Source organism: Daucus carota, chromosome 7, assembly GCF_001625215.2.
Source record: "Daucus carota subsp. sativus chromosome 7, DH1 v3.0, whole genome shotgun sequence".
In the NCBI taxonomy this organism is placed as follows: Eukaryota; Viridiplantae; Streptophyta; class Magnoliopsida; order Apiales; family Apiaceae; genus Daucus; species Daucus carota.
The window spans coordinates 1,876,510-2,017,218 of NC_030387.2; the positions used below are offsets into that span (position 1 = coordinate 1,876,510).

Genomic DNA, 140,709 nt, shown 5'->3' on the forward strand with positions numbered 1-140,709 from the left:
GCACTGGGTCTTGCTCTCTGTAGGTGCATATTTTTGTATAAAACTCATACTCTCATGAATAATACTTTGGTTCAACTAACGTCAGAGTTCAAAAATAAAATTAAAATATTGTTTTTGAAATAGACTAAACCATTACTCAATAATAAAACATGTCACAGAGCTAAAGTAAAACACGTCACTCCTATAAATGAATTGCTTAATTTCCTATAATGTAAAATGTTGATTTTCTGTTTCATTTGAAATAAACTCTACTCATAAGTTATCACCAACATGAATTCTTCAATATTTGGTTTCCTTTGCCAAAGCCTGAATCCTAACGTTTATTCATAGGTTGAAATGCTTATAATACCATAATATTCACAGGCTTTTGATCCAGTATCTCGATACTCGATCAAAACAAAATTGTGCTATTAGTTGGCCTCAAAACATTGGAAATAACCTATATGATCATGCCACAGTCGAGCAATCACAGTAATGCCAAAATGATGAATTGCAGGCATACTTCCTATACAAGTACCTGCTAAGAACTTTCTTTTGACTATTTTCTTTGCTAATGAAGAATGCACTAATTTCACTTTCTGATCTGATGTACTCGATTACTGTTTTCCCATGAATAAAAATCTAAGATCTTCTACAGTCAATCGATTTCCTGATCCACCACTTTGATCTTCACCAAAAGCGGATGCAACCATTTTCCTCTTATCATCCTGCAAAAGCACAATCAAAATAATGCAGAACTTGGCCTCAATAAATGCACTATATACAAGAAAGACCCAGTAGCACAAATAAAGACCCACTATATCATTTTTTAATGCAAAGTAGATATTATCACTTTGAAACTGCATAAGATATAGTAGATACACAAAATTAAAACTGTGGTACATACCTGAAGAGCTAGAATTCGTTCTTCTATTGTGTTTTTAATGGTGAGTCGTGAAACAGTAACAGGTCGAGTTTGTCCAATCCTATGGGCTCGATCAATAGCCTGGTCTTCAGTAGTTGGATTCCACCAAAGATCTAGAAGGACTACATGAGTAGCAGCAACCATGTTGAGACCAAGGTTGCCAGCTTTCAGTGACATCAGCATCACCGTCACCTGAAACTTACATATACTGACATAAGTGAAAGTAATTCCTCAATTTATCATGTTATGCACCAAACCCGAGTTATCTGAGATACCAACTTGAGTTTAATTTTAAATCATTTGGAAGATAAATAAAATAGAGATCCATCAGATTGATAATGCTCTGTCAAAATCATAAAAACTTGTCACTTCTGAAAATATAAATTTTGTATTTTTTTCTTACAAGTCAACAGCAAGTAGTTCAAAAAAAAACTGAATCTCATTTACCACTAATTGCACGATTTCACTTTATTCTTGATTATCAGTCTCCTAATACTTTTGCTAAATAAGTAGGATATTTTAATATACTTTCCAGGTATTAGTCGCTTCACAAAAATGACTTGTAAATCTAGTCATGAAAACCAATATTTTATGCAGGAAATGACAAGTATTGCCACAAAATCAAAAAAATGCATGAGCCCAACCACCAAGTATCTTGCAAACACATCTATATGATATAGCAATACAAGATCTGCACCTACAAGGGGTAAGAGTCCAACCTCAGGATCATTGTTAAATTCTTTGACAGCCTTGTCTCTTGCAGATAGTGTCATTGTACCGTCAAGTCTCCTATATCTTAGATCAGAGTGGTTCAGTGAAATTTCTACCAAGTCCAACATGCCTGTCCACTGAGAGAAAACAATAGCCTTTTTTGGTGCTTCAGTATGTGCATCTGAACATGCTTTTGTGTTTGTAAATTCTACAATAGAACCAACTGATTCAGCTGTTTCCTTGCCTCGAGATGATGAAATGTCACTGTGTCCAACTATATTATGTAGTTGTGAACATGCATTATTCGATTTACAGTGTGATTGAAGAATCTCCATGGCAGCTTTAACTTTTGAAGATCTATATCCCTTCTGCAAAACTAAAGGTTTTTCGGACGAGGGACCAAAATCATGATGGTCATTTCCATGTAAACAACTCCTTAAGGTGTCTTTAGAAAATACGACATCGTGACCAAGTAGTTCCTTGCACTCATATGAAGGACATGTATTCTCATCTCCCCTCAAATATTCTGATACACACTGATAGCAGAAAACATGTCCGCACATAGTAACAACTGCATCCTCAGGTGGATCCTGTAGATTTACAAAGATCATTAACAGTAAGACCATGTTTCAAAGGTACCAGGAGAAACTCGTTTGAAATATTGAATTTGAAGCTCACAACAAAACCTTAGTAACAAAATTAGGTCATGTATCAGTAGAATCACCTCGCCAATTATGGTGGAGTGCAGATTAGATTATGGTGAAAATGCAGATATACAGAAACTAGTATATCCTGTTTGTTGACCAGTTTTACATGATTATATCTTTGATGAGGTCTATGGTTTGCACAAACAACTTAATCATTGTTTTATTTACTTACAGCTTACAATGTAGGAACTTCTGGGCTTTAATAACTACAATTTGTGCGAGATTGATATCTGCATTTGTAGGATTAGAGGAGAGGCTAATCAGTTAGAATTTTGGGCTACATAATAGATGAGAGAGTAAGTGAAAGCTTTGTCCGTATATTGCATGGTTAAGGTGATGTGTTTTGCTGCTCTCTTAGTACTCTTATCATATTCAGACTGAAGAGTAAGAAACAACGCTGCTGCTAACATTCTCAATACTAGGGTGGGATGAGATAAACTTATCTACTAATTTGGTCTTGAAGTAATATTTTCCTCATAGGCCATATAGCTACCAAATATACAGATAAAGCAGGGATAAATTGAATCAATGAATCCCTGTCTCACAGCTTATCATTTCTTAGTTCACCTGGACAATGAAGAGTCTATCCTAAATTTATTTTGATTTTGAAGGTCATGTACCCACCTCCTTTCCTTTTAAAACCAACAAGGTGGCCTAATATATCCTTCCATGAATTGGTCCATCACATAGCACTTCTTGCCTTGTCTTATAAACAAATATTTAAAACGCCAAACACTGATATGTTAGACTAAGTAAAGAGTCAGCTTTTAATTTATTAGTTCAGAAAAGAAAATAATTATATTAGTTCAGAAACAAAAATGCTAGGTTGTCTACTTTAACACCAGAAAAGCTTCTTCACATTTGTCTAAGAAAAAATGCATAATTAAACACCACAAGAGTGGGTATGAATAACGTGTTTGAGGCAGGCACATAGGAAAGAGGTAAAACACAGAAGAACTCACATTGCACACACAGCAGATGGCGGAGAAGGGATCTAAGTGCTTCATTAAATTAATTAGCATATCCCTGGGGAGATTTTTCACCATCTGCACTGAATCTCTTCCAATGGAGTCAGATTTGACACCCATACCCAGCAGTGGGTGATCACAAGCCTGACGAAGGCGCAGAAGCATCAATAGAATATTTGCGTAATTTTGATTCAGAGTTCCAGCAGCAGCATAAGCCTGCAGAATAAACATATTAGACCAGGATACGTGTTCATATAGGATTAAGGAGTCCCGAAAGGTATCCAAAAACCATCGATGGGAGAAAATATTTATAAGTGCACGCAAAATTATTGCTCATTCAAGAGCTGGAATAAACAAACAAATAAACTATTGAAAGGATAGCTATAAGGACATGACAAAGATGTAATTGTGATATTATTTAAGAAAATAATAATTACTTATTTTTCATCTTTTGACTCATAGTCCACTTTCTGCATTTAACCAGTAAAAGACTTTGCCAAATAATTACACAAGACCAAATTAGACAGAACAGAAGTATAAATGTTCGGTTTAATTACCCTTTATCAAGAAAAAGAGATCTCCTGTGGATAGAAAAATCCCGGCAAGGACCGGCAAACATGGTACAGAACATATCTATACTATCTATTATAATAAGCTAACATGGGTATAATTTATAGTACAAAGTTTTGGTATGTTTTTTAGTCATCCCTAAACTACCCTTACTTAAAAAAGAAAAAAAAATCAACATTTAAATACTCTACTTCTGTAACTACAAGTCTACAAAACGTGGAGGTAACTTACATCATTAAACAGTTTCAAAGACTAGAAATATTGGTGATGGATTACAAAACAAAATCTTCATCATTATTCTTTTAAGTAATCATGAATTTTATGTAACTGATACAAAACAATTAATGTTTTTTTATAAATAGACTTATAAATAAATGTATTCTACTTCACGACAAACTGGAAATAAAATAAATAATTTTATATATCCGCTCCAAGATAAATATGAAGTTATCAAGATAAACAATTCTTTTTCTTATAACCAAAGAAATAAAAAAAAATATGACATATATAATTTATACTCCCTTTGTCCCTTTGATTTCTTTACAGTTTTTTTACACTGCTCGAAACGCATTTTAAGGCACATATAAAACATAGTTGTATAACTTGTTTTTAAAAAATTTCTTTTTTGTATAAAAATATAAACATCAAACTTTTATTCAAAAGAAAAAAAAGTTCAAAATAGTTTATCAAACTACGTTTTATGAGAGCATTAGAATGCGTGCCGAGCCCCCGTCCTCCAATGTAAACAAATGAGGGGGACGGGGGGAGTAATTACTTAAAAAAAAAAGGTAAAACTACTATCAGTAGCATATATTAATATTAGAAAATACTTATAAATAGCTAATAAAAATACAAATTATTTCTACTACCCATTTACAATATATAAATAAATTATTGTAAGAGCTAAATCTATAACTGAAAACATAATCAATTTCTCAACAATATTTAAATCAAATTCCAATACATTTTAATTTTCAAATAAAAATATATAATGACGATAAAAATTAAATTATAAATATAAAATTTTGAATTATATACTCGCTTGTGCTTCGCACAGATTATCTTTTAAAAAAAACAAAAATAAACAATTATACAAATGATAAGAGACACACCAACATGTCTTTACTTAATTATAACATGTTCAACTCGAAAACAAACACGAACCATCATTCAATTCTTCTCTTAACTCTAACGAGTTCTACTTCAAGACAAACATGAACCATCATGTAACCCTTTTTAATTCTAACGTTGTATACTCCAAAACAGAAAGGAAAATAAATAGTATCCTTTTCCTTACAAAATGAAAAATATGACTAAAATTAATTGAAAAACACATTATCACATATTAATATTAGAAAAACATTTCTAAAAAATAATAAAAGTGTTTATTGTTTATACTACCAATCTAAAATATGAAAAAAAAATTATTGCAAAAGCTAAATTTTCAATAAAAAATATAATCAGTTAGTTCATATATTATAAAAGTTCAACCATTATACTAAAACACTAACAATATGATGTTAAAAGTTAAATTACAAATAATAAAATTTGACCTATATACTCACATGTGCTTCACACGGGTTTAAGACTAGTAATTACTAAAGGCAGCAATATATGCCAGTGACGCCAATTTCCCCAATTTTACCATGCCTCTGGTTAGTGTTAATTATTTGACTATAAAGAGGATGCATTACTTGCAAAGGTATAATACCTTGAATTGTGAGAGTGAATTAGCTTCAAGTTCCTTATAGAAATCTCTCTCCTCCTCAGAAAACTCCGCCTGAATTAAGTTGATTGTTTTTCGTGGTAATCTTATTATCGGTTCTCCATCAATAAATGTACCTATGCATGGAAAAGGCACCAATTAGCATCAGGCTACAAAATTAACTCAATATAAAGATCAAAACAAATTTCGTTATCAGATAAAGATTAAAGTAGAATAATTTTTCATATGTGCAGCATAAAGAAAATGCCTAGGATAGATTTGGGCTATTATTCATCGAACATAAAAATATTCATCAAAATGAGGAAAATTTTCAATAAATAGAATGACTCAAAAACATATTCACCTTTTGTTCGACGAAGCATTACAGCACTCAATACAGCATAGAGCTTCTTGTAACCCTGAACTGAATCTCTTGATATAGGATTCTTCAATTTACTACAAAATGATTTGTAGGTTGTATACGGATCATATTTTAGAAATCTGAAATAACTAAACAAGTCATCAATAGAATTCTGTATAGGAGTTCCTGATAAGCACCATCTAGATTTTGCTTTAAACCCAGCACAAGCTCTAGCTACTTGGGTTCTATGGTTTTTAATTGTTTGAGCTTCATCTAATATCACTCTAAGCCAACGTACTTTTGCAAGAGTACCACAATCACTATCAATACAAGAGATCTCAATTCCTTTCTTGGCCTTTTTGCTTTTCTTACCAGCATGAGTTTTCCGCTTACGTTTGTTATTACAGGAGAAGTCAGAAATCAGACCAGAGTTCTCCATGTTTTTCTTATTCTGATCCTCATCATCGCCAGAAGTTTGTGGAACCTCATTAGCAACAATAGCATATGTCGTAAGAACCACATCGTATTTTGCTAGTTCAACAGGATCCTTTGTCCTGTTACTTCCATGATAAATTAAAACACGAAGTTTAGCTTTATCATCAACTTTTTCTTTCAGCTCCCTGTCCCACTGTCGAAGCACACTAGCTGGACACACAACCAATGTGCCTGCTTGGGGCCTCTTTGGTTGGATATTACGACTAGAAGTACTGGCTTCTGGAATCAGTATAAGGTCATGAGAGTCTTCATCTTGCTTACATTTCTCAAAAGCATTGGCATCATTCTCCTCATCATCATCCAAATTCAACGCTTCAGCTCTCTTATCGCTTACATCTTCTGACTTTGATTTTGACTGCAGCAATTTCTGAATTTGTATAAGAGCGATCATTGAAATGGTCTTACCAAGGCCCTGCCAGGTAAAAATATCTTAATCTAGGTTAAACTCGAGAAATAAATTCCATTTAGGATCATGCAAGTTCCTAAAGGATTAACTAATATAGAACACCTGGTCGTCAGCAAGAAATCCACCCGAACAACAGACGCTTTTTTCCTTCTGAAGCATCCATGACAATGCAATTCTCTGTAATATATAATATTTATGCTCAGGAGTATGGGTCTATAGAATATGAATTGGAAAAGTAAATTATATAAGTAGGAAGAGTAACCTGGTGTTTAAGAAGGGAAACTGATAACAGGCCATCAGGATAAGTAGCTTCAGCTTTAGGCTGGTTAAGATCCTAGACGTAAATCAAACATGACTATATCATTAGCATTTTCGTTGCAGAAGGCCATAAAAATTAAGATATGTTGTGCTCTAAGATATTTTCTGATTCACTGTAATCGTAATAGGGATTATCTGTATTTATAAAGCAAATAAAATGTTTCATAAACTTCATAATCGAGAAGATGAATGGAAATACGAGTTGGGAGTACAAAAGTGGGGGTATTATACATATGGCAAGGTAACACCATATGACTTCCACAGAACATGTTGGTTAAACAGAACAATGTACAAGAAAATCCAAATATATAAGTCAAGATCATGGGTGTCTGTTGACGGTAGGCAGGGATGACAAAGCAGCATCATGCTTTAGAGGAATCATTCAGATAATAAAAGCTAAAATTTTACAAGTTCTCTTTCTGTAAGAGAAAAGTCATGACCCAATAATAAGTTCTTAATGACCAAGTTAAGTTACTTGACTACCTGCAATGCTGCCTGATAGATTAATCTCTCGTCGTACTCGCCATATTGTTCTTTTCCAGCCCCAGAATGCAAACCAGGACCAGCAGAGGAGGAATGTTGAGCAGTCGAAGGATATGTCCTTGGCATAAAAGGCTTGGGCATTGGCAGACTTCCATTTTTATCATACATAACCAAGTCATCATCACAATCCTTTTCTAATTGGTTTTCCAATTGGTTTGGCACACCCTGTGCAGGATAACTTCTGGCATAACTTTCACGAATCTGGCTGCTGCCTAAATTTCCTATTGAGTAGGTTGATCCATGGACATGTGGCTTCAAGGAAGGGGCAAGGCTTCTCTTAAGGACCTGCCCATATAAGTGTTGTCCAAAGCCTGTATCAGATAGAAAAAATTCAGCATGGTCATTGTGAGATTAAGAAACTAGACTCCAAAATCATGCCATTTTCCAGGGTGACTACCATGTGATGAGCTTCCATTGGGAATAGTTGTTCGAGAATGAGCTTTTGAAGACAGCCTGCCATGATCTGTGGAGCTTACAAAGGGTCAGATAATTTGTAAATCAATGCATAATGCTTTCGTGATATATAAATAGGCTTGCCAGTTAAACCTGTTCCAACGTGATTTTGGTGACCAGGATTCCATACATTTCCATTAGAAGTAGACACGCGAGAATTACTCTTGTAAGATGTACCCCCATTAACTGATACATAAAAAACAGAATGCATCATTAGAAGGCACAATGAGCCAATTATTTTATTTTCTTTTTTATAAAATAGTAATTAATTTCAACCTGCGGAGCTTGTGCCAGCAAAATCAGCCCACGAAGGTAGCCGCCTAAGACCAGCAGAAGTAACAGAATCATCAACGATCGATTCATCCGCTTCCAAATCCCAACTCTCTGACGATGAACTAATATCTATAGGTTCATTCGCCATACCAAACTCTTCCTCTTCCTTCTCAGCACTCGAATTACAACCTCCCTACAAACCAAATTTCCACAATCATAAACCCCTAATCACTCACACACACATCACAACCAAACCAACCATCACATAACACACACTACTAACCTCTACTTTATTACTCGACGAAACGACACTCGAAAACAATCCAGTCAACAAAGACAAACACCTCCGAGTACAATTGACAAAATTGCGAATAGGATTGTCATGATCAGGCATCTAAACAAACAGCATAGCCTCTTCCCTCACACAAATCAAACATCAACACACTACACAACTAAACAGTAATTCACATGGGAAATTAACTAATAACGCATAATCTACATAATTGAAACATCATAAAAAGCATAATTGAACTGTAATTGATAAAAAGATTAAGAAGATTGATGAGAAACCTGGAATAATTAAAATCGCAGAGAGAATTGGGCGCAATTTAAAAGTGTTTGATTTGAAAGTAATAAAAAAAACCCTAATTATTGTAATTATGAGTATGTTATTATGTGTTTTATATAAACCCCGAGAAGGATTGGAGGTAGCGTGCAGCTTCGGCGAGGCCTCCTATGTGTACCCAACAAGTTTAATTTTTTTTAATTATTTTATAATAAAGGTATAAAAAACCCATAAATAATAAACATGTGTTTGGCTTGATATATAAATATTTTCAGATTAATATATTTTTATATAATATGTATATTTTTGTTGGATTTGTTAAATAATAATAATTATTGAATATGTTAAATAGATATTTTATAGTTAAATTCTTTGAAAAGTTTATAAATAGTTAGGTTCTAAAATTTTTAAGGAAGTTGCAAAAATTTTCAGAAATATAGTTAATACCGGTTGATGTTGATTTTTAAGTTGTTTACAATTGAGGTTGTGTAAATGTTTGTACCATATTTTTGAATTTTTCTCTTTACAATTTGGATAATTTTGAGACAAATTAAAGAAATTTTCAATAAACCTATTTAATGTGTATGTAATTATAAGCGAAAATAGACTTTTTTTTTATACACTCAACTTATTATGTTTTTAGAAACTTATCACCCAACTAATCTTTTTATCCTTTTGCTCACTAATGTTAGGTTTGGTTTTATTTTTAGCCACCAACTTAGGTTCGAATTTATTTTTTTGTCAGGGTCTACATACACGTAGATAAATTGTATCAAATACAATAGCTGCCACACGGGAATTCTTTCAAGAAAGTTTATTTTCTAATTGAAGATCATGCAAGATGGCCCCAAAACCTTAGAAAATAAGACCTTAATGACTGAAAAGATAAAACCCGTCTTCTATTCTTCCAAAGAATCTTGAAAAACGAAATAAAACAAAACATAAATCAATACAAGAAAATCATATATTATATATATATACATAAACTTAATTAAGGTAAAAAAATATAATAAATCTAATAAAAACAAAAATGAAAAGAATGAATATAATTAAATAGAGGATGTAAAATAATAAAGAAATGATAATTAATAAAAAAAGAAATCTAACCAAAGGGGATTGCTTTGGTTAGATACATAAAGTTAATTATTAATCGAGGAATAAAATAATAGACATTAAGACATAATCAAATAGAGAGGAAAACTTAATTTTCGATGATTGTCCTCTATAATGCATCGTTTTATGTTATTATTACACCCTCAGTCCCTCCATTAGTCTATAGTTTTTTCTGTTGCTTAGCACGTATTTAAGACTCTTATAAAACATAATTTCATAACTTATTTTTGTGATTTTTTTTGTGTGTAAAAATTTAAACGCTGAATTTTCATTCGGAAGAAAAAAAATTATTTATGAAACTACATCTTTTTTTTTGTAAGGTATGAAACTACATCTTTTAAAAGTTATAAAATGCGATAAAATTCTTATCACCCAATGACATTGGAGACATAAAAAGTATTATATATATATATATATATATATGTCTTCAAGTTTGGGTTTGTAATATTCGTATTAGTAGCCATTGTAGCAAATCTTAAGGTTTGAATCATACCACCCTCCGAGGTTTTATCAATAAATGATATATCTTGAAAATATTATATGTTGGTTTAAATATTGCAATGTCCTCAAAACCGACTCGATAAATATCCAGAACATGAAACCAATTACTGAACAATAATCTATATATCTATAAAAGATTCGAAAGAATTTTATATTGTAGTGAGAATCGTATTCAATCCTTGTCTTTTACGATACTATGAATCCTAACAGTTGGACTCCAAGAATAATGTATTAGGCTAGCTAGAATTGATAATATCACTTAGTTTCCTGACATGTAAATATTTTTAGCTAGGTTAGTCATGATTAATTAGCTTTAAAATATGCCATGAAATCTTGGTGGTCAAGATATTGAGCAAGATTATTGTGGTTTGTATTTTTTTTTTTGCTTGTTGGAAGATCCGCTTGCGTTGTTGATTGTTAGTATTTTCAGAAAAAGCCCAAACTACAAGTTGTAATATAAATCAAGAAAAGAAAGTTATGTTGGCATTAGTCAATATGATCAATTGAAATGTTGAACATAACTAGTTGGTTATAATATCAATTCTCAGCCTTCTGCGAAGTAGAAATCTTTTTAATGAAATTCGAGGTTCAAGTAATGAAGTGGCTACTTCCGATGTTAAGGAGGTCGAGAATTTCGGTTATGTGAAGCTTTTCAGGTTTCAAAAGGATTGAACCTTGCTACGTAGACGTCTGAAAGTTTTCAGCTTGACAGCATGTTATCTATCCCAAAAGTTTTCTAGCTATGAAGTAAACACTGGATGATATTCAGAACCAAAGTGGGTTATTAGATATATACAAGACTCCTGCATGCTCGATGATTCCCAAAACAACCTAGTCTACACCAACATTAAAAACAAACTAAGTCAGGGTTTACTCCCTTTGTCTCAATTTAACTTTGGACCTTTTTTACACGTATTCTTCCAGATTTAAAAAGACCACATCTATACATAATATTGTTTATAAACTTTATATAAAATAAAAGTGTAGAATCTAAATTTTAATTTTATATAAGAATTAATAGTTTTTTGAGTGTAGTTTTTATTTTTGTGCTCTTTAATATCGTCCCAAAAAGCCAGACATCACTTAAAATGGGACAAAGATAGTATTAACATTGCAATTACAATTATTTCCCTATAAAAAGTAAGAGTAAAGTTTTTTTTGTTGATAAAAGTAATAATAAAGTTAGGTAATCTCAAACTATAGTGTAATGTATAATAGGATGCACACTCATAATTTTAAAAGGGATAAATATCAAAATATTTGTTAGTTTGGTTCAAATATATTAAACCAGTCACTCAATTCAGAACTGACTTAATTTGGTTGTCAATTTAAAATTTTGTAACAACTTAGTAAAAAGTTAAAATTTGCATCAATTTAGTCACTAGTAGATGGTTTACCTAATAATTTTTTTAAGTTACTAACTAAATTGAGTCAATTTTAAAATGAATGATTAATTTGATAAATTTGAACCAGACGAGTGATACTTTGATATTTATCCCATTTTAGAAATGTTTTCTTATTGAAAAATTAAGTATTTTCAATTTTAATATAAGATAAACAATAAAATAAAATTTTATTTACATAAAACAAAAAATATAAAAAAAATTATTCAACTTTAAAAATTACTTAATTTTAATATATAATACGATAATAATAATATCCTATTTAATTTGACGATAAAACCCAAACATATCCTACTTGTACTTTTTATATCGAAATGTACAAAAGATATAATATATTCGGATCCACTTGTTACATCTATCAACTGGGCCTTGATCTTTTCTTGCACGGGCTCGAGTCAAATGAAAGATATTTGACCTAAAGGCAAACCCTAGCTCAAGGTTCTTGCCGCCCCTTCGGATAAATACAAACACACTATACGAGTTTAGAGTGAAGCAAATAAGACAGAATGGAGGAGAGTATTGGAAGCAATTGCGTTGGCTTTGAAGAAGATGATGGAAAAATAACACTGACAGTGATGGCGCTGAGAGGAAATCCCTTCAGCTTCACCATGAAGCGTGACGAAACATTTCTAGATCTCAAGATTGCGTACTGTGAGAGTCGAGGACTAGGCCATCATAAAAATGTATGGTTCATTTGTAACGGTAAGATCCTTTGCTGCCGCAATACTCCCAACGACTTCGGAATCGAAAATGGCGATGTTATTCATGTTCAGCTGAATTTGGCTGTTAATATTTTCATATTCTTATTTACAACAATTTTCAATCTCATATATTATGCAGCCTGAAAACTTTTATGTATTCGCTCCAAGTAATCGAGACTCGAGTTAGTTTATCATGCCTATTATGCACTTTTGATTTTGCACTTATGAATATTGTTATTATTTTTGGATGTTATTGAATGCGAAATTTTGGAAATTATATATTGTTACCATAAGCATAATCTGTTGATCATGAAGTTATATTGAATGTTTGCCTTGTAAATTCAATAAACGTAATCCGTTGATCCTAATATTATATGCGATGTCATTTATATTTTGAATCTGTTTATCGATAAGTGTTGACATAACTTCAACAATGATATTAGGCTACTTGGAATTGGTCATGTCACTTGATTCTTGAAATGCCCAAGATTTTTCATTGGGTCGAGATTAATTAGGTTTGTAATATGCCATGTATTAATCTTGTTTTTCGCAAAGCTGAGCGAGATTTAGTATGATCCCTTATGAATATCTACTTGTGTTGTCGCCTGTTAATTAGTATTTTTACAAGAGCCCGAATTACAAGTTACAAGTGGAAACTTGTAAAGAAGATAAAGGAAAGAAGATTATGTTGGCAATATGAACTCGACATATATTACTATGATTTGGACTTTGGAATATAATATGTGTTTTGCTATGTTTTTTATTTGTTTCCACTTGATTATTTTTCTTTTTGGTAAATGTAGATTGTGCGAATAAGCACACCAGTTACTGAAATTCCACTTGGTCCTCGTTGCTCACATAATTCTTTTACTCTGTTTATCAAGTATTATAGTTATAATTTTGAACTTGTTCAAAGTATTCCATTTCCATTTCCATTATAGTACTACAAGGTTGTGATGATTTAGAGGATGTGAAAAATTAGTACTGCAATGTGCTCCTATTAACTTTTTAAAAATTTAAGAACCTCATCTCCCTACTCTTTTATAAAGTGTATCTACGTGCTCCCAACTTATTATTATTGAATATACGGTTTTTTTATGGTGTGTAAATGGGCACATACTAAGGACTAGATTCTATACATATAGCTCATTTTGATTGGCTACTACTTTTTAATAATGATATACCCCCCTCATATACAACAACCACACCAGTCAAAATGAGTTAAATGCATAGAATTTAGCTCTTAGCATGTGCTCATGGGCACACAATCGACAAACCATTGAATATAATATTCACTTCCCTCCAGTTTTAATCACATCTCTTTTTGACCTTTCTTTAAACAATAATAAAATATGAATAGAGTGCAAGTATAAAGCGTAGGGTCGAAGTTGTCACGATATTCAATGTATTAACTTGTTACGAGCCATATATTATATTATTTTTTAGAGAATGATTTAGGCGCTCCATTAGAGTTGTCCTAATACTGTTGAATACAGATGTAGATGTTCAGTTGGTGACGATATAAAGTCTAACCTTTGAATTGGAACTAATCAGTGTTGTGCCCTCTTTTGACTAGTGTGTGTGGGAGGAGGGGGGGGGGGGGGGTTGATGGGCTCATTTGGGACCAACACACTATAGAGACATTGGAGACTTAATTCTTCACCCTTAGATTACACTCTAATCTAGTGGAAATAATTAAACATTAATTTGTTTTTATTTCTTTTGAAATAAAGAGGAAGACACGCCTATCTATCTTGTACGAGAATCACACTTGGTTATGTGATAGTTATAATTTTGAATTTAACTCATCTTGGAAGAGTGCCCCCTTTCTATTGGATTTTGAATGATTGTGGGCAAATATTACTGCAGGATAAGCGCGCTCTATCAATCTTCTAGGTTTCTTCCATCTCATAATTCGGCATTTTTACAAAATAAAGGAAAGTCTAAAATCATAAGTGAAGGTATAACGTCTTTCTTGTTCTTCATGTAACTGGGTTCAACTATGTTGTCCACTCCTTATAAAGTTGGTTAATAATAGCCCGATCAATTTTGTAGCATACGACTTGTTGCATGTAAGAGTAACATCATAATTTGAGTTCTTCTCACTTTTCAAAATTAATTTTGTAGACTCGCATCATAATATAAGTAAATGGCATTCATGAGTGACTAATTGGAAGATATGTGTAGCGGATGATTCAACAAATGTTTTATGTGATTGTTTTTTTTTTTAATTTTACTTGTTACATGCTATTATTGTCTGGATTAATATTTAGGTTAATATTTGTTGGATGAGCTGTAATGAGCAAGTTATTTCTGATTTGGTGCAAGACAATGTTTCCATAAGGTAGTTTGATTGGAGGACAATTTGTTCCAGTAATATAACATATAAATACAATTTGAATGCTCATATAAGTTACTTAACTATATCTAGATGTGATCGAGTAAAGAAACAACAAAGAAATCTTGGTTTGAGACAATTTGTTATTTTACTATATTTTAGACCATTATTGCCTAATTTACTACTCTCAAGTACAAAAGTTTTAAACTCTCTGTTTTGGAACAACTTTTAATCCTTGTATATACTCTTTAACTACATCTAGAAGTGATCAAGTCAAGAAATACTAGACGAATTCTCAATTTTAGTGTTCTTTTTGATCATTTTTGTCTAGTTTAGCAACTTAAAAGTACCAATCTTAAAACCCTCCGTTCTTCCTCCAATTTGATTTCTATTACATGTTCCTTATCTATATATAGATGTGATCATGTCGATAAACCAAAAAAAAAAAATCATAGTTCTAGTCGATTTGTGTTTTTCTAGTATGTTTTTTTAGCTTTAACGCCTCAAATTGTCACTTACAAGTACAAATTTTTAAAACTTCTGCTTTTAAACTAATCAAAATGCATGTACGGGTTCCTTATATCACTATAAAGTATATACAATATACTATAAAATGTAATTTTTAGTTTTTTAAAATAATAAAGAATTTGTTTTTTATGCTTGGTCAAAACTTGGTCAATTTGACTGTTGAAAGTCAAAACAGGACACTTAAAATGGGATGGAGGGAGTACATTTTAACATAATCTGGAGGATATATATTCCAAACGGCACTTTTAGATAATATGTAAATGGCATATATATTCTAAATGTAATTAATCATTCCTAAACTAGCTAAAAATGTTGACATCTCAGGAAATCAAGTGACATTACTGAATCCATTCTCGGAGTCGTGCCGATCCTCGTCGATAAACATATTCAACAAATTATGCAATCTGTTTTAATTTTGTTGCAAACCAGAAGTAAGAGAGCATATTCACACTTAAGTTTTAATCTAATTTTGTTTCAGATTATTTAATTATGGGAAAGAGTAGCACACAAGTCATTCTACACCTATAAATACCCCTATAGGTTATAGGGTTTTGGATCATTCTCAATACCACAACCAATTGCCTCTCTCTGGTGATAGTTCTCTTGCTCCATTTTTAACTCGGTGGTGCCGTTCTTGTGTAACAATAAGTGAAGGCTGTTTATACAGTATTAAAAAAAAAAGTTGTTACAAGCAAATGTAGTTATAGACCGCTACGTGGGAGTCGACAAATCCAAACACGGGATAAAAATGTAGTCTTGACATGATATTGATAGATGATATCACTAAATTAACTATTAGTCATGTATGCTTGCTGGTTATTCTTTTATAATATTTATTTTGTTCATCGGACATATTTGTTGTTGTTAATTTTTATATGATTACTTTGTATACAGGAAAAAATTATTCATGAATTATCTGTTTGCTCCGTTCAAGCAGTTTTTAAGTGAGGATTGTTTACACAGTATTATAAAATAAAGGTTATTACAAGTAAGGGTAGTTATAGACCGCTATATCACGTATTTAAGTTAGATGTTTTTGTGCACAATCAATCCAAAAAAATTGGAGGAAAAAAACATAAATAAAATTAAGATTCGTCGTGTTTTAAAATGTTAATTATGTGTAGAAATTTATTTTCATTTTTCACCATGAATTATAGTACAATTTTGCAATTTTATATATTAGTATTGGTTTTACATCAAGATTTTTACAATATAAAATTTATTTTATCCTACAAATATTAATCATTAATATACTTTTTATAGACAGCCACAAAATTATTGCATTCTACAAATATTAATATTGAATCATTTTTTTCAAAAAAAAATTAAATCATTAATATAATTTTTATAGGCCGCCGCAATGCGCGGCTTCTCAACTAGTAATTTTATAATTGAAAGTCGATAAAAGTAATATTCTGGTTTTATTATATATTTCTGTGATAATTTTATAATATTGTGTCCCATTTTTATCAACCCAATATTTTATAATTTGATTAGATTTCAGAAAATTTTGATCAAATTAAAACAAGACCGAGGATATAAACCCTCGCCCTTGTTTCGGCTCTAATGAAAACCCTAGCATTGTATTAGCACCTCTTTAATTACGACTTAACAAACACGCATGGATAGTCTTCTTCCCAAAGATATTTTTCTTGAAATTCTTTTCCTACTACCCGTCAAATCTCTCCTCCGTTGCAAATTTGTATGCAAATCATGGAGATCTCGCATCTCAGACCCTGATTTCGTAAAGCAGCACATCGCGAGAACAACAAACAACCCTAATAATGACTTATTCATCGCTTACGATGAATTTAATCTCTTTCTTTCTGTCATCGACGTAACCATCGACCGGTCTACAAGATTGAACCGCCGTATCGACAATTTCAGTCATATTGTTGGATCATGTAACGGCTTGCTTTGCCTTGCTGACAAAGCCAAGGAACTATATCTTTGGAACCCCGTTACGAGACAAGTGAAAAACATGCACGGATACAAGTACATCGTTGGAGAGAACTCTGCTGATTATGGCGTGGCTTTCGGGTTTGGTTTTGATCATGCGAGCAGTGACTACAAGGCGGTGAGGATTGTACAGAAAATCAATGTGATCAACGTCATCAATCGAGTTGAGCTGTATTCACTCAAGGAGAATTGTTGGAAGGAAATCAATGCGAAGTTAGATTTCGGACTTATTGATAAGTCCCGTGGTAAAGTAACTAGTGTGAATGGATCGATTTATTGGTTAGCACGAAAGAGAATGGATGACTCTGGGCTTGTGGTGCTTTCCTTTGATGTGCAAAGCCTGAAATTCGGCACGATTCAGTTTCCTGATGATCTTTCCGTGTTGCCTTTCTATTGGCGGAGAAATTACGATGAGTTTAGCGTTTTGCAGTTTAAGGAATATGTTGCCCTTTGTTATAGTTTGGATCTAGGAGGATGCGTGGTGATTTATACGCTGCTTGATGGCAATTGTTGGTGTAAGAATATGACTGTTAGACGTTTAGATTATTTAGTAGGATGTTTGAAGACGGGTGAACTCATTGGATTGAAATATCGTTATGATGGTCGGAGAAACGGGTATCACGAGGATGTAGTCTTATATGACTCGGTGAATGATGTGGCGAAATCCATTCAACCAATACCGAGTGGAAGGAGAACACTGTACCATTATACCGAGAGTCTGTTAGATCTGAATTAACCCACGACTACACATGATTTTATATTATTCAACATTCCATTATTTACAGAGAGTTGTTAGATGTGAATTAACCCGTGACTACACGATCTTATATTATTCAACATTCCTTCATAATCGTACGACCGAACAAACAGACAGTAATTTACAAACACTTCTGCTCTTCTCTCGAGCAAAAGCTCCTGTTATTGCTTTCTGTACGGAACATAAATTGGTAGTACTGCATGTCTGTTATGTATTTCTTGTCTCTTTGAATGGTGTACTATCGTCGCGTTTTGAATAGGATATGAATTAGTATGAACAACTTAACCAAATTCAACCAAATTTTACTTTAATCCTACATTGTTGTAAGGAACTGATATTAGCAACTTGAAAATAATCTAACTGCGTTTTGGCAGCACTCTGTACCTTTGATCTATGAACACCAAGGCTGCGATGAACACCAGAGCATTATGCACATCAATATACCAAGATTTAAAGACTCCCAATCAGGTTCAAGAGCACCACATTCTGCACATATGTCATTACCTGGAATTTCTCTAAGGAAGCCAGACACATTATCTGCTCGATTAATATTCTGAAAAGTGCTGTTATACCTCTATAGAATAATTAGCTCATAACCAAGCGTCCAAGCCTGCCATGGAAGAATATATTACCAATAATGAATAAAATATATATTAGGATACTTAATAACAAATCATCCGATACACGAGGTGCATTTCCATTATACACACACACAAAAAAAAAATTTAATCCTCTACTACTTAGTACAGATACTTCTTTCATTTATGGTTACCTTAAACCAAGATATTGAAACTATTAAAAATTGAAAAGCCTGAATCTGAACAGCTTAGCATGACTGAGACTCTAAAAGCACAAGTCGAAAGGTGTGATACATCTTGTTCTATATCTATATTATAGAACAAAAACGAAAAATCACTACTCCAATCAGGGGCGGATCTAGGAAGAGGCACGGGGGGACACGTGTCCTCCCTAAAATTTTTTTTTTACATTTTTTCACCATTCTAAATTTTGCAAAATTATAGAAGTGCCCCGCAAAATTGAAAATTATATAGGTGTTTTCCGAAAATTTACTTGGTGCCCCCTTATAGTTCGAATCCTAGATCCGCCCCTGACTCCAATGATGTTCGATATCTTTTGCTAAAATAAAACAATGCTATAATTTGTTCTGAATATAGAACAAAAGATAGATGGAGCTATAATTGACACCAAACCAAAAGGTGAAAATAGTGGCGCTAGATGGCAATGTAGGGCCCAACTCGACGAGTTTCTGGTAAGAATAAAACCGACCACAGTTGTGGTTGGTTTTAAGGCTTAAACACGACCAAATTGTCTAAACCGACCACCATATATGGTCGGTTTTAGGCCTTAAACCGACCGCCCTCTGGCTTAACCGACCGTTTTCGGCGGTCGGTTTTGCCCTTTTTTTTTAGTGCGGGAGCACTTGGAGAATAAGTTAAATTTGGAACAAGATATAGCTCCAACCAATGGAGACCTAGTGTTAGTTTAGCGTCGAAATTACTTTTTGATGCTAAATTATAACAATAGCTCCATTTATTTTAGCACAATTATTGGACTTGCTTTAAGAGAGCAAGACACATTGTCCTGAGATCACAATTCGATAATCAATTCACTTAATCGTCTTCCCAATCTGAAGATATAAGGAATGTGATTGTAATATGATTACAATCTTCTACAATGACAAAATCGTATGCCAGGCTAAGTCATCCATTTTGCACATAAGATGCTCCCTTCAATGAACTTACCAGTAGCGTGTAAGTTTTCGAGGGGAAAATGATTCTAAAACATAGTCGTAAATCAGTATCATCAGCATCAAGCTTTATAGTTAAAGTACGAAGATCAACAGTCCGTAATCCCAAACTTTCTTTACCAATGGACGATGACCTCTGGTGTCTTGCTCGAAACCTACCAAACACACGACCATGGCGTTCCGTCGAAGTTATAGGACTAATCAAAAAGACTATCATATAGTATGTATCTTAGGATGTAAAAATGCTTGCAGACAAGGAACATGGATAAAGTAAGAACGATAAAAATTAAAAGTCTTCACGATATATCTTGTGCTGTTGAGTAGTCCGTCAAAATGCATTACCCATCTGAACGGGGGACATATATATAACTTAGGCAATTCAAGGTTGTATTGCTAAGGACTTTCTGTAAGATGAATATTGTCTACAAGTTAATACTTAGTTCATCTACGAGTGCTTAGTCTGTTCAGCTAGGTGCTTCTCCTTCACAGCGGCATAGTCCTTCTCTCAGACTTCATTCACACCGTATAATGTCTGCTACCAATCCACAGATTTATGTTTGTTTGTAGTATCTTTCATTATATATGAAATAATGAAAGTTGTATCTTAAGGGAATTCAGAAGCCAAACAAAATTTATTTTAAACAACTTGAATGCAAGATATTGATGAACTTTTCAACTTTTCTCTAGGAACAAGTTCATTTTTCATTTAGAGACTCCCCACAGCCCTCGATCATTCAACAACTGTACAACCATCTTTATCAAAATTTCAAAATATGAGTCTTTTACGTTTTCTAAGGAAGGCATAACCTTAACCTAGTTATCGAAAGGCGTCGGCTGAGAAACCTTGAAGTCTTTTACGTTTTTTAATTGGCATATGCTACTCCACAATAAGCTTTCATGTTTTAGATACCTTCAAAGTCTCAAGTGAAGTGCTTAAGGACATTAATGCTAATTTAAGAGCAGCAACTTACGAGTTCCTTCAATGCAAACATGTCACTCAGAAATCCTTTTCTATGGCATTTTGACATTCAGAACAAATAATATTTGGAAATCATTCACGATTTACAAATGCTCAGAAGTGCTGGAAAAAATAAATAAATTTGGCACTCCTCAAACAAAGGCTTATCAACTTTTAGATACTATAAACTTCGAACGTAGAAATAAGATCTCCAAAATTACAGCGTTCAAGATACATCAAGACAAACAAACCATACGAAGCTAAACACAAACAATTCCATACCAAAACACATATGTAGGCTGTAGCAGACCATTTTATCCATACAATAAAAACTTAACTAAATAACCTGATTTAATGCATACAAATTATGACCAGGAGAAGCCAGCGCCACCCATTTGTTCAATCCAAGCATCAATAACATCGTCATTTTCCAGTTCAAGCTCGTTGGGAGTTTGGTGGCCACGAATCCTGTCACCGTTCAGATGGTACCTGAGAGACCTGTAATCACCTAGCTTCCGACGCTCACAAAACGCGATCATAAGCTTTCTTAACGGTTCATCACGGTTCATAGTGAAGTAGAAATCAGCCATTCCTTCTTTTTGCACCTTGATTGTTACCTTCTCATCGTCTTCTGTCTTGATAACACGACCTCCACCTAGATCATCACCACCATTACTTGCATCATTGGCTCTTTCCATTACTTCTTCACTCTTCTTCTACAGCTCTTCTGTCACTTTATGTAATATATAATAACAGAGATCTGCTAGTTTCCACAAGACTCTGTTTTGACAAAGCTATGAATTCCAGTAGATAAATACTATCTTTTTTATACTATGTACAAGGTCAGAAATGTAACTGGCATACTCCATGAACAAAGTAAAAAGATAATGGTACTGTTGATGACAAGAATCCAGACAAATGTATCAGAAAATCAGAATCTCTCTGCTTTTTGGGATAAAGTTCAGTTTATCTCTTCCTACAGTTGTGATATTCATTTTTGTTTTAATACTCTCTTTACATTTTAACTTCAAATTTGAAGATAACTTCTGGGACGGATAACAGGCTCAGAATCTTTACAAACTCTGAAGCCACAAGCAACACACAAGTGTTAAAGGTATTTGACAATCATGTCATTTCTCACTTATGCAAAGCGCGACTATAGTAGCAGAAACCTAATTAATCTCGGCCAAACTAACACAAGCAGATATGGTATTGATTCTAGAACACCGGAGAACTCGTGGTTGAATCATTAGCTACTGAATCCTAAATAATACCAAAACAACACAAGCAAATATATATAAGGGATCACACCCAATCTTGCTGAACATTGCAACAAGATTAATACATAGCATATTACAAACCTAATTTATCTCGACCAAACTAGAAATACTGAAAATGTCAAGAAATCAAACCTAACACGAGCTTGTTTGCGAACAAATACGAGTCGAGCCAGGAAAAAAAATAAGGTCAAACAACTAGTTGACTCTTAAAATAACTAATCAAATAATTTAATTTTCTTTCTGAAACTTTGGTTATTTCACTAAAATGTATATATCTTAACACACATACGGTTGGATCGGTAAAAAATATTTTTATAAATATCAAAACAATAAATTAGGATTAAACACTAGTTACCCGTACTCGTCAAACTTCTACTTGACTGTGAAAATAGCAAATCAAATAAAATTATTATTTTTCCGAAATTTTGGTTACATACTTGCATCACTAAAATCTATAGATATTTATATGTTGAATTCTGAGTTCAATAACATATATATTATAAAAATATCCTGAAAATATTACATTTTTTTCGAGTTTTAACGAGCCGAACTCGGACCGAGCTCGAGCCGTACACACTAAAGTTCGGCTCGAGCTCGTTTTCTTAATGAACACATTCATGTGTTCGAGCTCGAGCTCGAGCTCGAGCTCGAGCTCGAGAGCTCGAGTTTGTTCGCGAACAACTTGGTTCGTTAAGAGCCCCAATCAGATACATATTATCATACTTTGTACAAGGTCCAAACTGTGACTACCATGCTTGATGAAAAAATCAACGGAATAATGTGACTGGACGACAAGTGTCCATTATATCTCCTCCTATATATAGTTCACAGTTGTGACCTTCACATATGCTCATTTCTGTACTTTCTGCAAAGAAGTAGAAATGGCCACTTCATTTAGCTACGCCCAATAATTCTAAGAGTAGAACCTCCTTAGCTTCTCAGAGCCGAAGTAGTCATTACTAGCATCTTACAATTCTTAACAAGATGTTTAGTATTCAAAAGGCCAAAATTTTGACTGAAAAAACAAGTTCAGGCCTCTTTCAAATATGCTGACAGCACAAGCAGCTATGTACCATCTATTGATTCGTCCGACAACCGAATTCAAGGCAAATCGTTCAAATTCCCCAAGAGATAATCTTGCTCAACATTGCGAATATATATATGGCATTTCAAGATATCCAGGTACTACTTATGGCCACATTAATCTACAAGTACCAAAATGAAAAAGAAGCAAGTGAAAGTAGATAAAAAACACAGCTAAACACATAACTATATACCAAAGTCCAAACCACAATAACTTTCTTTCCTTGATCTTTATTGCAACTTGCAATTCGGGCTTCTTTCAAAAATACTAACAAGCAAAACAAGCAGAGATCTTACAACCAGCAAAGAACAAAAACAACACAAGCAGATATTCAAAGGGAACAAGATTAATACATTGCATATTACAAACCTAAGCAAACTAGAAATGTTGAACAGATCAAGAAATCATCAAGTGACATGACCACTATATTATTTTAGAGGGATGCTCATATTTATAAACATATAATTTTAATTTTACCAGTACATTTTTGCTTTTTTCGGGCCCAGGTGCTCAAGCCCCCGACATATAACTTCATGATCAACATATCAAACTATCCGATATAGTTTCAGGATCGACTAATTTTGCCCATGATAACGCATTCATTAACATCCAAAGATCATAAATATATTCACAAGTGCAAAATAGTCATAACAAACTAACTCCAGCAAATACATAATACTCTCCGTCTCGTTCATTTCTTTACACAAGAGACGGAAGACTCGACACGCATTTTAATTAACATCCTCTTTGGTGAAGCACAGCGTCAATAACATCGCCATTCTGGAGCTCAAAGTCGTTGGGAGTATTGGTGCAGCAGAGCCTCGTGCCCTTACAAATGAAAGCCGTTCCCTTGTGATCACCGAGTTTTCGGATCTCGCAGTAGGCAGTCTTGAGCTTTAGAAATGTTTGGTCACGCTTCATAGAGAAGCACAGAGATTTTCCATCCATCCCCATCACCGTCAGAGTTATCTTGTCATCAGGTTTTTCAAAGCCGATTGAATTGCTTCCGCTACTCTCTTCCATGGCTTCTTCTCTCTGATTCGCTTCGGTCTAGAGGTGTTGTCGATTGTGTGTTATTTATGCAACGAGGCGGAAAGAATCTCGGGTTAGGGTTGACTCAAGCCCAATTAATACATGTATCAAGTTGGGCTCAATATTATGATGGGTAGTGGGGACACGTTTAAATAACATATTTTTTGGATCATTTGATGAATATCAAATGGCATAGGATTATAATTTTTTTTTTAATTATCGGATAGGTATGTGTTTAATGCATTTTAACTGCTAGACGTCATTTTATCCGATGTTATTGTTCAGTTATGATGAAACCAAAGCAACCCGAGTAGGGGAGCATAAGAATAATTTTGATGTACTTTCACATTTTCTCTCAAATAACAATAAAATCTAAATAAAATACAAGTATAAAAAATATGGTTAGAGTTGTCATGATATTCAATACAATGATATTCAATACACTGTTATCAAGTTAGCTGAGAATGTTTCATTATGAATTAATGAGAAATTAACTCTAATCATCTTTCTTGTTTTGGATGTTCATCTAGTTTAATTGCAACGTGCCATCCCATCAGAGTGAACTTATTCAGGATTGTCACTCCCCTGTGATTCCAAATTGTCATCACATTTCATCAAAGACTTCAAATGTTTTAAAAGTACCATGTAAAAGCACTGGGTCTTGCTCTCTGTAGGTGCATATTTTTGTATAAAACTCATACTCTCATGAATAATACTTTGGTTCAACTAACGTCAGAGTTCAAAAATAAAATTAAAATATTGTTTTTGAAATAGACTAAACCATTACTCAATAATAAAACATGTCACAGAGCTAAAGTAAAACACGTCACTCCTATAAATGAATTGCTTAATTTCCTATAATGTAAAATGTTGATTTTCTGTTTCATTTGAAATAAACTCTACTCATAAGTTATCACCAACATGAATTCTTCAATATTTGGTTTCCTTTGCCAAAGCCTGAATCCTAACGTTTATTCATAGGTTGAAATGCTTATAATACCATAATATTCACAGGCTTTTGATCCAGTATCTCGATACTCGATCAAAACAAAATTGTGCTATTAGTTGGCCTCAAAACATTGGAAATAACCTATATGATCATGCCACAGTCGAGCAATCACAGTAATGCCAAAATGATGAATTGCAGGCATACTTCCTATACAAGTACCTGCTAAGAACTTTCTTTTGACTATTTTCTTTGCTAATGAAGAATGCACTAATTTCACTTTCTGATCTGATGTACTCGATTACTGTTTTCCCATGAATAAAAATCTAAGATCTTCTACAGTCAATCGATTTCCTGATCCACCACTTTGATCTTCACCAAAAGCGGATGCAACCATTTTCCTCTTATCATCCTGCAAAAGCACAATCAAAATAATGCAGAACTTGGCCTCAATAAATGCACTATATACAAGAAAGACCCAGTAGCACAAATAAAGACCCACTATATCATTTTTTAATGCAAAGTAGATATTATCACTTTGAAACTGCATAAGATATAGTAGATACACAAAATTAAAACTGTGGTACATACCTGAAGAGCTAGAATTCGTTCTTCTATTGTGTTTTTAATGGTGAGTCGTGAAACAGTAACAGGTCGAGTTTGTCCAATCCTATGGGCTCGATCAATAGCCTGGTCTTCAGTAGTTGGATTCCACCAAAGATCTAGAAGGACTACATGAGTAGCAGCAACCATGTTGAGACCAAGGTTGCCAGCTTTCAGTGACATCAGCATCACCGTCACCTGAAACTTACATATACTGACATAAGTGAAAGTAATTCCTCAATTTATCATGTTATGCACCAAACCCGAGTTATCTGAGATACCAACTTGAGTTTAATTTTAAATCATTTGGAAGATAAATAAAATAGAGATCCATCAGATTGATAATGCTCTGTCAAAATCATAAAAACTTGTCACTTCTGAAAATATAAATTTTGTATTTTTTTCTTACAAGTCAACAGCAAGTAGTTCAAAAAAAAACTGAATCTCATTTACCACTAATTGCACGATTTCACTTTATTCTTGATTATCAGTCTCCTAATACTTTTGCTAAATAAGTAGGATATTTTAATATACTTTCCAGGTATTAGTCGCTTCACAAAAATGACTTGTAAATCTAGTCATGAAAACCAATATTTTATGCAGGAAATGACAAGTATTGCCACAAAATCAAAAAAATGCATGAGCCCAACCACCAAGTATCTTGCAAACACATCTATATGATATAGCAATACAAGATCTGCACCTACAAGGGGTAAGAGTCCAACCTCAGGATCATTGTTAAATTCTTTGACAGCCTTGTCTCTTGCAGATAGTGTCATTGTACCGTCAAGTCTCCTATATCTTAGATCAGAGTGGTTCAGTGAAATTTCTACCAAGTCCAACATGCCTGTCCACTGAGAGAAAACAATAGCCTTTTTTGGTGCTTCAGTATGTGCATCTGAACATGCTTTTGTGTTTGTAAATTCTACAATAGAACCAACTGATTCAGCTGTTTCCTTGCCTCGAGATGATGAAATGTCACTGTGTCCAACTATATTATGTAGTTGTGAACATGCATTATTCGATTTACAGTGTGATTGAAGAATCTCCATGGCAGCTTTAACTTTTGAAGATCTATATCCCTTCTGCAAAACTAAAGGTTTTTCGGACGAGGGACCAAAATCATGATGGTCATTTCCATGTAAACAACTCCTTAAGGTGTCTTTAGAAAATACGACATCGTGACCAAGTAGTTCCTTGCACTCATATGAAGGACATGTATTCTCATCTCCCCTCAAATATTCTGATACACACTGATAGCAGAAAACATGTCCGCACATAGTAACAACTGCATCCTCAGGTGGATCCTGTAGATTTACAAAGATCATTAACAGTAAGACCATGTTTCAAAGGTACCAGGAGAAACTCGTTTGAAATATTGAATTTGAAGCTCACAACAAAACCTTAGTAACAAAATTAGGTCATGTATCAGTAGAATCACCTCGCCAATTATGGTGGAGTGCAGATTAGATTATGGTGAAAATGCAGATATACAGAAACTAGTATATCCTGTTTGTTGACCAGTTTTACATGATTATATCTTTGATGAGGTCTATGGTTTGCACAAACAACTTAATCATTGTTTTATTTACTTACAGCTTACAATGTAGGAACTTCTGGGCTTTAATAACTACAATTTGTGCGAGATTGATATCTGCATTTGTAGGATTAGAGGAGAGGCTAATCAGTTAGAATTTTGGGCTACATAATAGATGAGAGAGTAAGTGAAAGCTTTGTCCGTATATTGCATGGTTAAGGTGATGTGTTTTGCTGCTCTCTTAGTACTCTTATCATATTCAGACTGAAGAGTAAGAAACAACGCTGCTGCTAACATTCTCAATACTAGGGTGGGATGAGATAAACTTATCTACTAATTTGGTCTTGAAGTAATATTTTCCTCATAGGCCATATAGCTACCAAATATACAGATAAAGCAGGGATAAATTGAATCAATGAATCCCTGTCTCACAGCTTATCATTTCTTAGTTCACCTGGACAATGAAGAGTCTATCCTAAATTTATTTTGATTTTGAAGGTCATGTACCCACCTCCTTTCCTTTTAAAACCAACAAGGTGGCCTAATATATCCTTCCATGAATTGGTCCATCACATAGCACTTCTTGCCTTGTCTTATAAACAAATATTTAAAACGCCAAACACTGATATGTTAGACTAAGTAAAGAGTCAGCTTTTAATTTATTAGTTCAGAAAAGAAAATAATTATATTAGTTCAGAAACAAAAATGCTAGGTTGTCTACTTTAACACCAGAAAAGCTTCTTCACATTTGTCTAAGAAAAAATGCATAATTAAACACCACAAGAGTGGGTATGAATAACGTGTTTGAGGCAGGCACATAGGAAAGAGGTAAAACACAGAAGAACTCACATTGCACACACAGCAGATGGCGGAGAAGGGATCTAAGTGCTTCATTAAATTAATTAGCATATCCCTGGGGAGATTTTTCACCATCTGCACTGAATCTCTTCCAATGGAGTCAGATTTGACACCCATACCCAGCAGTGGGTGATCACAAGCCTGACGAAGGCGCAGAAGCATCAATAGAATATTTGCGTAATTTTGATTCAGAGTTCCAGCAGCAGCATAAGCCTGCAGAATAAACATATTAGACCAGGATACGTGTTCATATAGGATTAAGGAGTCCCGAAAGGTATCCAAAAACCATCGATGGGAGAAAATATTTATAAGTGCACGCAAAATTATTGCTCATTCAAGAGCTGGAATAAACAAACAAATAAACTATTGAAAGGATAGCTATAAGGACATGACAAAGATGTAATTGTGATATTATTTAAGAAAATAATAATTACTTATTTTTCATCTTTTGACTCATAGTCCACTTTCTGCATTTAACCAGTAAAAGACTTTGCCAAATAATTACACAAGACCAAATTAGACAGAACAGAAGTATAAATGTTCGGTTTAATTACCCTTTATCAAGAAAAAGAGATCTCCTGTGGATAGAAAAATCCCGGCAAGGACCGGCAAACATGGTACAGAACATATCTATACTATCTATTATAATAAGCTAACATGGGTATAATTTATAGTACAAAGTTTTGGTATGTTTTTAGTCATCCCTAAACTACCCTTACTTAAAAAAGAAAAAAAAATCAACATTTAAATACTCTACTTCTGTAACTACAAGTCTACAAAACGTGGAGGTAACTTACATCATTAAACAGTTTCAAAGACTAGAAATATTGGTGATGGATTACAAAACAAAATCTTCATCATTATTCTTTTAAGTAATCATGAATTTTATGTAACTGATACAAAACAATTAATGTTTTTTTATAAATAGACTTATAAATAAATGTATTCTACTTCACGACAAACTGGAAATAAAATAAATAATTTTATATATCCGCTCCAAGATAAATATGAAGTTATCAAGATAAACAATTCTTTTTCTTATAACCAAAGAAATAAAAAAAAATATGACATATATAATTTATACTCCCTTTGTCCCTTTGATTTCTTTACAGTTTTTTTACACTGCTCGAAACGCATTTTAAGGCACATATAAAACATAGTTGTATAACTTGTTTTTAAAAAATTTCTTTTTTGTATAAAAATATAAACATCAAACTTTTATTCAAAAGAAAAAAAAGTTCAAAATAGTTTATCAAACTACGTTTTATGAGAGCATTAGAATGCGTGCCGAGCCCCCGTCCTCCAATGTAAACAAATGAGGGGACGGGGGGAGTAATTACTTAAAAAAAAAAGGTAAAACTACTATCAGTAGCATATATTAATATTAGAAAATACTTATAAATAGCTAATAAAAATACAAATTATTTCTACTACCCATTTACAATATATAAATAAATTATTGTAAGAGCTAAATCTATAACTGAAAACATAATCAATTTCTCAACAATATTTAAATCAAATTCCAATACATTTTAATTTTCAAATAAAAATATATAATGACGATAAAAATTAAATTATAAATATAAAATTTTGAATTATATACTCGCTTGTGCTTCGCACAGATTATCTTTTAAAAAAAACAAAAATAAACAATTATACAAATGATAAGAGACACACCAACATGTCTTTACTTAATTATAACATGTTCAACTCGAAAACAAACACGAACCATCATTCAATTCTTCTCTTAACTCTAACGAGTTCTACTTCAAGACAAACATGAACCATCATGTAACCCTTTTTAATTCTAACGTTGTATACTCCAAAACAGAAAGGAAAATAAATAGTATCCTTTTCCTTACAAAATGAAAAATATGACTAAAATTAATTGAAAAACACATTATCACATATTAATATTAGAAAAACATTTCTAAAAAATAATAAAAGTGTTTATTGTTTATACTACCAATCTAAAATATGAAAAAAAAATTATTGCAAAAGCTAAATTTTCAATAAAAAATATAATCAGTTAGTTCATATATTATAAAAGTTCAACCATTATACTAAAACACTAACAATATGATGTTAAAAGTTAAATTACAAATAATAAAATTTGACCTATATACTCACATGTGCTTCACACGGGTTTAAGACTAGTAATTACTAAAGGCAGCAATATATGCCAGTGACGCCAATTTCCCCAATTTTACCATGCCTCTGGTTAGTGTTAATTATTTGACTATAAAGAGGATGCATTACTTGCAAAGGTATAATACCTTGAATTGTGAGAGTGAATTAGCTTCAAGTTCCTTATAGAAATCTCTCTCCTCCTCAGAAAACTCCGCCTGAATTAAGTTGATTGTTTTTCGTGGTAATCTTATTATCGGTTCTCCATCAATAAATGTACCTATGCATGGAAAAGGCACCAATTAGCATCAGGCTACAAAATTAACTCAATATAAAGATCAAAACAAATTTCGTTATCAGATAAAGATTAAAGTAGAATAATTTTTCATATGTGCAGCATAAAGAAAATGCCTAGGATAGATTTGGGCTATTATTCATCGAACATAAAAATATTCATCAAAATGAGGAAAATTTTCAATAAATAGAATGACTCAAAAACATATTCACCTTTTGTTCGACGAAGCATTACAGCACTCAATACAGCATAGAGCTTCTTGTAACCCTGAACTGAATCTCTTGATATAGGATTCTTCAATTTACTACAAAATGATTTGTAGGTTGTATACGGATCATATTTTAGAAATCTGAAATAACTAAACAAGTCATCAATAGAATTCTGTATAGGAGTTCCTGATAAGCACCATCTAGATTTTGCTTTAAACCCAGCACAAGCTCTAGCTACTTGGGTTCTATGGTTTTTAATTGTTTGAGCTTCATCTAATATCACTCTAAGCCAACGTACTTTTGCAAGAGTACCACAATCACTATCAATACAAGAGATCTCAATTCCTTTCTTGGCCTTTTTGCTTTTCTTACCAGCATGAGTTTTCCGCTTACGTTTGTTATTACAGGAGAAGTCAGAAATCAGACCAGAGTTCTCCATGTTTTTCTTATTCTGATCCTCATCATCGCCAGAAGTTTGTGGAACCTCATTAGCAACAATAGCATATGTCGTAAGAACCACATCGTATTTTGCTAGTTCAACAGGATCCTTTGTCCTGTTACTTCCATGATAAATTAAAACACGAAGTTTAGCTTTATCATCAACTTTTTCTTTCAGCTCCCTGTCCCACTGTCGAAGCACACTAGCTGGACACACAACCAATGTGCCTGCTTGGGGCCTCTTTGGTTGGATATTACGACTAGAAGTACTGGCTTCTGGAATCAGTATAAGGTCATGAGAGTCTTCATCTTGCTTACATTTCTCAAAAGCATTGGCATCATTCTCCTCATCATCATCCAAATTCAACGCTTCAGCTCTCTTATCGCTTACATCTTCTGACTTTGATTTTGACTGCAGCAATTTCTGAATTTGTATAAGAGCGATCATTGAAATGGTCTTACCAAGGCCCTGCCAGGTAAAAATATCTTAATCTAGGTTAAACTCGAGAAATAAATTCCATTTAGGATCATGCAAGTTCCTAAAGGATTAACTAATATAGAACACCTGGTCGTCAGCAAGAAATCCACCCGAACAACAGACGCTTTTTTCCTTCTGAAGCATCCATGACAATGCAATTCTCTGTAATATATAATATTTATGCTCAGGAGTATGGGTCTATAGAATATGAATTGGAAAAGTAAATTATATAAGTAGGAAGAGTAACCTGGTGTTTAAGAAGGGAAACTGATAACAGGCCATCAGGATAAGTAGCTTCAGCTTTAGGCTGGTTAAGATCCTAGACGTAAATCAAACATGACTATATCATTAGCATTTTCGTTGCAGAAGGCCATAAAAATTAAGATATGTTGTGCTCTAAGATATTTTCTGATTCACTGTAATCGTAATAGGGATTATCTGTATTTATAAAGCAAATAAAATGTTTCATAAACTTCATAATCGAGAAGATGAATGGAAATACGAGTTGGGAGTACAAAAGTGGGGGTATTATACATATGGCAAGGTAACACCATATGACTTCCACAGAACATGTTGGTTAAACAGAACAATGTACAAGAAAATCCAAATATATAAGTCAAGATCATGGGTGTCTGTTGACGGTAGGCAGGGATGACAAAGCAGCATCATGCTTTAGAGGAATCATTCAGATAATAAAAGCTAAAATTTTACAAGTTCTCTTTCTGTAAGAGAAAAGTCATGACCCAATAATAAGTTCTTAATGACCAAGTTAAGTTACTTGACTACCTGCAATGCTGCCTGATAGATTAATCTCTCGTCGTACTCGCCATATTGTTCTTTTCCAGCCCCAGAATGCAAACCAGGACCAGCAGAGGAGGAATGTTGAGCAGTCGAAGGATATGTCCTTGGCATAAAAGGCTTGGGCATTGGCAGACTTCCATTTTTATCATACATAACCAAGTCATCATCACAATCCTTTTCTAATTGGTTTTCCAATTGGTTTGGCACACCCTGTGCAGGATAACTTCTGGCATAACTTTCACGAATCTGGCTGCTGCCTAAATTTCCTATTGAGTAGGTTGATCCATGGACATGTGGCTTCAAGGAAGGGGCAAGGCTTCTCTTAAGGACCTGCCCATATAAGTGTTGTCCAAAGCCTGTATCAGATAGAAAAAATTCAGCATGGTCATTGTGAGATTAAGAAACTAGACTCCAAAATCATGCCATTTTCCAGGGTGACTACCATGTGATGAGCTTCCATTGGGAATAGTTGTTCGAGAATGAGCTTTTGAAGACAGCCTGCCATGATCTGTGGAGCTTACAAAGGGTCAGATAATTTGTAAATCAATGCATAATGCTTTCGTGATATATAAATAGGCTTGCCAGTTAAACCTGTTCCAACGTGATTTTGGTGACCAGGATTCCATACATTTCCATTAGAAGTAGACACGCGAGAATTACTCTTGTAAGATGTACCCCCATTAACTGATACATAAAAAACAGAATGCATCATTAGAAGGCACAATGAGCCAATTATTTTATTTTCTTTTTATAAAATAGTAATTAATTTCAACCTGCGGAGCTTGTGCCAGCAAAATCAGCCCACGAAGGTAGCCGCCTAAGACCAGCAGAAGTAACAGAATCATCAACGATCGATTCATCCGCTTCCAAATCCCAACTCTCTGACGATGAACTAATATCTATAGGTTCATTCGCCATACCAAACTCTTCCTCTTCCTTCTCAGCACTCGAATTACAACCTCCCTACAAACCAAATTTCCACAATCATAAACCCCTAATCACTCACACACACATCACAACCAAACCAACCATCACATAACACACACTACTAACCTCTACTTTATTACTCGACGAAACGACACTCGAAAACAATCCAGTCAACAAAGACAAACACCTCCGAGTACAATTGACAAATTGCGAATAGGATTGTCATGATCAGGCATCTAAACAAACAGCATAGCCTCTTCCCTCACACAAATCAAACATCAACACACTACACAACTAAACAGTAATTCACATGGGAAATTAACTAATAACGCATAATCTACATAATTGAAACATCATAAAAAGCATAATTGAACTGTAATTGATAAAAAGATTAAGAAGATTGATGAGAAACCTGGAATAATTAAAATCGCAGAGAGAATTGGGCGCAATTTAAAAGTGTTTGATTTGAAAGTAATAAAAAAAACCCTAATTATTGTAATTATGAGTATGTTATTATGTGTTTTATATAAACCCCGAGAAGGATTGGAGGTAGCGTGCAGCTTCGGCGAGGCCTCCTATGTGTACCCAACAAGTTTAATTTTTTTTAATTATTTTATAATAAAGGTATAAAAAACCCATAAATAATAAACATGTGTTTGGCTTGATATATAAATATTTTCAGATTAATATATTTTTATATAATATGTATATTTTTGTTGGATTTGTTAAATAATAATAATTATTGAATATGTTAAATAGATATTTTATAGTTAAATTCTTTGAAAAGTTTATAAATAGTTAGGTTCTAAAATTTTTAAGGAAGTTGCAAAAATTTTCAGAAATATAGTTAATACCGGTTGATGTTGATTTTTAAGTTGTTTACAATTGAGGTTGTGTAAATGTTTGTACCATATTTTTGAATTTTTCTCTTTACAATTTGGATAATTTTGAGACAAATTAAAGAAATTTTCAATAAACCTATTTAATGTGTATGTAATTATAAGCGAAAATAGACTTTTTTTTTATACACTCAACTTATTATGTTTTTAGAAACTTATCACCCAACTAATCTTTTTATCCTTTTGCTCACTAATGTTAGGTTTGGTTTTATTTTTAGCCACCAACTTAGGTTCGAATTTATTTTTTTGTCAGGGTCTACATACACGTAGATAAATTGTATCAAATACAATAGCTGCCACACGGGAATTCTTTCAAGAAAGTTTATTTTCTAATTGAAGATCATGCAAGATGGCCCCAAAACCTTAGAAAATAAGACCTTAATGACTGAAAAGATAAAACCCGTCTTCTATTCTTCCAAAGAATCTTGAAAAACGAAATAAAACAAAACATAAATCAATACAAGAAAATCATATATTATATATATATACATAAACTTAATTAAGGTAAAAAAATATAATAAATCTAATAAAAACAAAAATGAAAAGAATGAATATAATTAAATAGAGGATGTAAAATAATAAAGAAATGATAATTAATAAAAAAAGAAATCTAACCAAAGGGGATTGCTTTGGTTAGATACATAAAGTTAATTATTAATCGAGGAATAAAATAATAGACATTAAGACATAATCAAATAGAGAGGAAAACTTAATTTTCGATGATTGTCCTCTATAATGCATCGTTTTATGTTATTATTACACCCTCAGTCCCTCCATTAGTCTATAGTTTTTTCTGTTGCTTAGCACGTATTTAAGACTCTTATAAAACATAATTTCATAACTTATTTTTGTGATTTTTTTTGTGTGTAAAAATTTAAACGCTGAATTTTCATTCGGAAGAAAAAAAATTATTTATGAAACTACATCTTTTTTTTTTGTAAGGTATGAAACTACATCTTTTAAAAGTTATAAAATGCGATAAAATTCTTATCACCCAATGACATTGGAGACATAAAAAGTATTATATATATATATATATATATATATGTCTTCAAGTTTGGGTTTGTAATATTCGTATTAGTAGCCATTGTAGCAAATCTTAAGGTTTGAATCATACCACCCTCCGAGGTTTTATCAATAAATGATATATCTTGAAAATATTATATGTTGGTTTAAATATTGCAATGTCCTCAAAACCGACTCGATAAATATCCAGAACATGAAACCAATTACTGAACAATAATCTATATATCTATAAAAGATTCGAAAGAATTTTATATTGTAGTGAGAATCGTATTCAATCCTTGTCTTTTACGATACTATGAATCCTAACAGTTGGACTCCAAGAATAATGTATTAGGCTAGCTAGAATTGATAATATCACTTAGTTTCCTGACATGTAAATATTTTTAGCTAGGTTAGTCATGATTAATTAGCTTTAAAATATGCCATGAAATCTTGGTGGTCAAGATATTGAGCAAGATTATTGTGGTTTGTATTTTTTTTTTTGCTTGTTGGAAGATCCGCTTGCGTTGTTGATTGTTAGTATTTTCAGAAAAAGCCCAAACTACAAGTTGTAATATAAATCAAGAAAAGAAAGTTATGTTGGCATTAGTCAATATGATCAATTGAAATGTTGAACATAACTAGTTGGTTATAATATCAATTCTCAGCCTTCTGCGAAGTAGAAATCTTTTTAATGAAATTCGAGGTTCAAGTAATGAAGTGGCTACTTCCGATGTTAAGGAGGTCGAGAATTTCGGTTATGTGAAGCTTTTCAGGTTTCAAAAGGATTGAACCTTGCTACGTAGACGTCTGAAAGTTTTCAGCTTGACAGCATGTTATCTATCCCAAAAGTTTTCTAGCTATGAAGTAAACACTGGATGATATTCAGAACCAAAGTGGGTTATTAGATATATACAAGACTCCTGCATGCTCGATGATTCCCAAAACAACCTAGTCTACACCAACATTAAAAACAAACTAAGTCAGGGTTTACTCCCTTTGTCTCAATTTAACTTTGGACCTTTTTTACACGTATTCTTCCAGATTTAAAAAGACCACATCTATACATAATATTGTTTATAAACTTTATATAAAATAAAAGTGTAGAATCTAAATTTTAATTTTATATAAGAATTAATAGTTTTTTGAGTGTAGTTTTTATTTTTGTGCTCTTTAATATCGTCCCAAAAAGCCAGACATCACTTAAAATGGGACAAAGATAGTATTAACATTGCAATTACAATTATTTCCCTATAAAAAGTAAGAGTAAAGTTTTTTTGTTGATAAAAGTAATAATAAAGTTAGGTAATCTCAAACTATAGTGTAATGTATAATAGGATGCACACTCATAATTTTAAAAGGGATAAATATCAAAATATTTGTTAGTTTGGTTCAAATATATTAAACCAGTCACTCAATTCAGAACTGACTTAATTTGGTTGTCAATTTAAAATTTTGTAACAACTTAGTAAAAAGTTAAAATTTGCATCAATTTAGTCACTAGTAGATGGTTTACCTAATAATTTTTTTAAGTTACTAACTAAATTGAGTCAATTTTAAAATGAATGATTAATTTGATAAATTTGAACCAGACGAGTGATACTTTGATATTTATCCCATTTTAGAAATGTTTTCTTATTGAAAAATTAAGTATTTTCAATTTTAATATAAGATAAACAATAAAATAAAATTTTATTTACATAAAACAAAAAATATAAAAAAAATTATTCAACTTTAAAAATTACTTAATTTTAATATATAATACGATAATAATAATATCCTATTTAATTTGACGATAAAACCCAAACATATCCTACTTGTACTTTTTATATCGAAATGTACAAAAGATATAATATATTCGGATCCACTTGTTACATCTATCAACTGGGCCTTGATCTTTTCTTGCACGGGCTCGAGTCAAATGAAAGATATTTGACCTAAAGGCAAACCCTAGCTCAAGGTTCTTGCCGCCCCTTCGGATAAATACAAACACACTATACGAGTTTAGAGTGAAGCAAATAAGACAGAATGGAGGAGAGTATTGGAAGCAATTGCGTTGGCTTTGAAGAAGATGATGGAAAAATAACACTGACAGTGATGGCGCTGAGAGGAAATCCCTTCAGCTTCACCATGAAGCGTGACGAAACATTTCTAGATCTCAAGATTGCGTACTGTGAGAGTCGAGGACTAGGCCATCATAAAAATGTATGGTTCATTTGTAACGGTAAGATCCTTTGCTGCCGCAATACTCCCAACGACTTCGGAATCGAAAATGGCGATGTTATTCATGTTCAGCTGAATTTGGCTGTTAATATTTTCATATTCTTATTTACAACAATTTTCAATCTCATATATTATGCAGCCTGAAAACTTTTATGTATTCGCTCCAAGTAATCGAGACTCGAGTTAGTTTATCATGCCTATTATGCACTTTTGATTTTGCACTTATGAATATTGTTATTATTTTTGGATGTTATTGAATGCGAAATTTTGGAAATTATATATTGTTACCATAAGCATAATCTGTTGATCATGAAGTTATATTGAATGTTTGCCTTGTAAATTCAATAAACGTAATCCGTTGATCCTAATATTATATGCGATGTCATTTATATTTTGAATCTGTTTATCGATAAGTGTTGACATAACTTCAACAATGATATTAGGCTACTTGGAATTGGTCATGTCACTTGATTCTTGAAATGCCCAAGATTTTTCATTGGGTCGAGATTAATTAGGTTTGTAATATGCCATGTATTAATCTTGTTTTTCGCAAAGCTGAGCGAGATTTAGTATGATCCCTTATGAATATCTACTTGTGTTGTCGCCTGTTAATTAGTATTTTTACAAGAGCCCGAATTACAAGTTACAAGTGGAAACTTGTAAAGAAGATAAAGGAAAGAAGATTATGTTGGCAATATGAACTCGACATATATTACTATGATTTGGACTTTGGAATATAATATGTGTTTTGCTATGTTTTTTATTTGTTTCCACTTGATTATTTTTCTTTTTGGTAAATGTAGATTGTGCGAATAAGCACACCAGTTACTGAAATTCCACTTGGTCCTCGTTGCTCACATAATTCTTTTACTCTGTTTATCAAGTATTATAGTTATAATTTTGAACTTGTTCAAAGTATTCCATTTCCATTTCCATTATAGTACTACAAGGTTGTGATGATTTAGAGGATGTGAAAAATTAGTACTGCAATGTGCTCCTATTAACTTTTTAAAAATTTAAGAACCTCATCTCCCTACTCTTTTATAAAGTGTATCTACGTGCTCCCAACTTATTATTATTGAATATACGGTTTTTTTATGGTGTGTAAATGGGCACATACTAAGGACTAGATTCTATACATATAGCTCATTTTGATTGGCTACTACTTTTTAATAATGATATACCCCCCTCATATACAACAACCACACCAGTCAAAATGAGTTAAATGCATAGAATTTAGCTCTTAGCATGTGCTCATGGGCACACAATCGACAAACCATTGAATATAATATTCACTTCCCTCCAGTTTTAATCACATCTCTTTTTGACCTTTCTTTAAACAATAATAAAATATGAATAGAGTGCAAGTATAAAGCGTAGGGTCGAAGTTGTCACGATATTCAATGTATTAACTTGTTACGAGCCATATATTATATTATTTTTTAGAGAATGATTTAGGCGCTCCATTAGAGTTGTCCTAATACTGTTGAATACAGATGTAGATGTTCAGTTGGTGACGATATAAAGTCTAACCTTTGAATTGGAACTAATCAGTGTTGTGCCCTCTTTTGACTAGTGTGTGTGGGAGGAGGGGGGGGGGGGGGTTGATGGGCTCATTTGGGACCAACACACTATAGAGACATTGGAGACTTAATTCTTCACCCTTAGATTACACTCTAATCTAGTGGAAATAATTAAACATTAATTTGTTTTTATTTCTTTTGAAATAAAGAGGAAGACACGCCTATCTATCTTGTACGAGAATCACACTTGGTTATGTGATAGTTATAATTTTGAATTTAACTCATCTTGGAAGAGTGCCCCCTTTCTATTGGATTTTGAATGATTGTGGGCAAATATTACTGCAGGATAAGCGCGCTCTATCAATCTTCTAGGTTTCTTCCATCTCATAATTCGGCATTTTTACAAAATAAAGGAAAGTCTAAAATCATAAGTGAAGGTATAACGTCTTTCTTGTTCTTCATGTAACTGGGTTCAACTATGTTGTCCACTCCTTATAAAGTTGGTTAATAATAGCCCGATCAATTTTGTAGCATACGACTTGTTGCATGTAAGAGTAACATCATAATTTGAGTTCTTCTCACTTTTCAAAATTAATTTTGTAGACTCGCATCATAATATAAGTAAATGGCATTCATGAGTGACTAATTGGAAGATATGTGTAGCGGATGATTCAACAAATGTTTTATGTGATTGTTTTTTTTTTTAATTTTACTTGTTACATGCTATTATTGTCTGGATTAATATTTAGGTTAATATTTGTTGGATGAGCTGTAATGAGCAAGTTATTTCTGATTTGGTGCAAGACAATGTTTCCATAAGGTAGTTTGATTGGAGGACAATTTGTTCCAGTAATATAACATATAAATACAATTTGAATGCTCATATAAGTTACTTAACTATATCTAGATGTGATCGAGTAAAGAAACAACAAAGAAATCTTGGTTTGAGACAATTTGTTATTTTACTATATTTTAGACCATTATTGCCTAATTTACTACTCTCAAGTACAAAAGTTTTAAACTCTCTGTTTTGGAACAACTTTTAATCCTTGTATATACTCTTTAACTACATCTAGAAGTGATCAAGTCAAGAAATACTAGACGAATTCTCAATTTTAGTGTTCTTTTTGATCATTTTTGTCTAGTTTAGCAACTTAAAAGTACCAATCTTAAAACCCTCCGTTCTTCCTCCAATTTGATTTCTATTACATGTTCCTTATCTATATATAGATGTGATCATGTCGATAAACCAAAAAAAAAAAATCATAGTTCTAGTCGATTTGTGTTTTTCTAGTATGTTTTTTTAGCTTTAACGCCTCAAATTGTCACTTACAAGTACAAATTTTTAAAACTTCTGCTTTTAAACTAATCAAAATGCATGTACGGGTTCCTTATCTATATTTAGATGTGCTCACATTAAAAACAAAAAAACCTAGTTTTAGACAATTTGTTATTTTTTAGTGTTTTTTTTAGCATTTTTGCCTAATTTTTTTACTTACAAGTACAAATATTTAAAATTTATTTATGTGCACAGATTTGAATAATTGTACATGCTCCTTACCTGTATCTAGAGCTAAACAAGCCAAAAAAATTATAATAATAAATAGTTCTCGGCTATTTGATCATTTTTAGTGTGTTTTTCGAGCATTTTGCCTAAATTAGCCACTATGAGCATCTTCAACGCAAGTCACCTATTAGGTTTAAATCTACGTGGCAACTGATTTATCTAATATGTGAAAAAAAACACCACTCCAACGCAGAGACCTGTTAGCAATACATATGTTGATTGAGTGTCTGTCAGCAATACATATGTTGATTGAGTGTCTGTCATCTATATCGTATCCACGTCATTTTCTTTTAGAATATAACTTAAAGAAAATTTAACTCTGCTCCAACCTAGGTGTCTGTATTATATTATATATGTATTATACTATAATTCTATTTTATATATTTGTATAACTTTTTAATTTTATGTATTGTCAAGTGTAAAAATATTTATAATAAATAAATAATATAATAAAACTAATATAATAACTTATATAGTTATTTAACGTCAATTGTGTATTTATAACCAAGAAAATTAGTAAATGTTTTACATAATATAATTAATTTTTGTTAATTAGTTTTTTCAAGTTTTATTATTAGAATAGTATCGGTATATGTGTTTTTATTAATTAGGATTTAATAAATCTTCTAAGTAGTGGAGGCTCACCAGTAAGGCGGCCTAGCAGAATGATGAGCACAAAGAACTCGGTCCAAAATAATTAAGCGTCCGATGTATATTTGGTCCAATTTTGATCTTGGGCTGGAGAGCAGATAATCTTCATAAATTAAGATGGATGGGCCAACTTTGGTGATCCATATCTAAATGTGGGCTTGTGGGCCTGCCGAGGCTCATGTCGATTTTGGGCATAACAATCGCAATGTGAGCTGGATTAGTTTTATTTCCGTGATAAATTTAATAAGCTTATCTAACATTTGATTAGAAAACAAATTTATGTGTTAATATGATCGTTAAAATTGGGTTAAATTTTAACAAAGCTAAACATCTCTTTTAAAAGATTTCAGATACAAGTACAAAACTAGTGATCATTGGAGAGACTATGGAACGAGATCAAGGATATTGGTTATGTGAAGCTCGGGAGCGCTCTAGCCTTGCAATATGGGACATACGAATGTTGTCACCTTAATTGTAAATTTGTAATATGCTCACACTAACAAATATTTTCAAATTATAAAATAAAATTCAATCAAAATCTTCGACATATCTAAAATTTAGTGTAGTTGTTAATGTGCCAGAAAGACTCATGGTATTATGTATTCGGGTAGTTCTCCTAATTTCATAGAACGTGTTTTGATCGCATCACATATGCAAAATTTATGTTTCAATCAAAGTATTTTTTGCAACGATTCAATTCATTATTAAAAGTACTAAAAATTTTGTAAGGTTTTTTCAATTTTCTTAATTAAAGTTTTTGATTTTAGTATTCTCTCTGTTTCAAATATATGACGTGTGACCTATATACACACATTTTTTACACGTTTTTTAAGATGTAGAAAAATCACATCTAAATGTAATTATTTTTTTTTATTAAAATTTATATCAAATGAAAATATAGAATGTAAGCTTTAGTTTGATATAAGTTTTGAATGTTTTTCATAACAAAATTTTTGTATCTGTACACCTTAATATATCTGTCAAAAAATCAAACAATATTTAAACTAGGACATACGGAGGATTAAAATTGTGATTACCGTTCTTAATTTTCTAATCAGTATTTTCAACCAAATAGTTAAAATTATTGTTTTTAATTTTTTTGAATAAAAGTACATGATTGATAATTTTATTTTTAAAAATAAAATTTAAAAAATAATATTAGTTATTGAAGTCAAAAATCTTAACAATGCTTGCAAAAAAGTCAACGTCAATTATTTGAAATCGAGTAATAACTTTCTAAATTTAGTAATAAGTTTATGCTCTTTCTGTCAAAACTGACGTTATTTATTCTGGATGGTAAACTTGTGTCCCAGAGGCACATGATAAGTCATAATTAATATAATTAAATATTCTTTAATTTACATGATTATCGGTGTGGGTATATAAAACTATTCAAAAACTCATTAAATACCTATAATAAAAAAAATATTGTTCTATTTCAAAAAAGTTAAAGAACGTAGAATAAATTATTTTGTTAACTTTTACATGATCATTTTTAATTGATTTCATTATTTCACATAATGAGATGACAATTGATGTGATGGGCTTTAATTGGTATTGTTGCCCATTCCAATTAAAATTTACCGCATATCATTATGTAGATAATTTTGTACATAATTATATGATCCAAGCCTTTTTCAATAAAAAATAGTTATTGCACATAATAAAAATTACTACATCCGTCCCTTTTTACTTGTCACTTTAACTTTTTGCACATAACTTAAGGTGAGTAAAAAACATAATTCCGCTTATTATTTTTAAAATATTCGTTTTATGAATAAAAATATAAATTATAAACTTTAATTCAGAAAAAGAAAATTTTAATAATAACGAGTAGAAGTATGTTCTTCACCTTAAGTCGCTTGCAAAAAGTCAAAATGACGAGTAAAAAGGGACGGAGTAGTATTTATTTAGGGATGGACCGGAGTCATTTTTGGCACGTCAAAAGTCCAATTAAAGCTTTCGGATCGGCGTTGTTAGAGAGTCTAAAGATATCAATGTAAATGTTGAGAGATGCATTCATAAGATATCGAAAAGACACGACCCATCATATTCACAGAACTGTATACAGGAGAGTGAAGAAGTCATGGGAGAGTGTATAAATACACACACAATGGACAACACCTCTACACCGAAGCGATCAGAGAGAAGAAGCCATGGAAGAGAGTAGTGGAAGCAATTCAATTGGCTTTGAAGAAGCTGATGAGAAGATAACTCTGACAGTGATGGGGATGGATGGATATTCTTTGAGCTTCACTATGAAGCGTGACCAAACATTTCTAGAGCTCAAGACTGCCTACTGCGAGATCCGAAAACTCGGTGATCACAAGGGAACAGCTTTCCTTTGTAATGGTAGGAGGCTTTGCTGCACCAATACTCCCAACGACTTTCGGCTCCAGAATGGCGATGTTATTTATGCTATGCTTCACCAGAGAGGCTGCTAAATTGTTTCAACCACTTAATTACTACATATATATTTAAGGGGTTAATTATCAAACTCATCACTGAAGTGGACAAATGGTATCAACTTCATCACTGATCTCCACGGGGTCTCAAGTTGCTTACTAAACTCGCTTAATGGTATCAAACTCATCACTGCCGTTAAAAAAAGTAACGGAGGTTAGACAGAGTGCCAGATTGGCGGTTGACGTGGCACATTAATAAAAAAGACTGAAGAAAAACAAATGAAGAAAATAAAAAAAAATAGAAAATAGAAATGCCACATAATTTGAAGTTTATATGGAAATAAAGTATGCAAACTTTTTGTTAAATTAATTTTAGGATATAGTTATCTAAATAAATGTATGGAACTAAATTTTAATATATAATTAACTAAACAATTAAGATTAACTTTTATGTTTTTTTATTAGATTATAATTATTTTTGAATAATATTGAAATGTTTTCTCTTTTAATAAATTTTATTTATGTGAATATTATTGTTGGCAAAAAAAATATTTTTAAACATTATGTGTTGTTTTTGAAGATTTGGACAATGTGTGCTGTTTCATATGTTAAATATATATATATTTATTTCCATGTTTTTGTTTGGTATAAGAAACTCCAAAAGAAATAGAAGTGTTAAAAATCGAAATGAATTTCTTTATGTTCTATCTCTAGATTTTTCTCAAAATTTTAAAATGTTGGTGATATAAAAAAATTTAAAAAATATTTTTTACCAACAATAATATTCACATAAATAAAATTTATTAAAAGAGAAAACAATTCAATATTATTCAAAAATAATTATAATCTAATGAAAAACATAAAAGTTAATCTTAATTGTTTAGTTAATTATATATTAAAATTTAGTTTCATACATTTATTTAGATAATTATATCCTAAAATTAATTTAATAAAAAGTTTGCATACTTTATTTCCATATAAACTTCAAATTATGTGGTATTTCTATTTTCTATTTTTTTTTATTTGTTTTTCTTCAGTCTTTTTTTATTAATGTGCCACGTCAACCGTCAATCTGTCACTCCGTCTAACCTCCGTTACTTTTTTTAACGGCAGTGATGAGTTTGATACCATTAAGTGAGTTTAGTGAGCAACTTGAGACCCCGTGGAGATCAGTGATGAAGTTGATACCATTTGTCCACTTCAGTGATGAGTTTGATAATTAACCCTATATTTAAGCAGCAAGCTTATGTATTTATGCTATGCTTCACCAGAGAGGCTGCTAAATTGTTTCAACCCCTTAATTACTACATATATATTTAAGCAGCAAGCTTATGTATTTACGCTAAGTAGCTATTTGGTTCAGTAAAAAGCACATGTGCAGTACAAATTGAACAGATCGTCATCGAGAATCGATTACGCAAGCTCTGATATCATGTTAATCGCAGCTTATTACTTGTAAATCTGTAACTACCGTACTCGAATTCGTGCTGCAACTATGTAATATCCATTACTAGAAATCAAAGATAAACTGTACAAGCTCTTTCTTCTACCACACCAGTAAGCTAGAACAACTATGAATACTAGAGTGTTTGTGTTTGCTGAATACAAGAACAGATTGCTAGACAAGTGAAAATTACAACTACTACTTGCTTCACTACTAAGCAAGTATATATAGACAGATGGTGGAAAGAATGGAGTGTTGAGTAAGCTAGTCAGTTATTCAGTTACAAGCTGATGTGTCACATTGCCAGCTGTCTGCTTAGCTGGTACTGTGACCACAATTTCTTGAATTCCAATATATAAGTTGCTTAACTATATCTAGATGTGATCAAGTAAAGAAACAACAAAGAAACCATTTGAGGCAATTTGTTATTTTACGATATTTTTAGACCATTATTGCCTAATTTACTACTCTCAAGTACAAAAGTTTTAAATTCTCTGTTTTGGAACAACTTTTAATCCTTGTATATACTCTTTAACTACATCTAGAAGTGATCAAGTCAAGAAATACTAGACGAATTCTCAATTTTAGGGTTCTTTTTGATCATTCTTGTCTAGTTTAGCAACTTAAAAGTGCCAATCTCAAAACCCTCCGTTCTTCCTCCAATTTGATTTCTATTACATGTTCCTTATCTATATATAGATGTGATCATGTCGACAAAAAAAAAATCATAGTTCTAGTCGATTTGTGTTTTTCTAATATGGTTTTTTAGCTTTAACGCCTAAAATTGTCACTTACAAGTACAAATTTTTAAAATTTCTGCTTCTAAACTAATCAAAATGCATGTATGGGTTCCTTATCTATATTTAGATGTGCTCACATTAAAAAACAAAAAAACCTAGTTCTAGCCAATTTGTTATTTTTTAGTGTTTTTTTTAGCATTTTTGCCTAATTTTTCTACTTACAAGTACAAATATTTAAAATTTATGTATGTGCACAGATTTGAATAATTGTACATGCTCCTTAATTGTATCTAGAGCTAAACAAGCCAAAAAAAATTATAATAATAAATAGTTATCGGCTATTTGATCCTTTTTAGTTTGTTTTTCGAGCATTTTGCCTAAATTAGCCACTAAGAGCATCTCCAACGCAGGTCACCTGTTAGGTTCAAATCTACGTGGCAACTGATTTATCTAATATGTAAAAAAAACACCACTCCAACGTAGAGACCTGTTAGCAATACATATGTTGATTGAGTGTATGTCATCTATATCATATCCACGTCATTTTCTTTTAAAATATAACTTTAAAAAAATTTAACTCTGCTCCAACTTAGGTGTCTGTATTATATTATATATGTATTATACTATAATTCTATTTTATATATTTGTATAACTTTTTAATTTTGTAATTTAATTTTATGTATTGTCAAGTGTAAAAATATTTATAATAAATAAATAATACAATAAAACTAATATAATAACTTATATAGTTATTTAACGTCAATTAATGTGTATTTATAACAAAAAAAATTAGTAAATGTTTTACATAATATAATTAATTTTTGTTAATTAGTTTTTTCAAGTTTTTATTATTAGAATAGTATCGGTATATATGTTTTTATTAATTAGGATTTAATAAATCTTCTAAGTAGTGGAGGCTCACTAGTAAGTCGGCCTAGCAGAATGATGAGCACAAAGGACTCGGTTCAAAATAACTAATAAGTCGGCCTAGCAGAATGATGAGCACAAAGGACTCGGTTCAAAATAACTAAGCGTCCAATGTATATTTGGTCTAGTTCTGATCTTGGGCTGGAGAGATAATCTTCATAAATTAGGATGGATGGTGCAACTTTGGTGATCCATATCTGTGGGCATGTGGGCCTGCCGAAGCTCATGGTGGTTTTCGTATTTGTGTTGGCTACGGTCTAATTATTCTCGTACATCTACACCAACAAAATTCAACCTAAATAAAAACGAGTAGTGCTAATTAAAGCTTTGGGAACGGAGTTGTTAAGAGAGTCTAAAGATATCAATGTGCATGTTGTGAGATACGATGCATTCATAAGATATCAAACAGACACGACCCTTGTCCCTTCATATTCAAAGAACTGTATACAGGAGAGTGAAGTAGTCATTGAGAGTGTATAAATACCGACACAAAATTGACAATGCGTCTAAACTGAAGCGAATCAGAGAGAAGCAGCCATGGAAGAGAGTAGTGGAAGCAGTTCAATTTCCTTTGAAGAAGCTGATGACAAGATTACTCTGACGGTGATGGGGATGGATGGATATTCATTGAGATTCACAATGAAGCGTGACCAAACATTTCTAGAGCTCAAGACTGCCTACTGCGAGATCCGAAGACTCGGTGATCACAAGGGAACGGCTTTCATTTGTAAAGGCAGGAGGCTCTGCTGCACCAATACTCCCAACGACTTCCAACTCCAGAATGGCGATGTTATTGACGCTGTGCTTCACCAAAGAGGCTGCTAATTAAAATGCGTGTCGAGTCTCCCGTCTCCTGTGTAAAGAAATGAACGAGACGGAAAGTATTATGTATTCACTGGAGTTAGTTTGTTATGCATATTTTGAACTTATGAATATATTTATTATCTAATTTGGATGTTATTGAATGCGTTATCATAGGCAAAAATGGTCGATCCTGAAGTTATATCGAATCTGTTATTTATGCGTTGCTTCACCAATGAGGCTGCTAAATTGTTGCAATCCCTTAATTACTACAGATTTCCACTAGTATATTAGACAGCAACTTTATGTATTCATGCCAATTAAGCTATTTGGTTCAAGAAATTCCATGTCTTTTCAATGAATTCTCCATCTTTTTTATCAATATCTATCAATTGCTCTGATTATTATATAGCATGGTTGATTTGTATATGCTTGTGTTAGTTTGGTGGAGATTAATTAGGTTCCTGCTACTATGATCATGTTTTGCATATGTGATAAATGGCTTGTGTGTTGCTTGTGGCTTCAGAGTTTATAAAGACATCCATTATAGTACAACCTGGTGGCTGCACATTGGTTTAACTCTCATAACTTTACAGGGATATATAACAACTGGACTCTCCGAATTTGATAAGTTGACTACTCTGATTCAGATGAGGTTTGAATCAAGCAACGAATATATCCCGGAAATGTTAATGTGGTCGTTACAAATTACAATACTGTATTTGTTTATCTACATTATGTGCGATGTATGTTTTAACTCTCCAAATTACTGAACCTACCTAATTAAATGGACATTAACTTATGAGCCTGTTATCCGTCCCAGAAGTTAACTTCAAATTTGAAGTTAAAATGTAAAGAGAAGGTATAAAAAAAATGAATATCACAACTGTAGGAAGAGATAAACTGAACTTTACCCCAAAAAGCAGAGAGATTCTGATTTTCTGATACATTGTGTGGGTAATCTTCTTACTTTATCCATCAAGTATGCTAGTTACAATTCTGACCTTGTACATAGTGAAAAGGATAATTATCTGCTGGAATTCATAGCTTTATCAAGGGTAAACGAGTCTTGTGAAAACTAGCAGACCTCTGTTGGAACAGGTATAACTGGCAAGCCTATTTGTATACCATGAAAGCATTATGCATTGATTTACAAATTATTTGTAAACCCCACAGATCATGGCAGGCTGTCTTTAAAAGCTCATTCTCGAACATCTATTGCCAATGGAAGCTCCTCACACGGTAGTCTCCTGGAATTTTTTATATCTGATACAGGTTTTGGACAAAACTTATATGGGCAGGTCCCTAAGAGAAGCCTTCCCCCATCCATGAAGCCACATGTCCATGGATCGACCTGCTCAATAGGAAATTTAGGCAGCCTCCAGATTCTTATCCAGAAGTTATCCTGCACAGGGTGTGCCAAACCAATGGGAAAACCAATTAGACAAGTAATGTGATGATGACTTTCCTTATGTATGATAAAAATGGAAGTCTGCCGATGTCCAATCCTTTTATGCCAAGGACATCTCCTTCGACTGCTCAACATGCCTCTGCTGATCCAGGTTTCCATTCTGGGGCTGGCGAAGAACGATATGGCGAGTACAATGAGAGATTAATCTATCAGGCAGCATTCCAGGTAGTCAAGTAACTTAACTTGATCATCAAGAACTTATTATTGTGTCATGACTTTTCTCTTACAGAAAGAGAACTTGTAAAATTTTAGCTTTTGTTATCTTCTGAATGATTCATCTAAAGCATGATGCTGCTATTTTATTCCTGCCTACTGTCAACACATACCCGTGATCTTGACTTATATATTTAAAGTTTCTTATACATTGTTCAGTTTGACCAACATGTTTTGTGGAAGCAGTGGCGGATTTATACGGGGGCTAATGGGGCTTTAGCCCACCCCAAGTCCATAACAGCTTCGATTTTCTTTCAAAAAAAATTTATATTTTATAAATGAGTCCACCCCAATTATTGTCTCTCCATTTTTATTGCAAACCCAGTCCATCAACTAAATAATCTGCTACATTATACCTATTACTCTCTCACTGCCGTTGGTGAAGTGAATGAATTAAAAGAAAAAATAGTGTTATGCTCTCTTGCTTGACTTTAGTAGTTCGATGCTTCACTGCTTCCCTCCCCTTTCGCAAGATTCAGCTTTAGTATTTTTTTAAAAAAATATTAATGAAGCCCCCTCTTTGGTAAAATTCTAGATCCGCACGTTTGTACTCCCAACTCATTTTTTCATTCACCTTTTTGATTAGAAGTTTATGAAACATTTATTTGCTTTATTAAGACAGATAATCCCTATTACGATTGAAGTGAATCAGAAAATATCTTAGAGCACAACATATCTAAAAGTTTATAGCCACCGGCAAAGAAAATGCTAATGATATAGTCATGTTTGATTTACGTGTAGGATCTTAACCAGCCTAAAGCTGAAGCTACTTATCCTGATGGCCAGTTATCAGTTTCCCTTCTTAAACACCAGGTTACTCTTCATATTTATATAATTTACTTTCCAATTCATATTCTATAGACCCATACTCCTGAGCATAAATTTTATATAGTACAGAGAATTGCATTGTCGTGGATGCTTCAGAAGGAAAAAAGCTGCTGTTGTTCCGGTGGATCATTCCTTGCTGACGACCAGGTATTTTATATAAGTTAATCCTTTAGGAACTTGCATGATCCTAAATGGAATTTTTTTTTTCCTGAGTTGAACCTAGATTAAGACATTTTTACCTGGATGGGCCTTGGTAAGACCATTTCAATGATCGCTCTTATACAAATTCAGAAATTGCTGCAGTCAGAATATATAAGCCATAATAAGACAGCTGAAGCCTTGAATTTGGATGATGATGAGGAGGAGAATGATGCCAATTCTTTTAAGAAATGTAAGCAAGATGAAGACTCTTGTGACCATATACTGATTCCAGCAGCCGGTACTTCCACTCGTAATATCCAACCAATGAGGCCCCAATCAGGCACATTGGTTGTGTGTGCTTCGACAATGGGACAGGGAGCTGCAAGAAAAAGTTGATGATAAACTTCGTGTTTTAATTTATCATGGAAGTAACAGGACAAAGGATCCCTTTTAACTTGCAAAATACTGTGTGGTTCTTACAACATATGCTATTGTTGCTAATTACGAGGTTGCAAAAACTCTGGATTAGATAAAGCTCAAACAATTCAAAAGCATTAGAAACCAAGTAGCTAGAACTTGTGCTGGGTTCAAAGCTAAATCTAGACGGTGCTTATCTGGAACTCCTATACAGAATTCGATTGATGACTTGTTTAATTATTTCGTAGAAGTATGTTTTTTGTACAACTAGAATTTTTTGTACAAAGTGAAAGCGACTAATATAAAGGAACGGAGGGAGTAACATTTTGATGAAGATTTCTATGTTCGATAAAAAACGGTCCTAATCAATTCATAGGCATTTTCTTTAAGTTGCACATATGACAAAATTGTTCTGCTTTAATCTTTATGTGATAAAATAATTGTTTTATCTTTATATTAAGTTAATTTTTTAGCATGATGTCAATATTGCAAAAAACGGAAATCAGACTTAATTGGTGAAGGCACAAGAAAATGATCAATCGGAGATTAATTAGATTGATCGAGGATTAATCGGATGATTAATTCAACGATCGGAAATTTAATCAGTTCAACGAGTTACGGAACAGATATTAATAGGTCTACAATAGAACCTCATGCTAATGCTAATAGGTGCCCTTTCTTGGTCTAGGTACATTTATTTTTGTCAAAAACTGACTTGCTGTAAATTTTTTTGGGACGGAGTATTTATTTATGGAGTGCTCGAATAATTTTTTGGGAGTTCAAAAGTCAAATCGAAGCTGGGAAACGGATTTGTTAGAGAGTTTAATACTAATCCTCCCTCCATTTCAAATCAGATGAACCAAACATTGCTAGAGCTCAAGATGGCGTACTGTGAGAGTAAAGGACTAGTTGATCATAAGCAAACGAGGTTCATGTGTAAGGGCAGGCGGCTTTGCTGCCGCAATACTCCCAACGACTTTGGAATCGAAAATGCAGATGTTATTGATGCTGTGCTTAATATAAGAGGCTGCTAATTGTTTTCATTTTCTAATTTACTACAATTTTCTACTCCTATATGTTATGCAGCCTGAGAACCTTTATGTATTCGCTCTAAGTAATCGAGACTCGAGTTTGTTTATCATGCCTATGCCGCACTTTTGAAGCATAATCTGTTGATCATGATGTTCTTGGATTTGGAAATTATAGATTGTTGTTGAAGCATAATCTGTTGATCATGAAGTTATATGCTGTCATTTATATTTTGAGTCTCTTTATCGACAAGTATTGTCTGAGCTTTAATAATAATATTAGGCTTGTTAGAATTTGTCAGGTCACTTCTTAAATTGTCCAACATTTTTGGTTTGTTTGAGATTAATTAGGTTTGTAATATACCATGTATTAATCTTGTTGCAGTGTTGAGCAAGTTTGGGTATGATCCCTTATATATATGTGCTTGTACGTGTTGTTTTGGTATTAAGTAGGATTCAGTAGCTAATGAGTTGACGACACGTTCTCTGGTGTTCTAGAATCAATACCATATCTGATTGTGTTTGTTTTGTCGAGATTAATTAGGTTTCTGCTACTATAATGGCGCTTTGCATATGTAAGAAATGGCATGATTGTCACATACCTTTAACACTTGTGTGTTGCTTGTGGCTTCAGAGTTTGTAAAGATTCTGAGCCTGTTATCCGTCCCAGAAGTTAACTTCAAATTTGAAGTTAAAATGTATAGAGAAAGTATAAAAACAAAAATGAATATCACAACTGTAGGAAGAGATAAACTGAACTTTATCCCCAAAAGCAGAGAGATTTTGATTTTCTGATACATTTGTCTGGATTCTTGTCAGCAACAGTACCGTTATCTTTTTATTTTGTTCATGGAGTATGCCAGTTACAATTCTGACCCTGTACATAGTAAAAAAGATAGTATTTATCTACTGGAATTCATAGCTTTGGCATGGGTAAACAGAGTCTTGTGAAAACTAGCAGACCTCTGTTATTATATACTGCATAGTGTGACAGAAGAGCTGTAGAAGAAGAGTGAAGAAGTAATGGAAAGAGCCAATGATGCAAGTAACGGTGGTGATGATCTAGGTGGAGGCCGTGTGATAATTAAGACAGAAGACGATGAGAAGGTAACAATCAAGGTGCAAAAAGAAGGAATGGCTGATTTCTACTTCACTATGAACCGTGATGAACCGTTAAGAAAGCTTATGATCGCGTTCTGTGAGCGTCTGAGTCTAGGTGATTACAGGTCGTTCAGGTACCTTCTGAACGGTAGCAGGATTCGTGGCCACCAAACTCCCAACGAGCTTGAAATGGAAAATGACGATGTTATTGATGCTTGGATTGATCAAATTGGTGGCGCTAGCTTCTCCTGGTCATGATCTGTATGCATTTAATCAGGTTATCTAGTTACGTTTCTATTGTTTTAACCTCCAAGCAACGTTCGTACTTAATTTGTATAAAATCATCTGCTACAGCCTAATATGTGTTTTGTTATGGCAATGTTTGTGTTTAGCTTCTTATATTTTGTTTGACTTGATGTATCTTGAACGCTGTAATTTTGGAGATCTATTTTCTACTTTCGAAATTTATAGTATGTAAAACTTGATACGAGTAGTTTGTAAATCTTGAAGAGATTTACAAAGATTTCAAGATTTCATGTGTTCAGGATGTCAAAAGGCCATACTAAATTACAAGTGACATCATATTATGATGAAGATGGGTGTAGTTGTCAAATGATCGGGGGGCTGTGGCCTGTGGAAAACCAGGTTCCTTCGAGAGACAACGAGCAGAAGGAAATCCCAGGCTTCACAGCTGGGGAGTCTCTAGATGAAAAAATAAACTTGTTCCTAGAGGCAAGTTAAAAAGTTCATCAATATCTTCTATTCAAGTTGTTTTAAAACAATTTTTGTTTGGCTTTGGAATTCCCTTGAGATACCAAACAAATATAAATCCGTGGAATTGTAGGACTATCAATTTTGCCGTTATGAAGGGAAAGCACCTAGCTAATTAATAGATTAAGCACTTGTAGATGGGGTTAATAGGCAAAAAGATCACCGAACTCATGATCAAGTTGCAATTGGTTCACTAAACTCAAAAAGTTTGCAAACGGATCACAAAACTGGATATAACTTGCAGTCAACTCACTGAACTAATAAAAATTTGCATTTAGGTCACTGCGCTGTAACTTGTAGACAACGCTCTGTTTTTACTCAAATTTTTTTGAGTCATCCCCTTCTCCTGATAATTGTAATTTTGTGGCATATGTATATTTTGTATATATATGTTGAAGCACCATGGATACCAAGTATGTAAGAAGTTTAGTGTATGTATTTACTTCGACCCTCATTTTTCTTTCGACTTGCATCATTGTTATCTAATGATCAGCATTCTGAATGCTTATATCAAATGGCTGGTTTTTATGATGACTGATTTCAGCTGCATTTGATCCATTAGAGCGTTTCGGGAACATTACATTAATCAAATAGGATGTTATATCATGGACTCCTGATGATTTTGATGAATATCAAGTACTATTCCTGAATGCAGGTTCATTTTGTTGCTCTGTTCATATTCAAGTATTGCTTCTTGCCGTTCCTAATAACAGTTAGGGAGTGAAAAACTGAATTTGTCGAATACTTGATTGAGCTACTCTAGCATGCCTCAAACCATTCAGGTGTAATTCTAGATCATGAATACCCCTCTTCCGTTTATCTTTTTCACATAATTTTTTGACGTGTAAAAACATGTTTCTGTATATCATTTTTCAATTTTCATAAGAATAAAAATATAGCTATGAATTTTTTATGCAAATATAGAAAATTTCTAAAAATAATATATAAATATATTTTATTGCACTTCGAATTATGAGAAAAGAATTCAAGTAACACTTATTTCGAAACAGTGGGAATAGATGCTTTGTTCGATAAATTTTTTAATTAAAATTATATGATATGTCTAACTATAAGTCCATGTGACTAACTAAAAAAATAATTATTTTAAAGATGGGCAAATTAATTTATAGGACCTTGAACTATTGATGTTTTATTGTCTAGGTCCCTGAACTAAAGATTTCGTATTTTAGGTCACTTGACTTTTTTATTTTCTGATCTAAGTCCTTCCGTCAAAAAAATTCTAACGGTGTTAACTAGGGTTTTTGAGTTTCATACAGATTAAAGCAATTTTGAAAGTGTTAGTGATATTCAAACTCAAAGTTCAAGTAGTCAAATTGAAGGTTGAATCACTAGCGACACACATATGACAACAATTTTCACAAATTAGATATAATTTTAAAAAACCCCAAATTAGACCATAAATTTAGGGTTCTTTATCGAATTTAGTGATCTAAATTTATAAAATTATAAATTGAACATAATTTTTTAAAATTGGTGTCATATGAGTTTCACCAGCGACTCAAGCTTCAATTTGACTACTTGAACTTTGAATTTGGATATCACTAACACCTTCAAAATTGCTTTGATCTGTATGAAACTCAAGAACCCTACTTAACACCGTTAGAATCTTTTTGACGGAAGGACTTAGATCAGAAAACAGAAAAGGTAAGTGACCTGAAATACGGAATATTTAGTTTAGGGACCTAGACAATAAAACGTCAATAATTCAGGGACTGCAATTTAATTTTCCCTTTAAAGATCAATTACGATGACAGCAGCTGAGTATTAATATTTAACATAATTTGCTATTTATCTATCCTGTTTTGTTTTGAAATTTTAAATATAGATCTTTAACATATTTATTTCGACCTAAACTTATTCTCATTTAATTTAACTAAACTATCGGTATAAAAATGGAATATCAATAAAATGGAATATTTAATTTGATATTTGATATAAACGAAAATTTTAAATAGATAATATAGAAATTAGTATTGTTTTTACACCTAGGATGTGTGAAAGTGAAAAGTTTAAGGTCAAGACTATGAGCCCGTTTGGCGGAGCTTATGGCTCATGACTTAACGCGGCTTTTGACTTAACGTAACTTATTTGATAAGCTGATAGCTTAAAATGTTTGTTTGGATAATTTTGACTTATGGGTTATTAAAAATATAATAATAAAAATAAAAGTGACTTATGAGTAACTTATGACTTGTGGGTAATTTTTATCAAAGAAAAAATTTTAAAAAATTAAATCACTTAAAAAAGTAACTCAAATTAACTTCTGACTTTAGGTCAGCTTCTGGCTTATTTCTGAATTTAAGCCGACTTCTGACTTATCACACAAACCGATATTTTTCAGCTTAAAGCTGGAAACAGCTTTAAGTCCCAGCTTAAAGCCGGGACAAACACGCTCTATGTGAGAGGGTGAAATGTGAATATTAAGCTAAGCTATGATCAATTATCCTGCTTGTATTTTTTATATTAAAAATATACAGAGTATATAATATAAGAGCATCTCCAACGGTATTAGCTATAATCGTTGGCTAAATTGGATCTGTAAGACGTTATGTAAAATTTGCTGAACCTGTAAGACATTTCGCTTCAATGGTATTGGTTATATTGGTTGGCTATAATTTAAAAATAGTATGTTATTAATATTTTAAATTGTTAAAATAGAATATATCAGTTCAATATGGGTAATAAATGATGTGCAATCTTCCTACAGATTTCTTACAGACCTGTAGAGGTTCGACAAAATTGGCCATCCACAGGAGGTTGGCCAAATTTATAGACAACAGGTCACTATGGTTGGAGTGTGAACTTTTGAATTGGTTGGCTAAATTTTTTATTTTTGGCATGACAAGTCACCTTTTAGCTAAGGGATCTTCATGGTCGGAGATGCTCTTACTGGGCTCTGCCCTTTTCCTGCGCGGGCTGAGTCAAGTGACCAGAAGCAAACCCTAGCCCAAGTTTTGTGACGCCCCCTTGGGATAAATTATAAATACAGACACGTACAATACGATTTTAAGGTGAAGCAAATCGGAGAGAATGGAGGAGAGTACGGGAAGCAATTCTGTTTGCTTTGAAGAAGTTGATGAAAAAATAACACTCACAGTTAAGGGACATACAGGAAACAAGTTCAGCTTCACCATGAAGCGTCACGAAACATTTCTAGGCCTCAAGACTGCGTACTGTGAGAGTCGAGGATACGGTGATCATAAGAACACGAGGTTCATTTGGAATGGCAAGCAGCTTTGCTGCCGCGATACTCCCAACGACTTTGGAATCGAAAATGGCGATGTTATTGATGCTGTGCTTAGTCTAAGAGGCTGCTAATTTTTTCATCTTCTTATTTACTACAATTTTCCACTCCTAGCAGCCTGAAAACTTTTGTGTATTCGCTCTAAGTAATCGAGACTCGAGTTAGTTTATCATGCTTGTGATCCGCACTTTTGATTTTGCACTTATGAATATTTCTATTATTGTTGGATGTTATTGAATGTGGAATATATTTCTATTATATATTGGGGTTTTATATCAAACTGGTCATCCATTACGTCAAAATGTCTCACTTTACCCACTCATCAGTTACCGTAAACAAAATATATATAATTTTACCCACAATACTATTCCCGTGTAGAATTAATGAAAAAACATAATCTGTTGATCCTCAAGTTATAAGCTGTCATTTTAAATGTTGAACCTGTTTATCGACAACTATTGGTACAACTCCAAGAATAATATTAGGCTGGTTAGAATTGGTCATGTCACTTGTTTTCTTGACATTTCCAGTATTTCTAGTTTGGTCAAGATTAACTAGGTTTGTAATATGCCATGTATCAATCTTGTTGCAATGTTGAGCAAGATGGAGAATGATCCCTTATTTATATATCTGCTTGTGTTGTTTTGGTATTAATTAGGATTCAGTAGCTAATGATTTGACTACGAGTTCTCTGGTGCATGTTCTAGAATCAGTATGATATCTTGTCGTCTGGTTTTACAAGGAGCCGTCCCTCCTCTGGTTTTTCTTATCTCAGTCTGGCACGAAGAATGCCAAGGAGAAGGTATGCAGGCTGCAGCTTCTATAACCTTTATCTTTTGTTTTGTTTTTCTTTTCAGTCAATGAAAGTAGATTCATTAGTTTAAACTTTAAAATACACCAGCTTTTTTTTTGTTTACCTGCCTAGATTATGTGAAGTGTTAGTGTATGCATCCTAGGCATTGTATAGAACTAAAAGATTCTATTTAATTTGTACTCTCTTCCATGTAGTCACCACATATAAAGGAAAATTCAAGTTTATGTTACTGCTCCAGGGTTTTCTGCTACTATAATCGCGCTATGCATATGTGAGATATGGCATGTTGTCACATACAGTATATACCTTTAACACTTGTGTGTTGCTTGTGGCTTCAGAGTTTGTAAAGGCATCCATTATTACAAGCTGGTGACTGCATATTGGTCTAACTCTCATAACTTTACAGGGTTATATAACAACTGGACTCTCCGAATCTGATGAGTTGACTACTCTGATTCAGATGAGGTTTAATTAAGCAACAAATTTATCCCGGAAATGTTAATGTGGTTACAATTGCAAGATTTGTTTATTTACATTTTACTTTTTCTTTGAGCACCTTAAGTTGTGGGTTACAAGTTACAAACCATTATATATTTTGGTGGTGTTTCGTTATTTCCAGAATGCTCTCTGTCATTCATAATGTTGTCAATGGGCTTTTTTCCATTGATATCATACTCATGTTGCAAAACTCAAGGGTTTTTACACTCCAAATTACCGAACCTAGCTAGATTATGGTAATGATTGTGTTTGGTACAGCCTGCATATGTGTTTAATTGGTTATGGTAATATTTGTGTTTAACTTCTTATATGGTTGGGGTGAATGAAATTGGAGGGAACAGAATGAAATCTAACCATCCTTGACTAGAGCCCAAACCCTCCACTTTGTTATATTGTACATATTTTCTATCCAAATCTCATCGAACAAAATTTGCATCAACTCCTCTTTATTTCAAAGTCCTCCCTCATCTCTATTATATCCTTTTATTTTCACTCATTCCATTACATTTACCCCTACCAACCACAACATTATGATTTGTTCGTCTTGACGTATCTTGAACGTTGTAATTTAGGAGACCTATTATCTACTTTCAAAATTTATACTCCCTCCGTCCCATTTTAACTGCTTTTGACTTTTTTACACGTATTTTAAGGTGTTAAAAAAATCACATCTAAACATAATTATTGTTTATAAAATTTATATCAAATAAAAGTTTAGAATCTAAACTTTTATTTGATATAAGAATTAAATCTTTTTATTGAGCGTAGATACTATTTTTTTACACCTCAATATACGTGTCAAAAAGTCAAACATCAGTTAAAATGGGACAGAGGGAGTAGTATCTAAAACTTGATAAGCCTTTCTTTAGGAGTGACGAAAATCTATTTTTCAGCAGGCCTAATCGTTTGTAAAACTTGAAGATTTACAGTAATTTCAAGATTTATGTGTTCTTGAATGTAATGGCTGACTGCTTATGTCTTGGATTGTCATATCCTACTTTCTCACAAAACGTAAAAGACTCATATTTTAATGAAGACAATAAAGTCTCAAGGACGGACTACGAGCAAGCACCTAGCTGATAAGCTGAACAGAGTTGAGCACTTGTCATGAACTAAGATTATCTCTTGTGTCTCCGTCTTTTAAATATATAATAATGTATAATAAAGAATTAAATTTAAGAGGTGAGAGTTTTATGATGAGTTCATGGCTAACAATAATTCATATTTACTTCTTTTTTTATTATAATACTAAATTCAATATCAACTAGTAAAAAGATAATACAAAAATGTGGAAAAAACTGTATAGAAGATGGAAAGCTAATATTTAATTATTATTGTTAGAAAAATACTAAAACTTAGTTAGGGTGAAATTTTTTTAGCATATAAGTCGAAATTATAGTTTAGCACATCAAATTTGTCTATCAATGTTACAAGTAGTCTTCCAGAAATCGGGATTGGACCGAATCGGTTGAACTACCGATTCAGGATTAATCGGAAACGGGGTCGGATCGGATATATTTTAATAACTAATATATTTACTATATTCAAAAATTCTATGATTGTTTATATTTAAAGTAATATAGTATTTTAGTTTAAGTATTTTATTATATATATTGTGATTAAGGAAAAATTATAAGAATTAATTGAATTTGAAAAATCGAATCGGTCGGCTACATGGGGATTAATCGGAATCGGAGATTTTTAAAACAGTGAATTTACGGGTATCAACATGTAGATAAGGCTTTATTATTACTAAAAAGATTCTAAAACACTCTTTTTTCCCTGATAATTGTAAGTTTACCCCACATATATATTTGATATATATCGAAAAGATTTATTATATACTTTTTGAAAAAAGATAAAATTTTATGTTACAAAAATTATTAGTATTATTTAAACTTAACTTCTTTTATATTATTTACTTGATTTCAACAAGATAAAAAAATTGTTTTGAAATTTTAACATAATACAAACACATATGTAAAATACAAACACCTATCTCAAATAAAAAAAATCAACATTGAAATAAATAAATAAGAATTTAAAAATAACATCCTCAAAGATTTTGCCCGGGTCATATGTAAATAGAATAGTACAAGTTCAACGAGGCCTCGGCAAGCAAAATCATCCTCATCATAATTTGGGGGAATTTTATACACATACTTTCCATCTACAATTACCAAATTGTTGTTTTTGGATTGTAATATACTGCAAAATTTGGGCGGGTTTGGATCTTCAATTGAGTTGGAGGTGAAGATGATGTCAAATAACGGGTCCGGGTTAGGGTTTGATGTAGATTCGGGTTCTTCTGTTGCAACACCAATCACCTCCTCTAATATTGGTTTTCAGGTACCCTTTTCGATCCTTGCGTGTATTTGTATCTGTATTGTTGTGATTGTGGCTTCAATTTGTTTAATTTTGTTTGTGAATTTGTTGATTTTGTGCAGCTATTGAAAAAGCATGGGTGGAAAGAAGGAACTGGACTTGGCGTTTCCGAACAGGTACTTTATAAGCTGGAGTTGTGCCTTTCTTTTCTGAAATTAGTAATACGATAAATGATCGTTAGCAAATTGGTGTTTAAACTAGTATTGAGGGTTTCTAGGAGTTCCCGGTGTTGTGTGATTGTTGGTATCGGTTTTATGTGATTGTCTGAGTTGCCTATATCAGAAGAAAAATTAATGATATGGGCGTGTTGCCGTGTTGGTGTTAAGTTTTGACTAGACACTTTAAGGTTCGTAATAATATGTGTAAATTATGATCCAAGATTTAGTGAGAGTCGGAGACTGGAGGAAGGATTCCTGGGATTTGTACATTGCAGTTTTATTCATGTTTGTGTCCGTGGGTTACTTCTTTGTGCAGAGTGGTATAAACTAGATTATGAAATATGTGATATAATAAGTATTCTTTCAAAATATAACTTAGGGCTGTACATTTCTTTCTCAATTAAGGGGTCTTTGTGCAATGAGTCTAAAAGGTTTTGTTTTGTTAAAGTTGGTGAAAATATGATAAGTAAAGACAGTTAACAAGTAGCTCTTTGATTAAGAGCATCTCCAAGGGAGGCGAGTCCTTACCTGTATCTCCTCCATGTGGACACTTTTAGGGATTTAGCTCAAAAACTAGTGCTCCAACCACACTCCTTGTCCCTATAATTTTTAGGTGAGAGAAAACTCACCCCCTTTATTTGAGGATGGAAGTTTGATCCCTATAATTGACACATCATCCTTTCACTATCTTCATCCTTTATGCACACTAGTTAAATATAATATATTACTCCAACCATGCTATATTTTTACTACTTAGATATTATTTTTGATATATAGGGAACCAATGTAGGGGTCCTAGGGAATGCCATTGGAGTAAACCACCATTTTGATTCTCTATATATTAGGTAACCATTATTTTACTATATTTTATAGATTTAAAATAGGGATCACCCTGGGAATTGCTCTAAGTATAAGGATTTACAGAGTTTCTTAGAGTCATTAACATCTGTAATTTGTTGGTATCAATGATTTTGTGTAGTTGTCTAACTTGCCTAAATTGGAAAAGATGTTTATGATCTGGACTTGCTTTAGTTTCTGAACCTTTACTAGGCTTTAAGTTTGATAAAAATGTTTAGGGTATGGAACAATATACTTAAATTGTATGATGAGATTGCTATAAATCTAGGAGAGTAGCATGCCTTGGAGTTGTATGCATTGTGTTTATATCCATTTTCGCGTTTGTGGATTTTTTTCTTCGTACATACAGACTGCAGAGTGGTTTAAAAGTACAAATCTTATTATGAAGATGGTGACGAACTTTTTATTCTTCTTGGTGGTGAACAGGGAAGATTGGAACCTGTAGAGGCCCGTTTGAAGAACAACAAACGTGGGCTAGGAGCTGAGAAGCAAAAGAAAATACCTCGGCCAGAAAAGCCTGACAATCAATATCCTGATAATAAAACCAAAACTGTAAGTTTCATCGACTATTTATGCAAAGGGTTGCATATAGATGCATTTATATTGCGTAGTTTATTTTATGTTATATTAGTGATAGGTCGAATTAATGTAATGAACAAATATGGAAATCATATGTGGTGCTTGATTTTGTGCTGTCCGTTTTGCTTGAAGCAATGCTATGTTATTCATACTAATGTGCATGTATTGATTATGTTGCATTGCATATGTCAGCCTTCTGAAAAGAAGATTTCCAAAAAGATGAGGAAGCTACAAGAGTTTGAAAAGAAGTTGCAAGAGAAAGAATTCGAGCGGGCATTCTTCAGAGAGTTCTGGCCAGATAATGTCTAGCGGATGAAAAGCTATCCTAAACAACAATACAGCATTACACTATCCTCAGTCCTGAAATACGTGATAGCACATGCATTCATAGCCTGCCAACATTATATGGTTTTTCTGTGTGCTATATTGTACATGTTACAAGGAGTTCATGTTTTGATGGTTGCGGCAGAGTTAAACCGTATGTAGATATCGAAGGAAAGCAAAGTGGTTTGTGCTAAGTTGAAAGAGAACCATTACTAATATTTTGTTCAGAGTAGAAAGATGGAAGTACTGAAGGTCTATGAAACGGAAGTTACTTGATGACTGCAAAGGCGAGGATACCTTTATTTTTTCTAGTTAGGTACTTGCTTCTCTTAGCTATTGAAACGTTTGGTGTGAACCTGATGATGTTGAATTTTTAACTACAGAGGATGTGTTGAATTATAGGGCAGGTTCAAGAAGATAGCTCGATTCTCATACCCATCTCATATGTAAACAGGCTTATATCTATGGCCGTCTCTGCCTCATTCTCCGGCAGAGGTGGATCAAAGACGGATGAGTTATATGTTACCAAAACAAAAAATATATATACACAAACAAGTTCAGTAAAAGTCTTAACAGGCAATGTGGCTAAAACTTGAACTTATCACTTTTTTAGAGTAAAGAAGTGAATTATAACTGATAAGTAGGTTAATATTTATAAGTTATTACACTTTTTTAGAGTAAAGAAGTGAATTATAAGTGATGATTAGGTTAAGATTTATAAGTTTTTAGATAATATGACTTGTAAATTATTTGTGTTAGGGTAATCTTTGTTAGAATGGTGTAATTAGGAAATAAGATAGAAAGAAAGTATAATTGAAAAATGAATTAGCTTTTAAAATTTCAAAATTCTCCCTCCAAAAGCTTGGGTTTTTTTTATACAAACATGTCACGAAAACGACTTATGTAAAGAAGCTCGGTTGAATTGGCTTCTTAGGAAAAGAAGCTTGAGAAGTGACTTCTCCATGCCAAACAAACACCAAAATTATTACTCAATTATCGAATTTGTACATGTGCCAAACAAGCACCAAAATTATTACTCTATTATCGAATTTGTACTAGGGCATTTGATACCGCTACCTCTACCCAACCCAACAATGTGTTCATTTTCACGAGATGTTTTTCATCTTGCCATTTAAACCATCACAATCTCCTTTGTTTTAACAAAATCTTCGTTTCATAAAAATATGACTCAATTCCGAGCCTTGCCCATCCCTCTGGCACCAGATGAAGCTGGCACAATGGCATGCTTTCGAAGCTGTGTTAAATTTGTGCTCTGTCAAAGTGTGTACTCCAAGCTTTTACTATTTGCGGCCAGATTGTCATTAATTTTTTATCCTCCTTGACTCATTTTATTGCCAACTTCTTTTACCTTTTTATATCTACTCTTGCTTTTGCGCTCCTTTCGCTTACCTCTAATCACAAAATTAGTTGTAAAGCAACTAGATTTATTATGTATGTACGGCCTGATTTATTTCAAAAACAGCAGTGCTTTAACAACTTAATTTCAAATATCTAATACTTTAAATTACTTCAAAAATTCTGGATGAACAGGGCACAAAACTAAAAGAGTAGAGCGGGAAGATATACGCAGTTTTATCCTACGAAAAACCGAATCAATTTGGAGTTACTTTGAATAAATGTGACAATGATATTATTAGCATACCGATTCTGATTAAATAAGAGACACTAAAAGGTTGAGACCCTATCCAATTTTTTTAAAATATTTCAAAATCTTGTTTGTTTAATGACAGCTTATCCAAAACATGTGAATGACAGTAGGATATGAAAAAAAGCACTGGATTTGAAATTATAACACCTTTTATACATGTATCAAAAACTTCAAATTAAGAACATATTAATGATTATAGCATATGAAAAAAAAAAATGCCAGAAATGAAATTATAACACCTTTTATATATATATATCAAAAACTTAAAATTAAGTTGTTTAGTATTTTTTTCATTAAACAAATGCTATATCAAGCGTTATTGAATAGCCCAAGTGATGGATTTATCCTCTGTTGTCCCGGGACATCCGAGCTCGACTCTATCTCTGTAAGTATTATAATTAATACTTATTTGTAAAACATGTGAGGCTAAATTGTGAAAGGAAAAAAATATATGCTATATTGCTATGTCAAAAACATGAACCTTGTTTAATTATCAAAAGAAAAGGAAAGAGAAATGAAGAGCAAAAAGAAAGAAAACAAGGCGAAAAGGACAGCAAGTGACAAGTGAACACAAGTAACTGATAAAAATTTGAAACAAAAGAGGCCTATGACACATGATCTGGTCCGATGGATGTATCACAGACCAACTTTCACCTCGTGATTCGTGCATCAACAAAAACCCCATCTCTGTCTTAAAACCCACAGTAACCCCTTATGACTACATTACTGTTTTGCTCTACTGTTTCACTCTCTCTTCAAGTTCTTTCTGCTTACAAAGTCAAACAATCTTGTTGAATTTAAGCTGTTTCTTTGTGTGATTCATCTAGACTAGCCTGCTAGGGTTTGAAAAATGTCACCTTGCCTTTCAAATCACACTCAGGAGCCTCTCATTGCATCTTCTGCAACTCTGGGTTCTTCAAACACAAAAATGGTAGTGACCCTTTTGAGGTATTTATCTGATCTTGCATTCTTTTTTTGTGTAAAGGGATTTTATGTGTATGTATTGTGTGTGTATAATTGGGGAGCCCTTGATTGTTGCTGTTGTTTTGACTGTTGTGTGACATAGGTTAGGTTAGGTACATTGTGTGGTTGTGTAGGAGGGTTTGTGTGTTTGGTGATGTTGCTAATTTTGGGTTTATTTGTTTTTATGTAATTGTATGTTTCGGGGTATGGATGAATCGTTGTTGATTTGGTTGTTAGAAGAGTGAGATTACTAATTTGGTGAAATGGTATTGGTTGTTAATGTAATTGGAATGAGGTTTCGTGTTAAGGGTTGTCGGAATTGGGAATTTGGAAGATATGAAATTAAATTATGGATGTTTATAAAGCCCCTTGTGACTTTTGCATTTAAGAACTGAGGATGCGACGGATAGTAAAGAGTTCTGCGATTGGTCATTAAAGGTGCCAATTGAGGATGTCATTTGTCGTGGTTCATTGAACCGACAATTTAAGGTTGCCTTATATGGCTTGTGGTTTTAGGCAGACAAGACTAGAATACCTTCTCTTGGTTATTCACTTAGCCTGATAGGACAAGAGTTTCTTGTTGGATTGGTGATAAAGGACGGGAGGATTGGAATTTCTTTTGTAACTGGCGATTGAGGCGGAGATCGTAATAATACCGTTTCTAATCGATAGTTGAGCTTCAAGAGTAGAATACCTCTGTTGATTGATGGATCCTTATTGTCTAGGAGTGTACTGATGTAGTGAACAGTTGTTGTATTGTCCACTGTAAAGCCCATGAATATATTATACCAATAATTTTATGGATTATCTACATTGTTTTATCTTTTATTTAGGGTCATAAGGCTTGCGACCAATGCTATGTTTCTCCTTTATTTCTCCTAATTATAGGAACAAGAAATTGCTCGGCGGCAGCTTCTTAGAACGTCTACTTGGAGAGTCCAGGGGGGTTAGGAAGTTAGAGTTTCTAGTGTTAGTTTTGAGAAATTTATTGGTGAAGAGATCAAGAGTTCCATTGCAGTGCGCTATTACTTTATTAAGAATAAGGAATCTAAAATTTGGAGATATTTTGAATCAAACATCATAAAGATGTCGTTTATTTTAACTATAGTAACAACTAGCAAGTGTTATATCTTTTGTACTTCGACTGATGTAAGTAAAATTTCACGAAGCTGATCTTTGATAATAGATATGTTCTTAAAATTACCTTTAAGCAAGAGAAAGGATATGAATAATGATGTGAAAGTTAGTAGTTTTCCTTCTTACTGAGAATGACTACAACTGCCAACTAATTAAAAGACGAGAGTTACACATGATTGGTTTAGATGGTATAAGGAAGCAAGGAACCAGAAAATTTTGTAAGGGGCATGCAAAGTGAGCACCTCTACTACATGAGCTACAACCCCAATTGAATCTAAACTCAACTATTTATCCCACCCTTTCAACCCCTTAGTTTTGCCAGGTGCCAGTCAGTGTTCTATGGTACAAAGATAAAACAGACTCATAAAAAAAAGGCAAGAATAGGGGTTACGGCCTGTGGTAGGTTGCACAAAGTAAAACACGTTTGTCATAACTAACCTGTTACATCTTATATAAACTGGCTGCTTAGCTCATTCTTAAATCTGCCTTCTGTCCTTGCAATTCAAATCATTATTGTATGGAACAGTAAAATTGGTGATACCTACATCCTGTGACTTAACCTGGTCATAGATTATTGATGAAATTGTATAATCGTGTTTGCCAAGTCTATCAAAAAGATGAGTAACAATAATTAGATGGTCACCTGTACTTCAACAGCAAGGGTAGTCTCATGTTGTTGAGAAGATAGCATCACTTGGCTACATCGATGCAACAAGATGAATTTTTGGAGATCCCTCCTGTGATTGATGCCCACTATATATATATAAAATGTGAAGCAACAGTTACTGAAGCTCACTATTTCATTAGCATCCTAAACTTTTTTGTTTCTGTCATGCCAGGTCCCGAAGTAGCGGTGATGCTTTGGGAATTTTGCATTGTCGGAAGCTTGAAGATAACTAGTGAGAAATTGGTCTCCTGCAGCTTTACTGGAACATGTAAGCTGCCAAGTCTACTAGAAGTAGTAGGGAATGAAGCCATCGGTCCGCCAATTATATCACTGTTAAAATTATTGTATCATATTGACATTTTATGAAATAGGATTCCAATATGTTGTGGTTTAGAGCAATTTTCCTGCAAATTTTACCTTGAATAGTTTCATCTGAATTTTGTATCTTTGGTACATTCGTGCTAGCCCTTATTTAGCAATATCATCACTCAAGGAAGTGTGGATGCTAATGCCACATAATTTTTGTAGCATGCGTTACGTAATTTCAGCAAACAACCTCTTGCAGACTTCGTGGATGTATTATAATGTCGTGTTTGGTTGGGGTGAATGAAAATGGAGGGATGAAAGAATTTTGACTTTGATTTAATTGAATGTTAATAATTTCATTCTTTTCATCGTTCCATTTCTATCATTCTTAATTAGAACTCAAACTACACATTATTTGAATGAATGTTCAGCTTCCTATTATACCTATTTTTACCCAAATCTATTACACACTTATTCCAATCTCAACTATTTTATCCCATCCTTTCGACTCTTACTTGTTCTTTTCATCATTTAGTTTCTATCATTCTTAATTGGAACTCAAACTCTACATTTTGTGCATCAATACTCCACTTTCTATCATAGCTATTTTTACCCAAATCATATCATATAATTTTGTACTCATTCATTTTAATTTATTCTTTAAAGTTTTCCTTCCTATACTCTGTTATTTTTTCTAATTTTTGCTTATTTCATTACAATCCATTCATCCTGACCAAATACAACATAACAATATGGTGAAATTTTAAGATAGGTTCACTCACAACGAATTTTATAAAAATAATAAAACTATATGTCTTATAAAAAACATAAATATTTTTCCAACCTAAAATAGTATTACATTTTCTTTAGAAGATTACATGAAAATTAACTTACTTTTAACTAAATTAACATAATATAATTGAGGTCGGCGTCCATGACATACGTATACAAGTAATTATAGCTTCCATGAGTACATATAGTGATATAGAGATGTTATAATATCACTCAACAAAATATGAGTTAAGTTCTATGGAGTACATAAAAACATTGGAGTATTGGAGTACAAATCATAATTTTTTAGTTTGATCCTATATAATATCTTTGATTATCCAGATATAATCTATCATTTATAAGTTGTCTTGCACATAATTGTCAATTAATCATTAATATCTTTCAACTTTAACAAGTATTAAGATTATTGTTCTGCTTATTAGTTATATTGCAGAACATAGATTCCTATGATTTATAAAAGTAATTATTCTATCATTTGATCACGATGTTTATGTTGCAGAACATAATGTGCAGGTTGTCAAATATTTACAAATATTATTGGACAAAAAAATTGAAATTTAGATGACTAGATTACATTTTATCAAACTTTGTACTCCAATACTCCAATTTTTTTTGTAGTCCATAGAACTTAACTTATCTCATTTCATTATACAATTTTTCACTCACATTTTTTTACTTGATGAACATATATTATTATCATTCATATACTTTTTCATAAAAAAAATATTCATATATTCTGAAACACCTTGGTAGTCCTTAAATCTATTTTTCCCTAGAAAAAGAAAATACAGGCTAAAAAAACAAGCATTGAAATCATCAGAACAAAAACACAGTGCCAACTGCCAAGAAACACCCCTAAAATTCCCCCAAAACCCCCTACTCCCCCAAACCCATCTCCAAAATCCACCGTCTTCCGCCGCCGTCCGCCGGGAGATAAAATGTACGCCACCGCCGCTGCAACCCCATCTTCTTGTTACTGTTTTCCCACTCCTTTCAACCCATTTTCAACCAAAATCAAATCTTTTTGTTACAAACCACCATTTTCAAGGATTCCCAGAAACCCCTTTTCGTCTCGCCCCTTATCTCTCTCCGCCGGCAGCCGTCTGGTTCTGCCTGCTCCGGCCGCGAAAAAGTCGGAGTCAGAGACCAAGAAAGGAGCTGAGGTGGAGGAAGAAGTGGTGGAGGAGGAAGAGGATTTGCCGTGGATACAAGAGAAGGCTTTGGATTTAGTCGAGTTTACCGGGTCGGTGACTCAGGCGATTCCGGGGCCTCGAGTTGGAAGAAGCTCTTTGCCTTGGATGCTTGCTGTTCCTTTGGCTTATCTTGGCATTACTTTTGTTTTCGCATTTTATAAGACTGTCAAGAAGTTTAATTCTCCCCGAGAGTTGCGTCGTAAACAGGTTGGGTTGTTGTACATTTGTTGCGATTAGGATTGGTAGTGAACTTGTAGCTTCTGTTTATTTTGGTGGCACTATGTTGTTTTGATTAGGATAGAAGTCTTGTTGGATGTCTACATTTTCTCGTAATTCTGCAAGCTTGTATGTTTTGGCTTCGTGATGGTTAATTGGTAGAAGTCGAAACTTGGTGATTTCTTGTAAGTTGGGATCTTGGATGGTGGGATTGATAGAGTTATGTTTTTGTTTTGGCTTCGTTATTGTCGATTATTGTGTTATGAATGTAGTGTTGAAGTAATTGAGTCGAAGTATGTTCCTCTAGAATAAGGCGCAGACAAATCAAGCACTGGTACATTAGTTGTAATTCAGATTAGTAGAAAATAAAAAATTTATTATCCGCTTTAATTGTTACATATGTGTCAATTGTTGTGATACTAATTTCGTAGTGAGGCTAACATTTTACTATGCTCCATTGGTAAATAAGTCTTGGTCAATGGCTCCTTCCTATCATGTGCTTCGCGATCTTTTATTGTTTGTGTTATGAGTAAACATTTGGTGGAAGATATGTGGTGACCTCCCATTAAACATTATGAATAGTTTATATATATATATATATATATATATATATATATATATATGTTGTTGCTATGTGTTAACTAGTTCCTAAATATATGATACAATGTTTTCAATTGCTAAAGCAAATGTTGAAGATTAACTTGTAAGTTTCTCATGGGTGCTTTCTTAACTTTCCGCTATGGATTATTTATCAGGTCAATAAGAATGCTGTGTTGTGCAAATCAATAGACGAGTTATTTGCGAAGGGAAGTGGAGTAGAAGAATCGGCTTTGAAGGGGTTGATGCAAAAGGTTAGATGCAACATACACAATCAGTTTAAGCCTTCTGTTCCTCTTGTTTTTAAAAACTTAGTATGCTTTGCTGTTGAGGTTTTTGAATCATCTTAGGCGTGCTGCCTTCTGAGAATGTTTTGATACGAACATTGCATATTGTACATGATATTTCTTTATTATAATGAATGCATCACAATAAGAAGGGATTCACCTTTTTAATATGGCAAGGGAAGACATAGTTATGATCCTTAATGTGAAGGCATTGTTACAATCATAATCGATGTTCAACAAGCAACATGCATACTTTGAACATTTAATGTCAATTAGAACAACTGACACTCATTTAGCAAAAAAGAAAAACAGAACAACAGACACTCCACCTGATGTATAAAGATATTGCTTCTAGTAAATGAGTCTGGCATCCTTGCATCCAGAGTAATATTAAAACAGTTATCACATTCAAGGTTCTTTTAGGCATTTTATATGACTCCCATCATCTCATCAGTAACCAACTCCGCAAATCCCAACACGATACAAGAACGTTTGTACTTTGTAGGGTAGCCATAGGGGTGCTTCTCTGCAACGAATATGGCTATGCTATAGGAGAAAATATGCTGCATAAATGTTCTTTGGCAAAACTTTGCCATTGCTATCTTGTTTTTTTCTCTTTAGGTGATATTGTAAGCATTTTTATTGTGTACTCAGACAGGGTTTAGCATGGAGGAGGTATTACGCAAGTACATACGGTATGCGCTGAATGAAAAACCCTTTAACCCAGAATTGGTTTCAAATTTGATCAACCTCAGGAAAGCATCTATGTTGGATGACACTCAAGTTGCTGAAACTTTGAAAGAGATATCAAGAAGGATTGTCAAAGACAAAGGTGAGGATATCATAAAGACACCTTTTTGTTTCATTGCATTTGTTAAGGATTTTTACAGCAATGTATAAAGGAATACTTGATGAGAAGTGGAAATGCACCTAAGATGATCACCAAAGTTCGTATGTGCCATTGTTGGTTGAAACTTGTCGATTGATTTATTTCAGGTCCAGTTGTCATGGATATGTCAGGATATTCTGCCAAGGGTTTCAAGAGAAAACTTGCAGTACAAGCCCTTTTTGGGAAGATTTATTATCTCTCTGAGGTAAGAGGCTGAATAGCCATTTTGTATATGGTATAGCTTGCTCTTTCTATTCATTTGTATAGTAGTGGAAGATATGATTATAGGATGAACTGTTTTGCAGTTGATCACTTTTGTTAAATTATTTAGATGAAATATTGCTAATTACGAATAGCAAGAGCCTTTTAGGCTTTGCTCATTTTTCACTTTTAATGTGATAGGTTGTTGCTAATATCATATACCTTATGTGATTTTTATCAATTTTAACCCATATTATGAACGTTTTCGTGATTTTTTCTTTTTCTGATTGTTAATTTAGATGAAAAAGTTATTTATGTTTCTGATTGTTTGAGTTGTATGTAATTGTTGTTGTCCACCAGCTGCCAGAATTTTGTTCAAGGGGGAGCTCCTTGGTGGTTAAAGAATTATTTGGCGTTTCAGAGTAAGGCTATAATTTTTGATTCACCTGTGCCGCCATATGCAACTCAGTGTCTAAAACTTTTCTTGTTTCTGAAAAACAATTCAGCGAGGATGCTGAAAAGCTTAGGATGCACACAAGTTCAGAAGCTGGGGATATGGAATCACTAGAGAAGATGGTTGGTGGTTCGGATTCAGAATCAGAATCGGAATCGGGATTGGAAGATACTAATGAAGAATCATCTCATGCTCCTTAGTGTAGTTTGCATGAAGTCATTGAGCCTCTTTTTGGACAATGTAAGTTGGGCATTTAAGTGCAGGAGAAAGGGTTTTGGGAGAGTTTATATGCAGTGGTTTAGAAAACTTCTTACAAAAACTGCGATTTTCGGCATTGTTATCAAGTCCATGATACTCAATTCATGTGCATTGAGTCATTTATTTATCTTAATATTATTATCAAATCTTCTAATAAATATGGTACCGAAAATAGAATCACTGTTCACACAATTGTTAAATATCTATCTTGTCAACCTCGAAAAGGCCAAGTACTCTGCTACAATTACAAGTGTAAACTTGCTGCAGATGAAGACAATTAATTTATGTTTAACCGTTTCAATCGATTAATCTCGTCTCCGGTTGATTTTGATCTGATCTTAAAAAGATCATGCTTTGACACAAATAAATATATGAGAAATCTTATTTTGTTAGATGTGATAGATTAAATGAAATGGGATTTCTGCTTATTTGAAACAAAACTCGTCCTTTGACGAAATCATATTAATCGCAAATTTTAGACACTCAATTATTCGATACAAGACTCTATATTATAATTTCTACAAAAAATGTTCAAAATACAAGAATTAGAGTTCAAAATATCCTTTATTAATATCAGATAATTTAGTATTTTTATTTTTCTGAAAAAAATATATCAGGTTGTGTTTAAGTATGAAAAAACATATAAAACATAATACACGCATTGTAACATGATTTGGCATTAGTATGAAACATACATGAAATAATATTTAGTGTTTTAATACGCAAATCTTACATTAAGAAGTAAAAAAATAGAATAACGCTGTTTTGAATCATAAAAATGACATTTTGGATTATTCGATAGTGTTACTAGACGGTGACCCTCATCAACATAATTAAAAATATTAATGACTCAAATATTACGATCTGAAAAAATGATTTTCGATATCAGTTATTAATACTATGACGTTAAGTTACAAGAACAAAATACTAATAATACAGTGTAGCGTTTTATTAGAGTTAAATAAATAAAACGCACTTCGTGATGATTCACAGAACAAAACACTACATGATATAGCGCTTTCTTTCGCATTGAAAATTCTAGATTATCCGGTATTAATAAATGTTTAGTGTAGCGTTTTATTAGAGTTAAATAAATAAAACGTACTTCGTGATGATTCACAGAACAAAACACCACACGATATAGGTTTTCTTTCGCATTGAAAATTCTTTATTATCCGGCATTAATAAATATTATGTGAAACCATTTTTCCTAACTATGTTATTTTATACGTTTTTTTTTGTTTTTTATCCATGCCCTTTTCTCAATATTATTTTGGGTTCTAGAAAAAATTGATAAATGAATCAATACCATAATCATTTTATATAATTTATTTATTGATAAACTATTAAAAAAAAACATATTCTTTTTTTTAAAAGAAAAAAAAATTTACATATTAATGATCATGCTGTTTATGCAGTTGCACCCCCAAACCAAACCAAATCAAAGACAAATTTATCGATCAAAACATTAACAAGGCGGAGAAACCCAAGTGACTATCCACACTCTACAACTCCGCCATTAAAATTTCTCATTTCATCTCTCTAATCAACCTCCCCTCCATCTTTTCATCCCCAACAAGATGATGATTCAGCAAAAATTCATCCAAAACCCCACACCCCCAGCACTCTCTTCATCGAATTCATCCTATTTTCACACACCCTTCACAAGAATCACCTCAATCAATTGCAATCTTTCAGCCTCAGCTTCACCCAACAGGCCTAATTCAGCTCAACTAAGGACCCCAGGTGGTCAAAATGATAGCTTTTCGAGCTGTGTAACTTCAGCTTCTCTGGATACTAAGCCTGGTGTGATGGGTCCTTTTACTGGGAGGGATTTGAGTGTCAAGAAACCCGAATGGCTTCGACAGAAAGCGCCTCAAGGGGGGAAATATGAGGAGGTCAAGGAGACATTGTCTAGGCTTAATCTCAATACTGTTTGCCAGGAAGCTCAATGCCCCAATATTGGAGAGGTATATCAGTGTTTTGTTTTGTTAGTTACGTTGATAATTTTGTGTTTCGGGCTGTGATCGAGGTCTTTAGATTCTTCGTGGTTTTAAATTTGACTGAAATTTGATGCACATGGATATTTGAACATATAAGAAATTGAATTTTAGTGAAGGAGTTATGTTGGGTGCTATTCGGGTTTATTGAGGGGTGCATTGTTATTTCCGACTTTGTAGTGGTGTTGGTAATCAGGTTTTGGTGCTTTTGGATAGTATTATACATTGTCAGTACTGTTACGATCGGAGTTGAGTGTAGAGTTTGTGAGTGTACTAGTTTCTCTCATGTTAAATTTTGGGGAAGATGGAAGTGGAAGTGTTTTGAAGATTATGGCTCAAATGTGGATGAAAATTGAATTTTGTTTATATTTTACAGTGGATATATGTTAAAGCTTTCATACTTTATCTTTGTATATTTTTGTGCTGTTGAATTGATATTGGTGATTGGAGGATTACGTATGAGAACATGTGAACCATTGAAAAAATGATTTAAACTGTAAATTAATAAATATTTTATTTTTGAGCAGTGCTGGAATGGTGGCGGGGATGGAATTGCGACAGCTACGATCATGCTTCTTGGGGATACTTGCACCCGTGGCTGTAGATTTTGTGCTGTGAAAACTAGCAGAAACCCTGCGCCACCAGATCCTATGGAACCACAGAACACTGCACATGCTGTTGCTAGCTGGGGGTATGTAGGACAATCACTCTGTATGTCATATATATGCGAACAGGCCCAAATTTGCAGTTTGAGTCATAGTGCAATATATATAAATGAAAAAGTGATGAGATAATCATTTCACATTGTGATAGGCTAATTCAGATTTTTCATGAGTTGGCCTATACGTTATTAACTTTGTAATTGAACCTTTTTTTCTTCTATCATGCAGCGTGGATTATATTGTACTTACTAGTGTTGATCGAGATGACATCCCTGATGGTGGGAGTGGTCATTTTGCCGAAACTGTTAAAGCTTTGAAGGTAAAATTCCTCTTAGCAATTATTTATCTTTGGATTTATGGGCGATGGAATATATTTAGACTAAAGTGCATTATTTGTACTTTGGACGACATAACACTTGTAGTACTACACTTTCAAACAAAATTACCATCTGCGATGCTAGGGCTCATATTTTGTCACACATTTATGCATGATTCGTGCATGTCAACTGAATTTTTGAGAACTGTTTCGTCCAATTCTGTTTTCAATAATTATTTTTTTGGGTTGGAGCAAACATATATAATACAAGTATAGGTGTTGTGATGTGAATTGGATAAACAAACTGTCTCGAAATTAGCTTAAAAAAATGAATATTGATATCACAAGGGGTAGTTTTTTAAGTTTAGTATCGCACATGGTATGTTCGCCGAAGTGCAGTTACATGTAATGCACTATACTCATACATTTAATAATGTAGAATAGGAAGAAGTTTTATACATGGTTGTTGATCTTTTGGCAGACACTGAAGCCTGACATTATGGTTGAATGTTTAACATCTGATTTCCGAGGTGATTTGAATGCTGTTTCAACGTTGGTACACTCAGGATTAGATGTCTTTGCTCATAACGTTGAGACTGTTAAACGACTCCAGCGAATTGTTAGAGATCCTCGGGCAGGGTGAGGAGTTGCTTTTATCTTTAGTATTAGAAGCTGGAGCATATATTCCATTGCTGCACACGCTATTTATCGTACATTATATCTTTTCCTCTAATTGGTTGATGGTTTCTACAAATGCTAGGTATGAACAGAGCTTGTCTGTCCTAAAACATGCAAAGACCGACAAGGAGGGTATGATAACAAAAACCTCTATAATGTTGGGTCTTGGAGAATCTGACGATGAGCTTAAGGAAGCCATGGCTGACTTAAGGGCTATAAATGTTGATATTTTAACTCTTGGGCAGTACTTACAAGTGAGTTAACATGCAAATTTCTTGGCACATTGCGCTTGTCATTCCAGAGTTTCTAGCCATTTAGTCACATTTGTCTTCTGGGGCATAACAAATATACTGAATATAGATTCGCAAAAGAGATAACACCTGAATAAATCACCGAGTAGGCAGTCATAGGTCCCTAATATTGTTTATTTCCATTACGGAGGATATTAAGTGTTGGTCTTGATCATATATATAACTATGTAAAATGTTTACCCATTAACTCTCTTACTGCCATGAGCTACCTATGACATTTTTAAGCACTAATAATATTATCATGGTCGTCGTTGAATTTCTGATTATACCATAATACAGTGATATCTATCATTATTGATGTTGAAGTATGTAAAGGGTTAGTAACTTACATCTAGATCTTTGTTTTCAAACCAGTTTATCAACAAATAATTCAATTAAGTTTGTCACTCTTAGCATGGATAAAGTAACGTCTGGTGGTTTACTCCATTAAATTAAGGGTATAAAGTGTTCAGGCATCTAAAAGGAATTCGGTGCTCATGTGGAGCTATTAGTTTTACATACTAACTTGTGGTTGTTCTATTGGTGCAGCCAACTCCATTGCATCTCACTGTTAAAGAGTACATTTCACCAGAGAAATTTTCCTTCTGGAAAGAGTATGGAGAATCAATTGGTTTTCGTTATGTAGCTAGCGGACCCCTGGTATATACCTATATATATTTCATGAGTAGTGCTAGGTGCACATAATTGTGTACAGAAAATTTGTACATAATGACATGACAATTGATGTGGAGTGTTTTAATTGGGATGGTTGATGTGAATACAGGGGCCCGTTCCAATTAAAACCCACCACATATCATTATGTACAAAATTTTGTACACAATTATGTGCACAAAGCATTTTCCATAATTCAAGATTCAGATCAATGATTTTCCATTTATTATTGTTCTTTAGGAAGCATAAATGATTTACTCTGCATAGTTTGGTAAACAAAATATATGGTAATTTAGTTGAAACTGAAATTGATATCTTGGAAATGCTGTCACTTTGATTTAACTGTAGTAAAGTTAAGATGGACCCAAATTATGGCCACCTATATGTCCCAAAAATTATTGTATATTTAAATTAGCATCTAGTCATCTAGATAAATGTTGTTTTGGTTTGTTTTGCTCAATTGTTATTAGTTAAGGTGGGAAATCTACTAACAACTTCTTTGCAAAAAGGTTCTTAGAGCAACTTACTTTATTGTGGTAACCTGAGTTGTAATGTTGTATGTAGTATATGTTCTGAGAGCGACACTAACATATCAACTCTTCAGGTTCGATCTTCATACAGAGCAGGGGAGCTCTACGTTAAAACCATGGTGAAAGAGAGTAACCGAAGACATATGACACAATAATCTTAAGCCGTGCTATAGATACACATAATACATATACCATAGTTTTGACCGGCTACTTGCTACAGTTTGGGAGCACAATCGTTGCTGTCGCTGCAATTTTGTTCTAAAGTTGACCCTGCAACTTGATAATTTACATATATTCTTTGTTATCATTCATGTCTAAATTCCCGAGCATTTCAATTCATTTTATACCAGTTCGATCTTCGTCTTCATATCGTTTACTAGTTGACAAAAGTGCTATATGCAAATGTAGTATGTACACAGTGCAATGTAACTAGAAGGTATATGTACTTGGCAAATTGAATGTCACAGGACTGATTGATATTTTACTCCTTTGTTGCCCCATCTGTTCTCTTGACAGCAATGCAATAAGATTTACACTTGAAATTTGTTCACAAGAGTTGGTGCAAATAGACAAGAGAGAGCTGGATAGACAAGCCCATATGCAAATTCTTTGCCCTACTTCACTCTTAAGCAAAGCCATCATTCTTTTTCTCTCAAGTTCTCTTGGATCAAATCTCATTTGTATTGCCTAACTTGACAGTTTAAGCCAACAAACATAAAAATAAAAAATAAAAATCCATCTCCTTGGGCACATGCCTTGCACATAATCAGGGCATATGCTTGCACAAAACCAAACAATCAGCCAACATATTAAATTGTGTTGTCAATTCCTTATCATGTAAGAACCATGTATAACTCAACACTCAAGTGCTTATAAATTAGTATGAGCCAGATTCGATATGCAAGTCAAATTTGGTGGGACAAATAAACAAATTTATCGGTATCAGGTCGGATATGGTTGGATATTCAGACACAAAAACTTATTTTTATATTCGGATTTGTGTTATATAAAGAAAATTATAAATAGATATAAATATTAAATTTCATAAATATACACACTAAATTATAGTAAAGGAAATCTCATTTAGTTATTATTATTAGTATAAATTTAAATGCATCCTTAAAATATTATTATTTTTAAGTGAAAACCAGAGTTTTCAAGAAACATGTATGTGTATATATTTTACATAGATTACAGTACAAAGCACACAACTTTCGGCACATTTCTGGGTTTGGTGTTCTCTCTGTAAGTATACATTCTTTTGCTTAAATCTTGCAACTTTTACATAAAAAATCACTGTATCTATTTCTTATTCATTGCTGATGATTTCTGGGTAATAATCTTGATTATCTAACATGGTTTATGCTTATGTGTGTATGTGTCTGATGATTTTGTGTGTAGTGATGATGTTTGAAATGGGGTTTGTGTTGTTTTGATTATCTGTTTCTTGGTTTTGTTGTTTTGGATCTGTTTGGAGTGGCTGAACTGTACTTTAGTTGTACTTTGTTGGGTATCAACCCTTGTCTGTGTGTGTTTCATGTCATGATTTCTTGTACTCACTTAAATTGTGGCACAAAAGAGTGATATGTTTGGCATTTATTGGAAATGATTCTGAACTGGTTGCGGAAATGATCACTTGGGAAATACTAGAAAATCGAGTTTATTCTTGTCATCATTGTTGAATGCTGATATGTGATTTGGGTAATGGTGGCATTGTGTATTTCTTTATTGTTGGTGACTTTGAGGGTTTGTGTGTGAGCATGAGGTAAGTGTCAATGTCAAATCTATTCTTGATCGTTGAAATAGAAGATGATTATAATTTGGATTAGAGCGGATGGCAGTTCTGTATGAGTGGCTAGCTTGATATAATTTGTTTTCAGTCTTCTTGTATTGAAGATGCCGTTGTTGAGGTTTTGCATTGTGGTTATTCAATTTAACGGAAGATTTGTTTAGTATGAGTGCATTTTAGTTTATGCTTGTAGTTAGTGTTCATCTTTTGTTATCCAAACATACAGGCTCCTTCAAATTGCACCCTTCGCAGTGTTTTTGTATTAGTAACGGTATTCTTGTCAGGCTTATTTGCTGGACATACATGGGATAAGTCGTACATTTCATGGGAATAATAGAAGATAATGAACCACCCTTGAAGCGTTTGAAAGGTCCCCCGAGTGTTACAAAGGAGGGCATGCTTTATAAACTGACAGCATCAAGCTCTGCTGGCGACTCAATGGCTAGGGCACTTTCTTTCAAAAGAGACGATGAAACAGTCGGTCTGAAAGGAATTATTAAGAAGCAGGAATTCGTGAAGATTATTAACAGAGCACTCTATTGTCTTGGTTATAGTAAGACGGCAACCGTTCTGGAAGAAGAATCAGGCGTACCATTACGCTCATCAGCCGTAAACTTGTTTATGCAGCAAGTAGTGGAGGGAAAATGGGATGAATGTCTTGCTACATTGCATCATATTGGTCTTACAGATGAAGTTATTTATAAATCGGCATCTTTTTTGTTATTGGAGCAGAAATACTTGGATCTTTTGAGGGAAGGAAAATTCATGGACGCTCTACTTGCTTTAAGAAATGAAATTGTTCCCCTTTCTATCAATGTTGACCGAGTTCATGAACTTTCAGCCTATATTATAAACCCTTCCCAGTTTTTGGCCCTTGGACTTTCTGATCAGGACACTGCTACTGCAATCTCAAGAGCGAGCTGTTTAGAAAAATTACAGAAGTTGCTTCCTGCGGCTATCTTGATTCCTGAACGAAGGTTAGAGCATTTAATCGAACAAGCTCTTGATGTGCAGAGAGATTCTTGTGTGTTTCACAATACTCTGAATAGTGATCTATCATTGTATTCAGATCACCAGTGCGGAAAAGATCACATTCCTTCCGAGACATTACAGGTTGGAAATGTGTATTTTTAATCATTCTGCTGTGTGTTAATTTGGTACAGAGTGTTGCCTGGTCTCTGTGTTCCTCTATCTATCAGTTGAATGACATTTAAGCTATGTTTTAGTACACAGAAGTAGGGTCGCGCTCAAGAGAGAACCAGTCCTTAAAATAGAAGAACCGCTAAGGTTCTGCTGCTGAACCCTAAATTTAAATAAATTTTTAGTATCTAAATCTAAATACATGTTTTTTTCATCGTTGTGTGTGTTCAAAAATAATTTTAAAATATAACATATAGATATTGGCATTTTTTTGCATTTGAAGTTCTGCTGCAGAACCCTAACTAATACTTAAGTTTGTTGCAGAACCCTACTTAATACTAGATATAAGGTAAGAGTTCTATGGTTCTCTCTTGAATATGACCCCACAGAAGAACCCTAACTAATACTTAAGTTCTGTTGCAGAACCCTACTTAATACTAGATATAAGGTAAGAGTTCTATGGTTCTCTTGAATATGACCCCACAGAAGTATGCTGATTATCCTATCAATTTCTTTACGTCAGATTGTTCTGCAATAGTGCCCTACATCAAAATGGCGACCCTTTCATTATTTAAGTGTTGATATTCTATCAAGTAAATATGCTTTTTATTATTCTCTGTGAATTTAAGTAGAGTCTATGCTTATGATGTGCAAACATTATATCTTTTGATATATTGTTCTTATAAATTATAATGGTCAAGTTTTCAGTTTGAATTGTTTATTTTGTTGGAGTAGATATTGCAAGAACATAAGGATGAAGTATGGTTTCTGCAATTTTCTCATGATGGCAAATATTTGGCATCTTCCTCCAAGGATCAGACTGCTGCTGTATGGGAGGTACTTACTGTACTCACTGGTATTCAATAATGCTTTTGGTTATTTGCAAGGATCTCTTTCATAATATCTGGTACATGTGTGTGTCTGTGTGTGTGTCTGTGAGGGCGGGTAGATTGATATCATAAACCTGTATTCACAGACTTGAAAATCTTACATTATGACCCCTAATAATTTAATTGTGATAAATTGTGATTGTAGCATTTATGGTAGCTACACTCTGGTTCTTGATAATGCTTTGACTGTTGATAGGACATCATACATATTTTAGACTGTGATTGTGTGTGCACATCTTTGGATGAAGGTAGATATACGTTCACATACTTTGAGATCCTCACTTTTATTCACATACTTTGAGAACCTCACATTTAGAGAAAGCACTTGAATGCAAGTTCTAAGTTGCATTCCTTTCATATGAATGTAAGCATGTAAGTTTTGAAATGTGGTCATCGTGTTTTGGTGCTAGAATGTTTAAAAGGCCTCACATACTTTGAGATCCTCACGTTTCTTTACATACTTTGTAAATCGTCTAGGAGATGTTGATAATCAGTGTAAATAATGTTATAGATTGGCTTTGTAATCTTGTGTGGTGTGTTCACGAGTTATTGTATGTGTATACGAATTTGAATGTTACTGTTTGTTCAATTGAGGGAACGAAAGGGAAAATTTAATAAATTAGTGAAAATTAAAATAAAGGAACAATATAAATCTGGGTGAAGAGTTATTTGCTCAGATGAAGAGTAACAAAACTGTCTTCTTTATTTTTGACGGCTTAACTATCATCCAGGGTGACTGTCTGAGAAGAAATGCAACTACCAAAAGCAATCCCATTAAATTTTGCAACATATTTGAAAACTTAAGATGCTTTGAACATATTTATATGCAGTCCTATAACCTTCTCTGACAAGCATGAACATAGCATGCAACAATTGTTTGTACTTTCCTTTCCTTCCTCTTTTGTAAATATATATACATACATACATATCATGGGAGCTTTCATCTTATATAATAAACAAGTACCAATAGAAAGTACTCGTCATGAATGAGTAAGGGTTCCTTAAAACAAAATTCTGCAGTGCAAATTATGTATATATATATATATTGTTTCCAGTTCTCTTCATTATTAAACCTTTTGATATTTTTGTTTTCCTTTCCCATATAAACACTCTAGGGCTGTTCCTCCATCATGACAGTTTACAATTGCTCTTCCTCTGTGCATCTAACAAATATTGATCTCTTTTCCTTCTACTTATATTCGCTCCATACTAATATTGAGCTAGTACTTTTCAGGTGAAAGAGAATGGTCAGCTGATTTTGAAGCATATTTTATCAGGCCATCAAGGGGCGGTTTCCATTATCTCATGGAGACCTGATGACTCTCAACTTTTAACATGTGGAGCAGAGGAGGCTGTGAGACGCTGGGATGTTTGTTCTGGTGAATGTCTCCATGTCTATGAAAAGGCTGGTGTTGGCCTTATATCTTGTGGTTGGCTGGCTGATGGCGATGGGATTATCTCCGGAATGTCTGACAAGAGCATTTGTTTGTGGGATTTGAATGGACATGTGGTCGAATGTTGGAAAGGACAGCGCATTGAGAATATATCAGACATGGTTGTTACAAGCGATGGAAAGATTATTATAAGTATTCGTGGAGGGAATACATTACTCCTGTATAACAGGGAGTCAAGATGTGATAAAATGATAGAAGAAGAAGAAATAATTACTTCATTCTCACTATCGAAAGACAACAAGTTCTTGCTCGTTAATATTGTGAATCAAGAAATCCATCTCTGGTGCATAGCTGGAGATCCGAAGATGGTATCCAAGTTTAAAGGCCATAAACGTACCCGATTCCTTGTGAGATCTTGTTTTGGAGGTTTTGAACAAGCATTTGTTGCCAGTGGGAGTGAAGATTCTCAGGTAATATATTTCATTTAACTATATGTCACATTTTTTTTTGTCAGCTTATGATTATTTGATTGGGAATATAACTTGATTAGAAGGAAAAGTGTTTAGAGATATTCCTCACAAATAGAAAGCTTATATTAGAACTTTCTTTCCAGGTATATATCTGGCACAGAGGCACGGGAGAGCTTCTGGCAAAGCTTCCAGGTCATTCTGGAACAGTCAATTGTGTCAGTTGGCATCCTACTAACCCTCACATGTTGGCTTCTGCCAGTGATGATTTTACAATCCGAATATGGGGCATTACGACTCCGAAGTGTGAAGGTGCAAATCATTACAATGGGAGACATTACCATCAACCCAACGGGAGAACATGATATGTTTCTTTATGAGTCAAAATTTTCTCATCTGGAGCTTCTACCTCCCCCAACATCTCATATGTACAAAAAGATAATCTGATGGTTTTTCTAATCAACAATGTGCGAGCTGAAAGCACCTCGATGATCAAGTATCTTCCCTCTGCACTGCACTGAACAATGTAGCTTTCTACAATCTACTTGGTTTTTTCCATTGCCACTGTATGTGCTGAAAGCACCTTGATAATCAAGTATCTGGCCTCCTGTGTTGCATCAGACAATGTAGCTTATCTACGACCCTACTCGTTCTTTCTGATTGACGTAGTATGAGCTTAAAACACATCGATAATCATCTGGCTTCCTGTATTGCACTGAACAATGTAGCTCATCTCAATCCTACTAGTACCAGTATTTTCTCGCATCTATTACAAATTGTAGCAAATCTTTGCCTTGGGCTTATCTTATGGTATATTTTCTAAATAATCCTGCGCGCGCGCGCACACTATTTTGGGAGACTTGTAGCCCGAATCACTTGGTGAACAAAGATGAAAAATCTGGCTTCTGGCAGAACTGTTAATTTATTTTTATTTTTATTTTGTCAGGAACTACCTACTCGTAGATGAGTTATATCATATATAGAATAGCTGCAATAGGATTTCTTTTATCCAACCGGAAAGATACATAAGTATATTCGGATGTTTAGATAATAAAATTTTAAAATCTCAATAGGAAAACCCATAAAGTCTCCTTTCATGGTCCTGAAAATATAAAAAATATATAAGAATATAAGAATAATAATTTTATTTAATTAAATATAAAAAGTATATACAGTAGGGGGGGGAGGAATCCAATTATAACATAGAAATCTTGACAAAAACATAACAACTTATTTAAAAAAATAAATTGAACTTATAAAAATATGAGATAATTATAAGAAGTTAAATATCTAACCAAAGCGAGAACTTTGGATAGACACATAATCACGAAAATATTCATAAATTATTCTAAGCTTTTCTTATGTGAACAATAATAATATAAACTAAAACATTTATATTTTTGTCAGGAATAAATTAATCATTCTCGTTTTAATAAAACTATAATATAAATATATATTACTATATTTAACCACTAAATTGCAAAATACTGACATTAAATTATAAATATATTAAAATAAACATTCCATAAGCAATAAATATAAACTCGCTAGAATATATATATATATATATATATATATATATATATATATGAATTTATTTGATATTTAGGTTTATATATACACAAAAAATAAAATAGAGCTAACAAGCGATAGGTGCAATTTAATACAATGAATAGTACTCCAAATAATTATAAATAAAATAATTTACTAATATATACTAGTAATCAAATATGTCTTTCCAAAAAACATGTTGATAAGAAATTTTTCAAAAAATTCATGATCCTTAATAACTTAATCTAAAAAAACCGAGGAACAATATATGTATAACAATATTGAGACTCGTCACGAAGAACAAGAAGAACAATAAATTTTTATGTAAATTATTTGTACAAAGATTATACATGCATCACAAACAAATAATCATATATCTCAAGTTCAATAAATTTATAAGAATGCACTTTAAAACGAAGAAACGATCCAAACCTAATTTAGCAACAAAAAGATTCACAAAAAGTCCACTCATATTCCCAGGAACAATATATAACCATATGGTCAATATTTTCGTAAAGAGAACTATACTTGGCTAATGTGGTAAAATTTAATGGTGAAGTTTAAAATTATATAAAAATTTAAACGTTAATCAACACGACCCGAGTCTCGATACCGTCATACCCAACATCAAAAACAAAAACCAATCAATTATTTGAGTAAAAAATCTAACCGTAGCAGGTTTTTGCGAGTGGGAAGCATGAGAACCAATTGATTAATATATATAAGAATTTGAAAACTTGATTACGACCAAGAGTTTCATCTTCTCATTGAATACTCGACGATGATAAAGAAGGTGGAGCCGATGTAGATGACTGAGTTGATATGGCTGATGTGAAACTGGTGTGTTTTGCTAAAGTTTTGCGGAACTGTTTGTTATTGTATAATATATGATATGAAAATTGATAGATGGAAGATGAGAAATATTTAAATTTTTTAAGTTGATAAATACATATATTTTATAAATATAAGTTTCGCCTATATTTAAAATACTCAAGTACAATATTATATTAGGTAGAAAAGGTACTACAGTTGCATACTCAAAATAATTAAGTCCTTGTCCTTTTACACATAGACTTTGTTGCTTAAATTTTAACGGTGTTATGATGAGAGTGTGATCTTTAAAACAGCAGTCTTTTGAACATTTCTAATACCCTTTCTACAATTTATTCTCATTCAAAACTTTATATTCGATCATTTATTGTTTCTATTATAGTGTTTCTTTTTTTTATCATGTTCTCTTGTGAAAAGAATAATTCAATTTCAAAATTTATGTCATGTCATCAATATTTACGGATTAATGTTAAATTTTATTTTATATTCTTATCTCAAAACCAAAACCGTGATAAAGTTTAAAACCAACACAAACCAACCCGACCTAACATAATATATGATTAATAGGGTTGGGATAAAAATATATTTTCAAGTAAATGGGTTAGAATTCTTAGAGCAAGTCCAACGATGCCCTAAAATAGTGTCCTACATTAAAATTTGAGGCATTTGATATGAAGATGTAATCCAACAATGTCTTAGTGGTGCCTCAAAACACTAGGATACACCACATGTGCCTCATTTATAAGGCACACCACACTTGTCCCAAATTATTTTAATCCATAAAATATTTACTTTCTCTCTCTTCTCACCTTTTTATATTTGGCTTATATATAATTATATTCAAATATATTGATATTTAAGTATTAAGGCAGGAAGATAAGGCATATTGTTGGAATAGATGTATGTGCATGGTGTCCTACAAGATATTATATTTTACTAGCCTTTAACCCGTGCGAAGCACGGGCGGGTATATATTTCGTAATTTATTATTTATAATTTAAATTTCAACATCATTTTATTAGTATTTTAGTATTAATGGATTGAATTTTAATTAAATTGTATTATTCAACTGACTATATTTTCTCCCGATTATTTGAAAATAGACAAACCCTAATAAATATATGTGTGTGTGTGTCAAAATTTTAGTACATTTGATCCGAATTTAGTACACGTAGATTTAAAAATAAAAAATCAGAAAATTTAAATCTTTTACAAATATAGCCGATCGTGTAATACCTTTGAAAGATTATTAATCTAATCAATCGAATTTCAACGTAATTTTGTAATTTTGGTTTTTTTGACAACAATAACTTTTAAGATTATGTAATGATTCGTGTTTATATTGAAATAGAACACATTAACGTTAAAAAGAGTTATATTGTTCTCGTTAAAAAAAGATATTCAAAATTGTATATTTATAATTTTATTTATAACATCATTATAATTTTTTTAATGAAATATTATAGGATAATGATTTGTTAGGAGTGTTTTTAGTATTTGAAACTGTTTAACAATATAATACTAACAGACTTACATTTGTAGACTTGTAGTACCAAAAGGAGAGTACCAAACCAAAAAATATAACTAAAACCTTGGACTACAAATTATACCCATGTTGGCTTATTATAGTATAGTATAGATAGTATAGATTATTATATATTTAGGGGTTCTATTAAGACACCGTTGGACTTACTCTTATAAATTGAACTAAATAGGTTGGGTCGTATTTTTCATGTGGCCAACCCGGGTTCACTAACTATAGTTGGATTGGATTGGGTTCGACCTGACGAAACAAAGGGGGTTAGGTCAGGCAAAGGGGGCAACTAGAGATTTTGATTATCTTCAATCGCTGAGTCTACTCAATTCAATGGATGAAAAGGTACCTGTAATTTGCACATATATGTAAATGTAACTGTAATTTCCAAGTATTAGAAAGATTTTGTAAGTGAAAAGATCAAGATGTGTGTGTTTGTTTTTATAAGATAGGCGTGTCTGTATGTGTCGATTCATTTTGCGTTCTCTGGTCTGCAGATATTTTCCGAATTGGAGGAGAAAATTGTAAAGAGCCTTGGCAAGAAAGATGAGGCAGTTTACAATGAATACCAAAAAAATGTTAAAAATTATATTTTTATTGATACTGATTTGTTTGTATCGTTATCAAAAGTATTAATGTTGATTTACGGGGACCCAGTATCTGTGACTCGTCCATCCGGACGTGTGGATATGAATGCTCCTGTTATTGATGGAATGTACCCCCTCCACCTTGCTGTTCTGACATCCTCCCAACTACTAGTTCGTAGATTAATTGGATTAGATGGAGCTAGGCTCGATGTCAAGTGCTGTGGTGATCCCAATTCACCGTTTTACGGCCTCACTCCATTAGAGATGGCACTCCAAGTACTGAGGAGGTACACTGAATTCTCTGCACCCAAAATATTACTGTCTTCATAGTCATGTACCTACTATTATTTTAATTACACATTTTGCAGAAATCTTATTCCTTGGACTCCTCAAGTGTCTGTACATGAGCTGCTTTCCATGTTTCATGGCAACGCGAAAGTGGTAACATTTTTCGTTTATATTAATATTGCAGAACAATTCAGTTCAAACCCTGACAGTCCAAACTAAAGAAAAATCTGTATATTTACTTACAATTTCATTAACTGCAGAAATCACTCATGGAGAACATTTCTCTTCTTGCATATATTACCCCGCGGATTCGTCATCTCGTTACGGAGTATTCACTTCAGGGGAAGGTTGTTGAGCTTGCTGCTTTGCTAAAGTTGGGATCTTCGCATCCCATTGACTACACTATTATGTATGTACCTTCTGCCGACATACCTCCCGAGCTTCATTTTGGGGTCCCCATGATGTTACGCCTGCTTGTTGCTACTAGATCTGCCTCACTCATTAAAGAGTGCATTCAGTTATCTGCTGGTTCGAATCCCGAGGAATATGAGAACTGCAAAATAAAGCTCAAGGAAATGGATTTTATCGGGGCTTTATTGGAGTCTGCAAGGAGGGGTGATCTGAATAGATTTGATAAGGTATGTTGATGTTCTGTCCTATATTGTTTGACTTTTTGTAAATATATTTGCTACTGTATTAAGTAGTTCTCTACATAAACTAAAAGTAAACTTATATTTTAAAATATAGACTATATTCTTTTCTGCTCAAAATTGCTTAATAGTAATCATTGACATGTTCATATGCTTTATTAATCGTATTAAAATTTTAGGTTTTGATGTGAAAAGCTACGTAATGTTACTCAGTGAAGTTTTGGACACGACACCTATCCGAAAGTCGGGAATGAAAAAATGAAAATTGGGGACACGGGACACTATCCTATTTTTGGACACGGGTGCAGGGACACACCAGAATATACAATATAACTAAGTATGGTAAATAAGACATCTTAAACAAAAAAGTAACAATAAAACTCAGACCAAACATAGTTTTCTAAAGGATTTTGCAAACTAGGCATCTTATCTACGTATTAAGACACACATAACTATTATTAGCACACAAGATACATATTACTACTAATACTACTATACTTCATCTTATATGACAATTATGATATTCTTATCCCGAAATTGCCTGACAAGGGTACGAAGGCCAAAACAGAAGAGTAGAAGACTCGGAGTAACATAGGCAAAAAAACAACTTATTTTAACCTTGTAGACAGTTTAAAATTAACCTTTAATTAGGAAAAATTAAAATGAAAACAGTGCTATAAGCGGCTGATCATACTTGGAGTTGATGTAGAATTATAAAAATAATTCTGAGCCCAACTCGCATCATAAATTTCTGGTATGGGGATTCATTTTCCTCTAAGAACCTGTAATTCTTTTCCACTTATTGACTTCTCCCCCTGTAACTCAAATTATTTTCTTTTCCTTGCAGGAACAACAGTCAACTGTCAACATCGAACTTACTGATGATATGTTGGTCGGCTCACAAGGTCGGCATCTTTCTAGATCTTCATTTCTAAACAACGTGGTCACGTTATTGATTGGTCTGGTTATTTTTAAGCATGTTGTGTGATGCTTAATTAGTTATGCATTTTCCTAGGAGTTTAACTAATTTTTTTATAAATTATTATTTAACATTCTGTTTATCCCTGCTTCTCAAACGAGCTTAACTAATTTTTTAACATTCTGTTTATCCCTGCTTCTCAAACATCTATCTTCCGGAATATTTTTCAAAACAACAATAACCACAGATGAATCCAAGGTTAACACAGTAGCACCTTGGTACCTGAAAAACAGCTTGTTCTACATGGACTCATCAAAATTTCAGGCTCCTGGGATTTTTAACACAATGGTAAGGGAGATTTCCAATTTTTTTTTTCTGGGTGATGAGCTTTTAGCTGTAAGTGCCATGTACATATAGTTTATATGCCCCAAGTTTTTGTCATTTTTCAATAATGAAGATTATGATCCTGGGCTCTGTTTATTCATTACTAATTCTCTGATGAATGGACTGTTTGTGCAGCGTTACTAATTTTCATGGAGTTTTATATACCATGAACTGAATTTATTACTTTTAGTCCTTTTCCATGATTTTAAACGTGCCTAAGGGTTGGATCATTGCACATCCCCCAATCATTGCACTTTAGGTGTATAGTTTATATAGGCATTTTTTAAACAGTGTCGGAAACAACTACTTCTGGTATAGAAGTGCACATGGTATTCAAACAGAAATATAACATTATAGCCAATTCTTATCCCCTGCCATTTACATGTTTACCTGAATTTAAGTTTTCTAGACCAAAACAAGACGTTATAACATTTAGATTTGTAATTGTATTAGACGTCACAATTCAATACGCCATCTGTTAGCTTCACTGATACTCCCCTACTATTTGTCTTGCTTGTGGACTGTCATCGAACTCAGGAATTTTTAAGTGAAGATCTGTTTTGTACAAGTATAACCTTAAACAGATGAATGGTCAGTATCTTAAACTTGAATTTGATAAGCTATTTGATTTTCTCAACTTATCCCTTCAAAACGCCATATTAGGTTGTTATACCTGGGAGAAAAAAGAAAATTTTCAGGGTACCACCTTGGGCATTGAACAGCTCCAGTCCTTTTAATCTTTGTATAGTTTATCTTTTCTTTAAAAGTTCAAATAAAGAAATTCAAATTACTTATTTCAGTCCTTGTGTTTTTGGAAATACGTTATTGTTACAGTGCGCAAACACATATTCATTTTATGGACCTGCTTTTCTTGTTAGTTGCACCCGTGCACACACATGCAGATGTGTGCCTATGTATGTGTGTGTCCGTGCACTTGTAGATTCACAGCAAAAGAATAAAATATGTGATTGCGAAACAGATGCCTCGTGGATATGAGGATAAGATGGAATATTATGATGGCTTTGATATCAGAAGTTGCAATGCTCTAGCAGAGACAATCTTCAGGTAACAACACTTCTCTTGATATTAGTGCAAAAAAATGTAGTGTTTATATTTGATTTGGTCGCAGAGTACTTGATGGGAAAAAAGTGGAGGAACTCACTTTACGAGATGCTAGCGATTTCCGGGACGAGTTGGAGGATTTTCTTAAAAACAAGTTCAAGGAGGCTGTGGTTTTAACGGTAATTGGACTTTCTAGGTCTAGTAAATATTTGCAATGTGGTTAAACACAAACATCATAACTTGCTTTCTGTTTTTTTATGGAATAAGAAATAGCTAAGTTACCCGGACACGGGTATGGGTATCGGATACGGGTACAGATCCAAGAGTCAGATTCGTAGTTTTAGGATAATTAGGATCCGTGGACATGGATCCGGAATTAGACTCGGGTACGGGGACTTGGCACTTAAGCTCCACGCAAGTAAAACTTTATATAGACATTTATTGTACATTCATAAAAATAGTGTCTACTGCACACAAATCACATATGCTGAAAATTGAAGCATAAAATCAACAAGAACAACATAGAAACAAGTCATTTATGGATCTTGATCTCTATAAACAAGTTGAAATAACACCTAAGTTTTCATTTTGACCTGGGATGTTACAAGGTGAGGTGTCCGGTTGTAATAAGAAGGATCCGACACAGATCTCGTACCCACACCCATGTCATGTCCGGTGGACATGGGTATAGACACAAAAATGGAGAGTCCGGGTAACATAGAGAAATAGTGGTATCGAATATGTAACTTTGGGTGCAGTATGTAACTCAACTGGTCTTTCTTCTCCAGGCTTTAGAAGAGAAAGCACTTGAAAAAGAAGCCGAGAAGCAGGGGTTCATTTCGGGGTCGAGTTCGCCTGGTAGTGTTACACCTGTTTTAAAACCTGGTCATTTTTATTATCCTCTAAACAAGGCGTACGAGCGTTTGGATGTCAAAAGAATTTCAACCTCTGTATTCTCTGCTTTAAAGAAAGGAAAGACATAGATGCCTCATTTAACCCATGCCGAATTTGATATGTATCCTATGTTATGTTTTTCGTTAATCAAGTCCCGGGGTAAGACCTAATGAATTGAATGCCATGATGAAGATTGATTTGGGGAGGAATTTGTTGAGCACGTTTAAATTTCTGTAACGGTTTTTGGATTTTTGTCCATCTCCGGTATAAATTAAGTTACTCTTATTATTACTATTCAACTGGTGTCTCTGCATATGCTGTCACACACCTTAGTCAAAAGTGCCTGTTGATCCATCACTAGAATAGCAGTAGGCCTTTTACTTGCCCATGAATCATAAGAAATTTAACATCTATGTAGTGCTTGCATGTGTTAAATATAATTAAAGTAAATTTCATGTAGGTGGCCAATGTATTAATTGGTTTGCACCTTGTTGGCCGATGTTGCTAATCTTGCACTATAATGGCTATATTTTAAAATTTCAAATGGGTAAATGACTTCCGTTAACTTCTGTTAGTTAAACAGAAGCACCGTTAATGACCGGTACTTAATCAGAGGGGCACTCCAGTCTTTTCATATCTCACATTATAGACATTCCATACAAGCACTGTCAGGAATTGATGAGTTTTGACCTAGTTTTGTTGCTATATTTGGTGTTTTGTGAGTTTATAAGATGATAGCTTGATAATAGAGAATCAGAGAAGAAATAGGCAGAAATGGAGATGAGAAACAGAGTTGAAGATGAGAAGAAAAACTTTAAGAACAAGATAGATTTCTAGAGAGAGAAGAGAGAGAATTGTGGAACAAGTTCCATTTCATATATTCATCATGTATAACTTGAAATACAAAGCTTATCAAGTATTTATAAGCAAACCTCAACTATAACTAACTTCTAGTACGAAATGACACAATTACTCTTACTAAAATGTACTACTGTGCTAAGCACTAATCCTGACTACTACTATTAGCAAGTACTGCAACTAGAAAACTAGTCATATCTCCCTCCTTGAAAATAAAACATGTCCTCATGGTTAATCTTGCACTTCTCCACTTTGTGTCTTCAAGTATGTTGGATAATGATTCAGGCATTGTACTTTCTTTTTCCTTAGGTGCATAGGTCATTTCCCTTGACAAATACACAAATACAGTGGTAATTGTTGAAGCTTTGGGATACCAGTCGAAACACCTCGGAGACGTCTTAAATTTCCTCAGTCCCTCAGAATTGTATACATATGGATTAGACACGGAGACTAAGAAAAGTGTATAAAGTAGTGTAAAGTAAGAAGAAAGAGAAAGAAAAGTGGGTAAGATAATGGGACTCATCAATATATAATTGATAGATTTGGAAAAGTAAAGGGTGGGTGGGATTTTTATATTATAAAATTTTACTATTTTGAGAAAGTTTTGAAATGTATAGAATTGAGTGGGACATTCAAAAAAGGAAAGTGTATAGAATTAAATTTTACATTATTTTCTTATAGTCTATCTTTGCTGTCTCTCGGCATTTTTTTAACAACAAAATATACAATCTTGAATATAGAAAATTTGTTGTACTTGCGTAGCTAAAACAAATGAATCATCTTTTTTATATAATCTATTAAAATTGACTCTTGTGAGACCACGACAATCTTGTCCTTACGATACCAACAGCACTTAAACAAAACTACATTCAATGCAACTCAATTATCAACTTCAATGATTTCTTCAATTCATCCATAATAACTAACATCCCCAATAATTGGATTTTGATCTTTTGCATTTGCAAAACTAGTGGTCAGGTTGTTAAAAAAAACTACATTGTTCCATGTCGTGCATATTGCATCTCTTTGCTTCGTATGGAATCTGAACCCATTAACTACATAACCAGTATGTTTTTTAGCTGCTTGTTGAGACCCCTTTGCCAGACACAGACTTAGCAATTGCTGCGAACACCCCTCTTTTTTATCAACTACAGAATTCTTTTGTGTGTGTCCTCTTCTAGTGATGGATAAAGTAGCATCCTGCCCTCATTTTAAGCATGGTATATATGAGGACTGATCCTGCTCTCATCGGTTTTATTTCGACAGTGAAAACTTAGCTAGCATCTTTTAGCTGCTTGTTGGGCTACTTCTATTTTGATTCTAGTTTGTCTAGTTTATTCAATAATTATAATCTACCTAGCATGTTTAGCTGATTCGTAGCTGCTTGTTTGGCTACTCTTTGTTGATTTTAGCTTGTGTAGTTTTTTCTTTTCTCCGGGAGGGGAGATGAGCTGATGCCTCACTCCCCTCAACAGATTTTGATTAGCTCTTCTTAATATATTTAATTTAGGAAAAATAAGAAAAAAGAAGAAACTGCTAAGTTCTAGCATCTTGATGTATTTTATAAAATATGAAAGAAGAAACTGCTAAGTGTAGTCGGTAAACTTGAAGCAAGAGTACATTAACTTAAAACTTAAAAAAAGTATTATTTGTTTTTTCAAATGTGAAACTAACATGGAAACCAACACCATGACTATGTTTCTTTGCCTGTTGACAAGAATAATCTTGGTTTTAGAGTTGTGCCATCAGATTAAGAGATTATCTGCACACCATAAAATGCTCAGGCTATATATGGAAATCTCAAACAGGGGAAACTTTAGTCGATATGGAAGCATCGAGATGAGTCCATCTGCTGAAGTCTTAAGTAATGGCAGGCAAGGTTTAATCAATATCGTCATAATAAATTACTTGGCACTATTTGACTGCATATTGTTGTTTCTCCGACTATCCCTCTATTTCTTCCATAACTATGATGGAAAGGATCATTTAGATGTTTATACAGACCCTAAAAAAAATATTGTTTGAAGGCATAAAAGCTTATAAGAGAGGCAATAGAGGCCTCTTCTTTTCCCAGGGAGGGAGGGAGAGGGAGAGGGATCTGAATTGTCAAGGCATTTGTGCTGATCCTAATTCAGAAAAAGCATTTTTACTAGTATTGCTCATGATCTTGACAATTGATTACTTCTACTATGCTAGAAACCAACGGGGATGCCATGCTAGTCGATAGACACTAGCTTTCTAGGATAAAATAATAAATAAATTTCAGGAGTCCATCTTACTTGATATGTAATCTTACAAAATGATTCTGGATCCAATTAGTAAAAATTTGAAAATCTTTCTGTTAGTGTGTCTCTCCATTAGTTGTTCATAAATTTGTAACTGTCAACCTGAGGATTTAGTACTCAGCATAAATTTTTAACAGATGCAGGTTCAGGAGCGATGATACTCTGGTCGACAATTGACTGATGCTGATCAAGTTTTTTGCTCTGGAACGGCTGTTGCTGCTCCATTTGGTAGTCTTACCTGTCAGAACAAAAAGTAGTTGGAATGACCAGTTAAATTTTAAATATCTGCGTCAACAGCAAATCATGCTTTATTCTTTTATCTGCACATTATAATGAGTTTCAATCAAGATATAAATACTGTACTACCAATCCTAATTGAAAGTGTGGAAAACAAATCTAAGCATGTACTGTCAAAGCATCACGACTACCTAAGAGCCCTCGTCAAACAATACCATCACATCCAAATTAACCCTGTCCTCTGCCTAACAGCAGTTTGCACAAGCTGACACAAGTTACTTCGGAAGTAGTGTAACTCCACATCACACACATATCTGCTACTCCTACTAAACCTGCGTATGCATCACTTCATCCTCTATTCTACTTCCAAGTGGGACATACTCTCACTAACATCAAATTTAATACACATTGCCTAAAGTGAGAGATACACTTCCACAATCTTATGAATACGACATACACAATCTTAGATTTGGTTTGCACACTGTACCACCCAGTCATTTTATACAACATTCATAATGCAACTGAATATATGTTAACACCATGTCAAGAGGGTGGAAAAAAGGTTGAACTAAAAATGTTCTTGGCTAGAAGCCAGCTACATCATTCACTATATAGTTACTTGTGATTTTTGTATAGAAAAGTGATTTTTCCAATATAGATTACTGTTGCAAGCACAGACTATTTAATGCAAATGGTCCTATTGTAAGATTATAATATGTTTTCCTCAGGCAACTGTCCATTTTTGTGGTTTCTAAAACCCTAAAAAAACACAGAACGTAACTTTTCATGTACATGTCACGAAACAAAACCGAATGGAAACCAACACAAATAGTACCAACCAGAAAGTTTACATTACATATTCAAAGTTTAAGCATAAGATAGAAATTAAAGATACTAAAATGAACATACAGTGTTCAGCAATCTTCATTACCTCACAAGAAATCTGCAAATACAAAATTAAATGTCAGAATTGACTATGCAAACCAAGTGGCACTGAATAATTAAAAATAAAGACAAAGGAAAGAATAAAAATTAAAAGACAAACCAAGTGGTATTGGATGGTAAACTTTGGAATTTTACACAATGCCTAAATCTAGGCAACTCCCTGTGAACAACATCGAATTCCTCCGATGTAACAGCATCACCAGCAACACCCGCACTCGCGAGGAGATCACAGTCCATATTCAGTTCACGGTAGAGGTGTGAAACTGAATACTCCTCGAAGGATTTCAGAAGCATACCGATGCGGCATATGATGTCCATGATGTCCTCAGGAATTTTCGAGACCTTTCCTTCTAATACCTCGACGGCGGAGGCGCAGTCCAACTGAATCCTAACCTTTCTAATTTCACGACAAGTGACGGCAAATTCTAAGGCCTCGCGAATGGCCTGAACCTCGGCTTTTAGCGTACGTTCTCCCCTGGTGAGATTCTCAAATAAACATATACCATGTGCACTATAGCTACGTATAATGGACCCTTCTAAATCCGTGATCACGTAGCCAATCCCAAAGTTGCCTTCGTGCTTCTTCCCAATTGAAGCATCTGATCTAATACCATAACATAGTGTATCCTGGCGTAGTAGAGGGCTCAACCGTACAATAGGAGTTGCATCCTTGTTCCCTGATCCTTCAACTTTGAGGTATAACTTGTACAGCATGTACAAAAGATCCCCGATGTCATTCATGGTGCATCTGATATACAACGCTATAAAAGTCTCCTTTGAAATATATCTTACAGCGGAGAATAACTTCAGACCCTCAAAGGCAACAATGTTTTCTGAATGATTGCTATCAAAACACGACACCGCATCTTTCCATGTCACCGGAACTCCTAGATTTTTCTTAGAATTTAAGGACTTTCGATAAGAGCGGACAACTGCATCAAAGCAGAAACAATATAAATACAGTAACTTTTTGCTACTTAATGCATGCATGTTTATAAAATGAACATTTTAAAATTTAGTGGGGACGGTTAGGATTGTCACAATACTTAAATTAGTACGTCAATGCTAGATTAGAATTAGTGAATTATAGTTAGTTACCTTCCGTAAGAAACTTTTCCCTCAATCTGATAGTTAGTCTTTGCATATAATTAGGTGCAGATTTGTTTTTCTTTTTCACCAAGCATTGTAATACATATTTTTCCATTCAATAAATATAGGCTTAATGACCTTTTAGCCCTTGAAGTATGGGTGGATGTTCCGATGCGGCCTCGAAGTTTAAAAACGTACTTTTCGACTCTCCAAGTACGTTTGTCGTACCTTTTAGCCCTTTTTAAAAATACCGGTATAAATCGGGGGATAAACTTGACAATTCATATTCGGGGTAAAGTTTGGGCGTACCTTTTAACCCTTAAAGTATACATCTCGTTCCTTTTAACCCCTAAAGAATACTTAAAATACATTAGATGTTCCTTTTAACCCTTAATGTTTAATGCTCCTTTTAACCCTTACATGTGAAATGTCAACTTTGTCCACCCCGTTATATACCGGTATACGCCATAAGGGCTAAAAGGTACGACACAGATACTTTGAAGGTCGAAAGGTACGTTTTTAAACTTCGAGGCCGCATCGGAACATTCACCCATACTTCGAGGGCTAAAAGGTCATTAAGCCATAAATATATAGCAGGTTACATTTCTTCTTCTTCTATTGTCAAGCTAGATGGTAGTAACATTGGTCTACTATTAGTGTCAACTGATCTTACGAATTTATGGGCTGCTAGCTATTTAATTATGAAGAGTATCTATGTTACTAAGTAGCCTGGGAAAACATATTACTCTGCATTGTCTAACAAGGCAATGACAATGGGGCTATGACCACACCACTAAGAAACAAACAGGTCAACGATTGCAATGGCATGGTAATCGATTAGATGATGCATGCAAACACTCAAATCAAGCACAAACAAGTTGCAACAAGTCAAAATCAACATATTGCTAAATTCAAAATATAATTTACAAAAACATCAAAGTATTGTAAGCGTAAAGCCGCAAACAAATCAATCAAGTACAGACACACACACACACACACACACACACACACACACATATATATATATGTACATAGTTAGGCATGACATATTTTTGATATATAAAGCAATTATCATACCCTCTGCAACACCCGGATGAGCCATGAAGTCATCTCTTGAGATGAAGGGAACCGTGACTGGATTATTGGAGTCAGGAGCACTTGAAGTTGAGGTAAAATTTGAGGACATGAAGCTGCACAATACAAAAATCGAGTCATATATAGAGGATTACATTAAACTGAAATTAAAGATTAATTTAGGTTCAACATAATGTAAAATATCTAATGAGTTATACATGATTAGTCACTAACGGTAATTACCCTTATAACCCTTGTTACTCTTTAAACATGAACAAAATCGGCAAACCTACCTAGGTGTCTTAATGCGGCTATTGAGAAGTTGAAGGGAGGACTTTCCATTGAGGTTGCTAACAAATCTTTTCATGCCACCACATAGGCGAAAAACCAAGTGAAGAGTAGATTCCCTCTGGATGTTGTAATCAGCAAGAGTAAAATCATTTTTAAGTTGCTTGCCTGCGAAAATGAGCCTCTGCCCGTGCAAAGGAATACCCTCCTTGTCCTGAATTTTAGCTCGGACACTATCAATAGTGTCCGAACTTTCTGCTTCTATGGTTATAGTCTTTGTAGTCAGGGTCTTCACAAAGATCTGCATGCCACAACGTAGGCGCAGAATCCTGTCAGACTCAGTCTCTGAAGAATCCTGTAAATGACTATTTTCTTGCCACTGCCCAAACTCGTGTGTGAACTGCACAACTTCTGTAACGAGGTAACCACTGGAGGCTGTGTACAGTCCTTGAAAGTGAATCAGAGACATGAACTTCAGAAAGCATACATCTAAAACCTTAAAATAACTCAGGTTGGAAGCAAAAACACAATGGAACAAGAATGAGTCAATAAAAAAATTACGGGCACCAAATTATTTTCCTGCATTCTACCTTTTAAAGGATCTGAGAACACCGTCTTTATAATCTTGTTGAATGTTGTTAAAACATGTAGTACATGTAGTTGATTTGAGGCTTGACTGCACATAACTGGCGAAAATTTGCTCTGATCTTCATTCTGTAACATGAATACAGATATAGGTTGTAGGACAACATTCTCTCAATGGATGGAACAAATTTAACAATAAATAAGCAGAATAATGTGCATGTTGAACCCTAAAATGAGATATCGATTAAAGGAGAACAATGATAAGGAACATAATTCTCATTTTGCCACACGCCTTCAATCAACTTAAATTAGATAATTACCTTCCCTTTTGTCCCGGTAACATGGATAAATTTAAGACCAGCTATATGTTCCTCCAAGCCTAAAATCTAAATAGCAAAGGTAAACAAGATTTTGTCATCAGAAATTTCAGTTTTGTGAACTCAATAATATGGTAGGGGATAAAACTATAATGAGATCTTTGTAATAAACATAGTCTTAAAAACTGACTAACCACCCCACAAAAAAATTTATTTGGAGGCACAGAAATGAGTACAACATTACATTTCTTGGAAAGTCTTTTATATCTTATCTAGTGAAGAGAGTGAATTTCGATAAATTAGTAACTCTACAATAAAAGGTACAAGTACTGAGCTCCATTTGATTCTTTGATGTCGTTAATTTAATGCTATTATCCCATTTACAAATCAGAATTACAATTATTAAGCTACAGCAAAATTCAAAGATAACAGAAGTATTTATTTTTTATGTTCAAAATTGTATTTGCGAAAATAAATGCAGGAAAGGAAAGTATTAATACGGATGGTGAAACTTTTACATTAACACAACCACATGCACACACCACACGTGATTTGGTATACACAACCTTGGAAGTGTAACTGTAATCCTGCTGTCTTGTTTGAAGTTTTCTAAAATTTTCAGGTAATAGATAGATATAAAGGAACTTCTAGTTCTAGAATATGATTTTCATTATAGATGTAAAAACAGACAGAGGTAGTACTCAACTAGAGAAGCAAATGTTCTACTCCTATATCGCAACTGCAAAATCCAGAGAGAATATCTAAAAAGCATAATAACTAGGTAATAAAGAAAAAGAACCAGAAGAGTAAATGAACATAATGTCTAGACATATGACCTTATCAGCTGCTGCTTGTAAAGTAACCTGGTCTTCCCATTCCCCAGATCTGCAAGGGCCATCAATCAAGAAAAGTAACATTAGAATAGTTTGACAACAGCGCAAAGCATTATTGCCAATTAAGAAAGAAGAACGCTCTCTTGGAATTACAAGATAACAACTTTAAAAGAGTACCCTACTTGGCCACTTTCTCGTAATACTTCTTGTACTTATTTGGGACATAGCCTTCGTACAAAGAACGGTTATTCTTAAGCTGAAATAAAAGACACATACTAACAGTGAGCAAATAATTTACCAATACTGTTTAATATTCAAGCAAGTAATTCCCCTGTACAACATGCTGATTTTAAAAAGCAGACACAACGACCATATACCAAAGGAATAGGTAAAAATTCATGGCTCTCTTCCTAGTAGAACTGAAAACTTTGAAAGGTGCCAGGTTATGAAGGAGACATGTGTCAGAAAAGCACTTGTATATATGTGAATATGAAATTATTTCAAAAAGAAAATTACAAAGTAAAATTGTTTCACACTAAAGTAGCAGCTGTTTTAATTCAAGCTGACATTTGAATTTTAAAAAAATAGCTATCACAACATTCTGAAGTTTCCGTATCAAAGATCAATCTCAAGTGTGTCCACCCTACCTTTTTTTTTGTATAGCTACACAAAGGAATAAAACTTGAACCTACAGCGGAAACAAAGATGTAACCTAGAATGAACCTATGACCGAGCAAATGAAGACCCAGTCCTAATTAATTCATTGCTAGTTCTACCTGCAAACCTAAATGATACATCACAGTGGAAATACGACGACTAAGCTAACTTTTGGCATCGACTCTGTTAACACATTGTTGGAAACAACTTTAAAGCTACATCAGTACTAACCTGTTTCACTACCTCCTTGCGGACATGCTTATGATACTCTGGGATGCTATAAAGTGCACGAGACTGAAAAGAGAACTCACATTACTACATGTAAGTATTAAAATCTCATATCATTAACAAGAATAAAGCCAACCTGAAACTTCCCATCGCCTGTGACCTTTAATTCTAACAAATCATAGGCGTTCAGCCTAAGAGAAATTGATGCATGGAGGAAGGAAGTAATTATCAGCACATGTATGATTCAAAAAGAAGTATCATGGCATTTCAAGTGAAGCTCCTAACAAATAGTACTAAATTTGACTGACCAAACTCATAACCGTGTGACCTACAATTTAAAGAATATAGGATGTCTGCTTCACTGGTTAATGAATATCACCAGCAAACTGATGTTACAACTCCTGTGACATGACCTAAAATTTAAAGAGACAGGATCATATCGAAATTTTGAACTTATTATTTGGTTGGTTGAAAGATAAAATTACTGTGCTACCTTGTAAGAAATTTTCACCTATTTAAAAATTGACTAGTGCAAAGATTACCTATTGCATTGATAGAGATTAAAAAGCAGGAGGGGCCAGTTGTCACTTTAAAATTTATAATATCAACAACTTTGATAAGCAAGAGTTAAAATACTTAAACTATAGTTTATAGGTAAGTTAAGGTTGCAAACATAAATTTATTTTTGACCCTCTTGAACTAAATCAAATATACCCAATATGTTTACTTCGTAGAGTCAAATTATATGTTAATCTCAACGTTTAAAATAAACAATAAGATAATTGTTTTGTTTAATGAGATAAAAACTTGTTTGTCACGACAATAAAGTTATATTGTTTTTTGAACTACATATACTTTACGCTCCCTGTAGTTTGATTTAAAATCCCTAACAAATACTAGAAAAGATAACAATAATTTAACTAAAATTTTAATTAATATAACTTTTCTTTCAAATGTACCTATTTTAAGTACATCCAGAACAAAAGAAATAGTATACATTAATTAATAATTAATTCTTGTATTAAAGTTATTTTTTCCATATATCTTTAACTAAAAATTCAAAACAAATATTATATGATACATTAGGAGTGATATGCTAGTAGCTATAGGACTTCATTATATTATATATAAAGTATAATCCCGATAAGGCTTCATCACATACATTTCTAATTATTCCAGATTAAATTTTTTACTAGAAAAAAGCTTGTGGCCTGATGAACTCCCGGATAGAAGACGCACCTTTGTAGCAGCCTTTGGTGATCCAAACTAGCATCACTTGTGTTGAGAATGTAGGTATCTATACGCGGAACATGCTGCAAGATAATGCACTTTAATGTCAACAAAAACTATGAAAAAATTCCTACAATATACAAGATAAATACCAAAAAATGCTACCAAATGAAATAATCCAGGCGAGTTTGTGCATAGATTAGTTTATACTGTTGGATGTAACTAATAATTAAAAGAATGGAAGTGGCTATCCCATTTTATGATCTTGTAATTTACAACAACAAAAAGAGGAAAGAGACATATAAATAAACAACTAACTGACCCGAGGTGCTAAATTATTTTTAGTGAACACTTATCACAACTATTCTAATTAGTAAAAAGTTTTGTATTTTTTGCTTATACATCAAAACACAAACAAATACTAACTAAATAATAACCTGGAAGTAATATCTACTTCTGTTTACACACTCACATATTAATATGAGTCACACACTCACAGCACATAAAACTACTTACCAAAATTACTTATAACATTTAATCAGCATACACAATACATGCACGCACACATATACATGTATGTAACAACTATGCTGCCAAATAATATATAATATGTACAATAAATAGAAAAAATCTTCGCAAAATTTACCAGAGAAGAATCATAATCATCAACAATGAGAGTCTCTATCTCTGAGTCCTCAAAAACATCATCATCGATTTTGCAGCTTGGACAAAAAAGCGATGTGATTAGATTCTAGAAAATGCAAGGAAATTAAACAAGCATAGTTAACAAAGGAAAATCTAAATGCAGCAAATTTTAAGTGTAAGGAGCAAGCATGATTTCCACCAGGAATGTATTATAGAATAATTCTAATATTAAGACAGACTACTGCATTACATAATGAATTATACACATAAAACTTACCCGAAGTCTTTCCTTGATATCGATTTTATGAGGGGAGATTAATAGCCCGGTTCTAAAGTCACTTTCTCGCAGATACACATATATGGGAATATGATATGATTTCAAGAAGACAATTACAAAGTAAAATTGTGTGTAACAACTTCCGCTGACATATAAATTAAAAAAATAGCTATCACAACAGTCTGACATTTAACCTAGAATCAAGCGAGAGACGAATGACCCAGTCCTAATTAGAAATAGAAAAACCTTACTGTAATATTTACCTCAAAATCATCGGCGGCATTGCTACAGTGCGTGTTGTTGTGCGCCGTGTTGTGGGTAGTAGTGTGCAATAGGCTAAAAAATAGGGTTGTAGAGTGCGGTGGTGTTTTGCGTGTTGTTGTGTGTGAGTGAGACAAACAAGACAGTGTTGTGTGTATATGAGTAGCAGGGTAGTGCAATAGGCTAAAAAACTACAGGTAACTCTTATTCAATACTCCACCACAATTGTGTGCACGGATTTGTGCATTCCACTTTTGGAGGGAATCAGAAGGGTGTGGGGTCCACCTACTAGTGACCTTTGACCTTACCGTTTTTGATTCCATAATTTCAACGTAAACATTGAGCCTTAAACCCGTGCGATTATATAATTTTAAATTTATTATATATAATTTAAATTATATGTCATTTTATTAATGTTATAATATTAATGAATTGAAGTTTTATTCAATTATATTCACTCTTATAAGTTTAGCTTTAACAATATTTTTTTATATTGTAAATTATTAGTATAAATAATAAAATATTTTTTATTTTTTAACTAAGTATAAATTATATTTGAAAGAATAATAGTGGAGTACATCACATGTGTTTGTAATTTAAATTTTATAAAACTGTTTAATGATATAAGACAAGAGAACTCTACATGCTGGACTCTGGAGACTTGTAGCTATAACGAACATGACCATACCAAAATTTTGTACGACTACAAATTATACTCATGTTGGCTTATTATAGTATAGTATAGATAATTTGATATTCATATATTAATAAAAAAAATTAAAATCATTAATTACTACTATTAATAATATCAAATGTACTAATTTTAATATAAAATTCAGTAATAAAAATATATATACTTCAACTAAATGAAATATTTTTCATTGTGAAGTGAATTAAAATACGAATCAAGTACATATCAAAACTATTTTACTCTAATACTGAATAAAATAAAAATAATCTGAAAAACTTGAATCAAGTGAAATAATTTTCATGTAAAAAAATAAAATACAAATCAAATAACAAATTTATAAGTCAAATAATATCCATTATACAGAATTTCTAAATACAAACAGAAATTATAAAGGAAATATTGGAATTCTGACCACCGCATCTAGATCCAAGACGATTTGCGGCATTTGGACAAATATTATATACTGGCCAAATGTAGTGTACTTCAGATATATAAATTTAGGTACTAATCCTTTCATGAATTTTTTTTCTTTTTTAATTTTTATTGATAGAAAATATATATATATTTTTTAAAATATTAAGATAAGATGAGAATAGAAATGTAAAGTTAAGCAAGCCATTCTAAAAAATATAGTTATAGATTATATGAAATATGTATCACAAAATTCTAAGCTCGGTGTCCCCTTACGCGACCTCTCAACTTGTTTGTATTAATAAAAAATATATTATATTTATAATTTTAGGAATAACATTATATTTTAAATAAAATTTCTATGAATAAGTTTACAACAAAATATTTATTAAATATATCAAATTAATATAATATTATAAAATATAACTTATTATAATTCTTCCTTAATATACATGTGATCTTTCTTCATATATATACATGTTTCGGAATTCCCCCTACAAAATGAGATTAATTTTTATTGTCTTATGTGTAAGTATTGTTTGTTACGTTTACATCCAACTAGTTTTATAGCCCGTGCAAGCTCTAACTTAGATGTTGTCACTGGGTTAAACTCCCTTATTTAGTATTTCCGAATGATTGTAATTTTGTCACATGGTAGAACAGTTCTCATAACTTAGATCTAGCAACTACATAAAGTGAATATATACTAAGGGGTCATTTGTTAAATCTGAACCAAAGGTTCTGGACGAGAGAACATCTGGACGATCTGGATGGTCAATGAATTTGAGTTTCTGAATGAATGATGCTGTTTGTTTGAGTTTCTGCTGATTTATCTGGATGATGATAATTTACGGATATATCATGTTAAATGTTAAAAATAGAAAACGTCAATGCTATCTACTTATTATCCCTTGTACTTGAGTGCCAAAACCATATTAATAATTTTATAAAAGAAGATTACAAAACTATGACTACAATAAGCCACCAGTCCAGGATATACACAGAGAATATATACATGTTAATAGTCCTGTTAACTTTGAATGGTCAGTAAACTATCATATTAAATAAGAGTTCAAATCAACGAAGCAAGCAGAGGGTTAAAGAAAATTAATGAAATGATGTCCTGCATAGATAGTAACATTTAACAACAAATGCTAATGTAGATATTTAAAATTATCTACAGCATGTTGGTTCAAACTTCAAATAGTTTAAATCCAATCATAAAAACACAAAAAATACTCTTTAAAATGAGTATGCACTTTTTTTCACATCATCTTCTTTGTAAAAATTCTCTAAATTGAATATCCTCTTTGTACATTGGACCGAGCAGCATTAATGAAAAATAAATCACTGGTTACTTGGTATATATACATCTCCGATGAACTTAAGATTTTGGCACAATTCTTGCTAACATATATACTTAGGAGTAATAAAAATCAAACGCAAAAGATACATCCTACAAGATTTCAGGCTTTTAAATCAAGTGAGGATTGTACATCTATATTCTTACAGCCCTACGCAACATCTGAGTTACTACTTCAGTCTACATTTTCAAGAAAAATAACATCTAACTATGTCATTGTTATATTCGAAGCAACAATTCTTTCCGGTGTCAAAGTAAACAGAGGATGATTGTAGATTATAATTCTTTATCTACACACAATTTACAGGTTGCAAAGTATTGATGACTCAAACAATAAACAACACCCAGTGGAAAACAAGAGTATGCTGGTTTAAACAATTAAGATCGAGAAATCATACCTAATAGAATTAGACGTGATGACAAAAGCCTGGGAAGAGAAGAAGCCGGTTAAATACCTAAATAGCAGAAGCCATAAGAATAGGCGCCAAAAACCCTAAAAATTCCGCGAATGATTTATACAAGAGGAGCGGTTTCCCTTAGGAGTCGATGGTTTGATGAGAAATCTGGACGATTGAGCTTATGGCTTGAGGTTGTGTCGTCCAGAAGCTTTTAGGGTGTCGTCCAGTAATTTTTTTGTTGTCCAGTCCAGATACAGTGTTATCAAATGATCTCAACGAGGCCCATTCTGAATGAGCCCAAAATATCTGTCATTCAGGGGTTATCAAACGACCCCTAAGTCAAGATCGTCGAGGTATATGTACAAATATAAAGTACATGCATTATATGCCAGCGCAATACACAAATTTTAATATTCTTAATATAAAAACATATAGCTGCTATCATAGGAATTGTGTTACTGTAATAACCGGATTGGATGAGTCCCCACCAAAATAATGTATGCACGTTATTATAAACCAGGAAGATATATTTGTTGTTATAGATCCACATATAACAGATAATACACCTTAAGTGCCACACACTTCGACAATGACGAGCCACAAAAAAAGATAGATTATATGTTCATATCCATGAGCATCAAATATTCACCACAATTAGAAACAAAGCTAATAGAGGCTATGAACCAAGTTGTCGAACCATTTGAAAGCTTTTGTAGAAATCTTTGTTAAGGCAGTACTAACTTATTTTGGACGATCAACTTTGCACGTGTTAAACAGATTTTCCTCAAATAAATAACAACGTTGTTGTAAAACCACAAGCAGTCTACAGCTTAGATGTCTTCACAATAGAATTCAATTCATCGAGTCTTACTCCACGACTTGATCAAAATACATGGAACACATATAGAGCTACTCCACGACTTGATCAAAATACATGGAACACATATAGAGCTTGGAGGTTATACGAACCATCTATGCCTTCCCTTTCTTGACAGCAGAAAAAATAGTGAATGATATCTTTTTGACATCCAGATGCTCAAACACCTCGCTGAGGGAATGAGAAAGAAAAGCAGCTGCAAGACAACAAGGCAAACTCAATCTTGGAGTTAAACATTTCTCCTCGGCTTGTTTTTTAGGTCCTTTCTCTTCTAAAGCCTGGAAGAAGAAAGACAACTTACATATAGAACCAAAAGCTACAAAACTGAATACAAACTTTCTTGTTCCATCGAAAAATAGAAAATAAGGTTCAAATTTGCATTTAACCACATTGCACATATTTATTAAACCAAGCAAGTCCACATTGCACTGCACTATAATAATATTTAAACATGCCTATACTGACAATAATGTATTGCCAAAAGATGAGGGCTGTAGTAATTTGAATTTCTTTATTTGAACTTCAAGAGAAAAAGAAAAACTAATCAAAAGATACCATTCAATGCACCAGGTAGCAGCCACGTACCGTTAAATTATTCGTTTCCCCTCCCATGTATAACATCCTGCTACTGATTACATGGCGTTTTGAAGGGATAAGGGGTGGTCATCACATAGCGATCTATTTCAGGTTTATACCATTCTTCTGCTTAAACTTATATTTACACAAAACTTGACCAACAGATTTTCGCTTATTTTTTTCAGGAGTTAGATGAGAATCTACAAGGGAGACAAAGGAATAGGAGAGCACCAGTGGACCTAAGAGATGATGGATTGAAATCCGATGCCTAATAAATTTACTTTTCCAAATGTTCGGAAGTCATGTTTTGGTCTTGAAAACTTAATTTCAGGTAAACATGCCAATGGCCGATGATAAAAATTGGGCAATCATGTTTTATATAAGTTCAAATACTGTGTGTATTGTTATACCGGAGGGAGTTTTCGTGGACAATGTTTGAAAAATGCCCACACAGACAATAGACCTAGAGTGCAATAATTGGTGGATGTGCAATAATCCTACCCTCTACCTAGGCACAATTAATATCATAGAGAAGAACTAAAAAGTGATAAATTAAGTTCATGGAAAAGATAAATCAATGATGAAAATCAGTAATAAATTGCACAACCATCTATTCATCAGAGAATTGGTAATGAACAAACACAGACCATGAACATAAAGCTTTATTATAGGGAAAAACACAAACATTGCATGAACGTGGTAAGAAGCAGACATCGCTCCGAGGGATTGTCCAAAGAGGTTGATGAATAGATGGACCAACACGGGACGAAAATCCACGATGCTGATTGTATAAGAAGCTTGGGCCCACTATCCTCTGAAACATATTGCTAGTGATGCATGATGGCTATAAAAACCCAAAGCAAAAACATGGTAGGAGTCAAAAAACACCTCGGAATAATATAGTGAGATGAATAAGATATGTACTATTCATCTATTTTCTTACACTTCTCATATTACATCTACAGAGTTGTTCACGACATGGCTTGAAGAAAATTCCTTGGCGATCCTCTTCTTCATCTAAAAAATAACAATTTATTATTAAGTTCTTAACAAATGAAAATCAATATTTAACATTATAGCATATGTTTTTAAGTAAGAATATAACCATATTCTTGTTGCTTAAGCGTAGAGTCGAAAGGCATCAGGTCAGGCTTGGGTGAACTGTCAAGATTATTTAACGAGATTACATAATAGTGAGTGTTAAGCACTTACATCGTATTTAACAACAACAAAATCATCACAAGACTCACCTCATTATATCGCTTATATCGCGATCATTGGTGCTCAAGCCGAATCCAGCTCCTTCAAGCAACTCTGCAACATCCGAGGAAACCTGTTCATTTGTCACCTGCATATACAAACATTCTCTTAAATTAGAATGAGGTACACATACTACAAAACGATTTACTATCATTGACTACTATTTTTATTACGGCAAAGGAACCAAACTAATTGTCATATTTCAAGAGGGAGAAAAATAGTATAACACAAAACTCACATCAGATATCCGATATTCTAAATAAGATTTCAAAGCAGGCCCAACCCTGTTAACGATTTCAATCATTTGAAGACAGTATATCATTAACTCTTTTTTCCCCCGACACAACTGTAAAATCTTCGCGTGCTCTTTGCTGCCAACTAAAGCATACTCCTGATTAATTAGCATCCCAAGCTCATTCAAGATGGCTTCAGGAAACTGCAAGTTGCGTCCACTAGTGACCTTATTACATTGGTAAAAGCTCTGCATAACTCTGTCTCGGGCCAATAGCAATAGAATAGCCACCGGAACAACTTGTCCCCTTTTAACAGCACTGAAGATTGTATCGGATATGACGGTAGTGGAATCTGAGACCCCAACAAGCAAGTCAATAGTCTCGAGTGCCTCTCTCTGCAGCAGGGGAAACATGTTGCATTAACTATACAAGCCCAACTAAAAACCACATAAGATTTTAAAGTATATAGAACTGAACCATTTGAGGGAGGCACAGTGTGATGAATAACTTGTAAACAGATTTCTTTGGACTCCAGTTAATCAGATTTGTATCGCAGCTGCATAAGAAGGGTGGGGATTTAAAACAAGAAAACTTGTATCAAACAAGAGCATGTATATTTTCAGACATCAGGGTGTCGTACGTACCTTAAACTTTCAACAGCAAACTCCATTGGAGAAATACGTGCAGCATCCACGGATCGAACATTAGGATCAGCTCCACGGTTAAGAAATAACCGGATCATACTAGGAGACAAGGAAAGGGATGCATCATGGAGGGGGTAACTTCCGTAACAATTTACAATGTTAAGCTTCATTAGCGAACCCAGCTTGCGTCTGGGAGAAAGCAACTTTGTTGCACATTTGACGGCACGATGATGACACATCTTACCAAGAATACCATAGGGGCACATTTCAAAACTAGAATATTTCAACATCTCGTCATCATTATGATACACGATCTTTGACTTCCTCAGAAATGAATCAAAAGCATCAGCATCATCATTCTCAATGATATTCCGGATGGGACACAACTCTTTTGATGGAAAAGAACTCCAGTCCTTCGATTGACCATCACAAACCAAAAACAAGCGAAGATATACAGTCAACAACATATACATGATAAAATCAGAAAATAAAAATAGAAAAACACGTGAATTTCTGACTACTTTGATGCACACACATGGCAAGTAAATAAATACAGTAAGAGCATCTCTAAGAGACTCTTAAATGAGCTCTTAAATTGTAATTTGAGGAAGGAGAAAGAAATTTTTGCTCCAAGAGACTCTTAGTAGCTCTTCATATCACTAAGAGCCTCTTGTTTCTCTCTCCTCTCTCCTCAAAGTTAAGAGCCACTACATAGCTCTTAACTTATTTTTTATAATAAAATACCCATTCCCTCCAATTGCATTTGAGTTTGTGTCATATACAAGTCCAAACAAGAATAAAATATTAACTTAAGAGCAATTATAAAGAATATTGTTGGAGTTGAGACTCTTAAATCTATATCAACTTACTAGGAGTCTAATATTTTATATTATATTTAGAGCATCTCCAATGGTGCTCTTAAATCACTCTTCAAAATATAATATAATATTTGACTCCTAGTGAGTTAAGACATTAAAAAAGATTTCAACTCCAATCTTCCTCTTATACTTGCTCCTTATTCATATTTTATTCATATAAATGAGAGAGAAAAGTAAAAAGAGAGAATTGTTGGAGGTAAAGTTGGAGGGAAATCAATATTATATTCATGAAAAAGAAATTAAGAGCTCTTACATTCTCTTTAAAAGAGAGGAGAGATGATGAGCTCTTAAATTTTTAAAGAGCTTTTACGAGCCCATTGGAGCTCTAATTTTTACTTTGCTCTTTAAATTTAAAGTTAAGAGCTCATTTAGAGAGCCCCTTGGAGATGCTCTTAGGAATCAAGTAAGAGGCTGTTGGAGATGCATACCACAAAAAGTTGCAAAATTAAAATAAAAAAAAAAAAAAAAAAACCCTTTTCTACTTAGTAACAACTTATACATTCTCAGAAAATCCCTCTTGTACATTTTGGATAATGTAAATATGAACCCCACAAATAGAAATAAAAAGTGAAATTGTAATGCATTTTGGGTTGCTTAATCTTATTCTCAATCTCATTAATCGGGTGATAAAATCACAAGCATGCCTCAATACATAAGTTCTTCTCGCGGTTACCACAACAACTTGTATATACTCCGAAAAGACCTCTTATACATTTTGATAGTGTAAAGATGAACCCAGTAAACAGAAATAGAAAGTGAAATTGTGATACATTTTGGGTTGCTTAACCTAATTCGCATTCTCGTTAATTGGGTAATAGAATTTCAAGCATACCTCAATACATAAGTTCTTCTCGCGGTTACCACAACACTGCATCCTCCTGGAAACAAAGCGGGAAAACCAATAAACATATATTGAAAACCCTAGACTACAAAAATTAAAAGCGTTCGAGTAAACAAACAAATAAATATGTAACTGAAAGCAAGAATATACCTATCATCATCGTCGTCCTCGTCTTCATAAACAAATCGACTCCGCCTTCCCATTATCAGGGTTCTTGATAGCGCTTTCTATTGTGTAATTGGGTTCAGGAGTGTGTTTGTGTTGCCTAATATTTCAACTCACAAGCTCCCCTTTGAAAATTATTATTACTGTTATGTTACACGTGAGAACACGCATTCCTATTTACTTTCCTTTAATTATTTTCCTTCATATATTTAAATTTTTATTAAAAATTAAAAATGTTGTTCAAAAAACTTAAAGGATGGGATGGACACAGTTTGGGCAAACTTAAAAAATGTTAGTATAATAATGTGTTTTGAAAAGAAGTACAAACTTAAGGTAGAGAAAGAGTGTTTCAGCTAATTTAAACAGATCAAGAGAAGCCAAACATCTTCAGCTTCTTGGAAACAAACATACAAATATCATTTACAAACATGATTTAATTCAAATATATTTTTTGATATATATCAGAACCTATCCCATTAGTTTCTCTGTTTTAATTCCCAAAATATAAATAAAATATAATTACCTAAACTATAGAAAATTTAAAAAATTATTTTACTCTAATGATGTACTTTATAAACATCATCTCTATATTTATTCTATTATATATATTTTTTGTCAGGTCTACATAAACCTTGATTAATTATGTTGAAATATAATATATACACTAAAAAATTTAATTTTTCAAAAATATTTATAATATAATCCATATATATATATGTGTGTGAATACTTCTGATATCTAAACTATAAAACTTAATAATTGAACAGAAAAACTCATAAATCCATAACCTAGGAAATACATGATGGTGAAAAATTTACAGCGTCAAAATGTGATATTGAAAAATATTTAATTTAAAGAGCTTATTCGATTGAGATTTTAAAAATTTTGTTCATTTATGAAATCTGAAGGTATTCAATTAAAATTGTTTAAAATTAATTAAAATCCTGAGATATTTAATTGAGATCTTAAGTTATGCTACAAAATCTAAGTAGTATTTAACCAGGTTTTCAAATAACGGTTAAAAATCCGATGACATTCAATTGAGATTGTTAAGAATCCACTAAAATCTGATAATATTCCAATGCTGAAGGATTTTTTTTGGATTTTGAAAAATGTGAGATTTTATTACATTGCTTAGTGTATTTTAAAATTTTTAAATTCCCACCAAAATTCATGAGATTTTGAAGAATTATACTTATATCTTAAAGAATCTATATCAGTGCTGCGACCTTTTATCAAAAACCGCACAAAATCAAAATCAAATCCATTAAAATCCAAATATTAAAATCCAAAAAACATATAATTTTGTTTTTATATTACAAATTTATATTTTAAAAAAAATTATAGATGTATATAAATTTGTCCAAACAAATACATAAGAATTTATTATAAATAACTACTTACTAACAAATAAAAAAATAGCTAATTCTAAGTTAAGCATATTGACCATATTTTGATAGTTATGGAATTGTGTTTTTTTTAATAATAAAATTGTAATTTTGTCTAAAATATCAAGTTAAGAATTAAGACATAAAATACTGAATTATGGATTAAATATGTTTAAAATAATAAATAAAATGGTACTCCTACGTTATCTATGCTATTTAAAAAAGGTCACTATGGTCTATGAAAGATAAGATATTCTGGCCTACAGTTCTCGAAAAAGAAAAGGCTAAATTTGGCTTTAATCACGGGGAATTATACTTGAAAATTCCAAATATTTCGCTGAATTATGCTTCGACAGAAGTTCTACAAAAATATAGGAAGGGAAAAAAAACATACTACATAATACATATCATGATATGGGTACACATAGACATGCTAAGCTCACACTTCACAGATGGCGGCAAAACTGTAACCGTAATTAGCCCCCAAAAATCTCCTGCAATCCATTTCACATGCTGCTAGGAAGAGCTATAAAACTTAAGTAACAAATGGTGTCTGCTCTTTCCAGTCATGATGATGCAGATTAGCTTCGTTCAACCAGGGAGCGCAAGGTCGTCTCGACATCAGAAAGTGGCTGGCCAGCATAAAGCTGAAGTTGCCCCTTCTTCACGACAACTACCTCCATCCAATGTGACTTTACTGCCTCATCAAGGTCCTGAAATATACAGGAAATGGCATACTCTACTCTGTCTTGTTATCAATGAAAGAAGTTGGGCAAGGGTTAAAAAGCACATATCTACAATGAAGTACTAAACATCTCAATTTGGAATTTTGACCCAAATAATCACACAAGGATATCCTTTACTAATTTACTTAATGGTGATTCCCCGCACTCTGTTAGTAAGTCAATTCTTATCTTTCACCATCTGTCCATTACCGTCATGTTAAATATACAACAGATAAGGTGGAGAAATATAAAGATTCTCACTTCTATTGGGATGGGAATTATATCTGAACTGAAGTTGTCCAGATCTTCGTAAAAGGATTGCAGAAGTTGGTTGCATCACCACGATCTTCGAAAGCAACAACATGAGATGAGTCATCCAAGCTGTGAGAAGTGCTTTTTATCCTGTATAGTCCATTTGCTTCCTGGTCATCGCCACCTGTACGCATGACCACAGCCTGAAACAATATGTGGCCCATAAGATATGAAAAGCATGACAGCACTCATATATAATTAGCTGATAGCCTGACATGACCAAAAAGGCAAAAAGTCTAACTGCAACCTTAGAGTGAAGTGCCAAATTTATTCAAATCATTTTCACTGTTAAAAGATTATTATTTGCATTCCAAATCTTGTTTTAACCAAAAGTTACAAATTATGTACAACAATGTAATACACATGTCATCTCAAAGTAATCTGAAAGAAGTTTTAGAAGTCCACACTACATCGGTTGCTTCATCATTCAAAAATAATATAATCCCAGAATAAATCAAAAAAGAGCTATGAGATTCTATGCCAATTGATACATGACCAAGAGGACGAAAGCTGCCAAGTGGCATAATCCAATATAAGTATATACCAGTATATGCAACTCATGATCTTGACAACAGACACAAAGCTCACTGCATTACCAATGCTCCTCCAGCATTTAAAAAGTTGATTTACTATCTAATAATCTACAAATTATATTATAATGAGTTTTATGTACATACTAGAACATAAGGAAGGTTCAACCACCATGTTGACCTTTGAGAACTTGCTCCATTTAGCTTATGTGATTCATCCAACTTTACAGCTTTGCCTGAAGAAATTTCATGAGACACATCCTGTGAATCACCATATCAATATAATTTGGAAGTATATAGATTCATACATTGATTACACAAACAATGGTGAACTTGTGTATTCAGAGCTTAAAAGGTTTTTCAAGGCAGGAGAGAAATATGAGTGTCAATTTCCGGGTACATTCAGGTACTCTCTTTACTATGGTCCAGATATTATATCACACTGCTTCGGTCATTTGGTGTAGACAAGAGAATGCAATTTTAAGGGAGCGAGGGGAAGAAGAGTACTTCGCCCGGTAGAGCTCCTAAATATCTGTAGTCCCTGGAAATAAAATTCAACATCATTTGACCAGTTTATCTCAAACTCTCAACTCATATGAACACTTTGAAGCAAAATTACCGATAAATACATCAATATAAGCCAAGCAAATTCTTCAATTAAGTCATTAAATTGGTGAGGTATGGTTTACTGTGCATGTAACTCTCCATGGCTAGTTGAGATGGCAACTCTTTTTTAAGTGCTGCTTCTAGATTCAAAACTTTATTATGCTTTTATAAAATATTCTCTCTCTCTCTCTCACACACACACACACACACACACCAAATGCTGCCTCAAAACTGTCAAATCTCTAGAAAGCTCACAATACTATCCTTTTTACTGAACAAGAATCTAAGTATCTAACCTATAATAAATGCCTAACAGATCGACCAACACTTTGATCTAAACCACCTATAGCTTCTGTTGAATCAATTTTTTTTAAAAAAAAAGGGCAGGCCCATTCAGAGGTCCTTGGAGATCGAGGTCAGCAATTAAATTGGAGCCTGATGATAGGAATTTCGCCTATAAGTGGACACCTATAAAAAAATTTCTTCACATTTTTTGAGACAAGATATAAGCTTCAATGTGTTAATAAAACTTAAACATGACAAACTATGCTTTGCATTTAAAGACTGTTGCTATTGCATTGCAGATGGATTTATTTGTATTTTATTGTTATACTACTATTTCCTCCCCATATATAGTCAGTTATAAAGGGTGTATATAAATCTATAATGGTGAATTTTGCATAATTATAACATCTACAATGACACACAACCCAGAACAAAGAATCAAAATTTTATTTTGCATATATTTTATGTCGCTATGTGGGAATAAAGTTAACTGCAATTTAGAGTTTAATTATATAGAGGTAGAATTTTTGAATTGAAATATTTTCTTCTGGGTAGCGACATAAATCCTATGGTGGAGAAATCCTAGGGGCAGTGGTTCTTCTTCTTAAATCACCTCGCCCCTAGTAAATCCTCTGTGATGAATCACCTAAATATCTCTTCTTATTCTTTTCTATCTAGCTTAATTCTGCATCACACAACTTTTTTGCGAGAAACATAACATGTGTTGCATCATGATATACTGAGAGAGTAGAGCTAGTGTTTAGTGGCATGCATAATTACTACCATGCTTTTTGCATATATATAATGCCCCTCCCTCATTTACAGAGTGCTTATTTTACTGGAAAGCTCATGTTTGCAATTGCACTCCCTAAGAATAGTAATTATGTTCCAGGGCGTATTAAAATATGATTCATAATGAGCACGATCAAATGAATTAATGAAACATAATTCCAATACTAATGTTAAAAAAATATGAAGTCATTCAGATTCTTTAAGAAATTACCATTCAATGGTTCAGCTTTGCCAAGTTGTACTCTTTCCTTCCCTTTACTTGACTTCTTCCTAGTAACTTCAGTTGTGTTACTCACATCCTCTTCCCCTGAATTAACCATATCATTCCTTACCACATCAGCATTTGGCTGTTCTACCGTCCGGACACTATCTAATAACTCCATACCATCACCGTCATCCCGTGTCTTTTCCTGAGCTTCACTGCGAAGAACTGCACTACTGTTATCAACCGCACCATCATCCAAACTCCTAAAACCTTTTGCCTCGTCAATAGTACTACCGAATGAACTCTCAGATTCTGCCTTCTTTACTATCAACCCTTCATTAACATCCTCAGCAACTAAACCATCCTTACCACCATCATCATTCCTCATCGACAGTTTCTTTACACCCTTCCCCCGCCTCCCTAACCGCCTAATAACCTCCTTCTCGATTCGAGTTACGTCAACACCAACATCATCACCCTTCAAATGACCATTATTCCCATTCTTCCCTTCCCTCCTCTCCTTCTCCCTCACATCCCTAGCCATCACTTGAATCTCCCCAACTTTCTTCCGCATTTCAACTTCATCAACATAAACTACCCCACCCCCACTAACCAAAACCCTGGACTTCCCAACCCCATTACCATTCAACCCCAAAACCCTACTTTCATCCTCACTATCCACTATCCCATTTTGACCCGACCCGAATAACAAAACAGCAAAAATTGTCTGAACCACAAAAGCCCCAACCAAAAACAACCCAACTCTAAGAACTGTAAATTTCGAAAATTTACCTAACCCAACATTATTATTATAATCTAAAATAGAAACCTCATGTGATTTATCTCGGCCTGACAATTTGACACGTAACACGCTAACACGAAACCAAACGACACGAAAAAAATGATATGGGTTTTGGTTTTTGATACACGAAAGTACACGAACACGAAATTACACGATAGATTTCGTGTCGGATATTGGTTTTCATTTTGGGTACACAAAATACACGAAATATTTGTACATAATTTTTATTATATATGTTATAATATATTATATATATAATTGTGTAAAATACACATATATTTATATGTATATGTAAATATATATTAGAGATACATTAACAAATTTGTAGAGAATTGTATGTAAGTATAAATATATTATTCATATTTAGTAAAATTATACAGGAAAATATATATTTAAACTATTTTTTGATTAAAATTATATTAATATGTTTGTATATAATATATACGAAAAGTACACGAAAAATACACGACACGTTTCAGATCGGATACGGGTTTCAAATTAGGTACACGAAATCAATAACGGGCGGATACGAGATTCACCTTCGAGTACACCAAACACAAAAATACACAAAACGAAAGTATACGAAACGAAACGATTGCCACCTCTAGATTCATCAAATTTTTTCAATGTTTCCTCAATTAAAGGGTCAGGTAATGTGTCATGGGGTAGTGGGTCAATGAGAATTTTCTAAGCACTCGGAAAGGGCGGTTTAAGAAGAATTGGGTCGGGTTCTGAGAATCTTGGGTCGGAGGTAGTTTTTCTATTTTTACGGAACCTTCTTATTAAAGGAGGTGATATTGCGGATGAACGTAGAATTAGCTCTGATAGTTAGGATTAATGCCGAATTCGTGATGTACAAGGCTAGTCCTCAGCGGAGGACGACTTTCCTTCCGAATATATTAGAATCGTCTTGGTGGAAAAATCCTGAAGACTTTGGAAGAGTAGTAGATAAGCTACCACGTTGACTGTGATCTTATTTTTCAGAAGCCTACTTCTAATTGAATTAGACCTGATCTCGTAAAACTATTTGGTAGAAATGGCAAGGCATTTGCTATGACGGCCCATTTTGACCCGAGCCGAATAACAAAACAGCAAAAATTGTCTGAACCACAAAAGTCCCAACCAAAAACAACCCAACTCTAAAAACTGTAAATTTAGAAAATTTACCTAACCCAACATTATTATTAACATTTAAAACAAAATTTATTCAAGAAAAAAAAACATTTAAAACAAAAACTTCTTGTTAAAGAAGGTGATATTGCGGATGAAGAGTAATGCCGAATTCGTGATGTACTTGAGCCGGCGGAACTAGTGCATGGCTGGGGTGGGCAGTCCATTCAAAATTTTTGTCAAATTTTTTATATACATTTGTTGGCTCATTTGAGTTTTAACCCAGGTAGCAAAAATAATTTAAACCTAAATCTATATTAGCATATAGGATATTGCAGCATAGCGCGAACGGCAAACACCTTGCCTCTCTGTTGTCTGACCTAGTGGCTTGCTTTGTTCTCCTTCTTCGCAACCTGTATACTCTGTGTCTTTCACCCACGCCGGTGGATTCGAAATTTTGGTTCCGCCCCTGCTTGAATCAGGAGTCAAGTAGTTAGCTTCAAGGCTAGTCCTTAGCGGAGGACGACTTTCTTTCCGAATACTCCCTTCGTCCCAAAATAGTTGTCACATTTCTATTTTTGTTGGTCAAATTGACTAAGTTTTGACCAAAAATTATATCATTCATTATTTTAAAAAATTGAAACTTACATCTTAAAGCAGATTAAAAGTTATTTTCGGTGACATATTTTTTTTTTTTGTCAATTGATAAAATATTAATAAATTTTAGTCAAACTTTAGTCAATTTGACCGGTACAAAACCAAATGTGACAACTATTTTGGGACGGAGGGAGTATATTGGAGTCGTCTTGGTGGAAAAATCCTAAAAACTTTGAAAGAGTAGTAGATAAGCTATCAAATTGACTGTGATCTTATTTTTCGGAAGCCTGCTTCTAATTGAATTAGACCTAATCTCGTAAAACTATTTGGCAGAAATGACAGAGGCATTTGCTATCAAGGGGCACTTGAAGAAATGAATTTGGAATGTAGCTTTCACCCAATAATGCAAGTATTAGTCTATTATTATTAACATCCATTTGGACAGCAATGAAAAGACTATTATTGCCTCTGCGTCTCTTGGGGTTGCATGCTATGTAACCACTCATTCTACCAAATGATCAATAGCTACTCCAACCAAACAAAGGTTCTCATAACTTATTAGGAGTATATACAATTTTCTTCTCAAATGAAAAATATGTGACATATATTTATCGGTTTTTATCATTGTTCTAAAAATCTCTGATATATTTTAAAAAATTGATTAAATTTTAAAAAATATTTTACCGATTATATTTTAGTTTAACTAAAAATTATTAATTTATCAAAATTCATTTTAATAAATCTAATAAATTTAAATCGATAAATCAACGGATTAATTCCGATTTGAAAATAGCAAGAGCCTGCCTGTTTATAGAAATAAGACTGTCCACTTCTTTGAAGTGAGTGGTGACCCACGAGAATTGTTAATGTTACTTTTGTGTCTGTGGGACCCTGGAACAGACAACAACACACCCCACGTGCTACATATGTACTCCCTCCGTCCCAATGAATTGTATACAGTTTCCTTTTTGGGACGTCCCACCAATTGTATACATACCAAAAGTAGTAACTATTATAATATAAAATAACATTACACCAACTACTTTCTTCCACTATCTCCATTCTATAATAATATAAACACTATTACACCCACTACTTTCCTCCACTATCTCCATTCTATAATAATATAAACACTATTACACCCACTACTTTCTTCCACTATCTCAAATCTATTATTAAATATAAATGGGTCCCACCACTATACTCACTTTTCATCTAACTTTACTCATTTTTTACACTTTTTCTTGGTCTCCGTGTCCCAGCCATTTGTATACAAATGACTGGGACGGAGGGAGTAATGACTGATTAGATCCGTTGAGTAATTACAGTAGATGCAACCAGAGATATATAGAGATAAAGATTGTGCTTATACATTTTGGAATTTTGTAGTATATACTTTAATACTCTAGTTAATTGTATTCAAACCTCACTTGTTCAAGTTTCAACTTTCAACTAAGCAGCAGCTTTCACTTTGCAAGAACAAGCACTGGTTTTTCACTTTTCTGGTTAGTCAACTTGTTCATTTTCTCCACTTGAATCACATTATTTTCACTTTGTATTTCAAACTTTTGATTTATGTGCACATATATGATCTTGAGGTCTTGTATTTCTAGTTTGTTGTTTGTGAGATCTGCTTTGCAGATATCACTACCCTTTTGATTTTCTTGTTTAATATACTGTTTCTAGAGCAATTATTAGCAGAACCCAGATTTGGATTTTTGTTTATTAGTGTGATATTTATTGTTCTTGAATCTGGGTATGAGGTGGAAACTTGATTAGTGCTGTGTAAATGGCTTTTATGTATTAATTAAGTAGTATGTAGCATAAAGATTGGATTTTTAGTTCAAGAGAATGGTTGTGGTGTGTGAATTTGTGGCCCTTTTGACAATTTTTTGTATCTGATTGGGTTAATTACATTTTGGGTGTGGTTATCTGCAGCACTGCAAGAAGCCTTGGTTGAGGTTCTTAAGAAATGGCAAACATAGATATTATGGGAATATTGAAGGATCTTCCCAATGATGGGGGTGTCCCAAAGACTAAAATTGTGTGCACTCTTGGTCCGGCTTCTCGGTCTGTACCTATGGTTGAGAAGCTTTTAAGGGCTGGAATGAATGTTGCGAGATTTAATTTCTCACATGGGACACATGAGTACCACCAGGAGACCTTGAATAATCTCAGGATTGGCATGCAAAACACTGAGATCATGTGCGCTGTGATGCTCGATACCAAGGTCAGTTCTGTTTGTTCTTTCTTTATTTTTTCATTCATAGTAGTTATTAAATGCATTTGGTTAGAAATTCTGTACGAGTTCAAAAAAGAAGAGTAATGGAAAAGCAGGATGTAAACACATTATGGATTACTTGAAGGTTTAAGCTGATGCGAGGTTCATGCTAAGTATCTTTTAGTGTTATTGATTTTAGTCGTTGCTATTCTATTTTGTTGACTTACCACGTGGCATAGTGTATAGTCACCTATGTAACTTAATATGAGTTTGAATTTGTTACAACTTACAAGCACATCTCATTCTCTTGAGAAGTATTACCTGCAAGCTTAAAACATAAGATGATAGTATGTTCACTTTTATAAGGCTATATGTTTGAAATTTGTCTACTTTCTTATGTAGGGACCTGAGATTCGTACTGGGTTTCTGCGTGACGAAAAACCTATTCAACTGAAGGAAGGACAAGAAATCACAATAAGCACTGATTACAGCATCAAGGGTGATGAGAAAACCATCTCTATGAGCTACAAAAAGTTGCCATTGGACCTCAAGCCTGGAAATACTATCTTATGTGCAGATGGCACCATCACCTTTTCTGTGTTGTCATGTGATCCAGCTGCTGGAACAGTGAGATGCCGTTGTGAAAATACTGCTATGCTAGGTGAGAGGAAGAATGTGAATCTTCCTGGTGTTGTGGTTGATCTACCCACACTAACAGAGAAAGACAAGGAAGATATTATGAATTGGGGTGTTCCCAACAATATCGATATGATTGCCCTCTCTTTTGTTCGCAAGGGTTCGGATCTTGTTAACGTGCGCAAGTTACTTGGGCCACATGCCAAGAATATACAGTTGATGTCGAAGGTATACATTCCTTTCAGTATGTATAGATTTGGCGTGGTGTTTGTTCTACCGCAAAAGTTTTGTTTTTTCCCTGCTAAATCTTTTGCAAATCCTTTTCTTTTCAACCATCCACACGAAAAAAAAATTCTTAAGCTTTCCAGTTTCCACAGAGATTTAATTTTACTAGCTGCCCAATATTATGACATTGGTGAGATTGTGTTTTCCCATTATTTTTTAAGGTCACTGCAACTAATTTTGGTTTAAATTCTACAGGTTGAGAATCAAGAGGGGGTTGTCAACTTTGATGAGATCTTGCGTGAGACAGACTCATTTATGGTTGCACGTGGTGACCTTGGGATGGAAATTCCAGTGGAAAAGATTTTCTTGGCACAGAAAATGATGATATACAAGTGCAATCTCGCTGGCAAGCCTGTGGTAACTGCCACTCAAATGCTTGAATCAATGATCAAGTCTCCACGTCCAACCCGTGCTGAGGCTACTGATGTCGCCAATGCAGTCCTAGATGGCACTGATTGTGTGATGCTTAGTGGGGAGAGTGCAGCCGGGGCCTATCCAGAGACTGCTGTAAAAATCATGGCTCGAATTTGTATTGAAGCAGAGTCATCGCTAGACTACAGGACTATATTCAAGGAGATGATAAGAGCAACTCCACTGCCAATGAGCCCACTGGAGAGTCTTGCATCTTCAGCTGTTCGTACAGCTAATAAATCACATGCAAAACTCATTGTTGTGCTGACTCGTGGTGGGACTACGGCCAAACTAGTTGCCAAGTACAGGCCAGCAGTTCCAATCCTATCAGTTGTTGTTCCAGAGTTGACAACAGATTCATTTGAATGGGTCTGCAGTGCAGAGACTCCAGCAAGGCAAAGCCTGATATACAGGGGATTAATCCCCCTTCTTGCAGAAGGATCTTCGAAAGCTACTGATACAGAATCAACTGATGTGATACTGCAAGCTGCTCTAAAGTCCGCTACAAAGAAAGGACTGTGCAAGGTTGGTGATGCTATTGTGGCACTTCATCGTATTGGATCTGCTTCTGTCATCAAGATATGCATAGTGAAGTAATTGTGGTATGCCTAAAATGGAAACTAAAATTCCAAAAACTGCGGCTTTTGTGTTTGTTTCTTGATCGCTCTTTGCTATTATGGATCATTATTGATTTGAGAACTATAGGTTTTGTCTTCAGTTATGGGTTTATACCCTAGAGGTGCTTATTCAGTTTTACTTCATTTGTAATATTTCAGTGAATTTTGTTGAACTCAGTGGTTTTAACTGTATGACATGCCACCATAATAATACAGTCTTACGAGTAGAAAATGCTCCGTGACAGTTTTGCACATATCTCTTTCAAGAAAGAAATGTTAATCTTTCTGCAGTTACTGAAGTCTTGACAAATGAATCTGTTAATTCTGTGTAGTTCAAATTTTCTTCTTTGAAGAGTCCAAATACAAAGAACTCGTACCAACTTTATATGAAAATCAGGGTGGATTTAATGATTACATAGGTATGCTTGGAAAATACAATCAACAAAGGCCTTTGAACACCAAAACTCACCACTTGTATTACCAGATAGTAACCAAACCAATACACTTATGGAACAAACAAGCTACAATTTACATTTACAAGCAACAAAGCTAGATGCCTAGTTCGAGGTCGAAAACTTTAATTTCTTCTCTCATTTGTGTAGATGCCAGTAAAAATCCAATCAACGACATAACAGATCGATTTGTGGCGCCATTTGTTGGCTTCAAGTTTAGGTCAGGATGAAGAATCAGTAGGTAGTGAATGCTTCAGGCTAAGCTTTCAGCTTACAATAAATTTACAGAAGACAGGAATACATCCGGAGAAGACAAATGCTCTCAGTAAACTGGAATTCAGGTCCGAATAAATCACACCTTATGTAGTCTGATATCAGTCAGTATTTAACTTATGATACTTCTTGGAGCGCAAGACTCAGTTCATGTGCAGACTTGGCCATGGTGCCCCCTCTTCTATAAAATATAAATGAAGGAAACAAATTCAGTCGCATGTAATTGAACAAACTGCAAAACTGGAGCTAAATTATGAAAGCGCACCTGGTGAGAACAGGTAGACAGTGCTTAACCTTTTCAAGTTCGACATAGCAGAGATTGCAACGTTCAAGCCTTTGCTCCAGTTAAGAAATAAAGCCCTCATTAGAATAGTTACATAATAAAAGCAATTTAGCAAATTTGAGATGAGTTTGATATACACCTTTGTTCTGCCTCAATATTAACACCAACGGATGATGACGCGGATAAAGAAGAATAGATTAATGAACCAAACACCTTCACCAGCTTAAGCAGCATTACCAGCGAAACACCCCGATGCCTATATGTAAGATAGCTAATTCTGGTAACTATTTAAAGAAACATTTTCTAAAAGCATCTACTCCCTTGGCAATTTATAATCAATCACATCAGTATATGGGACTAATAATCAAGTCACAAAGATCTAACGGAATTTCTAACGCCAAGAAGTTTAGATTACAATATGCAAGTCTGACTGAAATTTAATTAGCAAAGATTATAGTTATATACCAAGATAACAGCAACAAACAAATCAGAGAAGGTAAACTAGAAAAGTAGGACACGTCTCAGAGTTTAAAACAATGAGAGACCCAATGAATTATATGAAAACTAGTAAGAGGGAAGCAATATAATTTTGAAGAGATCAACTATAAGAATTAGCTAGACGATTGTAAAATTATAGAAGTAAACCGGATTGAGCGCGTCTTAAATTCATGAAGTCTAACATTTTTCTTTTTATCCTGTCTTAGGTTTATTAGTCCAGAGTTCGTCCACTAGTGCAACAAAAATATCTGTAGCTATACCACTTCATATTTGTAGTATTGTGTTCCTTTGACACAATTTCTCAAGCATAGGTGACTTTAGAGAAACTGCCAACTTCAACCCCTTGTGTCGCTCTTCAAGTAAAAGCTCCACCAAAATTTCCACAAAGATAGAAGAAAGTTTGTAAGTTAACAAATGTCTATATAATCTTGGTTGTCTTTAGTACTGCAACTTATTTTTATCATTACATCACTCTGTCAAATTTATTATTTCTGAATACAATCACTTAACTCATTTTCACTCGGTTTGGAATATATGTGACAGACAAATATCACCAGGGCTTGGGTTGAGATTATAAAAACGATGTAATTGGGAGAATTGTATAGAAGAGAAGAAAAAGGTTACTCATACTGATCGATTTCACTTTCAAGAAGGCTTGTCAGGAGTGGCAAGACACAAGTGCATATATCCAGTGTAACAATGTCAGGTTTTTCTGCCAATATGCTAACAATATCAGCAAGGACCTGCATTATACCAGAATTGGGATCATTATAAAACGGAATGCCCACATAAACGGGCTACATTAACGCAAATATTTATACACATATATGTGTCGCACTGAGAGTGAGCAATAGATACCGTGATATAAACAAAAGCATGCAAAGTTGTCATCCAAGAAAGTGGCAGATTCGGAAATAAGCACAAATGAATACTTACAGCATTATCAGACATCTTCTCTGTCATACCAATGGCCCCTTTAATATCATTTCTTTCCCAGTATTTTTGAACCATCTGCCAGAAACACACGGACATACACATATATTCATGAGATATATGAAAACAACAATTTTGCCAACCCAATGCACTCCATTTGAGACTCTTGGTTTTACATTCTATGTTAACAAGCAAAAAAAATACTAAAATTCAACTTGCATCAAACTCAAGGAACTTGTTTCTAGTTGAATTTCCACACCAGACAGCTAATAAACAAGAAAATAAATAAATGGCTCTACTACAACCTACTTTTTGCCAGAGGAAATCAGTTCCAGTTTTATCATTACTCCTAATTTTACATTCGATCTTATATAAAATTTATAAAATCTACCTTGACTTTTGCAACATGTCCTATTATAATGCATATCCTGGCATAACTGTTTACAAGGATGTAACTTGCAAGCAATAGTAAGAATAAGATTGATGGCCACTGCATCAGGTGTCTTGTATGTATAGTACCAGCCATGTTGGCAGAGATTTTGCAAGTGGTATTAATATATCGTATATTTCCCATACAACATCGACATAGTTAACTAGAAATGGAGTGGCTAAAGTGAAAATCAGAAGGTGGATGTACAGATACGAAGACAGAAGGAAGAAATTTGGGATGACACTGAGAAATGATTGATACATCAAAAAGAACACAAGTTTGCAACCTTGATATGCAAATAAGAAGAAAAAGAATATTGCAAGGACTGTAAAAATATAAAGAAATTGAAACGCAGGTTTTAACATTTACAACTGAAATTAAACTTCCTGAAGATATGAATCATATGATAACAGCAATGGTAACCGGAAATTACCTCCAATTTTGCTAGACGTGACTGCAATGAACCAACAAATTTTTTATGTTGTTCCGTCAAAGCTGAAATAGTATCTTCCTCATTTACAGGCTCCATTTCCTTTTCAGTAGATAAAGATGTTCCTCTTATGTTAAAATTGAAACTTAAAGCAACAGATTTAAGAAAACTAATACCAATAATTGCCAACATCCCCAGTATCACATACAAATGTAAAAAGGGGAAATGTTGATCAATTAAGAAAAAGTCTTGCATGTTCTCATAGAGCCTCTATCATAAAAATGATATTTTATACACAGTTACATGCTTTGACATAATATTTTCCATAAGTATCAAATTATGGAAAACTGAGTGGTTTAAGCCTTAAGGTTTTTCTAATAGTCGTGTTTCTTCAAGTATGGGACTGAGTGAGCCTAGGAATGTTACATTTATTATTAACTTTTATACGACATAAGTCCTGCACATCTTTAGCAGTACATAAATTGTGAACAACAAATTTGAATAAATTTTTACTTGAATTTACTAACTTAAATAAGTGAATGCTACTTTCTTAGGTGTTAACAAAATGCTTTGCAAGTTTTCAGATTACGGGATTTGGGATCTGAATTCAGATTTGACCGACAGCCACAGGTCATTTTGTTTAGGGGGAAGGCTAACATCCGAGCTACATGTCCTTTAAAATTGTAATTTCCTTTAACCACACAATCTTTCGGTAAATTAAAAAAGAGAGTACAAACATCTTTTTCATGGAGTTGTACTGGCCAGTACTACTATTACATGGAGCCATCAAGGTATCTTCGAGATTTTTTATTTGTATGTAACTGGTATACTGTAAATGAAATATACATTAAAGATGACGGAAAAAGAAATGTGCACAAAAGCCAAAATAACCTACCACATTAGGTAGTGTGTTGACAGAAGAGACAGCACCAGAGAGATTGCTGGAAGCAAAGCCCTTGTGACCTGGAGATCGATCTTTCTTCTCCCAGTTTGTAGGAAGAGAACGCGTTGTTGCTGTAAAATTAGTTGAGTATTATGAACAAGTCTGTGCTTAATTATTTCAGCAAAAAACATGTAGTATAGAATATCCGTCCAGGACAGTATACTTGAAAAGGAAGAGAACCTACCCGCTCGTTGACTTTCCATAGCAGAAGTATCTTGATCTTTTCTATGTGCTCGAGTCACATCTGTTACAATGATGAGGTAAAAGTAACAGTTAGAAGAATGGTTTATATTAATTGAGTATATTACTCTTGCTGAAACTTCAGCTGATTCAGAAGAAAATGAACATGGTCACGTTTACCAGGTCCTATGACAACAGAAATATCCTAAAGGAAGAATTAAATATTATGCTTCGGTATCCGGAAGGCTCCCGCTTTTTCTGAATTTCAAGCATTCTATTATTGTTAATTCTAAATCGAAAGCAGTTGGCGTCTACATAAGTCTCCTAAACTACTTCATCATTATCATTCTAATGGTCGGGGGAGAAGAAAAGGGAGTTCTTTGACTAACAGATGGTTACAAATTATTATAGTTTCCGACACGCAAAATTAATAACTAGCAAGGAACAACACCAGATAATTAAGTTAAATAATTTTGCATTCTGTAATTACTCCCTCCGTCTCAATTTACAAGTCCCTTTTGAAAAAATTATTTGTTCCAAAATACTTGTCCCTCACCCTTTAGAAAGTAATGTTTTAAATGGTTTTTCTTGAAATGCTCTTGAAACACAATTTCCAATATTTGACTAGTAGACTTATACTCACAACACATTCTAATTTGGTGCAACTATCAAGGATTGACAAGAAAATTAAATACCCAACTAACATTTTCTTAAGATGCGTAATTTTTTCAAAAGGAACTTATAAATTGAGACGGAGGGAGTATTATATTTCACCATCATGTCGGTGGCTGCTAGGTGGCTCTGGTGCTGGTTTCATCTGAAATTTAGCAGGTACAGTAGATCTAATATCTTTCACATTTCTCTCAACTGCATAAGTTCTAATCGATGAGGTCTGAACAGCAGGAGAAGTACTACTACTAGAACCACTAAGCCCATTAGTATGGAACACTTCAGTTTCAGACTGTCCTGAAACGCTGGCCCTTCCCAAATCATCTGTAGTACTTGAATATTTCCGAAAATCTGAAGATCTCGACTGCAAGGCTAGGGCTGTCAGTTTTGCGGAAACTCCTTCTTGCCGTAATTCAGCGATTTGTTCCACTCTAGAATCGTTTTTAGGAACCATTACTGATGCAACATCTGACTTGTTAACAAATGAAGTATTGGGTGTTGCATGAATCTTTGGCAAATTCCTCTCTGGAGCTGTTGTAACAGGAATGCTCAATGAACTAACTGTAGCTGTCTTTGAAACAACACTTGATGCTGTTACAGCAGAAATCCCAGGTGAACAAACTGTACTTGTCTTTATCCCAATATCCTTAATTACCCTTTGAGGTGTATTAGGTGTAGTACTCCTGGCTATAGTAAGTAAAAGACAAAAAAGAAAATATTAGAGAAATAATTACCCTGCAGCTTAAGAAAATCAGAAAATACAGGTACCAAAACAAAAAAAGTGGTACTATCAAAAAATAGAAATAATATGTTAACTTGATAAGTCTAATAAAATTTATCTGAATACAGATAAGTGAAACCAGAAGCACATACATGGAAAAGATTTCGACTCCTTGTTGATTAGATTGGAGTTTTGTTGCCTGGCCGTACTGGTCTTTGCAGTGTTTTCTGTCTGCGATACACTACGACTTAAATTAGCTTTTGGACCTGAAATACTATTTGATCGAGGAGTATTAACAATTGCATATGGTTCGACACACTGCAATGGATTAGAGGTCAACATCATTACGACAATCTAAATTAGCTATTTAGGCATGGCAGGAAACACGGAGCTGTTGATACTGGAAAGAGTTACCGATATGTCTACAACCCATACTCCAACACAACTATGATTGTAAGAACATCCAAGTAGCTTCCCCTCGTGAACATTAATATCAGATAATCTGGACCATCCAACATCCACAGTGTCATGACATCTGATGGGTTCCCATGAAAAAACCTACATTAGATTAGAGCATCATTACTGAAGTCATGTGAATACATGCTATTTAAGTTAGTTGTCTACAAAAGAGGCTACCTTCAAGCTTTCATGCAATCCACAAAGAAGGTTTTTTCCATCAGGATTGAAGGTCATACATTGTACTCCAGTTGCCTGGGCTTAAACAGTTTAACTGAATGGTTAGTATATGGAAAGAATATTATAGCGCCAAATTTTACATTACTTAAATGCAGAACCAAGCTACAGAAGAAGGCACAGATGTAGTTTACCTCTGGACCAGCCGATCCTATAAATTCAAAGGTTTCAAGATCCCAAAATTTAACTGTTTTGTCAGCTGAACCTGTGAAACATACATTGGTATCAGTAATGACCAAGCCTTTGTGATGAAAGTATATGGGGTCTTGGAGAGTTGTACATATAATAGAGATATATGGGGAGGGGGGGTTTATAAGCCCTGAGGGCTGAGGCCAACCCGCTTATGCTAACGAATGGGGGCACCCAAAAAAATAAATATTTAGGGGCACATTTTTCCTTAGATATATAAAGGAGCGAATAAAATTTTGAAAAGTATACAGACATCCACGTGACTAATGTTTAAATATCAACTAGAGTGATAAAGATAAGATTGTGATGCAGAAAACTAATTGCAATGAAGACATAAGCCATACTACTCATTTAAGAATAATAGTTCCATATTTCTTAAACCTGTTGCTAGTAAGTACTCATTAGGATGAAAGTCTATGCACTGGATCTGGCCTTCGTGACTCTTGAATTCATGTAAAAGCTTTCCTGCAGTGAGATCCCACAGCTGCCACAGTAGCGGTTAATTTGGATTATTGGTCAACTCGTGCAAAAGTTTATACACATTACAACTATGCCTCTAGATAACCAGGCAATTATTAACCAACTGAACAGCTAGAAATCATATACTTAAACTAAAGAGACTTTAAAAATATTACGTGTGACAAAATGTCCATGTCAAAGAGAAAGGGTGTATAAATGCACCAACATTATGATGATGACATGCACAGACATTGGGATCCCTAACTTGCATGGATAAAGAATTTGACAAATAGTTTTGAAGCATACTATACTTTCTTGTAGGGCAGTAAACTAGCCGACCTGAGCTCAGTTTTGGATAATGATTTAGGATCTTAAGATGTGTGAGTATGTGACTTATATGAGCTATACATGGCAACTTACATAAAAAGTGAGATAGGTCCTCTGCTTAGTTTTTTGAACAGCTCAGCCCTTTGAGAAAAAATAAGTTTTTGTGAAATGCTATATTTGTTTATACTTCATAGCCATATCTGTGATCAGATCTATATGCACACTATCTGCATTACTGCATAACGAAGGCATTTGAACTGTATTGAAGAGATGCATGTATGTTTATATCTGTAAATAGTACATAATTCAATGAGGATATATCTACATCATTACCCGAGATGCACTGGAGAGAGTAAATAACAAATCTAACCTTGACAGTGTTGTCCTCTCCACCGGATACGACCCAACGGCCATCTGGCGTAAATCTGATTGCATTTACCCCTCTGGTGTGGCCCTTGTAGGTGTGAATACAACCCCCTTTTAGTCTAATGTCCCATATCTTCAAATTTGTGTCCGACGAACCAGAAGCAAAAATTTCACCGAAGGGATGAAAGTCCAAGGATATACAGTTTGATCTGTGACCAGGAAGGGTGCGAACAACTAAAGGGAGAAATTGCTGTTGTTAGCTTAGTGTGCTTATTGGATACAAATGATTCCTGCAGATGTAAAATCTCATCCACGTATATACCAAAATATATAAACATACTCTTTGCCTCCTCTAAATTCCAGAGCTTAATTGTACCGCTTGCTGCTCCCGCAGCTACAAACACTTCAGAGGAGTCAAAGCAAACAGAATCAATACCGCTAGAATGACCTGAGAGGCTCTGCAGAGAGAATTGGTAGATATTACATCAGGAGTAAACGTAAAAGGTTAAAGAAAAATCAGTATATATAAAATAAAAAAAAAAAAAACTATACTCTGGAAATCTTTAGAAGTGTCACTAATTTTTTTTACCCAAAATACCAAATTTACATAGTGGCATTTAGTACAGTTTTTGGAGAACTCCACGCGAGGAAGTGCACCACTAAACTGATTGATGAAATTATTGTGTTATTACTTATTTCTAAGCAACAAAATGTCATCAATAGTTATATAGCTCAAAAAGGAATACAAACCGAAATAGGAACTTACAGCAGTCGGATTTGGTTTGCCAATTGCCCAAAGATTGACCTTGTAATCTTCTCCCCCAGTTAGAAGAATTCTCGATGTCTTCCTCCCAATCTTGAGGCAATTTACACTCGTAGAATGAGCTACGAATTCCTCTATTAAAATTTTTGCAGTCAAGGTTGAACAGTACAATCCAAAACTATCACTACTCCAAAATTAACACCCTGGTCATCAACAAATTTGCCTAATCTAATTCAACTAATAAATTTATCTGCCCAACAGATTATCCAATCAAGATATGCCGCATCACCTCAATCATAGTTTCATGTATTTACAAACTACAGATTTAAACAAAACAAAATCCTGGTAAAATTATAAGCAGAAGGTACATTTCAATTTTATAAATAGCAACAATGATAACACCAACATAAAGGATACGCAGCTTATAAGCACGTTTGGTATTGGACAATGGACATAATGACTTTAGCACCCAAGAATAACCACTACTAACACAAAAACAAGAACAAAAGCTGCAACTTCCTATTCTTTTCTTGAAATTGAGCAAACCCCTACTTCATACTACAACTCAAAATCACTTCCTTTAGTAAAATTCTCTCGATCTCAATGACCCTTTTCTCCAATCACTCAATCTAACATCAATTTCTCACTTCCAAATCAAAACAACATAAAGGGCCACTAATTTTCCAAGAAATTAAAGAACTTTCTACTTGCAACCCTTGACAAGAGCTAACTTTTAAGACAGTTGGTGTGTAGTACTATTTTAGACTTTTAGTTAAAGAAAGTGAAGTGAAGTGTATAAAAATTTGAAAAGGGTGGCAAGAATTAATTTTACCTCCCTTTTTGAAAATCTGTTTGTAGCAGCAGCCAAAGAAATAAAAAAAGATCAGTTCTTTATTACTCCCTCCACCTTCAACTTGAATTTTTAGGAATATTTTCACTCAACCACCGGTTTTTAATAAGTATAAGCATACCCTACACAAGTGAAGTGTGAGTTGTGACATGTTAACTTCTCAACAACCATATTCTCGTGTGTTTTGGACGAGGCATTTTTTATGATGTTGGGTGCTCCCTCCGACTGTCTAATACTCCCTCCGTCCCTTGGTTTTTTGTCGGTTAAATTAATCAAAATTTAACTGAAATTTATTAATATTTTGTTAATTAAAAAAATAAAAAAATATGTCACCGGAAATAACTTTAAATCTACTTTAAGATGTAATTTTCAGTTTTTTAAAATAATGAAAGAGTGACTTATAATCTTTGGTCAGAGATTAATCAATTTGAACAACAAAAATAGAAATGTGACAACTAAAAAGAGACAAAATGAGTAATTTTTTATATTCTTTTTCACGTTTACACATGTTAAGATGTATATAAAATATAATATTATAATTTATTCTACTTGTGCCAAGTTCTTCACTTAAATTATTTGAATATTATTATTATTTATTGAAAGTATGACTATGTGGAAGATTTGATAAGAATTTACGAGTTTATGATGTAGAAACCATTTAGAGTACTTTAAGCTACATTTATAAGATGATTTCTATTTCTATTAGTATATTGAAGAAGGGACCGCTTTTTTAATATATGCTTTTTGCACCTAACAACATGATAGGGTCCGGTTCTCTTAGCAGATATTTTCGTGTTTATTAATTCACAGAAAAAATAGATTCTCGTATTCCCGAAGTCTTCATCCTCTTTAATATTAGTGATATCACGGTATCACCCTGAGTTCATAGTTATACAATTGATAAAAATTATTTGCTGCAAAAAAATAGATAAACTAGTCATAATGGAGTTTGTTTGTTCGAATGAGACTGGAAAATATATATAGACAACATGGATATATACTCAAACATATTACCGTCATAAAATAAAGAGGTTTAACAAGATATATTTATGTGTCTCACAATTTTGCTAGAGATTTTGAAGAATTTAACGGTATTGATCAAAATAATGTCATTATATCATTGTTAAGTGATAAATTTGATATTTTTAAATAAATTTAAGCGGATGGTTGATAAATGGACGGTGTCAGGTTGTTATTGGAATAAAATGGTTTCATATATCAGTGTTGGTGGTTAGCTATCACTTTGCAATCCAAAATGCTAGATGATATATCTAGCATTTATTCCTCTTTATCTCTTAACGCTACACGATCTAGTGTTTGAAATCCTAAGCGCTATTTTATGTAGCATTTTATTCCCAAAACATAAAAATGTATCACGTTTTGTAACGTTCTTCAGACCAAAACACAACATGATTTAGTGTTTTGGTCTAAATATCAAAACGATAGACTATTCGACTTTGATAAATGATATTTGAAATCATTTCTCTCACATTAGTAATTTTGAACATTACTCTGTGAGTTTCACGACACCTGAGCCTTTTCTTGGTGTCGAGCCTTTTCTTTTGATAATTAACCCTAAATATGTATATTTATTCCTCAATAAGGTGGACAATAAATAATTTCGGCTTTCATAGTGTGGGCTTTGTGGACTTGGACAGTTGTGTATATTGGACAGCTTACTATGTCCAAATTACCAATACATAAAATCCGTTTATAATTTTGTCCCCAATTTCCCACGGCCTTCTCCAAATTATACAGTAGCTTTTAGGTATCTTTAGTTTTTTTCCTTAAAAAAAAAAGGTATTTTTATTTTTGCTTATAAAAAACATAGGGGCCGTTTGGGCAAGCTTAAAAAAATGACTTCTTGCTTAAACTAGAGAAGTGGAGCAGAAGTGAGAAGTAAATAAGTTAATAAAGTGTTTGGAAAAGAAGCAGAAGCTGTGAGACAAAAGCTAGCATTCTCAACTTTTTAAAAATGCTTCTACTTCTTTACACAAACGGGTCATTCTCAACTTTTTAAAAGTGCTTCTACTTCTTTACACAAACGGATCAAAAGAAGCAGAAGTCTTCTTCTGCTTCTGTGGCCATAATATTGTAAAGTTGCTTATAAAAACATACTATTGTAAAGTAAAGGCGAAATTAACATGGTACGTGACTGTCTCTGCACCCAAGATTGCCCACCAAATTCCATCACAACTTGAATGCGTCTTGCGGTCGTAACACATTTTTATATTTCATCAAAATTACTTTTAAGCTAAACTCTTACACTATGTGATTACAATAATACAAACTTATTGCTTTCAAAAAAAAAAAAAAATACAAACTTATTATATTTCACTAATAGAATACTCCTATGTAGGAGATGCTTACTTTTTTACAAACTTTGATGAAAGAGACAATGAAAATGATGGTACAAACACAGGCGACTCAGGTTTGACCTGACTTTCAAAAATTATTATTCCCTCCGTTTTTAAATATTTATTTTAATTTTAACATATACATTAATCTTTTTTTGATTAGGAATTTTATTTGAAAAATAATATTTGAAAGTTATATTTTCGACTATGTAGGGGGTATTTAACTGATATTTTAATGGATTAATGTATTATATATGATTTTGGTTTATGCTAATATTTGAAAAACTGTCGTAAAATTGATGTAAAGTATTTAGGATTTAATTATAATGTTTCAAAATTTTATGGATTTTGATAGGATTTTAAAAATCTTAAAATACATCGAACAATCTCAAAAATATCGTTAGTTTATGAAGTCCCAAAAAATTCATAAATTTATGAAGTCCAAAAAATATCAATCAGCATTTGAATATCATCAGATTTTTTTGAATTTTAAATAATATCAGTTGAATATTATCATATTTTTAAATATAATTTAGAATCTTGATTGAATAACACCATACTTTGTAGTATGATTGAAATTTTCAATTAAATACTCTAAGTATCCGATATATATTTTTTTTAATCCAAGTTCATAATACAACAGAATTTCATATATGAATTTTTTTAATTAAGATCTTAGTCGAATATATCTCATAATGAAACCATCTTGCTACGTATGCTAAAAAATAATAAATGTATTTTTTAAAACAGAGGAAATAGTAAATTTCATAGTTTAAACTTTTGTGTAGTTTCGATTAGTTTTTTTTCGATCCATCTAGTTTTCCCAATTAATTTTGTTTATAATTGTTTGCGGTCCTAATTCTGTCACAATATGAAATTATTGTACTATTTTGTTTGAATTATTATTGTACTATTTTGTTTGAGTGATTTGTTTTTTTTTATAAATATAGAATCATCCTAATAGTAATATAGTATCATGAATAAAAAACAATCATTTTCCATGAAAAGGGTGGGTGTTTGTGGGGGAGTGAATAGATGAAAGCTAGGTTTCCTGTTTATATATTTTGGTTTTCACTAAACACATTCATTCTTGCCGTTGAGATTACTGATTTTATGTTGGAAAAAACAAACAAAACACTATTTCGTACTTTAAACAATAACCTTACTGTTAACAAGTGTTCAACTCAACTATCATGGATAATAACATCCACCATAACTTAAACACTCCAGCTAACATGTGCTCTAAATTCTCGAATCTCAAAATTATAATTTATATTTTAAAAATTATATTATTCGAATTTTAATATCAAGATATATCCGACTAACATATCGATATTATCGAATATTTTTCCAGTTTTATTACAATTTTTTTTCCTAAAAATATTATACAGTATCGATCTCAAAATCGTGATGTCATCAACTTGTAAATCAATATCATTCAAAAGAACAAATTGATATTGTTGAGTGTCGGACCAACAATCAATATTATTCGAATTTATTGGTATAAATTTTTGAAAAGAGCGACAATCGATAATATTATAATATGATCATTTAATTATTGAGATTTTGAAAAAGGAGTGAAATGAAATAAAAATCTGATAACTTGGGCATCCAATGAAAAAAAAGTGAAACAATCATTTTTACTATACATGAGTAATTATAGTTTTGTCTTTGTCATATGTGCTTGTAATTATCTGCAAGAAAAAAATCCAAGCCAGTAGTGTCAAATATTACATGAAAAAGGTGAAGAAAAAAGCATCAAATTCTGATGGACAAAGTAAAACCAAGGTCAAATAAGAAGTGGATTGAATTTGAGAGTGCATCATAATAATGGGGGCATCAAATGCTTATTGGGATTCGCAATATTGGTGAATTCCAAGATCTGCATGAACAAAATAAAAGAAAATAAATAAATAATAAATGTGTACTAAACATATTCATCCAATTATTTGGGACCCTTTTCTCCTTGTCTGTCTCCCTATTGGCCAAGCTTCTGTATGTCCTTTGTAATTATACACACAGACACTTACTTTTCTGTATCTATAGGTTTGCAAAAATTTGTGAGATAAGTAACAAAAATGAATCAAAAGTAGGGTGGTGGTGGTACTAGTAGTGATGAGTAAAGAACCAATTAGGCTCACTTCAGAGGACAAGTTGCATCTTATTAAAGGTTCCATCTTTTTGCTTCCATTTCTTTAAAGATACTTAAAGTTTTGATTTTTATTATGTGGTGCTTGTTTTTGGGTCATGGGGTTGTGTTTAATTGTCTAAAGATTTGATTTTGATGTTGTGAATGAAGTGTTTATGCTGTAATTTGGAGTGGGTTGAGGTTAGGGTTTAGGTGGCTTTTGTGTTTGTTTAAGAATCTAGGGTTTGAATGAGTGGTGGGTAATGCTTTGTATCTGAATTGGGTTCTTGACATTTCAGCTTTATTGATTGAGGGGTGTTGAGAAAGAAGTAAAGTTTCGATTTTCCCTCTGAATTAGAAGCAGGTTTGCATGTTGGTAGTTCTTGAGGTTGTATGTGATTAAACAATTTGTCAGGGAGTTATGGGGGTTTAGGTGATATAGTTGGAAATTTTTAATTCGAAAGATGGCTGCAAAATCAAACAGTGGATACTACCTTGAGCAAAGTATGGCTCCGATTCTTAATCGGCAAATATCTTTTCAATCAAGTGCGATGGATAATACTTCAGACATGATATATACGGGGAATTACTACGGAGCGAATAGAAATGCCGAGGGGAGTATTGTTTTAGGAAGTTCAAGTAGTAATGCTGGATTAAGAGCACATCAAGCTGCAAGCACTTCTAGCCCTCTTCTTGTTGATTCAGTGCCAGGCCTCAAGCACGAAGCAGGCTTGGCTGTAGAGTGGTCTGTCGAGGAGCAGTATAGATTGGAGGAAGGACTTGCTAAGTAGGTAGCTTCTACCAAATTAAATAAGTCTGTGCCTGTGCTTTTTAACTGTTTGTCTTTTTTCTTTTTTAAAATTTTCTAGCTTGTTTACCATGTATATATCCTTTTTAATGTCTGCAATGCATTATAAGTTTCTTATCATAAACTGGTCATGATCCGTACATAACGAACCTCAAGTAAATTTGATTTTTCTGGTTTTTAAGCGTTATATACCATATACATTCAGAACATCTAAATTCTTTTATCTTGACTGCAGAATCCCTCAATTAATACCTTCTAAGGTAACACTAATAAATTGATATGTTATAGGGGCGATTTGTGTCATATGTTTGCTTATTTGTCTGGAGGTTTTTGGGTAAGTTCTAATTAGGGAGTTGCCGTAGAATATCCTTCATGGTGAATGAATATGAATGGCCATTCATGCCCTTTAACATATAAATGCAGAAGCGACTATTATATTGTGAAGCTTGTAGTATAAATTGTAATGTATGTATCCATTTATCTGTTTCCACACCATGTGCAATGTCACTACTGTTTATTACCCATGTACCTTTCATGATGTTAAACTGTAGGGCTGATCTGTTATGTTACTGTAAAATTGTTCTTAGATTTTGGTTTTTGTACATATTATTGTACACAGAAACTATATTACTTCTTCATTTCTTGTCAAATTCCATATAATTTGGCCTGTAAACTTGTAGATATGCTGATGAACCCAGTATCCTGAGGTATATCAAGATCGCAGCTATGTTACATGACAAAACTGTGCGCGACGTTGCTCTGAGGTGTAGATGGATGACGGTGAGCTCCTCACTTAATTTCAATGATATATTTTGGCGATCAAATAATTCAGTATAGGCATTTTGTTTCATTGCCACAGACATACTAGTAAACTGCAATATCCACTTTGAGCAAATTTTAGTTCCTGTCTGGCGTCTCACGCCAGCCAAGACCGAACACCAACAGCAAATTGTACTGTTATCATGTGTATGTAAGAGTATACTAATGGCGTGTTTTGTTATTAATTAGAAGACTTCGGTTTTTTGTGTGAGAAGGTATTATCTTACAATTGAACCTGTAAAAATTGAACAAGATAACATTATCAGTGCATTTGGCAGAGTACACATGTAGTCCTGGACCTCTTGTTGACATGATATAGACTAAACTCTTTGTGAGGAATCTTCTGCCAACAAGTCACTTTAAAGTTCAACAATGATAATTAGATACTTCAGGTTTTCAGTCTGTACAACCAGTCCATTCTGCTTAACAGGAAAGACAATATATATATATATATATATATATATATATATATATATATATATATTTAAAAAGTATCACAGACTTGGTTAGAGATGTCTGAAGTCTTAACACTGCTTTGACTGAACCAGTAATATAATCATATCTTCCCTTTTAAGTTTACATGCTCACTTAGATACATCTTTGACAGAGAAAGCGAAGGAAACAGGAAGACCATAATTTTGGGAAGAAAGTGAAAGATAGGAAGGTATTTCAGAAAATAAATGCTCGTGCGTTTTTTCATCTTTTATTGGAATATGTTAACCATTTTGAAATTTACTTAGCTCAACATTGTTAGTAGAAATGATGATTCTGGTATACCAGTAAGAACAATGAAAATCATACTTTGGCTAGGGGATTAAAGATCAACTCATTTTTGTTAATATGCTTTCAGTTTATGATTTAATTATACGATTATTATGTCATAATGAATTGTAATAGGTAGATATATGATATGTCAATGGTTTATTCCCGTATCACTCCATGTGACTACTGCTGATCGCTGAATCTTGAACACAGACTATATGCTAAAAGTCATATTTCCACAGGATAAATTGATGGAATCATCGTCAAAAGCAACAACATCCTCGGTTTCACCATTGAATGTAGCTGGCTATTCTTTTATGAGGAACTATCAAAGCGGGAACGATCGCATGTCTCGTGAAGGTCAGGTTCTTCTATCCCTAAGTTGGAGCAATTTTTTAACCATTCAGGCTGTGTACGTGTGCATACTGCATAGTTCATAGTGAAATCTAGCAGCACAAACTTATATCAGTAAGGCTCCGAGTGTTCGTTACATTTTTTGTAGTACTAGGATGTTCGTCATTGTGACAGGCAACGAAGAGCGTGGTCTGAAGATGCACAAAATTAATCTGAAAAAGTCAGGCTTGCAAACTGTCATTTGGAGATTTAGTAAAAATCTTGTAACTACAAAGTAAACTTATCAACAAACAAATAGATAAGCATACCCACAATCGCAAAGTCTTGTTTAGAGTCTTTAGACATGAATATAGCTGATTTGCATGCTCTGTTAATAGCCTATTATTGTGTTGTGTCTAGTAGGTATCTTAACTTGAAACTATGGCAATTCTTGAAGATCTTGCTAGAAAATATAGGCTTCTATCGACCTTTACTTGCGTCAATGACATAGTCTGCTGCAACTCAAGGAGTGAAGTTTGTAAGCAGTGTCTGTAACATAATT

At 33.4% G+C, this 140,709-nt stretch overlaps 17 protein-coding genes and 1 long non-coding RNA gene across 40 annotated transcripts in view; 12 read left to right on the forward strand and 6 right to left on the reverse strand.

Annotated features, from left to right (window-relative positions):
- Positions 1 to 285: 285 nt before the first annotated feature.
- On the reverse strand, positions 286 to 9,126 carry LOC108196144 (helicase-like transcription factor CHR28). Of its 4 annotated transcripts, none has more exons than XM_017363280.2 (14): positions 8,985 to 9,126; positions 8,698 to 8,828; positions 8,418 to 8,607; positions 8,235 to 8,327; positions 8,086 to 8,151; positions 7,629 to 7,999; positions 7,090 to 7,161; positions 6,930 to 7,004; positions 5,930 to 6,833; positions 5,572 to 5,702; positions 3,285 to 3,506; positions 1,624 to 2,205; positions 887 to 1,096; positions 286 to 707 (listed from the first exon to the last, which is right to left on the reverse strand). In XM_017363280.2, exons 2-14 carry the CDS (start codon positions 8,806 to 8,808, stop codon positions 597 to 599), a joined length of 3,138 nt encoding a protein of 1,045 aa, XP_017218769.1. In that variant the 5' UTR covers positions 8,809 to 8,828; positions 8,985 to 9,126; the 3' UTR covers positions 286 to 596. The 4 variants fall into 4 exon arrangements, with proteins under 4 accessions (XP_017218769.1, XP_017218767.1, XP_017218768.1 ...); XM_017363278.2 differs by having other exon boundaries at positions 8,698 to 8,866; positions 8,985 to 9,113; XM_017363279.2 differs by having other exon boundaries at positions 8,698 to 8,858; positions 8,985 to 9,110.
- An 8,058-nt stretch (positions 9,127 to 17,184) lies between these two features.
- Positions 17,185 to 18,258, forward strand: LOC135147786 (F-box/kelch-repeat protein At3g23880-like). Its single transcript, XM_064081337.1, has one exon. The coding sequence runs from the start codon at positions 17,185 to 17,187 to the stop codon at positions 18,256 to 18,258; it is 1,074 nt and encodes a 357-aa protein (XP_063937407.1).
- A 7,079-nt stretch (positions 18,259 to 25,337) lies between these two features.
- On the reverse strand, positions 25,338 to 34,173 carry LOC135146751 (helicase-like transcription factor CHR28). 3 transcript variants are annotated; one of them, XM_064081169.1, is made up of 14 exons: positions 34,033 to 34,169; positions 33,747 to 33,914; positions 33,467 to 33,656; positions 33,285 to 33,377; positions 33,136 to 33,201; positions 32,679 to 33,049; positions 32,140 to 32,211; positions 31,980 to 32,054; positions 30,980 to 31,883; positions 30,622 to 30,752; positions 28,337 to 28,558; positions 26,676 to 27,257; positions 25,939 to 26,148; positions 25,338 to 25,759 (listed from the first exon to the last, which is right to left on the reverse strand). In XM_064081169.1, exons 3-14 carry the CDS (start codon positions 33,609 to 33,611, stop codon positions 25,649 to 25,651), a joined length of 2,982 nt encoding a protein of 993 aa, XP_063937239.1. In that variant the 5' UTR covers positions 33,612 to 33,656; positions 33,747 to 33,914; positions 34,033 to 34,169; the 3' UTR covers positions 25,338 to 25,648. The 3 variants fall into 3 exon arrangements, with proteins under 3 accessions (XP_063937239.1, XP_063937240.1, XP_063937238.1); XM_064081170.1 differs by lacking the exon at positions 33,747 to 33,914 and having other exon boundaries at positions 34,033 to 34,173; XM_064081168.1 differs by lacking the exon at positions 34,033 to 34,169 and having other exon boundaries at positions 33,747 to 34,026.
- A 14,723-nt stretch (positions 34,174 to 48,896) lies between these two features.
- LOC108194179 (helicase-like transcription factor CHR28) lies at positions 48,897 to 53,491 on the forward strand. Of its 3 annotated transcripts, none has more exons than XM_064080749.1 (4): positions 48,897 to 49,441; positions 50,231 to 50,302; positions 50,387 to 50,464; positions 51,730 to 53,491. In XM_064080749.1, exons 1-4 carry the CDS (start codon positions 49,262 to 49,264, stop codon positions 51,907 to 51,909), a joined length of 510 nt encoding a protein of 169 aa, XP_063936819.1. In that variant the 5' UTR covers positions 48,897 to 49,261; the 3' UTR covers positions 51,910 to 53,491. The 3 variants fall into 3 exon arrangements, with proteins under 3 accessions (XP_063936819.1, XP_017216583.1, XP_017216582.1); XM_017361094.2 differs by having other exon boundaries at positions 48,907 to 49,441; positions 50,621 to 53,491; XM_017361093.2 differs by having other exon boundaries at positions 48,912 to 49,441; positions 50,609 to 53,491.
- On the forward strand, positions 52,927 to 53,262 carry LOC108194180 (putative small ubiquitin-related modifier 8). Its single transcript, XM_064081338.1, has one exon. The coding sequence runs from the start codon at positions 52,927 to 52,929 to the stop codon at positions 53,260 to 53,262; it is 336 nt and encodes a 111-aa protein (XP_063937408.1).
- Positions 53,492 to 56,826: 3,335 nt separating the features above from the next.
- LOC108194398 (small ubiquitin-related modifier 1-like) lies at positions 56,827 to 57,114 on the forward strand. The gene has a single exon (XM_017361345.1). The coding sequence runs from the start codon at positions 56,827 to 56,829 to the stop codon at positions 57,112 to 57,114; it is 288 nt and encodes a 95-aa protein (XP_017216834.1).
- Positions 57,115 to 60,443: 3,329 nt separating this feature from the next.
- Positions 60,444 to 63,092, forward strand: LOC108194203 (uncharacterized). Its single transcript, XM_017361122.2, has 4 exons — positions 60,444 to 60,701; positions 60,800 to 60,853; positions 62,180 to 62,305; positions 62,525 to 63,092. Exons 1-4 carry the CDS (start codon positions 60,609 to 60,611, stop codon positions 62,639 to 62,641), a joined length of 390 nt encoding a protein of 129 aa, XP_017216611.1. The 5' UTR covers positions 60,444 to 60,608; the 3' UTR covers positions 62,642 to 63,092.
- A 1,849-nt stretch (positions 63,093 to 64,941) lies between these two features.
- Positions 64,942 to 67,622, forward strand: LOC108195323 (uncharacterized). Its single transcript, XR_001801487.2, has 2 exons — positions 64,942 to 65,273; positions 67,265 to 67,622. It is a non-coding gene; the product is annotated as an uncharacterized LOC108195323 (long non-coding RNA).
- Positions 67,623 to 68,982: 1,360 nt separating this feature from the next.
- On the forward strand, positions 68,983 to 72,443 carry LOC108193632 (uncharacterized). The gene is made up of 6 exons (XM_017360370.2): positions 68,983 to 69,590; positions 70,355 to 70,450; positions 71,138 to 71,315; positions 71,480 to 71,577; positions 71,934 to 71,995; positions 72,080 to 72,443. Exons 1-6 carry the CDS (start codon positions 69,129 to 69,131, stop codon positions 72,225 to 72,227), a joined length of 1,044 nt encoding a protein of 347 aa, XP_017215859.1. The 5' UTR covers positions 68,983 to 69,128; the 3' UTR covers positions 72,228 to 72,443.
- A 1,276-nt stretch (positions 72,444 to 73,719) lies between these two features.
- LOC108193685 (lipoyl synthase, chloroplastic) lies at positions 73,720 to 77,917 on the forward strand. Of its 2 annotated transcripts, XM_017360453.2 has the most exons (7): positions 73,720 to 74,255; positions 74,813 to 74,976; positions 75,176 to 75,266; positions 75,745 to 75,902; positions 76,024 to 76,195; positions 76,781 to 76,891; positions 77,508 to 77,917. In XM_017360453.2, exons 1-7 carry the CDS (start codon positions 73,866 to 73,868, stop codon positions 77,586 to 77,588), a joined length of 1,167 nt encoding a protein of 388 aa, XP_017215942.1. In that variant the 5' UTR covers positions 73,720 to 73,865; the 3' UTR covers positions 77,589 to 77,917. The 2 variants fall into 2 exon arrangements, with proteins under 2 accessions (XP_017215942.1, XP_063937237.1); XM_064081167.1 differs by lacking the exon at positions 76,781 to 76,891 and having other exon boundaries at positions 77,508 to 77,782.
- A 665-nt stretch (positions 77,918 to 78,582) lies between these two features.
- Positions 78,583 to 83,880, forward strand: LOC108193386 (WD repeat-containing protein 26 homolog). 3 transcript variants are annotated; one of them, XM_017360005.2, is made up of 5 exons: positions 78,583 to 78,678; positions 79,507 to 80,335; positions 81,098 to 81,199; positions 82,487 to 83,116; positions 83,260 to 83,880. In XM_017360005.2, the coding sequence occupies exons 2-5, from the start codon at positions 79,547 to 79,549 to the stop codon at positions 83,476 to 83,478; spliced, it is 1,740 nt and encodes a 579-aa protein (XP_017215494.1). In that variant the 5' UTR covers positions 78,583 to 78,678; positions 79,507 to 79,546; the 3' UTR covers positions 83,479 to 83,880. The 3 variants fall into 3 exon arrangements, with proteins under 3 accessions (XP_017215494.1, XP_017215495.1, XP_017215496.1); XM_017360006.2 differs by having other exon boundaries at positions 78,649 to 78,678; positions 79,449 to 80,335; XM_017360007.2 differs by lacking the exon at positions 78,583 to 78,678 and adding an exon at positions 78,746 to 78,766 and having other exon boundaries at positions 83,260 to 83,622.
- Positions 83,881 to 87,214: 3,334 nt separating this feature from the next.
- On the forward strand, positions 87,215 to 92,112 carry LOC108196351 (uncharacterized). The gene is made up of 9 exons (XM_017363604.2): positions 87,215 to 87,374; positions 87,527 to 87,903; positions 87,985 to 88,057; positions 88,165 to 88,542; positions 89,402 to 89,459; positions 89,721 to 89,821; positions 90,837 to 90,922; positions 90,987 to 91,098; positions 91,708 to 92,112. The coding sequence occupies exons 1-9, from the start codon at positions 87,363 to 87,365 to the stop codon at positions 91,900 to 91,902; spliced, it is 1,392 nt and encodes a 463-aa protein (XP_017219093.1). The 5' UTR covers positions 87,215 to 87,362; the 3' UTR covers positions 91,903 to 92,112.
- Positions 92,113 to 94,880: 2,768 nt separating this feature from the next.
- On the reverse strand, positions 94,881 to 107,104 carry LOC108194399 (uncharacterized). 8 transcript variants are annotated; one of them, XR_010285567.1, is made up of 15 exons: positions 103,625 to 107,104; positions 103,086 to 103,161; positions 102,449 to 102,522; positions 101,346 to 101,400; positions 101,213 to 101,275; positions 100,507 to 100,580; positions 100,328 to 100,376; positions 99,495 to 99,560; positions 99,180 to 99,303; positions 98,595 to 99,036; positions 98,305 to 98,417; positions 96,239 to 97,070; positions 96,125 to 96,136; positions 95,101 to 95,194; positions 94,881 to 95,065 (listed from the first exon to the last, which is right to left on the reverse strand). XR_010285567.1 is itself a non-coding variant. In XM_064081207.1 (14 exons), coding segments are annotated over exons 3-13 (1,821 nt in total). In that variant the 5' UTR covers positions 102,374 to 102,522; positions 103,086 to 103,161; positions 106,543 to 107,104; the 3' UTR covers positions 94,881 to 95,194; positions 96,103 to 96,135. The 8 variants fall into 8 exon arrangements, 7 of the variants coding, with proteins under 7 accessions (XP_063937277.1, XP_063937276.1, XP_063937274.1 ...); XM_064081207.1 differs by having other exon boundaries at positions 94,881 to 95,194; positions 96,103 to 96,136; positions 102,372 to 102,522; positions 106,543 to 107,104; XM_064081206.1 differs by having other exon boundaries at positions 94,881 to 95,194; positions 96,103 to 96,136; positions 102,372 to 102,522; positions 106,486 to 107,104.
- A 140-nt stretch (positions 107,105 to 107,244) lies between these two features.
- On the reverse strand, positions 107,245 to 112,118 carry LOC108195856 (uncharacterized). 2 transcript variants are annotated; one of them, XM_017362852.2, is made up of 10 exons: positions 111,945 to 112,118; positions 111,786 to 111,831; positions 110,076 to 110,488; positions 109,909 to 109,987; positions 109,437 to 109,826; positions 109,189 to 109,286; positions 109,044 to 109,099; positions 108,882 to 108,955; positions 108,624 to 108,782; positions 107,245 to 107,640 (listed from the first exon to the last, which is right to left on the reverse strand). In XM_017362852.2, the coding sequence occupies exons 1-10, from the start codon at positions 111,995 to 111,997 to the stop codon at positions 107,458 to 107,460; spliced, it is 1,551 nt and encodes a 516-aa protein (XP_017218341.1). In that variant the 5' UTR covers positions 111,998 to 112,118; the 3' UTR covers positions 107,245 to 107,457. The 2 variants fall into 2 exon arrangements, with proteins under 2 accessions (XP_017218341.1, XP_063937281.1); XM_064081211.1 differs by having other exon boundaries at positions 107,245 to 107,558; positions 111,945 to 112,101.
- A 1,539-nt stretch (positions 112,119 to 113,657) lies between these two features.
- LOC108193763 (uncharacterized) lies at positions 113,658 to 117,734 on the reverse strand. The gene is made up of 3 exons (XM_017360578.2): positions 116,809 to 117,734; positions 115,062 to 115,150; positions 113,658 to 114,527 (listed from the first exon to the last, which is right to left on the reverse strand). The coding sequence occupies exons 1-3, from the start codon at positions 117,374 to 117,376 to the stop codon at positions 114,351 to 114,353; spliced, it is 834 nt and encodes a 277-aa protein (XP_017216067.1). The 5' UTR covers positions 117,377 to 117,734; the 3' UTR covers positions 113,658 to 114,350.
- A 2,825-nt stretch (positions 117,735 to 120,559) lies between these two features.
- On the forward strand, positions 120,560 to 123,735 carry LOC108196813 (pyruvate kinase, cytosolic isozyme). Its single transcript, XM_017364248.2, has 4 exons — positions 120,560 to 120,816; positions 121,250 to 121,541; positions 121,935 to 122,396; positions 122,649 to 123,735. The coding sequence occupies exons 2-4, from the start codon at positions 121,284 to 121,286 to the stop codon at positions 123,459 to 123,461; spliced, it is 1,533 nt and encodes a 510-aa protein (XP_017219737.1). The 5' UTR covers positions 120,560 to 120,816; positions 121,250 to 121,283; the 3' UTR covers positions 123,462 to 123,735.
- Positions 123,736 to 124,172: 437 nt separating this feature from the next.
- On the reverse strand, positions 124,173 to 132,643 carry LOC108194400 (katanin p80 WD40 repeat-containing subunit B1 homolog KTN80.4; the record flags this gene model as incomplete). Its single annotated transcript, XM_064082286.1, has 18 exons — positions 124,173 to 124,387; positions 124,472 to 124,540; positions 124,629 to 124,745; positions 125,618 to 125,730; positions 125,924 to 125,998; positions 126,784 to 126,882; positions 127,676 to 127,794; positions 127,908 to 127,967; positions 128,678 to 129,259; positions 129,446 to 129,524; positions 129,708 to 129,851; positions 129,930 to 130,004; positions 130,121 to 130,191; positions 130,557 to 130,659; positions 131,332 to 131,561; positions 131,668 to 131,785; positions 132,094 to 132,224; positions 132,508 to 132,643. Coding segments are annotated over 18 exons (2,385 nt in total), but the record flags the coding sequence as incomplete, so codon positions are not given.
- Positions 132,644 to 137,254: 4,611 nt separating this feature from the next.
- The window catches only part of LOC108196228 (uncharacterized), a 6,264-nt gene continuing 2,809 nt past the window's right edge, over positions 137,255 to 140,709 (forward strand). Inside the window, exons 1-5 of one of the 5 annotated variants that reach the window (XM_017363420.2) lie at positions 137,258 to 137,467; positions 137,725 to 138,212; positions 138,914 to 139,013; positions 139,660 to 139,716; positions 140,057 to 140,174. In XM_017363420.2, coding sequence (XP_017218909.1) covers positions 137,890 to 138,212; positions 138,914 to 139,013; positions 139,660 to 139,716; positions 140,057 to 140,174 — 598 coding nt within the window. In that variant the 5' untranslated portion in view covers positions 137,258 to 137,467; positions 137,725 to 137,889. Of the gene's footprint in view, positions 138,213 to 138,913; positions 139,014 to 139,659; positions 139,717 to 140,056; positions 140,175 to 140,709 lie in introns of all 5 variants that reach the window. The other 4 variants (XM_064081101.1, XM_064081100.1, XM_017363421.2 and 1 more) reach the window with 4 other exon arrangements.

What these genes read in the sequence shown, in the direction of transcription:
- LOC108193685 (XM_017360453.2), top strand. Translation starts at nt 73,866, where the DNA reads ATGATGATTCAGCAAAAATTCATCCAAAACCCCACACCCCCAGCACTC. An exon ending in CATGCTGTTGCTAGCTGGGG is followed by an intron (nt 74,977 to 75,175) that starts GTATGTAGGACA and finishes TCTATCATGCAG; the next exon opens with CGTGGATTATATTGTACTTA. An exon ending in AAACTGTTAAAGCTTTGAAG is followed by an intron (nt 75,267 to 75,744) that starts GTAAAATTCCTC and finishes ATCTTTTGGCAG; the next exon opens with ACACTGAAGCCTGACATTAT.
- LOC108196144 (XM_017363280.2), bottom strand. Translation starts at nt 8,808, where the DNA reads ATGCCTGATCATGACAATCCTATTCGCAATTTTGTCAATTGTACTCGG. An exon ending in AATGCTTCGTCGAACAAAAG is followed by an intron (nt 5,703 to 5,929) that starts GTGAATATGTTT and finishes TTCCATGCATAG; the next exon opens with GTACATTTATTGATGGAGAA. An exon ending in CCATCTGCTGTGTGTGCAAT is followed by an intron (nt 2,206 to 3,284) that starts GTGAGTTCTTCT and finishes GTAAATCTACAG; the next exon opens with GATCCACCTGAGGATGCAGT.
- LOC108196351 (XM_017363604.2), top strand. An exon ending in TATGTTGGTCGGCTCACAAG is followed by an intron (nt 89,460 to 89,720) that starts GTCGGCATCTTT and finishes CAATAACCACAG; the next exon opens with ATGAATCCAAGGTTAACACA. An exon ending in AGGAGGCTGTGGTTTTAACG is followed by an intron (nt 91,099 to 91,707) that starts GTAATTGGACTT and finishes TTTCTTCTCCAG; the next exon opens with GCTTTAGAAGAGAAAGCACT.
- LOC108195856 (XM_017362852.2), bottom strand. Translation starts at nt 111,997, where the DNA reads ATGGGAAGGCGGAGTCGATTTGTTTATGAAGACGAGGACGACGATGAT. An exon ending in CACTGTGCCTCCCTCAAATG is followed by an intron (nt 109,827 to 109,908) that starts GTTCAGTTCTAT and finishes CCCCTGCTGCAG; the next exon opens with AGAGAGGCACTCGAGACTAT. An exon ending in TCTTACCACGTTCATGCAAT is followed by an intron (nt 107,641 to 108,623) that starts GTTTGTGTTTTT and finishes TTCTTCTTCCAG; the next exon opens with GCTTTAGAAGAGAAAGGACC.
- LOC135146751 (XM_064081170.1), bottom strand. Translation starts at nt 33,611, where the DNA reads ATGGCGAATGAACCTATAGATATTAGTTCATCGTCAGAGAGTTGGGAT. An exon ending in ATTCACTCTCACAATTCAAG is followed by an intron (nt 28,559 to 30,621) that starts GTATTATACCTT and finishes TTTATTCTGCAG; the next exon opens with GCTTATGCTGCTGCTGGAAC. An exon ending in AACGAATTCTAGCTCTTCAG is followed by an intron (nt 25,760 to 25,938) that starts GTATGTACCACA and finishes GTGCTTTTGCAG; the next exon opens with GATGATAAGAGGAAAATGGT.
- LOC135147786 (XM_064081337.1), top strand. Translation starts at nt 17,185, where the DNA reads ATGGATAGTCTTCTTCCCAAAGATATTTTTCTTGAAATTCTTTTCCTA.
- LOC108194180 (XM_064081338.1), top strand. Translation starts at nt 52,927, where the DNA reads ATGGAAAGAGCCAATGATGCAAGTAACGGTGGTGATGATCTAGGTGGA.
- LOC108194399 (XM_064081204.1), bottom strand. Translation starts at nt 103,644, where the DNA reads ATGCCGCCGATGATTTTGAG. An exon ending in ATGATTATGATTCTTCTCTG is followed by an intron (nt 102,523 to 103,085) that starts GTAAATTTTGCG and finishes ATTATCTTGCAG; the next exon opens with CATGTTCCGCGTATAGATAC. An exon ending in TTACCGGGACAAAAGGGAAG is followed by an intron (nt 99,304 to 99,494) that starts GTAATTATCTAA and finishes TTCATGTTACAG; the next exon opens with AATGAAGATCAGAGCAAATT.
- LOC108194398 (XM_017361345.1), top strand. Translation starts at nt 56,827, where the DNA reads ATGGAGGAGAGTACGGGAAGCAATTCTGTTTGCTTTGAAGAAGTTGAT.
- LOC108194203 (XM_017361122.2), top strand. Translation starts at nt 60,609, where the DNA reads ATGATGTCAAATAACGGGTCCGGGTTAGGGTTTGATGTAGATTCGGGT. An exon ending in GACTTGGCGTTTCCGAACAG is followed by an intron (nt 60,854 to 62,179) that starts GTACTTTATAAG and finishes GGTGGTGAACAG; the next exon opens with GGAAGATTGGAACCTGTAGA. An exon ending in CTGATAATAAAACCAAAACT is followed by an intron (nt 62,306 to 62,524) that starts GTAAGTTTCATC and finishes TGCATATGTCAG; the next exon opens with CCTTCTGAAAAGAAGATTTC.
- LOC108193632 (XM_017360370.2), top strand. Translation starts at nt 69,129, where the DNA reads ATGTACGCCACCGCCGCTGCAACCCCATCTTCTTGTTACTGTTTTCCC. An exon ending in AGATTTATTATCTCTCTGAG is followed by an intron (nt 71,578 to 71,933) that starts GTAAGAGGCTGA and finishes GTTGTCCACCAG; the next exon opens with CTGCCAGAATTTTGTTCAAG. An exon ending in GAATTATTTGGCGTTTCAGA is followed by an intron (nt 71,996 to 72,079) that starts GTAAGGCTATAA and finishes AAAACAATTCAG; the next exon opens with CGAGGATGCTGAAAAGCTTA.
- LOC108193386 (XM_017360005.2), top strand. Translation starts at nt 79,547, where the DNA reads ATGGGAATAATAGAAGATAATGAACCACCCTTGAAGCGTTTGAAAGGT. An exon ending in TTCCTTCCGAGACATTACAG is followed by an intron (nt 80,336 to 81,097) that starts GTTGGAAATGTG and finishes TTGTTGGAGTAG; the next exon opens with ATATTGCAAGAACATAAGGA. An exon ending in AGACTGCTGCTGTATGGGAG is followed by an intron (nt 81,200 to 82,486) that starts GTACTTACTGTA and finishes AGTACTTTTCAG; the next exon opens with GTGAAAGAGAATGGTCAGCT.
- LOC108194179 (XM_017361093.2), top strand. Translation starts at nt 49,262, where the DNA reads ATGATGACTTTCCTTATGTATGATAAAAATGGAAGTCTGCCGATGTCC. An exon ending in TTTCCCTTCTTAAACACCAG is followed by an intron (nt 50,303 to 50,386) that starts GTTACTCTTCAT and finishes TATATAGTACAG; the next exon opens with AGAATTGCATTGTCGTGGAT. An exon ending in CATTCCTTGCTGACGACCAG is followed by an intron (nt 50,465 to 50,608) that starts GTATTTTATATA and finishes ATACAAATTCAG; the next exon opens with AAATTGCTGCAGTCAGAATA.
- LOC108196813 (XM_017364248.2), top strand. Translation starts at nt 121,284, where the DNA reads ATGGCAAACATAGATATTATGGGAATATTGAAGGATCTTCCCAATGAT. An exon ending in CTGTGATGCTCGATACCAAG is followed by an intron (nt 121,542 to 121,934) that starts GTCAGTTCTGTT and finishes TTTCTTATGTAG; the next exon opens with GGACCTGAGATTCGTACTGG. An exon ending in ATATACAGTTGATGTCGAAG is followed by an intron (nt 122,397 to 122,648) that starts GTATACATTCCT and finishes TAAATTCTACAG; the next exon opens with GTTGAGAATCAAGAGGGGGT.
- LOC108193763 (XM_017360578.2), bottom strand. Translation starts at nt 117,376, where the DNA reads ATGCGGAAGAAAGTTGGGGAGATTCAAGTGATGGCTAGGGATGTGAGG. An exon ending in CAAAGCTGAACCATTGAATG is followed by an intron (nt 115,151 to 116,808) that starts GTAATTTCTTAA and finishes AAATTTCTTCAG; the next exon opens with GCAAAGCTGTAAAGTTGGAT. An exon ending in TGAACCTTCCTTATGTTCTA is followed by an intron (nt 114,528 to 115,061) that starts GTATGTACATAA and finishes ATATTGTTTCAG; the next exon opens with GCTGTGGTCATGCGTACAGG.